This window comes from Balaenoptera acutorostrata, chromosome 16 (genome assembly GCF_949987535.1).
Source record: "Balaenoptera acutorostrata chromosome 16, mBalAcu1.1, whole genome shotgun sequence".
In the NCBI taxonomy this organism is placed as follows: domain Eukaryota; kingdom Metazoa; phylum Chordata; class Mammalia; order Artiodactyla; family Balaenopteridae; genus Balaenoptera; species Balaenoptera acutorostrata.
Genome location: NC_080079.1, coordinates 10,762,194 through 10,906,372, shown reverse-complemented (window position 1 = coordinate 10,906,372; position 144,179 = coordinate 10,762,194). Strand labels below are relative to the sequence as shown.

General features: G+C 42.3%; 1 protein-coding gene and 1 long non-coding RNA gene across 3 annotated transcripts; both read left to right on the top strand.

The window, feature by feature from the left end:
• The first annotated feature begins 32,917 nt into the window (after positions 1–32,917).
• Positions 32,918–87,363, top strand: WDR11 (WD repeat domain 11). 2 transcript variants are annotated; one of them, XM_057530974.1, is made up of 29 exons: positions 32,918–33,071; positions 34,059–34,170; positions 40,221–40,374; positions 41,337–41,510; positions 44,091–44,277; positions 46,738–46,903; positions 47,330–47,444; positions 48,307–48,502; positions 48,841–48,941; positions 51,979–52,155; positions 54,697–54,781; positions 60,542–60,648; positions 63,327–63,402; positions 67,904–68,012; positions 70,016–70,140; positions 70,838–70,985; positions 74,975–75,081; positions 75,511–75,625; positions 76,006–76,177; positions 78,510–78,618; positions 79,545–79,607; positions 80,737–80,802; positions 81,598–81,775; positions 82,397–82,492; positions 83,006–83,171; positions 83,688–83,785; positions 84,229–84,374; positions 85,147–85,227; positions 86,423–87,363. In XM_057530974.1, the coding sequence occupies exons 1-29, from the start codon at positions 32,986–32,988 to the stop codon at positions 86,577–86,579; spliced, it is 3,672 nt and encodes a 1,223-aa protein (XP_057386957.1). In that variant the 5' UTR covers positions 32,918–32,985; the 3' UTR covers positions 86,580–87,363. The 2 variants fall into 2 exon arrangements, with proteins under 2 accessions (XP_057386957.1, XP_057386956.1); XM_057530973.1 differs by having other exon boundaries at positions 48,838–48,941.
• Positions 87,364–89,997: 2,634 nt separating this feature from the next.
• Positions 89,998–96,660, top strand: LOC114236605 (uncharacterized). Its single transcript, XR_003622517.2, has 2 exons — positions 89,998–90,920; positions 91,552–96,660. It is a non-coding gene; the product is annotated as an uncharacterized LOC114236605 (long non-coding RNA).
• Positions 96,661–144,179: the final 47,519 nt, after the last annotated feature.

The window sequence follows — 144,179 nt, the reverse complement described above, 5'->3', positions numbered from 1 at the left end:
AATGAAAATAATGGAAGAATATCTGAGGTGAGACATTAAAGTGATTATATCAAATAAAACAGGCCAGCCCCCTGTTAAGTATAAAATGCTATCTGTGGAAAGTTTTACAAGGAGATCTATTATTATAAGTGAAAATAGACACTTCAAACAGCCCAAAGAAATTGACCAATAATGTTTAAATTCTTAATAACAAGCCCTGAAATAGTTATGCCCCAGTCAGTTCAATCCAAGATTTAGTCATTTTTTCCAAGTCAAACACAATTATGTGAATTAAGTGCTTTTAATAATATCCTGAAATTAGGTTACAGCATTGCACCTGGAGCTTTCTCTGTTACCAACAGAATAGCATTGCTTTGAGAAGCAGAAATGGCTGAATGAGTTCTGAAATGAGACTACAAAGAATGAAAATAGATATGAGGGAAAAAGAAAAATGTATGAAACAGTCTTTCAATTAAGTAAAACCAAACAGAAGAAACGAATCATATAGGTCAAAATCTAGGGTAGAGAGTACTCTTCATTTATGGTCTGACATTAGACAACTTTTTCATGTTTCAAAAGGACAGCAACATGCCTTTACTAGATTGACGCCTGTATCGAATAATTAGAGTAGACATAGAAGGACAATTAAAAAAAAAAGATAAGCACAATGTCCTAAAGAATACGTTTGATAAATAATTTGATTTATTTTTCTGATTTACATGGAAACAAGATCACCTAGAACTGCATCCCTCTGTAAAACTATGTTAAAAACATATATATATGTTTTAGGAGCAGAGGACCTCTTTGCATTTGTAAGGAGATGCACTTGAAGAATTGAATACAGTGCTGGTCCAAGACTGATTTTCTATATTGAGTAAAATGAAATTCAGGGGGAAATTACACCAAAGTAATCTCAAAAGCACAAATCTGATTTACTCACTTCCTGCATCACAACAAACGCAAAAGCACAGCTTCCCCCCAAAGCAAAAGTCCACCCCCTGCCCCATTCTGGCCTAACCCCGCTCCCCACCTGCTTTCTGCTGGTCTATAGGTGCTCTTATACAAAACTCTTTCACTGAACTGAGCTTGTTGTGGTTCTGTGCTTTCCTCTCTCTTGAAGGCTGCCCTTGCATCTTTCCTCTAGATGCCCAGCAAGGCCAGTTGCTTTAAGCATCCCTGAAACACCACTTGAAGCCACTGGCTGAACCCCAGGCTGGACAACAGCCACTGCTCCAGCCCCCAACCCACCTGAGTCCCCTCTCAGAAATGGACTTGCTCAAACTGAACACAGGTCTTGGGCCACCCATGTGCTGCCATGCGGTGTCTTCCACCAAAACTAAACAGATAACGTTTTGCCATGTATGTTTGGCCTCCAAACTCTCTCAGAAATAAAACATTGCAAACACAGCTAAATCCCAACTGCACCTCTCATTCCCCCCCCCCCACCACATTATTCCTTAAAGGTGTCCACCATTCTAAAGCTGATATGAATTATTGCCATTAATGTATTTTACCATCCATGCAATAGCATATACACTACTAGATTGCATATTTTTTAACATTTAGACAAATAGTATAACACTGTTCCTTTAGTTTGCTGTTTGCTTTTTTTCATTCAACATCATGTCTTAGAAATGTACTCACTTTGATTCCATGTAGATCTAGCTCAAACCTCCATTTAACTAACAGACCTCAGATTATTTATCAGTTCCTATGCTGTTGGGTGGTTTCCACTTATATCCTATGAAATAACAGAGCTGCAGTGACCAAAGTGTGCATATCAGTTGTGTGCAAATGTGAGTTTCTCTGGAGGAGAACGTACTAGAGGTGCCATGTTGCTCTCTGGGGCGGTCACTTCACCGATCGGCACACCCACCGCCTTTGGGACAGAGCACCCATTTCTATACATCTTTGACAACACTTGGTTTGAACGGGCTTATTAATTGTCCTAAACTGATGCACGTCATGGTATCTCATTGCTGTTTCATGTTTAAATTTGATGATTTATGTGAGAGGGTGAGAATATTTTCATATATTTATTGACCATGAAGGTTTTCTCCTCTGGGAAAACTTGCCTTTTCATTTTATTTTCCCCGTCTTTCTATTGGGTTTGCCTTTTAAATTTTTATTTATTTATTTTTTAATAAACGTATTTATTTATTTATTATTTATATATTTATTTATTTTTGGCCGCGTTGGGTCTTTGTTGCTGTGCGTGGGCTTTCTCTAGTTGCGGCGAGCGGGGGCTACTCTTCGTTGTAGTGCGCGGGCTTCTCGTTGTTGTGGTTTCTCTTGTTGCGGAGCACGGGCTCTAGGTACTTGGGCTCCAGTAGTTGTGGCTTGCGGGCTCAGTAGTTGTGGCTCACGGGCTCTAGAGCGCAGGCTCAGCAGTTGTGGTGCACGGGCTTAGTTGCTCCGCGGCATGTGGGATCTTCCTGGACCAGGGATTGAACCCAGGTCCCCTGCATTGGCAGGTGGATTCTTAACCACTGCACCACCAGGGAAATCCCTGGGTTTGTCTTTTTTTAATAAGAATTCCTTACATATTCTAATAACTGACATTTTGTCAATTACTTGGATTACAAAATCTGTTCTTATCTTTACATGCTTTTTCCTGCTTCTTATCATGAAAGTTTATTGTCTTAATTAAACGGCTTGATGAAACTTTTTATTTGTGACTCATGCAGTTTTTCTGTCATTAAAAAAATCTGTCCCTTCTCCACTGTCATAATGATATTTGCTTGTGTTTTCTCCCAAAAGTTTTATAGTTTTGTTTTTGACATGTGTGTCTTTTACACAATGGAAATTAATTTTTAATATGGTAGGAAATGACCTAATGTTATCTTTTTCCAAAATAAAGACATCTCATTATCCCAGGATCACTGTATATGGCTGTCAGCATAACCAGTGCCTTCTCGGGCCGTCGCACTTTCTCCTCTTTCTGCTGACCCTACCCAGGACTTTACGGTGCGTTAAACCACTTCTCTGTCGTCAAGGGCTTTGTAGTTAGTAGATACTGTTTAATAATCATTAGGACCAGGTGGCCTTTATGCTCTGTTGGTCCCCAAACAATGATGAAAACCTTTGCTGATGTATTCCTGGCACCCATGAGACTAGTTACCATTTATAAATCTTGACTTAGGAATGCACTTCATGTTTCCAAGCACCTACCCCCATACCCTAGGATAACAGTAAAATTGTCCCAGTAGCCGCTCGGCAGTGCAGAGTGCAGGTGTTAATGCTTCCGGACAGCTGACCGCCCTATCCCACCCTGTAATTTACCCTCTAATGAGGGTAATGAACTGATCCATTGATTATATGGTGCCACCTGTCTCATTTTTCAGTCTCAAGATGCCTTCTCAGTTCGGTGGGCGCTTTTGGTTCCCTCCAGTCTCCAACACACCAGTTGTTTGAACTACTCTTTCCCTACCGATTTTAAAGCCACCTGTCATATACCAGCTCAAACACATATATGTGGTTCTGTTTCCAGGCTGCCTGACACGGCTCTTTGGACTCCCTGTCCGATGCTGAACCCATTTATTTACAGTGCCTGCTTTACTAGCAGATAAGTTATATTCCCCCAACTTTCTCCGTTTCCACACACATGGCCACATTCTTCAAATTTGTCTTAGCATTTTGTCAAATTCTGTGAAGAACAATGTCAAGACTTGTATTAGATAGGCAATGAAATAATAAAGGTAATATGTCTTCTTTATAATATCAAATCTTCCCACCTACAAACTGGTATTTAGATCTTCTACATCTTCCAATAAAGTTTTTTTGTTTACCTTTTTTCTTTTCTCTGCAAAGGCCTGTTACAAATATGAAGTTTAGGTTTCTTTTAAAATTGCACGTTCTACGTCATAGTTTCTGGGATATAGGGATGATATTGATTTTTTATATTACACTTCTGTCCAGCAACTATATAGAACTGTCTTATTTGTTCTTGTAGCTTCTCTGTAGATCCACTTAAAATTTTTGTGTCAACAGAAATTTTGTCTGCAAATAATGGCAATTTTGTTTCTGCCTTTGTAATTCTCATACATTTTGTTTCTTTTTCTTATTTTATTATAGTGACTTAAAACTAATGCAAAGTTGAATAGAAGCAGCGGTTGAAGCAGTGCAGGTTTTATTGAATTCAAAAGGAATATGTATAGTGTTCTACTCTTTAGGTATGATATCTCCATATATTTTAGGCAAACTCTTTATCAAGTAATGATGTTCCCTCCTATTCCTAAATTTCTATTTTTTTCTTTACAAGTGGATGTTAAATTTTGATTTTTTTTTTTTTTTTTTAACATTTGAGAAGCAAGGCAGTCACATATGTAGAGAACGGACTCTGGAGTCAATATCTGGAATATAATAAACATTGCGTGACACGTTCTTTTCACGGGCACATGGTTCTCAATCTTGGCGCCAGCATCTCTTTGCACTCTCTTTTTTTTTAAACTTAGAGACATATTTTGGTTATTTTTTATTTTATTTTATATTTTGGCCGTGCTGCACAGCTTGTGGAATATTAGTTGCCCGACCAGGGATCAAACCCCGGGCCCACGGCAGTGAAAGCGCTGAGTCTTAACCACTGAACTGCCAGGGAATTCCCTCTTTGTACTCTTAAAAAGATTGAAGACCGAAAAGAGCTTTTGTTTTTGTGGGTTATGTATCAATACTTATCATGTTAGAAATTAAAACTGAGAGGTTTTTAAAATATTGATTGATTCATTTTAAAATGATAAGCCCAAACAACAAAAATAAGCCCAATCCATATTAAGTAACATAATTTTTTATTTAAAACAACATATTCTCCAAAACAGAACCAAGGGGAATAGATGTATATACTATACCTATTAAATTTACTCCAGTCTATTTTCAAGTATTATTACAGCTCTGCACGATTACATATAGCATCTCCCAGCCTTTGTGCTATTGTAGTCATACATTTTATTTCTACCTATGTTATAATCTACATAATATCTTGTGCTTATTTTTGCTGTAAACAGTTCATTTTATTTAAAGAAAAATTGAAAATAACACCCACAAAAAAGGCTTTTAAACTGACTCACATGCACACAACCCTGGGATCTGATGGCAAGCTTTGATTTCCAAAGCAGTGTTTTCAGCTGCATGTGTATTAGTTGTGACAGCTGCATCATGCAAGAACCTGCACAAAAACAACGTGCTAAATGGTGAAAGGCTTAGGAGGGCTTCTCTTGCTGGACCATATGCACTCTTCATGTCTTAGTTATTCTGATTTAGAGGAAGCAAAGAAGAAAGCCTTACTCTGCAGTGTTTTCTTAATTTTCTTCCAGTTGCTTCCTTGACCTACCCTTCGAAATGTAGGTAAACAGGGGAAAGAGTTGCCCTGCTCCAACAGTGGGTCACAGCCACCACTTCCACAATGGCCACGGGACCCCTAGCTCCTCGTGACTTATTGCTATTATCCAAATTCTCTCCCTGCCCCGTGTCCTGCACCCCAAGCCTGGCCTAACCTAAAAGGAGTTTGATGAGAGGAGAGAGGAGATGGTCAAAAGAATCACAGAGGCGCCCTGCCACCACCCTCCCCAACATGTCCCTCCCCGGGACCGGGGGCTCTTCCAAATAGCCTGCCTTTCCCGGAGCCCTCTCCTCAATCATCAGAAAAATCAGTGGATCAGAGAGTCTCGGAGGGAAACACTGTGCTTTGTCTGCATCTTTTCTTCTTTCTCCTCTCTTCCCTTCCTTCCTTCTTTCCTTTATCTCTCTCATGAACATACACTGAGTACCACGGAAGACGGAATAGTGGTCCCCCGACGTGTCCATGTCCTAATACCTGGAACTGTGACTTGGTTACCTTCCATGGCAAAAGTGATTAAGGGGGAGCACAGCAGGAGTCAGAGTCAGAGTCAGAGAAGGAAGCGATGTGACGACAAAGCAGAGAGAGATTTGAAGATGCTGCCCTGCAGGCTTTGAAGACAGAGAAAGGGGCCAGGAGCCACAGGATGTGAGGGACACAGCTCTAGAAACTGGACGAAGCAAGGAACCGATTCTCCGCTAGAGCCTCCGGAGGGGGTGCGGCCTTGTCAATACCTTTCAGTTCAATGACATGAGTCTGAACTTCTGACTTCCCAGAACTTCAAGAGAATAAATTCGTGTTGTTTTAGACCACTAAGTTTGTGGTCATTTGTTACAGCAGCAATAGGAAATTAATTCAAGCACCCAGCGGTGTATCTGGTAAAAATCAAAGCTCAGAAGGAGGGCCTGGGCTCGGATGGACCGGTGGTGCAGCCACTGCTACAAGGGATGGTCAAAGCCACAGGAGTGGACAGAGTGGACGACAAGGAGGTAGGGAGCTCCACACACTGCACCCCGATGCCCCGAACAGGGCTGAACCCTGGACAGCACCTTGGGGTGTAGGCAGTGGCTGCAAAAGAAAGACATGACTTGCAGCTAGAGAAGAGAGAGTGGGGTGCTGCTACTTTTCAGAAGTCAAGAAGAAGTGTCATGAAAATGGTTTTCCATCTTTTATCCTGGGCCTTAAGTTTTCCTTTTCTTGGCTGTTAATGGGTAGGTCTTTAACTGCAAAATATCCAAATCCATGGAGACAGAAAGTAAGTTAATGGCTGCCAGGGACTGGGGAGGGTAGCGCAGAGTGACTGCTAATGGGCACGGAGTTTCCTTTTTGGGTGATTAAAATGTACTGGAATTAGTGGGAGTAGTTGCACAGAACCCAAGAGGAACCTGATGCCTCCACGTTGTAGGTGTTCCTTCTCACACGGAGGCTCTTGGCCGTCCCTGCTCCTGGCTTTTCTCAGGGTTCCCTCTGTGACCCTCTCCCGCATGGAGGAGAGACAAGTGAAGGGTAGGCAGGGTGAGGTGTGTCACCTGGAGAACTCTTAGCACGGGGGAGGTGCTTCTTCCAGGCGAGGTGACAGATTGCCATGGGACACCAGCCAGATCCTTTGGGTTGACTTCCAACAGCAGGTGGTGGTTGCTAATCAGAAAGGAAAGCGTGCTGCAGTGATTCCAAAACTAAAGAACAGATGGCACATGGTGAACCCCTCTAAAACCCAGGACCCACGGAAATTGTCCAATCAGACACCCCTTCCAACATGTGGAGCGGCATGTGGAGTCCCCAGAACTCTGAGGATCGGTTCAGACATGACTCTGCTTCTGGCTGGTTCTCTAAGGCACAAGGTTCCTCAATGTTTCCATCTGTAAAATAGGTTCTGGGTTGCCATAGAGCAATTCTGAAGATGTTTTAATTAAAACCAGGGAGATGCTGACTTCTAGGACTGGGTTATTAACAATATGGACAGTGGCATAAATTTCATAAATTTCCGGTAATGGAGGGAAACCCTATTCTGGGCAAAATATTTGGAATCCCTAAAAATTTTGCTCTATACCTAATAGTTGCTCAATAATAGTATTATTGATAGACTATAAACAAGAAAATATGTTTCTCTAATTAACTGTGCCTCACTTGAGCTGTGACTTATTTCTGGTCTTATGAAAAGAGAATGATTATTTAACAAGAGCAGTTGCTGATTTGTCAAAATCACACCTTTTTCTGAAATTATTTGCCTGCCCAGGACACCTTTATAAATCCATAGTAGTGGCTTTCACAAAAGGGAGTTTATTTTGATTTCTCTATCAGCTGGATCAGTAATCAGAAAAATTATTTTGAGGGGATTATTTCAAGATCATGTCAAATAACACAGGGATCCTTCGGGAGGCATTTGCATAAGTTTCCTAAAACCTAACTTGTAAACAGCAGCAACAGCTGACCACAGTGGGGACAGCGGAACCCTTCTCTTACCACCCAGCTTCTGCCCTCCTAAAATGGGTTTCCTCCTCAACATTTAATTCTCCCTGTCCTCACTGTAATCAATCCTGGATGGAGACTTGCAAAACACACGTGTTCTAAGCATGATTAGAACCTTCTAAGAGGTGACCTTCATCATCTTCAATTTATGGGAGAATTAAAGGGTTGTTTGTTGCCTCTCTTCTGCAGTGGTAGCAACAAGAAAACATGGCAGAGATTAGAATCACTGGATGCTGGGCTTCCTCTGCATGATGGCTCACTCTCAACAGGTGAGGCAGGGGGCTCAGGTGTAATGCCCCACAGGCCCTCCTCTCTATACCCCAGCATCTCAGACAGACACCTCACCTACGCAGGCTCTTCCTTCCCAAGAGTAATCTCTCCACCATACTCCAGTGCCCAACCCCTCCTTCCTCCTCTCACATTTGGCCCTTAGCCCAACCCTCTCCGCATCTCTCCTTCACATTTCATCAACACTTAGTGACTCTCTGCTACGTGTCAACAGTTAAAGAAGTGACAGTCACCCAAGGAATCTGGGAATACCCAAATTTATCTGCCCCTAGCCAGTCTTTTTTTGAGGTTCCCAAGAAATAGATACGGTGGGAAATGACCAAGTATTGGACACTTTTTGTTACTTCTTCGGGATTGTCTTCAAATAAGGTGACCAGCTGTTCTGGTTTGCCTGGGACTGAGGAAGTTTCCAGGACGTGGAACTTTAAAACCAGGACAACCTCAGGAAAAACTGCGGCAAATTGCTCACTGTTATGGATTCAATGTGTCTCCCCCAAAATTCATATATCAAAGCTTTAACTCCTGGTACCTCAGAATGTGACCGTTTTTAGATATAGGGCCATTGCAGTTGTAATTAATTAGTAATTAGATGAGGTGATCTTTGAGTAGGTTGGGCCCCCTAGTCCAATATGGCTAGTGTCCTTATAAAAAGGGGATATTGGGAGACAGGAATGCACGCAGGGAGAGCGCCATGTGAAGTTGAAAGCCAAGACTGGGTGATTCAGCAGATGCCAAGAAAGCCAAAGCTAGCTAGCTACCCACTAGAATCTGGGAGAGAGTCCTGGAGCAGATTCTCCATCCCAGCCCTCAGAAGAAACCAACCCTGCCAACAGCTCGGTCTTTGACAAAAGTCTGGGCTCATTTTGCAAACATGGTGGATGGTTGCAGACAAAGGGAAGTGGTAAGGTAGACTTTGAGGAGTGAGGATGGTGAAGACACAGACAGGGAGCAAGGTCACTTAGAGCTTCTTTAGGGGCTGGGGCTTTTGAGGATTGACTGGGTGGTAGGAGCCCGAGGCCTGTTCCCATGTGGCACACTGGGACTGGGGCTGTGGGCGGGGCTTAGGCAGGACTTCCCATGGGAATGAGTCAGGAGCGAGCGTCCCGGTCCCAGCAAAGATCTCCTGACAAGGAAGCTCTGGAGTCACCTGCCCTCAAGGGCACCTCGATGCATTCCTTAAACAAGGAATGTGACCCAAAGGCCAGAGGAGCCTTCGATGAATGTTCTGGACTCTGCCATACCTTCCAAGCCTGGGTACAATCCACGGGAGGGGAAGGAGGACCCCTGTTCCATGAGCAAGGCTGAATTTCCTGCCAGTCAGGTTGGTGGGAGCGCAGAGCCAATTAAAGTTGATTTAGGAGAATAAGAGCACTGTGACATTTCTTATGTGCACAGGTGTAGGGTAACATTCAAATCCACTGCGTTCAGTGATTGAAACAAGATGTATCAATACTTTCAACTCTTGCACTCTTTTTTTTTTTTTTTTTAATTTTATAGCTACTTTATTTATTTATTTATTTATTTTTGGCTGTGTTGGGTCTTCGGTTCGTGCGAGGGCTTTCTCCAGTTGCGGCAAGTGGGGGCCACTCTTCATAGTGGTGCGGGGACCACTCTTCATCGCGGTGCGCGGGCCTCTCACCATCGCAGCCCCTCCCGCTGCGGGGCACAGGCTCCAGACGCGCAGGCTCAGCAGCCGTGGCCCACGGGCCCAGCCGCTCCGCGGCATGTGGGATCTTCCCAGACCAGGGCTCGAACCCGTGTCCCCTGCATTAGCAGGCAGATTCTCAACCACTGCGCCACCAGGGAAGCCCCAACTCTTGCACTCTTAAGGTCCAACAGGCCGATGTCCCCAGGCCCATTCTTCTCCCAGCTACCTTGCCTCAGCTGACCCCACAGGTCCTATGGAGAGAGACACTTCTTCCCATAAACCCCAAACAGAAGTGAGTTTAGGGGATTCCTGCAGTGCTACAGCTGTGCTCTGAATCACAGGGAGAGGGTAGCCTGGGGAGGCGGGGGAATGGGAGATGAAAAAAAGACGGAGAAGCCCCAAAGAATGGGAGACAAGAAGAAGAAAGCTGATTTGTAAAGCCGCCCTCCAGAGCTCTCCAGGGCCTCTCTAGTACTCCAGGAGGCCACCTCAACTCCATGGCTTGCCTTTCTGCCTACTATTTCTGGCTTCCACTCACAGGCCAGGGTGCCTGTCAGGCTGGATTATAGCCCATAGCTCACTGCACTGTCACATTTGCCATCTGCAAACAGAAGGGAGTGTATTTCAGCTGGGGACAGGGAGAACTCAGGATCCATGACAAGGAAAAATGGAATGCAGCAGAGGAGAAAACTCCAATGCAAGCTCTCTGGGGAGCTGGGGGCATCCATCTTCCTCTTCCGGTTGTCAGTGGCAACTCTCTGCCTACAGCTTCCACCATCTCTCTAAAGGAGAAAGAAACACGGCACACTTATTTCCCTCTTTTAATTGCAGAATTAAAAGGATGTGTGATAAAGCCCTACATGAACCTCACAACCTAATATTTTACCTTATCAGCATCACGTCCTCCAGATTGGGTCGGGGGAGCTCATTTCTTTTCACAAGACCTCACCCCTGATTGTAGCCTATTCACCTTTCACGACTATTTTCTAGCCACCAGCCCGTTTCTCCATGATTAGTCTTAACACAGCCAGACACTTTATGCCTCAAAATATCTACTGTTACCTTCCCAAAACCCACGAGCTTTAACCAGGGGATTTGATCTTGAGTTCAAAAGAGAAATCAAGAACAAAACAATTCTAAGATAAGAACTAAACTAATGACAGTGTTTTATTGCTTGCTACTTGTGTTCGTTTCCCCAGAGACGGAGCACGGTGGAGGAGAGCCCCACGCTGGAGCACGGTGCCCAAAGCACAGGTGAGTCATGGCCAACAGCAAGATGGGTCACAGGCAATTACTGCGACACATTAAAGCTTGTGACTAAATCTTTTTTCTAATAAAACAGAATGCAGCCAAGGTTATCCTTAGAATGAAATAACTTTCACTCACATTCTGATATGCCCTCCTGAGTGGAAGAAAAAAGGGTCAAGTGCAGACAGCACATCCCGAACCCTTCGACCACCTCGGCTCTTCCTTGGCTCAGGACACACCTTTACTGATGCCTGTTAACAATGATGGTAGTTAGATATGGTTGTAGTAAAAAAAGAATTTTCAGGTTTTTCTTGAAGTCTAGATATACCCCTGGGGGCGTATTTATGTGACGCCATCCGTCTCCTGTCTTATGACAGAGTCATTGGGCGTGGACTCGCTTTGCTCCCCAGAGGCGCCAGCCTCTCTGTGTCTCACTTTACACTTCTTAAAAGTGACCATATCACATGGGCTCCCTCACAGGGTGCTTGCCAAGATGAAATGAACTGTAGAAGATCCTCGATTGCCAAAGTTCAAGTGACGGGCTTTCAAAACCGGCTGCAGAGCAAAAGCTTTTCAGCTGTGTCTGAAAACCAACAGATGGTGCTAGATGTCACTTGTGTGGATGACGGAGGGACCCAGAACAGCCTCTGGGAATCTAAAGTGTCCGGGAGTTCTTGGGAAAAAATGCACCTTTAAGTTGGGAGGGTTTGAAGTCATTGCCAAGACACACGAGGCAGCATTTCATCTTTACTGCTGCACTGGCCTCTGCCACGAGCATGTTTTAACAGTGAACTCAATAGTAGGGGGCCATTTGTCCAGGTATATGCCCGGTGTCGTGAAGTAATTGTAAATAGCCTCTCCTTTCAGAGTCAGTGTCCTAATTTGCAGGATAACCTATCTGGTCACCCTACTGAGTAGGACCCTTGAGAAGCCATTCATTTCAGAGTCAGTATCTGATGGCTGCTTCCAAAGCTGTACTTTGCATCCTTGACAAATGACACACTGCATCAAGAGGGGCAAGATAGGATGATTTTTCTATTTTGACTTAGAATCCAAGTGCTAGTTTATGTAGTACAGGAGTTCTCAACCTCAGCACTGTTGACATTTGAGGCTGGCTAAAAATTCTTGGCTGTGGGCGCTGTCTCGCGAGCTGTGAAGCGTTTAGGGGCATCCCTGGCCTCTTGCTGCTAGATGCCAGTAGCACCCTCTGCCCCTGCCCTGTTTGTGACAGCCAAAAATATCTCCAGACATTGTCAAATGTCATTTGGGAGGTAAAAATCATCCCTGCTGGAAAACCATGGACGTGAAACTTCTGACAATAGGATTTAGTGTGCAAATCTGAGTAGCTTCAGCCTCAGACAGTCATGGTTCCTGAAATAGCACTTGACTTCAGAGGATGAGAAACACGTTTAAGGTTTGGAAGAATATACTGGTGGTCATGAGCTCCAGATTTAGAATCAGACAGATTTGGATTTGACGTGGCTCTACCACTTACTATGTAGCCTTGTACAAGTTACTCGACCTTTCTGAGCCTCAGTTTTCTCATCTGTAAAATAGATTTAGGGACTTCCCTGATGGTCCAGTGGCTAAGACTCCGTGCTCCCAAGGCAGGGGGCCCAGGTTCAATCCCTGGTCAGGGAACAAGATCCCACGTGCCGCAACGAAGATCCCGCGGGACACAACTAAGACCTGGTGCAGCCAAATAAATAAATAAATGATTTTTTTAAAATAGATTTAAAAAAATTTTCTATCTCCCAAGGTAGTTAGGAGGATTAAAAGAGACATGACATATAAAGTATTTTAAGTGTTTCAGGAACACAGTAAGCACCCAATAATATTGTAGCCACGATGATGGTCTATTAGCTGTTATTGTTATTAGACATTGGGCAGACTCACATGACGGCTGAACGGGCTGCTATGTTCTGAAAGGTACTATGGGCAAGGCAAGTTTCTTAGGAACAGGCCCTTTAAAAGAAAAATAATTATACATTAAATAATTGGACCTGTCATATCGTTCTACTGGAAACCTGCTTCCCAGGTGTCTGATTTGGTAAACAAGTGGGTACGTGTTTATTGTACTAAAGGATTCTTGAGACCCATGGTGTATGAGTCTCAATATCGCCTGGTCTCTATGGCATAACCCCACCTCTCCCAAAACCTAACCTAAGCTCCAACTGAGGAGGTAGTCACCGAGCCCCTGAGCCCAGGACTAAACTGTCAACGCTTTGTCACACACAGTGGCCCATGCTTCAGGTGACAGTCCTTTTGTGTCAAAGTCTACGCCAGACTGTGCTATGCCAAGAGGGCATGAGTCATTTGTGGTCCTAGGATAGTCCCTGAAGCTCAGCTTATAGTAATGACCAATCCTGCACTTTGCCTCTATCCCTGGCCGTGCTCATAAATCTTTACTTAACCCTCTCTGAACATCGACATCTCCACCTGTAAAATAAAGACAAATAATACCTACTTCTCAGGTGACTATGAATATTAAATAAGCTCATTAGAGTGTTCGGCATGGCACCTGGACATAGTAAAGGCCCCACGCGCACTTGTTGTCTGACCGCCTCTCCGATGTTCATGGATATGAAACGAAGCAATGCTGGCACAGTGCCCGCCGTGGCCCAGTAGCTCATGGGTCCCCTTCCGCCCCTTCCCTCACCCCTTGGTCCTTGGTCCTTTAACACCCTCGGTGAGGAATTTGCTGGGGAACCCAAGGTGCCTGGACTGAGCTTCCTCGTCCTCTCCCTGCTGAGTGCAGGGGAGCAAAGAGAAAAGGGGGCGCAGAGTGAGATTCACCACGGCCTCAGCCTGAGCACCCAGAAGGCCACTCTGTGAGGGAGACCTCAGAGGCAGAAGACTCTCTCTCCACCTACCGAAAAATCCCACCTCACTCCGATATAAAGCAGGACGGAGAATGTATTATCTTAACGGCAGGGCCAACTTAGCCAATAGGAATGGTAGACTGGTGTCCAGGGCCCACGGAACTTTTAAGGACCTATGAGCAAGTTTTAATTTCTCTTAAAATCAGAATTAAAAAAAAAATACAATCCAGCTAAAATTACATTTTTCTTATACCAACACAGTCATGAATATGATTTTATATATATATAAATATATAATATATAAATAAATATAGATAGATAGATAGATGATAGATAGATAGATGAAAGAAGTGGCCCATGAAGGCAAAAATTCTTTAGGCCCACTAAAGTTGTAATGTGTCCCTGCCTCACAGCTAAGTGTTCAATTGGTCTTAGGAAGACCTTGATGTTTGGCTTGAAGGCTGGATGTTAATTTGGGATTTGTGGGGCTCCAAAATCACCTTCCTTATCTCCCCCTCAACTTACCATAAAGTCAATTTTGTGCTAGTGGAGTTTAAGTGAAAAAGAAATCAAACAGGAGCCAAGTTCCAAATTGACACAAGTGATGCAGAGTCAGCAGCACAACCTAAAGCAGCACCAGGGAGGCAGCCTGGGGACCCTGCTCCAGCAGTGATCTGCAGTAATGGTGGGAAAGGCTTTGAATCTGGGGTTTCAATGACAATCTTATCCAGAACGCAAGGGGCGGCAGGTTCCTACCCACCATCAGAGTCACGTGCTACAACCACCCCATCACCTTACACCTCTTACTGTCACTTTCACAGTTGATTCTCTAATTCCTAATTTGTATATGTATGTTTAGGTACAACAGAGAAGGCACCCCTGATGTGAATTATCCTCAGTGTATGTCCTCAACAATCCTCATGAGGACCAACGCTCTCCCAGGGCAGGGATGGGAGCCAGGGAGAGGAAGACCTGGAGCTTGAGTGAGCAATGCTTCTACCCGAAACCTGTGGGGACTGGAGCACTGGTTTGTGGTTGCAAACGGCTACTAGGAGCGGGGGGTGGGGAGTGACTGCTAATGAGTTTCTTTTGGGAGTGATGAAACTTTCTGGAGTTAGATAATAGTGATGGTTGCACAATCTTGCAAATATTAAAGGAAAGAAAAGAAAAGAAAAGAAAAAGGAAAACAGCTGAATAAAAAAAGAAAAAGTAAAAGTGGGGCAAGACCAGTGCAGACTTTGGGAACAGCTGGATGTATGGCCTCCACAATATCCTCAGGCCCCGTCTCTTTCCATCTGCAGCTCTGCTCTGCTTTGGGTGGCTCCGCTCTCAGACTGACCGCTGTCTCCACTCGGGGGCTCCTGCAGCTCTAGGCTTACATCCTCCCGTCTCTGAGTGGAGCCCAGAGAGTTCTCTTTTCTTAACATTGCAGAAATTGTTGTTTTCAGCTTGATTGTGCCCATGGCCTTGTCCCTGAGTCAGACATCGTGGAGGTGGAATTTGCTGATTGGCTTAAGCCTGAGTCACATACCCACCCAGCTCAGTCGCTGGGGGTGGGTTGGGGATGGGACAGAGGGAGTTGACATCCTCAAGCAAACCACAGGCAGTGAGAGTGGGGGATGGGTGGGTGGCTCCCAAAGGGTAAATGGAGTGTTGTTACCAAAAGCAGGAATGGAGATTAACTAGGCAAAAACAACAGAGATGGAGTAAGTAGCTGGGTGACCTTGACTTAGTCTCTATGCCTTAGTTTCCCCACCTGTAAAACGAGAATAATAGTAATGCCTGCCTCCCCAGGTAGTGATAAGGATTACATGAGTTAAATGATATATACCACTTAGATAGAACATAGCAAGCACAGCGCAGTGTTAACTAACATTATTTTTATCTGTAATATCATCTGTTCTTAAATTTCTATAATGAGCTCCAGTTATTTACTTCCTCACCAGAGTGGCTCTTTCTTTAGTTGTCAGCAATTTTTGAATGCTCTTTAGCAAGAGTCTGTCAGCTCTTGATTTTTGCTATAAAATGACTAGAAAGCAGTTTGCCAATTTCTACGTTAAGACTGAAGTAATCATAACAGCCCCGGTAATTGCTATAAGATTACTAGGATGGTTCGATAATCCTGGCCAGCCTTTCTCCTAAGTCTAAATTCCAGGCATTCTTGGTTTTAAAGGGTTCCTACAACGAGAATCCAGAACCACACAGAAGGGAATGTTCTAGATCAGGAATCTACGTGCCTTGACAATGAGAATGCATAGTCTTGCAGTTCCTTGGAGATTCACAGTATCTCCCAAGAGAAAAGCAGCCTTTTGTGATTTTCATTGCTACCAGAGCCTTTCTTTCCCCCACTGGCTGCTCAAGCCAGAGAAAAATGGCAGGACTCTGGGTCTATACGTGTCACACTGCATTAGTGCTTATTTCTAGAGACAGATGGCTCCATTAAATCCTGGGAAAGCCTTCTTATACCTGGAAAACCAGCTGAAAATATTTAAATTGAATTTCACTCTCATAGCAGAAATCCATCTTTATAATACAGTCCCCAAAACTACTTCAAATGATTTTGTGTGAATAGTTTCTGAGATGTGATAAGAAATGAGTGCTTTGAGGGAGGGGGGCAATGGATGATTATTTCATTAGCTTTGTTAGCCTTGGCACACCATGACATTATGAAAGGAATTAGCAGCCCTGTGGACTACTCAGGGTACAAATAAATATTTTAATATAATTTGGAAGGTACTGCAATAAGGTCCAGCCTGGAAAATCCACTGCTTTCATTATGATGTGCTTATGGTTGAAAGTCAAATATCTGAAGATCAAAAATTAGTCCTACTCATTTTAGAGAGAAAATACAGTATATGACAACTTTCCAAACAAGGATTTATACAGGTGCTGCTGACCTCAAGGCCCAGGCAACATGGGGGGCTTGGTTAGAGCCCTCTCAGGCAGATTCTGGGAGCTGGGGCTGAAGGTGGCTTCCAGCTACCTGGGCAACAAAGGGGGAAGCACAAGTATTTATCCTGCGTCTAGACCCGCTGTATTACCTAGTGGGCCAGGGAGGATAGGGGGCAAGTAATTCCTAATCTGTAAATATCCCCCAGAGATTCATTAAGAATACTTCACAAGGGTGGCAGAAAGAAGTATATTTTCACCATATCAGGGCTGAGCAGATTCTCAGCCAGCTGCCGACATCCCCACCCCTCCTACACAGGGCGGGTCCATAGAGAGGGTCTTTAACCAGCTGCCTGCCAGCAAGCTCCAACCCTTATTTACTGGGAGAACTTAGGCAAGTTATCTTGTTACACTGAGCCTCAGTTTTCTCAACTGTAAAATGCATATGCTTACTCGGGATGTGCTGTGAGGATTAAATGAAATGAGGAATGTGAAACACTGAGCACAGCGTCTGCCCCGTGAGGGTTGTCCCTCACCCCTTTCCTCTTTTCTAACATAGAGGAAGGAAGGGATTCTCAATTCCTCTTTAAAAAGCAATAACAAACTATCATAGGCTACACATTCCTGTTTGTTATGAGTTTATAAGAAGCTGAGAAGTACAATTCTTTTGAAGAGAATGACACTCAGTTTTTCTGACCTCTAATTTTCTGTGTGACCTTTGATGAGCCCCCTGGTCAGTCTGATTCCTGGTTACCTGGACCAGTTGGTCCCCATAGTGACTCCCAGCCCTGTCGTTTGCTGCCTTGATTCTCCCACATAGCTGAGGCTCTGCAGAGTGAACCTCTCAGGGACTGTTTGCAAGAACCTCTTTTTTTTCCAGAAGCATCTCTGCCATGCACACAACTATATGGGGGTCCTTTACGTTATTACACAGCTTGGCTTCCTCTGGCCAGAGGGGGTTCTTCCAGGCACCCAGCCTGAACAGGTGAATCAAAATTCATCTCCATGAGTTGTTCCGGACTTGGGAAAGAGCTACGGGAAGCAGTGAAATCTAGCTCAAAGCTGCTGACAGCCACGTTGCCAGCAATTTGGTGGAAAACAGGCTACAATGAGAGAGAAAAAAGCCAACACAGAGAGAGAAGCAGAGAGCAAAGGTGTAGAGAGGGTCCAGACTCTAGTCAGTACTTGACTTTCTAATTTTAATTCCTCCAGATGCCTGCTGCACCCCTCTCCTTCCTGCAGTTTAGATGTTTCCTTCCTTAGTTTCCATGAGCCAAATTATTCTCTTTTTGCCAAAGCTAGTTTGAGTTGGATTTCTGTCCCTTGCAACCAAAATTCCTGACTTGGAGCACCATTTTTATTTGATGCAAATGTTCCTCATGTTTATTTGGGATGTCATGGTTGGTTGTTTGTTTGTGTGGGGTTTTTTTACATTTTATTTTATTATGGTGAGGACATTTAACATAATATCTAACTCTTAACAAATGTCTAAGTATACAATAGTGTTATTAACTACAGGTACATGTTTGTACAACAGATCTCTAGAACTCTTTCATCTTTCATAACTGAAACTTTATGCCCAATGATTGACAACTCTACAGTTTTCCCAACTCCTGGTCCCTGGCAATCACTATTTCATTCTTTGATGCTATGAATTTGACTATTTTTAGATACCTCATATAAGTGGAATGATGCAGTATTTGTCCTTCTGTGAATTCAGTAAAGTTGCAGGATACAAAATCAACATACAAAAATCAGTTGTGTTTTTATACACTAACAACAAACTATCTGAAAAGAAAATTAGGAAAACAATCCAATTTACAATAGCACCAAAAGAATAAAATATTCAGGAATAAATTTAACTAAGGAAGTGAAAGACATGTACACCACAAATGACAAAACATTGCTGAAAGAAATTAAAGAAGACACAAACAAATGGAAAGACATCTGTATTCATGGATTGGAAGAACTCATATTGTTTGAATGTCCATACTAGCCAAAGTGATCTACAGATACAATGCAAATCCTATCAAAATCCCGATGGTGCTTTTTACAGAAACAAAAAAAATTTCTAAAATTCATATGGAATCACAAAGGACCCTGAATAGTCCAATCAATCTGGAAAAAGAAAAACAAAGCTGGAGGCATCACACTTCCTTATTTCAAAATGTATTACAAAGCTAGTAATCAAAACAGTATAGTACTGACGTAAAGACAGACATATATACCAGGGGAACAGAATAGAGAGGCCAGAAATAAGTCCAAAAATATACGGTCAACTGATATTTGACAGGGGTGCCAAGAATACACAAGGGAGAAAGGATAGTCTCTTCAATAAATGATATTGGGAAAACTGGATATCTCTTTGCAAAAGAATGAAATTGAGCCCTTATCTTACGCCATACATAAAATGGAATTCAAAATGAATTAAAGAGTTAAACATAAGACCCAAAATTGTAAAACTCCTAGAAGAAAACATAGGGGAAAACTCCTTGAAACGGATCTGGACAATGATTTCTTGGATATAACACCAAAAACACAGATTAAAAAAAGCAAAAATAAAGTGAGACTACATCAAACTAAAAAGATTCTACACAGCAAAGGAAACAATCAATAGAGTGGAAAAGGCCACCTATGGAATGGGATAAAATAGTTGCAAACCAAATAAGGGCTTAATTTCTAAAATATATAAGGAACTCCTATAACTCAAGGAAAAAAAGCCCTAATAACTCTTTTTTAAAATGGACAAAAGACTTGAATAGATATTTCTCCAAAGAAGACACAAATGGCCAAGTATATGAAAAGATGCTCAAGATCACTATAATCATCATCAGGGAAGTGCAAATCGAAACCACAATGAGATATCATCTCACACCTATTAGGATGGCTATTAAAAAAAAAAAAAGTAAATGTTGGCAAGGGTGTGGAGAAAGTGGAACACTTGTACACCTTGGTGGGATGGCATGGCTTTTAATATTTTATTAAACCTGCTAGCATGCTACCCTTGAAATTCAGCTTCTGTTGCAACATGCTATTAATTCAAGGGAAAACTGGGAGTTCCTCAGGGGTGTACAATCCTCCATCTCCAGGCCCAAAAGATATCTTTTCCATGAGGGTCTGATAAAGAAGAACATGCTACCACCAGCCCAGCAGGTAGAAGATAGAACAGTCTGGAGTCCCTCAGAATTTGTTATCTTCAGTTATGCCTATAAGTGTGGAGTTTATTACAGAGTAGATTTAACTTTCTGAGTAGGAAATACAAAGTGTTTCTCTAGCAGTTTGGACACACTCAGGCAGAGTAAAAAAGTCAACCATGACCTCAGGCTCTGGAGTTCTGCATTCTAGAACAGTTGGGCAGGGTTACGTTGGTGGTTCAGTTCTTAGATGGAGTGTTTTGTGAAGCATCAAAGACCCAACATTTTTCAAAAAGTTCCAGGAAGAATCTTGTTTCCCAGGCAACAGCTTTTCTATTGCTGCCTCTCAGCTGACTCCCCACAAATTAATCATGAATATAAATGAAAGTGCTTCTCAAGGTAAGTGACAGCTGCCCTCCTTGGCCTGTTAGGATAACAGTGGAGAAATCGAGAGTTGAATAAGGTCTTAAGAAAATCAATGGCACAACTCAAGGCTAAGCGTCCAGACTATAGCTGAGTGGCTGAAATGCTGGTCAGAACAGGGTCTGCCAAAGTCAAATGCTACAGGAGCAGGAATTGCCTTCATGGGAGCCTGATGCTTCCTGACAGGAGGCAGTGTGTACCTTCTGCATTTAATGACATCCCTGATGGGGAGTGTGGACTGCTCATTGGTTCTTATCAAAGAATGTCTTCAGACACTGCTGGCACCAATATTTCATGCTATGATCTAACTTTTGGAGTGTGTATTATTTCCCGTGTCAAAAGATGTCAATCTGGGTAGCTTAGGCTGCAGTAACAGAAAACCAACTCAAACTGGATTAAACTGAACATCCACTTACATAAGAGGAAGTCCAAAGATAGGGTGGGCTTTGGGGTAGTTGATATCAGGCTCATGATGTAATTGAGACCCAGGCTCTTTGCATGACTCTGCTCTGATGTCCAGAGCCAACGGCATCCTAAATCCGGTTTTCCTCCTGGTCATAGGGTGGCTTTAGCAGCAACCAGGACTACATTCTCCCTTGTTCATATCCAACAGGAGAAAGAGAGAATCGTTTCTGAAAGCCTTTCAGAGGAGCAAGGAAGAAGGTTCACAGAAATTTCCAACAAAACACTTCTCATATTTCATTAGCCAGAATATTTCATGTCAATTCCTGAACAAACCCCTCGAATTCCTGAACGAATAAAGAAGAAGGGAACTCACTTGAACCAATCAGGCCCAAGCCTAGAGCCAAGGGTAGTGAAGTCAGCTTCTCCTGAGGTTTATGGATTATTTGGGAAGGGGTACATAGCTGAATCAAGTCTGAGTTCTATTAGATAAGACACAAGGGAAATACATGATATTTAGCCAATGTTAACTAGCTAAAAGTTTAGCTAATGGTATTTAGCCAATGTTAACTAGCTAAAAGTTTGTACAGCTCACTTTCCTTTCCAGGTTGCACTGTCAACACAAATACTCTTTTTAGTTTAATTCTTAAACTCCCACCTCTATATTTGTTATGGATGGAATGTTTGTGTCCACTCAAAATTCATATGTGAGAATCCTAATTCCCAATCTGTTGAGGCCTTTGGGAAGTAATTAGGTCATAAGGGTGGCGCCCTCATGAATGGGATTAGTGTCCTTAAAAGAAGAGACACAGGAGAGTTTGCAGTCTCTCCCTTTGCTCTCATCTTTGTGAGCATATGGTGAGAAGGTGGCTGTTCTACAAGCCAGAAAGCAGACGTCAGCAAACACTGGATCTATCAGTACCTTGATCTTGTACTTCCCAGCCTCAGAACTGTGAGAAATAAATGTTTGCTGTTTAAGCCACCCGATTTATGATATTTTTGGCATAGCAATGCAAACTGACTAAGATAACATCCTTCACTCCACAATAAGCAGTAGGAACTCTCATCAGGAGAGGCAGGATGGGCAAATTGCTCATAGTGTCCTGAGAGCTCTTGCTGGGTTTGCCTTGTGGACCCCTGGTGTGGGACGGCAAAGTCCCAACTGGACAAAGGCATTGGCAACATCCCAGCACAATATACTGACCAGAGCAATGCTGCTCACACTCCAGTGTGCAAAAGAATCGAGGTGGGGGATGACCTGCTTCAAAATGCAGATCTCTGAGCCTTGAACCATGCGGCATCACAATAGGAGCGAGTTACAAGGGGGCTTCTTATAGGATTTGGGCTTGTGCTGGATGGTTCTGAAGAGAGCGCAAGCAGAGGCTAGTTCTGGATTGGATGTTGCCAAGAAGCCGGGTCAGTTCACCCATCCAGTATGTCAGCGAGCTTTGTTCTGGAGGCAGGAGGAATGAAGGTAGGGGGCACAGCACTGACGAGAAAGCAGCCATCCCCTGGAAGGGATCCTTAGTCATTTCGGCTGCCGAGGTTCGGCCTCATATAGAAGCATTGTTTGCGTGGCCTTGTCCCTGTTGCGTTGGAAACAGTGTTTATGTTCTGTTAAAAACATGACTATCTGATGACCAGAAGGGCTATTTTCACTTTCTCAAGGGTCATTATGTGCCAAGCACTGTCAGAAAAACATCCAATCCCTATGACAACACTGTTAGTAGGTATTTTTCTCACCATAACAGATTAATAAATTCAGGTTCGAAAAGATGATGTGATTTCCTCAAGGCCACATAATTAGTGGTCGAGCAGAACATCAAACATAGGTCTACTTGGCTCCAAAACCCACATTCTCAATCACTCCACCTTAATCCTGCTTATAGCAAAGTGTAGAGCAGATTGTGGTATCAATTTCTATTTTTCAGAAAAATCAAGTATGATACTATAAAAATTTTTTTAATGTTCCCATTCCTATAACTCCTTCATGGTTCTAATATTATTTCTGGGTTTTTTTCTTGCTTTTTTTTTTAAGGATTAAAAGAGGGCTATCCATTTATTGTTCTTGTTTTCAAAAGAAGACTGCATTGATTTATTAATCCCACTCTCTTTTACTACTCTATTTCTCTTTTGCCTTCATTCTATACCTCTATTTGGCAGGAGGAATTTATGTCTCTTTTCTAACACCCTAAATAAAATGCTTAATTTGGTCATTTTTTTTGTATCAATAAAAGCATTTAAGTGAATTAATCTGGTTGAGTTCAACAAATATGTATTGAAGGTCTACTCTGTGACAGGCATAGAACTAGGTAGAGGAAGGCACAGGATGACTGAGACATGAATATATGTCCCCAAGAGGCCTAGAGAAGGGAACAGGCATATTAAAAGATACCTTTTAAAATATATAAATGTCATGGTTATCTTCAGAGGGGATTAATACTGACTTTTTCTCTTTTGTACATTTAAAAAAAATCTCATTTCTTGTAGCTTCTTTTATTTTGCCTTATTTTATTTATGTATTTATTTTTGGCCGCACTGCATGGCTTGTGGGATCTTAGTTCCCTGACCAGGGAGCAAATGTGCGCCCCCTGCATTGGAAGCGTGGAGTCTTAACCGGTGGACTGCCAGGGAAGTCCCCTCTTTTGTACATTTTTGTATTTACCAATATTTCAGTGATCATTTCTTTAGTTTAGCAATATTTCATTCATGAACATATGCTACTTATGTAATCAGAAGAATACAGGGAACTTATTTTTTTAAAGAAAAGCTATTTTGGCATAAAAGCAATGATATTTAGCCTTGAATCTGGAGATTCTAGAAAGACCTGGCAGAGAAGAGGACACCAGATCTGAGTTTTAAAAGAGGAGGAAGAAACAATCAAAGAAAGACAAAGGTTATTTCATGAAGAGGAATTGGCATAAACAAAGGCTCAGAAGCAGGAGAAAAGAGGCATTACCCCAGGTGATGGTGAGGTCCCCAAAGCCTGCCTTGGGGTCTGCCTGTTTCACTGCTGTGTCCCCAGCAATCGAGGATGGACAGATGGACTCCAGCTGGGCCTGCAGCACTAGCTCTAACAGGCGCTCTGTGAACATGTGTGATGTGGAATGAGGATGGGTGAGTAGCAGCAGGAGGGGTAGGGCAGTAGTCAGGGAAGAACATGGTTTTCCAGGAGGATAGATTTGATCCCGAGGGCTATTGGGAACCGCTGTGCAGTTTTCAGAGAATAAAGGAAATTTTTACTGCACTTGGCACACTCCATTTTAGGAATGGCTACTGTTCAGGGATGGACAATTTCGCCACAATTTAAAAATTGATGTGTTATTATCACTTCCTTGAATCACTAAAGTTCATATTAAGGAACCTCCTACCTCCTGCTGTAGATTAATTAGCTCTAATGCAAAGCCTGCAATACCAATATAGCCCTGACATGAATATATTACCATGTAAAGACTGTTCTTATGGGCTGAATAAAGCAGAGAGCCAATGGATTCCTCAACCATAGACACCATAAATGTCTTCGATAATGGCTGCTCTATTGGCCCTTTCTGTTCCGGCCTCAGCAGTAACTCACATCCTCTACCTCCTGAGCCCCCAGAGAGCACTCAGCTAGGAAAGGCAAGACTCAGAAGGAGAGCATTTTAATATCACTGCCGCTTTACCAGATGGCAAGTTACGGTAGGAAAGAAAACATTTCTCATATATGTGTGTGTGTGTGTGTATATATATATATATAGTATTCGTATTTGTAATTATGCACATATACATAATCAGAAATACAAATTTTCTTTTAGTGTACTGCTTCTCAATAAGTAGCACTGTTATTCAGTTCATCAGGATTTATAAAATGCCCCTTTATATAATTATGCAAGAATCCTAGTGGTTTTCCCTTTAAAATATATTAAGTGAAATTTAAGCCTGTATCCCACAGAGAATTAACTTTTACAACCACTACATTCTGCCACAAGGAAGATTAATGACTTTTCCTTGTCTAATTTCTATTGAAACCCTTCATGCAAATGAGACAGATGTGAGAGACTTGGCACATAGCCAAGTCAGATATGACTTTCCTAATGAATTTGGCTGGAAACCCCTAGGTATTAACTTCACCCTCAAAACAGCATCCTTCAGAGGTAGGAGCTGAATTCTCAGTAATCGACTTGTTTGGCGACCACCTACTAGGTCTGTCTTGAGGCAGACGAGTGGGTCTGGACCAGCCTCCCAGGTGTTGAGCTCAATGACACACAAAGGACCAGGAAAGGCAAGGTGAGACTGGGAATCCCAGGCTCCCCACAGGGGTCATGTAGACAGTGAGTACAGATTCTGGGAGACAGTTCCTGCTGTACCCAATGTCCCCTTGGGAACAACATCAGGCCAGTGAGAGGAGCAGGATAAGCAGGAAGGAGGGATGACACCTCCCAGTCCTGGCACCTGGCTCAGCTCCAGATTTGGAATCACCTGGGGACTTCAGACAGGGCTCCTTTTCTTTGGCTTCTGACATCAGGCCTAGAGTCAGGTGTGTTATGACAAATACAGAACATCGTGTTGTCAAATGGTAATCTGGCAGTCAAGCAATGAAAGACATGCTTTCATTGTATGAAAAGGGCATACGATGGGCAGTGCATTTTATTCCATTAGAAAATGTTAAATTTCTGTATTTCCAAAAAGTTCACAAAATAAAGGGCAGATTACATTAGGGAAATATTTGCAAATGATTACATCTGATTATTGAGTGGAAAAGAGGAGAGTAAAAATAGTTCTTATAGTATGACCTCAGTTTTATAAAAAATAAAACATACATGCACTTTTTAAAGGAAGAAATATTTAGTCACTTAAAAGAAGCCAATATTACCAGGGATCATATATTTTTTGTATTTATGCTCTTCTGAAGCTTCCATATTTTCTACAATAAGTACTTATTTATTTTGTAATTTAGAAAAAAATTAATAGTAAAAAAGAGACAGTTATACTCACTCCTGTGAATTATTTTAGGGAAATAACATAAAATTCAAACCAACTATAAGCATGAAGATATTTACTGTAGCTTTATCTTTGTTATTAAAAATGGAAATAACTTAAATATCAGGCAATAGTGGAACAGCTAAATAAGTTATTGTATATATATTCTGTGAAATATTGTGAAATCATTCAAATAATAATTATGATGAATATATAAGTATTACAATTATGATAGAAGTTTCAAAGAAAAAGATTAAGGGCTTCCCTGGTGGCACAGTGGTTAGGAGTCCGCCTACCAATGCAGGGGACACGGGTTTGAGCCCTGGTCCAGGAAGATCCCACATGCCGCAGAGCAGCTAAGCCCGTGCGCCACAACTACTGAGCCTGCACTCTAGAGCCTGCGTGTCATAACCATTGAGCCCACGTGCCACAACTACTGAATCCCACGCACCTAGGGCCCGTGCTCCGCAACCAAGAGAAGCCACCACAATGAGAAGCCACGCACCACAACGAAGAGTAGCCCCTACTCGCCGCAACTACAGAAAGCCTGCAAGCAGCAACGAGGACCCAACGCAGCCAAAAATAAATAAATAAGTAAATAAATTTAAAAAAAAATAAAAGAAAAAGATTAATAAAATGTATGTGTATTATGAAATTGTGTAAAATATGTCTTCATTTGGACAGGATTGGGAGAAAAACAGGTGAATATAAAAAATTACATTAGCAACTAAAGATTGTGGATACATTTTTCTCTTTTAAAAAAATTGTGATATTGTTCTTTATATTTCAAAGGAGTAAAACTAGATGCTCTTAGATAAACACTTTCAGTATATGTCAGGGGGCTACGAGTGCCCTTCTTTGTCTTATGCTGGCTTCTAGGCCTCTTGATTTAGTCTGTCCACACTCAAGGCTTATTACAGGGCAGAGTTTGAATTACAAGTCAGTCGTCTACCCTGAGTAGAAATACAAGTATGACACTTAGAGATTCGACGTATCAGTGGCAAGTTGGCATTTGTTTTTTTTTTTTTTTTGGCATTTGTTTTTAATTGCAACAATCAGAGGATTCTGTGAAAGACCAGACAACGTTGTGAAAGCCTGTTAGAGTATCTCACAATCTATTTCCACCAAGTTCCAAGCTCGTTAAGAATGTGAAAATCAATAGAATCATTTCTTCCCAAGAAATCATGATTGCCTACCACCTACAACCTCGTGGGCTTAATCTAATTTATGAAATGCTATTCCATGAGCACAATATTAAGACATTGTTTATTTGGACTAATAAAATTCTGATGAATAAACCAAATAAGGAAGTCCTCTAGTTTATTCTTCCCTTAAAAACAGCCAATAACTGGATAAACACACACTGACAGAAACTAAGTGGCCCCAGGAATGAGATTTGCTGGCAGGTTCGTTCATTATGTGGACCCTCCCTGGAAAGAGGGAAAGGGTGAGAATGGGTGCTGACCTGGCTTCTCATCCTTAATACCCGGGACAACTATCACACTGGAGAATCTTACACGCAATATTTTTAACCCCTAAATTTGTCCAAAGTCACAGAGCTAGGAGGTGGCGGGACCAGAGCAGGACTCCTGTCTGTCTGTCTGTCTGTCTGTCTAACCGCAAAGCCCTCGCTGTCTCCAGCAACTCCTAACTGCCTCTCCTTGTGTGCAGGATGAAAGAGAAACACATCCCTCACACAGCTTCCTCGGGAGAAATCCATTTCATCATGACTGCTTTTCTCAGAAACATCCTTTAGTCTAATAAACCTCAATTACCATGTCATAAGGTGCGGTGACTGATCCATTATACTGTAATAATTATCCATAATATGTAGAGACATAAAAAGAGATCAATAACGAGAGTAACCAGATAATAAATCAGACAGATGATTATCCATGAGGAAGTAAGGAGTGGGCGGAAGGTGTTTAAAGAAAAACTCAAGGAAAGATAGGCAGATGCCAAGTCTAGGCTGTCAATCTAATACCCCTCCCCTTCAGCCAATCCCCCGCTCAGCTGCCGACTGTGCCTCCCACGTTACTGGGTGCCTTTCCTTTAAAATGTACTGCCTGCACAAAGTGTGCACTCCTGGTCCCCATTTCATCCCCTTTGACAATGTCACAACCACTCCTAAACCTCACATGAAAGCAGCTCTGTATCCTGGACTGAGTCCTAACCAGGTAGAGGTTCGCCTCTGTCACTGGCCAGAAATGTGATCTTGGGTAAGTCCCTTCCCCTTTCTGAGGTTGAGTTTCTTTATCTAGAACATGGGGTTGGCGATAGCTACCACTGACGAAACAAGGTTGGTTTGGAATTCAAATGCTTTCGTTTAAATAAGACAGGATTGACCAATTTAAAATACCAATGTTATAAGGAAAATACTCTAACAGATGCAGTAAATGTCTTGGCACAAAGTGGTGCTAGAGTTAGCGGGAGGCTGAGTGACCAAGGGTCAAGAGCAGGGTCTCAGTAAAGACACAGCCTGAGAAGGGAGGCTCGGGGGACCCAAGCCTGGAAGAGAATGAGGCGTTGTCATCCCGAAGATACACAAGCTGCAGCCCCTCTCCTTTAAAAGCTAATCCCTGAGGCCACCGGCCCTGAGCTTCAAACAGCATTGTAAGCACGATGTGATTGCAGGGTGGTCAGCAGAGCACTGGTTGGGGCTTGCTCGGCAGCTCAAACAGCCTGTGTCTTTGGCTATGTGTGAGGACAGCCTGGTCTTTTAGAAAGAGCTGAGTTAGCCCCTTCAGGCCAAGGTCATCATGGTCCATCCAGAACTTCGATTCCTCAAACCCTGTCTGATGTGTTCCCTTAAAACCCTGGTCTTAAAGCTGGTCACTGTGGTTTTGGTATCCTGGTGACTGACACAGCAAATTCAACTCCACTTTTACCCAAATCCTCATTACTTCTTCTTTTTGCAGGATGCATCTTAGAGAGGGAAGATCTTTCTTCAAATTCAAGGTGATAAAGCTTAGAGGGGCCAGTGCTATCAAAAAAAAAAAAAAAAAAAAGAAAAAAAGGCCTAGATTTTTATCCCAGCTCTGTCAGTAAATTACAAGGTACTTAGGAACCCAAGTGCTGTGTTAGGCTCTTTTAATGTATTATCTAATGTAATGCTTTTAATCATCCAAGGATCATTACCAACCCCCTCTAAAAAATAGAAGAAAAGGAGGCTTAATCAACTCAAGTAATTTGCCCAAAGTCACAATAAATGCCCTTCTATTACTGATACTAACCATCCATGACTCCCTAGGACCAGAAGAAGGAAATCTAGTATAAGGATCAAAGAAAAGGCTTAGCTCACATGGAAAGTCCTTAGCTCACTGCCTGACACATGGTTAATTCCCAGCAAATGATACCTGGTATCAGTAATAGAAGTGAATTAAAAGAACCTTTAAAGGATCACATACAGTGCGTGGATTCCATGGACTTTTGCACATAGAAGCACTTGGTGTGAGAAGACATTTGGACAAGTGTGAAGGCCAGGAACCAGGCAGGACTACCAACAGTGTGACTGAAGTTGCTCATTACGTGCCATCCTAAGTGAGAGAAAACAAAAACACAATTAAAAGCTACGGAAATAGTAAAATATGCAAATAAAACAAAAAGACAAATTTTTAATTCCTAAATTTTCTCTTTGACTAATTTCATTATTCCTAGGCGTGTGACCTGTCCTTACACACCATGTTTCAGCATCAGAATTATGTTCCTGTCCCTTTCCACAATCAGGCCACAACCAGGCCACCGCTATATTTCTTAGTTTTGGAAATAAGACCATGACTTCAGTCCTTGACCTTATTGGGTATGTGTGCTCAGCCAAGCGGCTCCACATTCATGTTGCTACCTATAGAATGGGAGAATTTTTTGGTAAATCTGATAAGGGATTTGTGTCTAAAGTATGTAAGGAATTTTTATAACTCAATAGTGAACAGGCAAATAACCCAATTGAAAAATGAGCCAAAAATCTGAATAACATTTATCCAAAGAAGATATATAAATGGCCAATAAACACATGGAAAGATGCTCAACATCGTTAGCCATTAGAGAAATGCAAACCAAAACCACAATGAGAACCACTTCACACTCACTAGGATGGCTACAAAAAGACAGAGAATAAAAAGTGTTGGGGAGAATGTGGAGAAAGTGCCAGCCTCATGCACTGCTGATGGGACTGTAAAACGGTGCAGCAGCCTCTTTGGAAAACAATCTTGTAGTTCCTTAAAAAGTTAAGCATTAGAATTACCGTATGAGCTGGCAGTTCCAGCCCTAGGTATATACCCAAGAGAAATGAAAACATATGTTCACGTAAAAACCTGCACAGGAATGTTCACAGTAGCATTATTTGTAATAGCTGGAAGGTAAAAACAACACAAATGTGCATTAACAGATGAATGGATAAATAAAAGGTGCTATATCCATACAATTTCTGAAATATTATTCAGAAATAAAAATAATAAAGTACTGCTATATACTGCAAAATGGAAAAATTTGAAAACATTACACTAAGGGAAGAAGACAGGTACAAAGAGCCAAATGTTGTATGATTCCATTTCTATGAAATGTCTAGAATAGGCAAATCTATGGAGATAGTAGATTAGTGGTTGCCTAGGGATGAGGAGGGGGTCATGAGGTCAGGGGGAAATGATGACTGACTGTTAATGGGTATAGGATTTCTTTTCGAAGTGACGAAATAGTCTAAAATTGATTGTGGTGATGGTTGCAAAGCTCTGTGAATATACTAAAACCAACCAAATTGTGTGATTAAGTAGGTGAATTATATGAATTATATCTCAATAAAAGTATGATTTTTAAAAAATCCTATGCTTCCCAGGCAGCTGGCATTCATTGCAACTGGACCGTGGTGTGGATTGTGCCATGGAGGGCAATGTGGTGTTGTCAGTAGTTAAAAGTATCAGTTCTGGAATCAGATTCACCTGGGTTCCAACACTGGCTCTGCCTTTTATTGACTGTATAACTTCAGGCAACTCTGTGAGCCTTAATTTTGTCATCCATAGGATACTTGTTATAATACAGCCTTATGACTTTGAGTAGATTCAGTGGGATGATGCAGGTGAAGGGCTTGTCATAATACCTGGCATTTTATGAGTGCTCCATAGTAAGCAACTGACTTCATCACCTTCATCCTCAACATCTCCATCCATGGTCAAACCAATTTACCAGCGCTCTCTCTGATGTGACCTTGGAAATTTCACTCACAAAGTGATTTATTCAGTAATATATTATTTCTGTCTTCATCCCTTTCCTCTGCTTTGTCCCACCCATGCAGAGTAGTAATCAGAAATATCACCATTATATTCTTATCTCCACCAACTTTAAAAGAGGAAAAAAAGTTGTCCTAGTTTAGGGAAGCAAATGAGACAGCAGTGGAAGGATGCTCTGAGCCCACTTTACCTGGCTTTGGAGTTGACGTCATTGGACATGGAGTGAAATGGTAGTTTTTCAGGCATAGAAGAGGAGCTTAGGTTCTTTCCCATGGAAAGAGCAATTGTCCAATGTGTTTATTCTGTCTTCCACACTGGCCAAGACAGACGCTTCAGAGAAAGTCATAAAAACCCATTAACATACTTAATTCACACTCTCGTACCATGGGAGACATATTACTGTCCCAACCCCAGCTGTTCATCCATCCTTGCCCTGAATATTCAACATTCATGTCCTCAAGGTAGCTTACAGATTCAAACTAATTAATTCCTCTTCCTATAAGAGGGTTCCCTGCTCCCCTTCTCCACTTGTGAGCTTCTGCGCTGACTCCTTGCTGTCACCTCATGCCTGGTTGACCTTATGCTTAAGGCCATTTAAAACTCTTGCAGCATCAGTCATTTATTGAGGACCAGGAAGAGTGTTGGGCATTGGGAAGAAAGGAATATTGAGATTTGGTTCCTTTCTGAGAGGAGTTCTAAGTCTACTAGAGTGTATTTATTCTGCTATAACACAGTTGCCTAAAAATGTATTAGTCTCCCTTGCTAGACAAACATATCTGCAGATAACAATAATGTAGGGTATAAATATTGAAATAGCACAGAAGGACAGCACAGAAGAGTGGTTTCTCAGAGGTCACTACACACTTCCATTTACAACTCACTGGCCAGAATTTAGCCTTATGACTTGATCTAGTTGTAAGGGAAGCTGGGGTATGTATTAATTTAATGGAGTGATAATGTGCCTGGAAACAAATTGTGGTTACGTTCCTAAGAAGGAAGGGGGGAATAAATTCTGGTAGCCAATTAGCAATCTCTGTCACAGGAGGCACCAATGATTTTTAATGAGGGAGTGGTATATTTAGATCTGTGGTTATGGGTATCTCTGCTAGCCCCAAAGTATCATCAGTAGGGAAGGATGTGGGGCAGGGAAGGCAGGACAGCAAAGGAAGGGAAGGGAAGCAGCAACAACTGCCAGAGAACAACTAAAAGCCAAAATGTATTCATTAACTTTAACAACTAAGAGGACGTTGTCGGTAATCTTTAAGAAAGCTGTTTTATAAGAGTGATAAGGTGGACACAACGACCCATGATGACAAAATTACCATTACTTTTGTTCCTTTTGTTGATCAAGGAACTAGCAATGTGTTGGGGGAGAGACAGAAGACTGCAAAAATTGTAAAGAAATCATTGTGTCGAGTGTTAAAGGATAAAAAAAAGTGTGGAGTACAGAGGAGGGAGGCACTGAGTCTGACTTGAAGGAGAGCAGCAGAGGAGAAACTGGCAAACGAAAGCTACCCCAACAAACAGACAAACAGGCAAAGGGCACTTGGCCTCAGGAGAAACGCTATTTTGTGGTTGTTGTTTTTTAAGTATTTCCAAGGCCAGATATGGAGTATTCTCCATATTTGCAAATTTTTTATGTTCCGGCCATTCTTCTCATTCACTCTCTCCATTCATCCAATTAACTTCACACATGCATTTATTCTATAAACTCCATGAGGGCGGAGACTTTGTGTCTTCTTCATCACCACATCTTCGATGCCTACAACAGTGCCTGTCATTGGTAGTTGCCCTACGTGAACTAATCCAAGGCAGAAAGGCTAATCGGGGCTTTTAGCTCCTGCTTTTCACCATTTCCAGCAGGGCACATAGGTCTACGCAGTCCCAGTCTGAACAAACCGGACGCAACCAGAGTCAGCACCTCTTTCTTCCAGGAACCACCGGCTCCTACGCAGAGCTGCGGAACCGCTACAGCGGCGGCATCCTGAAGCAGCCGGAACATAGGTGTGGCGGAACCTGAAAGAAGCCGTATCTGGGGGCGGTGGAACCTCGGATTCGGCGGAACCAAACTGCGGCGCCCACGGAGCTACCCGGACTCTGTTTGGAGCGGAAGCGCAGTGGTCGCCGCTTCCTGGTTGCGGGTCGGCGTCGAGGGCCGGGCTTAGCCGCAGCGATGTTGCCCTACACGGTGAATTTTAAGGTGTCGGCGCGCACCCTCACCGGGGCCCTCAGTGCCTACAACAAGGCGGCGGTGGACTGGTGAGGGCGCGGGGCTCCGAGGCCGCCGGGCTCGGCCAGGAGTTTGTGAGGGGAAGGGGACAAAACAAGAGGTTTCATCCCCCCCCCCCCCCACCGCTTAGTTTGGCCTCGCAAAGACTGGGTGCCGCCTTCACACTTGGAGATTTTCATTTAAATGCTGGATTTTTGTTGTTGTAAAAGCCGTAAATGCCCCGTGTGGGAACTTTCCCGGTGTGGATATATTTGCCCTCGTTCTCGCATCTCTGTTTCTTTTTGCTCTTTTCCCCACACCTTCCTCACCCTCCCAGTCTCGTCTCTTAACCTCTCTCCAGTCTCCAGCCTTCTCTCCCCAGTGTCAATTCCCCTACCACGTTCTCGTCCCCATTCTGTCTTCTTTCTCTTTCATCCCTGTTTCTTACCTTTATTCGCTGAACAGTGTGCCGGACCCTGTGCCAGGCACCTGTGCTCTCGCCGGCACTTCGTCTCCCCTTTATCGGTTTACTGTAAAATGACACTGCAAATTAACAACTGGACAGATATAAAGCAAACTGCGGTCGCTGTGGCTACTGGGAATGTTGGCAAGAGTACCGAAACCTCCTGTTCACTGTTTGTCTTTTTATCTGGTGGGAAGGACCGGGGCTAATCACAGATACCGGGGAGCGTGGTCGCACGCACTTTGTGGATGCTCAGTATTCAAAGTTGAATAAGACGAGGTATATGCCCGCAAAGGCAAATAGACGACGGGAGTTGCTTTATACGTCTTCACGGCTCTATGTGCATATCTCTCAGAACCTTCTTTTTTTATCTGAAAGAAAAACTAAACAAGCTTTTTTAAAGCTAAACTAGACGTTTTATTTAAATGGTATAATGTAAAATACTAGCCTTTGGGCTTAAATAATTTTATTAATGGTGGTGCATGTTAGATTTCTCACTTATTTAGGCTGCCTCTTGGCAAGAGAGAAGTTGCTTTGCTTTGCTTTTTACTTAAATTTTAACACTTTTTGTTAGGGGCTGGCAAGGTTTAATTGCTTATGGATGTCATTCGCTGGTGGTAGTGATTGATTCCAATACTGCTCAAACGCTTCAAGTTTTAGAAAAACATAAAGCTGATGTTGTCAAGGTAAGTCAGATCCTACTTTGACCCTATAACATATTGTCTATTCTAAAGTTTTAAATATCGCTAGAATCTCAGTAAGTCATATGTACACATGTTGAATAGGTTTTAAGTATGATAATCTATTTGGGGTAGCCTAGTATTTCCATATATAATGTCACATCAGGATGAGCTAGTATGGCTCAGATGAGCTAGGATGAGCTAAAATGCTAGTTCTTAGGTCATTTCAAAGCTGGTGGAAAACACTAATTCTACCATGTACTGGACCACTCATTCACTCATTAATTTTGAGCACCTAACATGTGCTAAGGATATAGAGATGAAAGCCCTCAAGCAATTCATTGTCTAGTGAGGAAGAATGAAAAGAAAACACACAAATACAGTGTGGTAGGTGAGACCTGCCTAATATGCTGTGGAAAGACAAAGGAGCTACAGGTCACCTCGTTTTAGGGATCAGAGGAGGGTCTCAGAAGTCTTTTCATTTTAGGAACTGGTAAACAGTAGTTGGCCAAGTGAAAATTTGGAGAGATGCACTGCAGGAAAAAGGGAGAATATACACAAAGGGAAGTAACATGTGTGAGGATGGCCAGAAGATGGGATACACATGTAGGAGTGATGAAAGAAGACAGCTGGAGAAATTTACCTGCCCCGAAAGGTTTGTAAGATTATGAAGGAATCTGGATTTTTAAGTAGGAGATTGATATGATCGTATTTGCATTTTAGAAAAACTCATTCTGGAATCAGTGGAGGATCTGTTGGAAAAAGGCAAGACAAGGCAGTGGGATCATTTAGGAGAATTGCAGTAATTTGGGCAGGAAATTCTTAGGGCCTAAAATAAAGCGGAGGCGTGAAGGAGTTACATTTAGGAGCTAAGAGGTAAACTTGATAGCCTTGATAGTAAACAATCTTAAGGGAGAGTCAGAATAGAATGACTCCAAGGTTTCTGTTTGAGTAGTTGAATGGCAGTGTTGCTTTGATGAGGTGAGTGTGTGAGAAGTCGGTGAGTTTAAGTGTTTAACGTGCAAAGTCTGAGACACCTGGCGCAATTGAATTATACTCATCTGAAATTTTAGGAGACATGTTACAATTGGAGATAGAGATTTGGGGTCTTTTTCGTTGTTAACAGCTTTACTGAGATATTCATATCATTTAAATTCACCTGTTTAAAGCATACAATTCCCTGGCTTTCAGTATATCCACAGAGCTGTGTAGCTGTCACCACAGTCAGTTTCATAACCCCCAAAAGAAACCCTGTACCCGTTAGCAGTTGCCACCCATGCCTTTTCCCCGTCCCCTTCATCCCTAGGCAGCCACTAATCTACTTTCTGTCCTGTAGATTTGTCTGTTCTAGGCATTTCAAATAAATGAGACGATACGATATGTGCCTGGCTTCTTTCACCTAGCATAATGTTTCAAGGTTCATCCATGCCGTAGCATATGTCAATACTCTGTTCCTTTTTATTGCTGAATAATATTCCATTGTATGAAATACAATATTTATTTATTGATGGACATTTGGGTATTTCCCACTTTTTAGGTATTATGAATAATACTGCTGTGAACATTTGTGCACAGTCTGTTTGTGTGAACCTATGTTTTCATTTCTCTTGGATATATGCCTAGGATTAGAATTGCTGACTCGTGGTAACTCTATGTTTAACTTTTTGAGGAACTGCCAGACCATTTTCCAAAGAGGCTGCACTATTTTACATTCCTATAGCAGCGTATGAAGGCTCCAATTTCTCCTCATCCTGAACAACACTTGTTATTACATGTCCTTTTGATTATAGCCATCCTAGCAGATATGAAGTGGTTCTCATTGTGGTTTTGGTTTGCATTTCTCTGATGGCTAATGATGTTTAGCATCTTTTCATGTGTTTTTTGGCCATTTGTAGATCTTCTCTGAGAAGTGTCTGTTCATTCCTTTGCCCATTTTAAAATTGTATTTTTAAAAATTTTGGAGTTGTAAGAGTTCTTTATGTATTCTAGATACAAGTCCCTTATCAGATATATGGTTGGCAAATATTTTCCCTCATTCTGTGAGTTATCTTTCACTTTTTTGATAGTGCCCTATGAAGCACAAGTTTTAAATTTTGATGTAGGTATAATTTTTTTTCTTTTGTTGCTGTATCCAAGAACCATTGCTCTTCCCAATGTCAAGAAGATTTACACCTTTGTTTTCATCTAAGAATGTATGGTTTTAGCTCTTATATTTAAATTTCAGATCCATTTTGAGTTAATTTTTGTATGTAATGTGAAGTAGAGAAAAATACAGGTGATTTTTTTTTTTAATACTAACATGTATCTTGTGATCTTGCTAAACTTGTTAGATCTAGTAATTTGGGTGATTTTTTTTTTTTTAACATAGACAATCATGTTATCTGCAGATAACGACAAGTTTGGGTTTTTCACTGATAATCTGGTGTCTTTTATTTCTTTTCCTTTGTCCTATTGTGTTGACTAGGACCTCTACTACAATGAATAGAAGTGGAGGGAGGATACTCTTGTCTTATTCCTGAGCCTAGGAGGAAAGCATTCAGTCCTTCACCATCAATTCTGATGTTAGGTATAGGGGGTTTTTTTGTTTTTTTGTTTTTTTTTATTTTGAGAAAAAATATATTCTCTCCCCCCCCCCCCATTTCTATCTTTTTGGCATTTCTGGAGTTTTCATTTCTTAGTGTAGATCTGTGTTTCAGTCTGGCGTCATATTCCTTTTGCCTGAAGAATTTCCTTTAAGTCCTTGAGGTATCTGATCCTCTCAGCTGGTTGATCCTCTCAGCTTTTATTTGGCTGAGAAACTATTTCACCAGTTTTTTTGTTTTTTGTTTTTCTTTTTTTCTTGTAGTGCTTTAAAGATATCACTCCCAGCTTGGGTAATTTTTAATGAGAAATTTTTGTCTTTGTTTCTGTGTATGCATTGTATCTTTTCTCGTCTCATCTCCTTATCTTGATTTTCAGCAGTTTGATTATGCTGTGTTTAGTGATTTTTTTTTAACATTTTTATTGTAGTATAATTGCTTTACAATGGTGTGTTAGTTTCTGCTTTATGACAAAGTGAATCAGTTATACATATACATATATCCCCATATCTCTTCCCTCTTGCGTCTCCCTCCCTCCCACCCTCCCTATCCCACCCCTCTAGGTGGTCACAAAGCACCGAGCTGATCTCCCTGTGCTATGCGACTGCTTCCCACTAGCTATCTATTTTACGTTTGGTAGTGTATATATGTCCATGCCACTCTCTCACTTTGTCCCAGCTTACCCTTCCCCCTCCCCGTGTCCTCAAGTCCATTCTCTAGTAGGTCTGATTTTTTTTTTTAATATGTACACTGCTTGACATTTACAAAGATGGAATTCAAGTACTACACACACACACACACACACACACACACACACACACAACAATAATTCTTATCCGTGGTAGTTTTATTCTGTAAAGTTGTTGCAAACGCTGAGTTAGCATATACTGAAACATTGATGGCTCCTCGGGGAAGTACACGGTGTGGTTCCGAGTGAGCCTTTAGTCACAATATTTTCATCAACTGATTGATACATAACCTTGTTTTATATGTGTTTCTGTTAAAAGACATTTATTATATATTGTTGGTTTATTATCAGTGAGCTCATGACCGACAGCACTATAATTCATGCCTGGACAAAGGTTATTTCACGTGTTTTCTTTCTGTAAGGCACGTCACAACTTCTTGTGCTCAGGAGCACTAGACAGCACTTCAACGCTGCGCTTGAGGACCATTTTAAACAGTGAAATCGTCAACAAGAAGCACAAAAATGCAAAAAACATGGTACTTAATAGACCTCAGAAAAGACATTTGTTTACATTATGAGAACTGGAACAAGAGTGCCTCATTCAACCACAGCTGGGATGCAGTTGTATGTTGAGGGACTCAGATTTTTCACTACCCTGCACATGTCCATGAATGACTGCAAAAGCACTGCAAATACTGATTTCGCAAATAAAATCACAAATACGTTTTAGCGAGTAGGCAAATTCACAAATACAGAATCTGCAAATAATGAGGAGGGAGAGTATACATACATTCACACATGTGAATATACGTTTATATACATTCAAACATATATGCATATATATATATGCCTACACACACATTTTATTAAAAAAATTCTTGCCTGAGGAAAAGATGTGTTGGAGTAGAAACATAAGGCTTATTAACACTGGAGTTGAGAAAACTTTTTGTTTCCATCTTTTTCATGAAGGCTGTTGGAATTGGTTAGCATGCTTCCCTAACCTAGCATTTTCTATGAGTGCTTACTTATAAATACACACATATGTGTGTCTGTGTACATATGTCTACATAGGTATATACTTGAAGTGTCTGTGGTGTTAAGTTCGTTTACTGAACACATACTCGAACGTCAGCTGCAAGCACTGTGTTATAGGCTCGGGGATAGAAATGTGAGCGAGGCCTTGGTGATCCTGCCCTATGGAGCGGGATTGGTGATAGGGTTGGTGATAGGTCAAAAGAAAGTAAACAGAGTAATTACAAAGTGTTGTGTGGGAAATGTTCTGAAGTAAGCAAATAGGATGCTGAGCTAGAGGGGAGGGGAGGTTGTGTCCAGGGAAGGCCTTGGCTCAGAGTAAGGACTCTGTGTTTTATTCCTTACTCTGCCATTATTCGATGCTCAGTTAATTCCTTGATTTTGTGCCAGGATTCTCGTGTTTTTTATTTTTTAAAAAAACTATTCTTAATGATATTACTAAAACTATGATGCACAAATTTGTTTTTTAGAGAAAAAACTGTTAACGTTATTTTCCAATTTAATGAGAGGGATAGCCAGAGTTTTTGTTTGCTTTTGGTTTTTTCCTTTGCAAGGTTTTTGTAGCTGTAAGTTGTCTCCTTTTAATTAGAAGAATAGAATGCAGGAAAAGATTCTGCTTAGCAATTTAGGATTTTACATGTTATGTCAGAATTAGATTTTATGGTTATTACTATGATCAAACGATATACCAATGATCATACCATTTTAAGATATGGTGTTCTGGAGTTTTTTTTACCTGAATTCCCCAGATGAGTAAGGCTGTGCATCATTTTTCATATTTTAAAGGCAGGAACATTGTGATGTTTTCAAAAATATTTTAATTGCAACTTTTAAAAAATATCATAATAATAAAAATGTCTGACTTTCAAGATGGAAGCTAGTTTCCTCTTTTAAAAATTTTTATTGGAGTATAGTTGATTTACAATGTTGTGTTAGTTTCTGCTGTACAGCAAAGTGAATCAGTTATACATACACACATATCCACTTTTTTTTTTTAGATTCTTTTCCCATGTAGCCCATTACAGAGTATTAAGTAGAGTCCTCTGTGCTATACAGCAGGTTCTTATTAGTTATCTATTTTATATATAGTAGTGTGTAAATGTCAATCCCAATCTCCCAATTTATCCCTCCGCCTGCCCTTATCCCTTGGTAATCATAAGTTTGTTTACTATATTCGTGACTCTACGTCTGTTTCGTAAATAAGTTCATTTGTACCCTTTTTTTTAGATTCCACATATAAGCAATATCATATGATATTTGTCTTTCTGTACCTGACTTACTTCACTCAGTATGGCAATGTCTGTGTCCATTCATGTTGCTATAAATGGCATTATTTTGTTCTTTTTTATGGATGAGTAATATTCCATTGTATGTATGTACCACATTTTTATCCATTCCTCCATTGAGGGACATTTAGTTTGCTTCCATGTCCTGCCTATTGTAAATAGTGCTGCAGTGAACATTGGGGTGCATGTATCTTTTTGAATTATGGTTTTCTCCGGGTATATGCCCAGAAGTGAGATTGCTGGGTCATATGGTAGTTCTATTTTTAGTTTTTTAAGGAACCTCCATACTGTTCTCCATAGTGGCTGTACCAATTTACATTCCCACCAACAGTGTAGTAGGGTTCCCTAGTTCCCTATTTTTATAATATAAGTGTAGAATGTAGTTTGGGTTCCAGTTGGTGTTTTATGAAAATTATGTGTAGTTTCATCCAGTGCAAGTATTTACTTGATTTGATTTCTTCTTGATACTAGGTTAAATGGGCCAGGGAAAATTATCACCATAACATTGGCTCGCCATATTCCTTGCGCTTAGCTTCTGCTGATGTCAATGGAAAGATCATCGTTTGGGATGTAGCAGCAGGAGTAGCTCAGTGTGAGATCCAGGAGCATGCCAAGCCTATTCAGGGTGAGGAAAGTCTGTACTCCGCCAAGCGTCTGTATTAATACACTTACTCTTAGAGTGGTTGGTTTTTCCCATTCGTTTAATTTCGTCACTTCTCAGTTAACTCTTGATTGTGTTTAGCCTGTTCTGCTGATCCAAATCTAGCTTTCTTTTCCTTATCAATACGCTTCTGGGCTTATTTCCTCAAATCTCAGTTGATTTGTGCTTTGGTAAAATGCATTAATTTCAGTCTTGCCCTCAGTTGAGCATGATGATGAGAAAAATGAAGCTGCTGTGAACAGTCTTGTAAATGTAAGCTATAATATAAGTAAGCTTGCCCGAACTGCTCTTTTGAATTAGCCCTCAGTGCTTACTTTCTCTTAATAGAGATAAAATTTTTTTCTCATTTTCATATAGATCATTTGTTAGCTTGCTTATGTTACTGACCTATAATCAATACAGTATTCCTGGGCTCTTCAGGCTTTGACTGAGTGGCTCTGTTGACTGAGTGAATCTTTTAAATGACTATTTAAAAAATACTTGTCAAGTACTTACTGTACTACTGAACTAGATCCTTATCCTCTTTATTGTTATGAAAAAACATGAAATTCTGTAAAGTCCCATTAAGTGATTCCACAAAAACATTAGGAGAGTCTGACATTGATCATGGCTAGGACAGTCTTTGACATAAAGTTTTAAATAATGAATAGTGTAAATTGCTTTGTATTTTCTTTGAAGTAATATTTCAGATTACTTGGAAATTTTGACCTCTAGATTCTAATGTCCAGACAGCTCATTTTTATATAAAATTAACTTTTCCTATCAGTCCTGACACATATATGCAACGTTGAGGGGGGGGGGTAGTTAAGATTTTAAGGATTATGTAAACACACACACACACACAACTAGATATCAAGGACACATTAGACAAATAATTTGAAGTGGGTGATTTCTGAATTTTGCCTTTATTTTTCTGGTCTTTACAGATGTTCAGTGGTTATGGAATCAAGATGCTTCCCGAGATTTATTGCTTGCTATCCATCCGCCAAATTATATTGTGCTCTGGAATGCAGATACTGGCACCAAACTCTGGAAGAAGAGCTATGCAGATAACATTCTTTCTTTTTCTTTTGATCCTTTTGATCCCTCACATTTAACTTGTGAGTACTAGTTTCTTGTGGAAAATGAGTTGAGGTGTTTGTAACATATATGGTTAATGCTATGTACATAAGATACACACACACACACACACACACACACACACACACACACACACACACACACACACACACACCCTTCATACATTTATAATGTTAAAATGAGAAACACATTTAGTTCATATATTTTCAGCTCCTATTACAGATACTAAATCATAACCCATAGCTTTTGCAAGTATTCTGATGGTTAGAAATTTAAATCAGCAAGCTAGACCTTCGCTGTGTGGAATTTGTGAACAGAATTAGATTAGTCAGAGAAAGAGAGAGTTGCTGTGTTACTCTAATTCAGACTTAATTAAATTTTTTTCTAGGAACATCGAAAGAACCTGAGTCAAGGGTTTCATTTAGTCTGTGGCGAAATTCATTTCTTCCTTTTTAAAAAATTGTTTTAATTCATGCCGTGTATTTTGAGTGCCATAAACAGATGCATGTCAGGAACAGACCAAGCCCAAGGGATTTTTTTCTCGTGGAGGCTGTTTTTCCCAACGTGCTTTTGATATTTCACTGAGCTACTGATCTAAAAATTAGATTCTGGGGCTTCCCTGGTGGCGCAGTGGTTGAGAATCTGCCTGCTAATGCAGGGGACACGGGTTCGAGCCCTGGTCTGGGAAGATCCCACATGCCACGGAGCAGCTGGGCCCGTGAGCCACAATTGCTGAGCCTGCGCGTCTGGAGCCTGTGCCCCGCGACGGGAGGGGCCGCGATAGAGAAAGGCCCGCGCACCGCGATGAAGAGCGGTCCCCGCACCGCGATGAAGAGTGGCCCCCACTTGCCGCAACTGGAGAAAGCCCTCGCACGAACCGAAGACCCAACACAGCCAAAAATAAATAAATAAAATCAAGTAAAACTTTAAAAAAAAAAAAAAAAAAAATTAGATTCTAGACAGATATTTTTGTGACTAAATTATGTAGAAAATATTTTTTATTCAGTTATCCAACAGATATTTCTTGAGCTATTGTTGTATGCCAGGAGTGTTCTGGGAACCTGGAATATATCAGTGAACCAAGGCAAGAATTCCTTCCTTCATAAAGTTTGCATTCTAGTGAGGGAGAGTCAGATTGTAAACGATGAACATAATGAATTAATAAATTACAATATATTAAGAGGTTATAAGTGGTATAAAAAAGTAAAACAAGGTAAAGGGAGTGGGGGAATGGGAGTGGGCAAATTGTTGTATTAGATAAAGTGGTCAAAGTAGGCTTCATTTTGATATTTGATCAACGACTGGAAAGAGGTAAGGGGATTAACTATGGTAAAGAATGTTTTCCCTGGATTTGAATGACTCAAAATTCTAACATGTATCCACCAACATTTATTGAGGGGTGTGTGTATGTGTGAGTTGATGCAGGGAGAGTAGGACAGACAAGTAGAAATTAAAATGGGAAACACAGCTAATTGCAGTACAATGTGTTTAGGCTTCGTATATATAAATGTGTGTATATGAACGTATGTGTACACTCACTCACTCATTCACTCACTAGTTTGCTGTGAAATGCAGTGCTGTGGGAGCACAGAGGAGGGCTGGCCTAGCTGGCAGAGTCAGGGAGTGAGGGCATCACAAAAGAAGGAATGACTGGGACCTTGAAGGGTGACTTCTGTAATCTGAAAGGAGAGAGGCTTCAGGCTAATTTACTGCATCTCTGTAATTTGGTTGATGAAAGCACTATATATTTCAAAGCATCAGTTGACCTAACATCTTTAATTTGCTCATTGAATGTGCTGGGGTTGTCATGATTCTTGAATGCTGCTTTGTTCCCTGTGTTTAAAGCAGCCTTGCTGATTGCCAGGATAGATAAGACTTTTATAATCAGATATGTATTAGTATTAGCCAGCCTGTTTTGAGGGGGATTATTTTTTCAGTCATAAAAAGGTATAATTTGTATTGTTAATTGTGGTGCTGCCTCCTTGAATATTTCTGTTTCCTGTACACTTAGTAAACCGCTGTTGGCACTTCACTTTTACTCTAGATGTAAAGAGAAAAAGAACACTCTTTACACATCCCGAGGTTCAATTTGATACGCAAGAAGAAAAAGGAAATATATTTAGACTGAGTAGCTCATGATAATGATGAAAAATTAGTATCATCAAGTCAAATATTTGAACTTACCAAGTGTCATACGCAGAGCCATATGGGATTTTTTTTTTCTTCTGTGAATTTTATATTCTGAAAGTCTTTGGATTTTGAAGTTATGAGATATAATGAGGAAAGGTTTTTAATGAAAGTCCATGCACTGAATATATTTGGAAGAACAAACATTTGTTCTTTCTGCCAGTAACCTTCTGGTGTCTTTTTAATATAAAACATTAATTTGGAATGCTGAGCTTGGAGGCCTCTGATGAATTGTAATGGACCACCAGTTTCACTGTAACTTGGAGAGCATTCCCATTATGTTATGACTGCATAACACTGCCAGTTCTATATTATTAAAATTATCATTACTTTGCTCTCAAAATTGTATTGGAATAAAACTCTATGGTAAACTTGATTAAACTTTAATCAGAGTTTTGCTTCTCTCAATACAGTACTCACCAGTGAGGGCATTGTATTCATCTCAGACTTCTCTCCATCCAAGCCACCCTCAGGCCCTGGGAAAAAAGTGTACATATCCAGCCCACACTCCAGCCCAGCTCACAGCAAGCTGGCTGCAGCCACAGGGGCCAAGAAGGCTCTTAATAAAGTGAAAATCTTAATCACTCAAGAGAAACCTAGGTAGGTTACAAGTGTAAAACTAACAGCAACATTCATTTATTTATTCAACATTTATCTAGATATTATCTATTCATGAAAACATCATTTTTGGAGATGTACTAAGATTAATTTTCTTCATGTTACCCTTTCTTGTTTGTAATTTTGAATTTATAACAGGAAAAATGTTTTTTGTTTCTTCCCCTAAGAAGAGATTTAGCATTAACGTGGCTCCTTTGTTTCCAGTAATGTGGTAAACAACCCCCACTGATTTTTACACATGAAAAGTTTTGACTTCTGAAAATAAGAGGTAAAGATTCTAAGATTATGGCTACTGAACACATTAAAAATTGGGGGACAAAAGCTGGATTTTCATTTTAAATACATTTTCCTGACTTAAATGCTGTGTCATCTCATTAGCCAATAAAATATAGGTGTTTTTCTCATGCATATGAAGATGTTTCCCATACTGTTTAAGGGCCAAGATTCTAAGGGAAGCTGTAGCTCTGTGACTCAAAATATAATTTAATCTTGCTCAAATTTCACTCTCCCAATCTCTAAAATAGTGTTTTAAAGGATTTCTTAGGGTTGTAAGGATTAATAGGTGCAATAGCTTAAGTACTGAACATAGTGTCTGATACTCAATAAGCATTCTTTTGGTAAAGGCTAGCTATTATTGTTTATTTCAGAAATTTCAACTGAATACAATTTTATTTTAAAGAACTAATTTTATGCATTAAAAATAGATTTCTGTCTTTTTCCTAGTGCTATGGTAGTTCTTATATTTTTATTGCTTTGGTAGTTTTTTTGGCATTTATTTTTTAAAAGCTTTTATTTTTAATATGCTAAGATTATTCTATCTAGACTTTGTGGGTAATTACCTAAAAAATGTAAAATACAAATTGCTCTACAAATACATTCTGAATTTATATGTAAATATCATTTTTATATAGTAAACCATAGGCTGATTAAATTCACTAATTTATCCCCCACCCTGTGCTGAAATAATTTGATTGCTCCTTAAATATCTTGAGAACTTTTTACTTACTTTGCATTGATTCTGTATCATAAATAATTATTTTTTGCCTGCATAGTTTTATAAGTTATGATTTATATATGTTATATTTTCTGTCATGTGAATCATATGTTCATCTTGAGTACTGGGGAAATGCATTATTTATCCCTTCAAATAGAACTACTCTGGGTGCTTTCACATACATTATTACATATAATCTTGCTACAATCCTGGGCAGTAGTACTGTGCCCACATTATAAATGAGGAAGCTGAGTCTCACATTGTTTTAAATATGTTGCTTAAGCTCACCCAGCTAGGAAATGCAGAGCCAGGGTTTTAATGCAGTCCACATCCCTGTCTCTAGTTCTCTAATCTAACTTTATTTTAAGTTTCAAAACCTTTTAATAAAATTGTTATGTAAGAAAAAAGGTACATAATTGTATGCCCATTCCTACTGAAATATATTAAATATAAATTTATTATAAAATAAAGTTGTGATTAAATACATACCACAATCACAACTTACTAAAATGAGTTTTGAGACTCTTTAACAGTCTTTATAATCCTCATATCATTTCATCTCTTTTATTTACACAGAAGAAAATGCTGTGGTAAGTGAATAAAGTACCAAGCTTTGTTTCAAGAAAGCTTTAAGACAGCTGAAAAGTGAATGAAGGCCTTGCCCAAGCCGTCAGATAGTGCAGTGACTCCTGATCCAGTTGCCTAGCCCTAACTGCCCTACGTGCTTTATGTTTTAGTCCTGAGGCTTCATTTCAGCAGTCTGTCTAGTACTTCTAATTACAAAATCAAAATAAAACTACTATCTTGTGAATGCCATATAGTATTGTCGCTGACCATCTCATACCACAGACTTAGACTACTTTACATTTTCAAATATTCAGAAATATGTCTCTATCTGACCTATGCAGTATCATTGTCGTAATTTGCATTTTGGCACAAAGGAGAGATCTAATTTTTAGATGCTAGCCCATGTTGGTCATTTCAGGAAACAGTTGTACATTCTCATTGACAGTTATTATGTGGAAAGTACAAAATTCAATCCTTTTTTAGCTTTTTCTGATACGAATAAAGTCTGACTCTTTTTTTTTAATTGAATTATGGTTAATTTACAATGCTATGTTAGTTTCTGGTGTACAGCAAAGTGGTTCAGTTATACGTATTATATTACGTGTTCTTTTTCAGATTCTTTTCCATTATAGTTTATTACAGGATATTGAATCTAGTTCCCTGTGCTACACAGTAGGACCTTGTTGTTTATCTGTTTTATATATAGTAGTTTGTGTCTGCTGATTCCAAACACTTAATTTATCCCTCCCCTACCTCCTTCCCCCTTTGGTAACCATAAATTTGTTTTCTGTTTCTCTGAGTCTGTTTCTGTTTCATGAGTAAGTTCATTTGTGTGTCTGACTCATTTCTTGGTGCCTGAAGTAAATGTTTACTTTTTTCAGTGCTGAATTCATAACTCTCAATGATTGCCTTCAGTTGGCATACCTTCCTTCCAAAAGGAATCACATGTTGCTACTCTATCCTCGAGAGATTTTAATCCTTGACCTTGAGGTGAATCAGACAGTGGGTGTGATTGCAGTAGAACGAACAGGAGTTCCATTTCTGCAGGTATCTACAGCTTATAAATTATATTACCAAAAGTTGATTATGAATTATGTAGAGAAAAACCATAATCTTACAAAAGTCCTTAGTCTCACTTTCTCTTTTTCTATTTATTTAAATATTAACAATGTTATTTTACATTCCTTATTTTTCTGCACTTTAGATTGGTTTGATTTAACTCTAGAAATTCTTCTGACTGATCTGGAGATATGTACTGAACTATTTAAGTTACATGGATAAAGACAGATTTTTTAGGATTATTGATGGATTGTTTAAAATGTTCATTTAGTTTTAAAACTAGGGGATTATATGTGTATTTTTGTGTTTTGGGGTTTTTTTCGCCCATATTCTCTAAATATGAGTTTATGAATCTCACTGTATATACTTTTAAAATCTATTGTTTTAAAAAACAAATACATCATCTATTTAAAGGTAATACCCTGCTTTCAACGTGATGGTTTATTTTGCCTACATGAAAATGGTTGTATAACCTTACGTGTTCGAAGATCTTACAATAGTATTTTCACCACTTCAAGTGAGGAACCAGGTGAGTTTATATCTCACAATAATGTTAATTATATTTTTCTTCAGAATTATTTTATAAAGCTTCATGTGGCAAATACTTACCAAAGCATGGAGTTAATAATAATCCTTGCCTTAAGAAAGTAGAATATGGTTATAACATGAGGTGTAAAAAAGCCCAAGCCCAAGATAATCTCTGAGTGTTGTAACAGTGCACCTCTTGTATGCTGCAAAGATAGTAATATTTTGTAATCCCTTCTTGATTATATCCATGAGCTAAGTGGATGTTATATTTTGTGATTATTTCTTTAGCACAAGTCCAACCTTGTATATACCTTTATTATTACACCCCTTTGACTTCTCTGCTTTAGGATTTCCATGGTGAAGTTAACAGGTTAATAAGTCTCCAGGGCATTCAGTTGTCAGTATCAGTCTTATCCTGGAGAACAAAACTAATGTTTTTATGGAATGATGTACTATGTAAAGGTGAAAGTGACTTTCACATCTTTTATAAAGTATAATTATTTTCAGGCTTATTGTAGACCACAGTAAACTATGTTGGGCTACAAGTGCACTGTTCATTATTTAATCATACATTACTGTTGATCCTTTTTCAAAGAATTTTCTTTATTTTAAAAATATTAAATAGACTATTTTGATAATAATTATTTTGGAAATTAAACTTGGTGTAGACAGTCATTAAGTAAATTATCTTTATATCCTGAAGAAATTAGTAATTGTAAACAGGGAAGCCATTTTTGACAAACTTTGCATTAGTGAAGGGATGATATCCTTTTTGGTTGAGGTATTACTTAAATTAAAACAAGTAGCAGTGACATTGATATGGTTGCTTTCTAATATTTAAAAGAAAACTATACTCTGTTAAGATCCAGATCCTGTCCAGGAGCTTACCTATGATTTACGAAGCCAGTGTGATGCAATCAGGGTGACAAAAACTGTCCGTCCCTTCAGTATGGTGTGTTGTCCTGTCAATGAGAATGCAGCTGCCCTCATAGTGAGTGATGGCAGGGTTATGATATGGGAACTGAAGTCTGCCGTTTGTAATCGAAATTCACGGAACAGGTAAATGAACCAATAGGATCTCTTTTTTGTTTTGCTTTGTTTCCTGCTTTCTTTAGATTACCAGAATCATATAAAAATAGCAGGACCTTTTTTCTGAAAAAAATATTTTTAAATTGATAATTAAGACTTTAGATGATTAGGGGATTATGTAAACCTGCTAGAGATATTTCACCTATGGGTTAGATTAATGAATACTGTAAAAATTGATAGGATACTATGATCTAAAATTAGTATTTTGAGTTACTAACATGTGATGCAGGTTTTAAATATGTAAGAACCAGGTTTTAAATATGTTTTAAATATGTAAGAACCATCTAATTATTATGTCTTTGCAGTAGTTCTGGCGTGTCACCTTTATATTCACCCGTGTCTTTCTGTGGAATTCCTGTAGGAGTGCTACAGAATAAACTCCCAGACCTCTCCTTAGATAACATGATTGGTAAACTGCTTTTTTGTTTTTCTCTCACTTTCATGTTAGGTATACTTTTTGAAGGGCAAAATTAATAGTCAGTGGTTGCAGTTATTATAAAGTCAAAGTTAATACTTCAGGAAACTAAAATGTAGACTTAATTCTTTCCTAAATAAATCAGAGGGGTATAAAATATTTAAGCATAACAGTACCTGAAGTAGTATAGACTGTTATTGTAGTGCTGGAATTAGAAAATGTTCATTCGTGAGGGACTCTGATCTAAATGAAAGAGACGGCATGAGGCGTCTGGATGCTGCATGTATAGCCCTTGCTGGGCGATACCATAGCCCTCCTCCATGCTCGCTGCTCCCTCAGCTCAGAATTGAAGACACTCTTTCTCTCTCTCCCTTTCTGCTACTCCTTATTCAAAATTCAGCTCGGGTGTTGCTTTCTTTAATCTCCCAAGCCTGATGTATGTGGTCCCTAATAGTCATCAGCTGATTGTAGTTGTGATTTTACTTGTCTGTTTCCCTACAGTAAATTATAAGCTCCACAAGGGTGGGACAGTGCTTGATTCAGCTTTGCATCCCCAGCGCTCAGCCCAGGGCCTTGCCCATTCTAGATGTGTGATAAATATTTATTGAAGGAATAAAGTAACTGAGCAGTATTAGAAAAAATCGTCTTAACTTTTTGACTTAAATTTTCTTATTTTCACATTGGGAATTCTTACTTTCAACAAATCTTTATTTGCAGATAATATATTGCTTCAAAGTTATTTAATTATTATAGGACCACTATATATTCAAGGAAGAATGAGGATTGGTGGTTTCAAATATATACAACTAGAAATTGTAAATATGCCAAGCAGTGCTGACGTCTAATTCTTTTAAAATTGTGGCTAGTGGTTTATAAAGGATTTTCTTTATCATTATTTGTTCTCCCACAGTGTAATTGAAAATGGATATTATTTACTAGGTTCTTTTGTTGAAATGCTGTAAAGATCCATGATATACTAGAAAGAGCATTAACTTATTAATCTTCTTAATCAGAGATGACATTTATTGAGTGCTTAATACTATGTTAAATACTGTGCCAAATTCTCTTAAGTATTAGCTCAACAACCCTACAAAGTAGGTACTATTATTATTATTATTATCTCCATTTTATGTATGTGGGAACTGAGACCCAGGGGGATTAAAAAACTTGCCCCAGACAACACGGCCAATAAGTGGGAGTGTGAACCTAGTCATCCCAGTCTGGAGTCTGCTCCTCGGCCCGGCATCTAGTCCCGGCTGCTTCACCGTAATCTAAGCAAGACCTGACCTCTCCAGACCCTGGGAGCCTCACAGTTCCTGCCAGCTGTGGAATCCTTGCGCTCAGTGACACTAACTTTTATACTTAAAATTCTTTTCACCTTCTAGACATAAATCCATACGAGGAAGTTTAGACACATAATTGTTTTGCAAAATTTATTTTATTAGTTACACAATTTTCCAAGTTAATTGACCTTGTCTGCACTTAATATAAAATATTAAAGTGAAAAGAATTATAAACACACATGCACAGAACTAATCAGTAATACAAAGCCTGTAGGAGTTTGAAATTTTATGCTGTTTAGTTATCTAAGGGATATATAAATTACATTTTTTAGGAGACAAAATGATACAGATTGTATAGCAGTTCTTGACAGTGTTGTTGATTTAAAAGTATTAAATAAATCTTTGTTACTTGAAAACATTTTAATTAAAACTTTTAATTTGAAATTCACTATGTACTTAGTGGTAATTGAAAGCAATTCAGTTAAAGACAGAGGTCTGATTTATATTCATTGGGTAAAGGCTGCTGCTTAGTAAGGCCTAATCTGCCCTACTTTGTGAATCACCTCACATGGAAGATGCTTGAAGAGAAATATGGCAGTTTCCTGAAGTGAACTCCAAGCTGCCAAGAGTTGGTAAACATGGTACCTACCTGTTGAACTTGCCATTCCTTTAGACCCTATCTTTGTTACTAAAGATTGATACCAATTGTATGGCTTATCCTAAGGGATCATTTATTTGGATTCAATTGATGGCCTTTTTTTCTGTTTATCTTACCGATTTTACAATAACATTATTACTAAAACAACTTTACAGCTTTAAAAGGTTTAGTTAGAATCCCGTCACCCACTCCTAGTAATTATTTCATTCTTCCCTTTCACAATGTGTGTGTGTGTGTGTGTGTGTGTGTGTGTGCATACATATATATATATACTCACACATATTCCTGATACGTACTTTTGACAACTTTATCCCAGTATTCAGTAGTGCTTTAAAGGAAGAAAATTTTTATACCCTTATTAGTGAATGGTTTTGATTTTGTTGCACACTTTGTATTCACATTTTGTGAATGGTTTTTATTTGAATCATCTTTTTAGTTTGAAATTTGATAACCTAAGTACGAACACTGTATCTAAAAATAATGCCATTTAAGACTTAACTGTCACTAGTGACGGTTTATATATTATATATTAGTAATTATAAGTATGTATTTAAATTTTATTTTACTTATTTATATAAAAATATGTAATTATAAAGCTTAAATGTTGTAATTACATTGACACATTAAGATTTCTTATTAGAAATCTAAATGAGTTCTTTGAACCTGCTATTTGTGATTACCAATTTTATGTGCACTTTAAAGAGCATCAGATTGAAAAGTAACCCTTTAGAAAGGCAGTAAGACAGGAATGTAATATCTCATGCTACAGAAACTGTTCTCTGACCCTAGTCCTCTTCATTTGCCTTGGGTGCCCTAATACCAGGAACTTTGGCTAAAATGGTGTTTCTTAGGAGACAAAGGTCCCTGAATTCTGGATAGCAATACTCAGGAGTAATCTATCCTTTGAGATATTAGATGATGCAGTTTAAGTCCCATAGCCAAGTAAGACTCATTGTATAGCTACAGGCACTAGAGTGCTACATTACACCTTCTAGACCTGAAGAGTATACTTCCACTGTAAAGTTCCTTTAGATTTTTAAGAACAGCGTATGTTATAAATAACATATTTGTATTTTTTATTACAAATCAGGGCAAAGTGCAATTGCTGGGGAAGAACATCCCAAAGGCTCCATTCTGCAGGAAGTGCAACTCAAATTCCTGCTAACAGGTCTGCTTTCAGGACTGCCCTCACCACAGTTTGCTATCCGTATGTGCCCACCATTGACCACAAAAAATATCAAGATGTATCAGCCATTGCTTGCTGTTGGTGAGTACTGGACCTGTTCTTTTTTTAATTCTTAATGTCTATTTTACATTTTTAAGATATTTAAGTTTCCTGGTTACTAGAAAATCCTTTATTCTCCTTTAAAATGCTTTAAGAGGAGGAAGAGGCTAAATGAAATTGTATAAATACTCATCTTGAAATACTTCTTTTTTCTGTTCTATTAATCTTTTTTAATCACAATGATAACTCACTCACCTGACACCAGATGACAGAGACCCTGACACCATGGGTACATCTCTAAAATGTCAGGAGGAAAGTCCCTGTGTAATGCTGAAACCAGACTACTTGTCTTTTCTTGGACCATCTCAAGCTCTTCCTGTGCATGTCATTTTGTTGTGAGTTTTTGTTAACTAATAATATGGTCACACTTAATAGTTTAATAATAGCAAGGTTCTTCATGTGCTAAGAATTGTATGTTAAACCTGGTTTTATTGTGTTTAAAGTGGCTATTGTCTTTATAAACTAAAGATTTGCCTTTTGGGTTGAAATTGCATATTTTTATGTTGTAGATAAAGAAAAATTGGTCTGGGTTTCAACTTGCTGTCACAGTAATTTCATGGTAATGGGATTAACCTGATTTCTTTTACAGAGAGGACCAAATTTCTATTTGCTACTAGTATATAAGGTTAAAATTCATTTCTCTAAAATTTTGAACAATAATATATTTGTTTGAAATTGTCAACATTTTTCTTAAGATGCTATTGGTTTGACTTCTGGCTTTGTCCCAGAAGGTCTGTAAACATGTGATTTGTGATTCTTTTTTTTCCTAAAATGAAAACCTGACCTTATGGCCAGTGTGTCTCAACGTAATGGCTGACTTGTGAGCCCTAATGGCTCGTTTGAGTATTACTGTTTGGCACTACTCTTATTTTCCCATTTTTTCCATTATTATCTTTTGAAAGTGATTTGAATTTTAAGGTTCAGTGGTCTGTGTTTACAGGTGTCCAGATTTATATAAATGTAGATAGATGTTGAATTTTTGTTTTAGAAACTATTGATTCATATTAAACTTCTCATTGAGGTTTCAATTGGGATTTGTCAGTGTACATAGTGTGTACTTCTCTGTACAATGTCAGTATACCTTCTTTTTCAATTAGGATTTTATTAATTTCTTGGAGAAAATTACTTCTTGGGATAGCTAGATAACAAGAGCTGAGTCAGGCTCTGAGATTTCCATTGTAGAATAAGCTGTATTGTGCTGGTATATAGTGAATAGCAAGTCATTTATTGAATTTAGTATAATAACAAAGTAAAAGCAAAAAATATAAGTGCCTAAAGTCTTGCAGAGTCATTAGGAAAGAGAAGCAGAGTTCAACCAGAATTACTTCTTCTTCTTGGGCCCCTTAAATATTAAATCATAGTTTCAACATCATCAAAATGTGCAGACTGTAGAAATCATATGATTATTATGAACATCTGATAATTGAAAAGTTTTGGTAATTCTTTAGATATTTTCTCAGTACTAGAAGATACTGTAGAATAGGTGATAAATGTAACCAAGTGTAATACTGTATTTCTCTAGAATAGTTTTGCAAGAAATTTCTGAAGCTTTAATTCAGCAAGTTAGCTAAAATTGGAAATTGCCTAGCATTTTTACATTTATTATTATTATATTATTATTATTTCTACATTCTATTGCTTTGTATGAATCCATTAATTCTTTTAAGTCATGTGCAGTGAGAAAGTGATTGTGCAACCGCTTACATTGTTCACTTTTATTGCTTGACTTATAAAAACATGTTGAGGGCTGAAACATTACTTTCTCAAGAAAGTATTACTTTCTCAAGTGGCCATGTCCCTTCTAATTAAAATTTAGACATATTACCTGAGACCACGAAAAGCTTTAGGCATAATAATAACTACAAATCATAATTACAGTGATAACAGAAATAGTAATAATTATGTACTTACTTTGTGCCGAGTGTTATACTAAGTGTTTTACGTATGTTTCTCATTTAATCTCCAACAAATAGATTTTCCATTATTCCCATGTTAAAGGGATACTAACACAAATTTAGTGTGGGCAAGTACTTTGCAAGGGTATAGGGCAGAGCCAGGGCTTAAACTCAGGCTTCTTTAACTGTAAAATCCACAGTGAGCCACTGTACTTTGCTTTACTTTATGATGTATTTAATGTTAAAGACAGAACAAAACCAAAATCTTTGTAAAGAAAACTAGAAAAATCTGGTTAATTTGTTCTGCTAGGTTGCCTTTTTGAGGATCAGTTATAATAAACATTCAAAAAGCTTAAGAAGGTGCATCTTCAGATTTTGTGTGTATTGAATTAGGTTGTGAAGTCTTTGAAAATCTGTCCCTGGATTTAGGTAGGATTACAGAGCACATGAGATTTAGCCCATTTTTGATGAGAGGGAAGACAGAGAAATTTACTCTTTCTTCACACCTAGCTTGGGTTCCTTTTATAAAATATGGATATTGTAAAATAATTGAAATCTTGAGAAAAGACTTTTGTTAGATTTGGAACTTCCACTAGATTAATTCTCCTCTATTATGTCATTTTAATAGGTACAAGTAACGGTTCTGTCCTGGTGTACCATCTCACCAGTGGGCTGCTGCACAAGGAGTTAAGCATCCACTCGTGTGAAGTCAAGTGAGTCTGTCATTGGGATATTGAGATCATAAACATATGTAATACCAGAAAAAAGTTCTTGTGGACTTTTCTACACTGAATACTCTGCAGTGGTGATTATTTGGCTGAAAACTTTGAGTAATGCATATTCATGTCCAACTAATGGCTATGTTCATCAAGGATGAGTACTAATTGTTTACTTTGTAGAGAACATTATGCAGTGGAGAATTTTTTTCTCACTTTATTTCTGCATCTTATTTATTTCTCCTAAGGTCTAGGCTATTTTCTCACTGGATATCACTCTGTTCCCTTGTTCCGGTTTATATAGTTTGTTTCCCTTTTCTGTAAAGATCCCTCAGTAGGACTGCTCATGAAAAATTTGAATAAGGGCATTTTAATTGTTAATTAATCTCATTTATTCTTTCATTTTGAGATGTGATCTGTTTTATGAGTTCTCTGTATGCAGAGGTATCTGAGGGAAGGCTAACAGGACAGAAGGATGACTCTTGCTTTCTGTTTTAAAGTACATACATGCCATTCCAATAAAAACTTTTTAAAAATAAGTAAAGTACATACATACCTGCTCCATAGCATTATCTTGCTGATCACATGACTATATTCCTTTCTTTGCCCTGGCAATGACGGATTGTAAAGTTACACATATATAATATAAATTTATTAATCTTCCAGTATTTTTTGATGATGTTGGAACAGATGTATCCGAAAGGCCATTTCTCACTTCTGTACGTTATATTATAGTTATAGTTCTCATGTGTGCGTTAAAATTCTTAGTGAACCCTTAGTGTGCACATTATTCAGAATAAATGCATTTTCTAAATGGGGAAGGGTCAACCCTTGAAGTATCTCATCTTCTGATTGTGATGGAAGTTTCTGAAGAGTTTATGTTGCCTTATTCTTTCAAGTGCATGATTTTTTGGTACAGCCTGAGTGACTGTTTATCGCCACCTTATGCTATGCCCCTACAGTATCTCCCTAAATACATCTACATGGAGGAGTAATGTCTTCAAAAGTGTTAGGCTTTTGGGGTGCAGAGACACAGGTCTCTGCTTGGATCCTTCCAGGCTGTTGTTCATCTTTTCTCTCTCCTTCCAGTAGTCCCTGCTGCCACTGATACCTTCTCTCTCCCTTTCTTTCCTGTTTGCGTTTCTTCTCTTGACATTTCCTTTCACCCCTGGCTTTTGTGTGCGGTGTTCCCTTTTATGGCAAACACCAATCAATCAAAACTCACCATTTAATCAGTATTTGTTCTAAGGATTATGTTAAGTGTTGATACTTTACAGGCATTGTTTCATTGAATCCTCACTACAACTCTATGCAGTAGGCACTGTTATTATTCCCAATTTACAGAAGAAGAAACTGAGTATTGTGGAGGCATGAAAAGGTACATGGAATTCAGTCCAGGCGTTTCAGGCTTTAGAACTGAGCTCTTAGGATACATGTGCTAAATCTCCAGCTAAAAAATTCACATAGATTAGTTGGAAACATTTTGGCAATAAGATAAAAATGTTGACTAAACCAGGATTAATGCCAGGAATTTGGTACATGCTTCTGGAAAATCAAGCACATTGTCATTTTTTTCGGAACACTGAAATCTTATTTATTTATTTATTTGTTTGTTTATTTATTTATATTGAGGTACAGTTGAGATATAACATATTAGTTTCAGATGTACAATGTAATAATTCAATACTTGTATATATTGTGAAATGATCACCACAGTATGTAATCTTTAATAAAGACACAATAGCTAGTTAATCAGTGAGCTATTTGCTGTAAGTAAGATTGTTATCCTGGATTGTTCAGGTTGTAGATGTCACTAAGTACATGACTTACACATGTTATGATAATATTTGTTATTGACACCAAAATTATTTATAATGTGTTACTTGGGGTACCAAATAACTCTAAGGGGTATGCTACTCAGTCAGGCTAGTGTTGTGAACAATCACGCAAATATGCTCCATTTTTTTAAATATAAATTTTCCCTCTTAATTGCCATTTTGAAGATAATTCACATTTTATATCCAGAGGTGGTGCCCAAGAGGAAGCTAAAATACTGCTGTCTTTGTGTTTCAATTAATGCAATTATAGTATTACAATTAAAAGCCATTATGAAAATTTCACAGATGTGTTATAAAAATTGCTGAACTTATTAGCAATAAACCCAGTACGTTCTAGATACTCATATGCAAATTAAAGGCCAACTTCAGAAAGTTGTTTTTCTACTTAGTACTAAAAGTGTTTTTAAAAACCACTTCATCTTAAGTACTTCAGTCTTTAGCATACATATGGCCTGGTACTGCCTAACTACAGATAGTTGCATCTATGCGTTTTTTGAAAGCTATGATGTTTCAACCAGTTATGCTTTACAAAAATGAAGTATATATTGATCCGCTTCTGTATGCCCGTAAACAGACAAAACCTGGGAGGCTTATAATCCAGTGGAAGATACCTAGAAGTAAATAATGTAGAGTGGTACATATAGGTTTTCTTAGATTATTAGAGTTCTTATATTATGAGTTGGTGTCTTTGTCCAATAGGCTAAAATTACAATAATATAGCCCACTACTATTTTCAGTGTCAAAAACTGTTAAAACAGCAGTTTATATGGGTATCAAAACACTGATTGACTCAGTATTGCTTTGAGTACATTGAGTGATTTGTGGAAAGTAAAATGATCTCTATTTTGTCTGTCTGTAAATTTGCAGAAGTTAGTTTCATATAATGGTAGAACTTCAAGACCTTTCAGAAAGTGTTTGCTCCCCCCAGCCACCCAGTGTTGAGAAGTAGCTAACGTAGCATCCCCAGTGCAGGTGAACAGGCCCAACTTGGGAATCTGTAGGAGTCAGAACACTGAATACCTGTTGGTAGATTCTAAGGTTACAATTGTTCAGTAGTAAGGAATGCTACAAAACAAACTTAGACTGAGTCAGAAAATGAGCTGCTGTTCTTAAGAGTTTTTGTAGAGCTCAGTGTGTGGTTAAACCTAGACAGTGGTTTTCTAACCCTGGGAGCAGTGTTGTGCTCAGCTGTGTTTGACAAGAGTTTTCATTCTTTTCTTTTGAGAAATAATCCCCTCCTTATCTAATACACTTTGAAGTCCAACGTGATTTTTATTTTCTTTAGTTGATCAGTAGCAGTCAGATATACAAGCTGCTGCTGGAATCTGCTCAAAGGCAACACACTCGTGGTACTCGATTATAAATAAGCAGCCACCCATGTTCTGTTATATCCTGAACACTGGGACATCCTGTAAACAGTGGGGAAAGCACTTCTCTGAATATGTACGGCACTTAGAAACATAAGGAGGCATGGTAGGCTTTTTTGGGACATCGTTCTTTTAATCTAACAGAATTTGCTGAGTGCCTGTCATGTGCTTAGAGAGACAGGGCATGGTACCTCCCTTCTAAGAGAGTACAGTCTACTGCAGTGCTTCTCCATCAGTCGCACTGTTGTTTCCACTGAAAGCTGTTGAGGCTTCCAGGCAAAACCCTATTTGCCCTTTGAGTCTCAGCTTTAATGTTTCCCCAGGAAGCCCAGCCTGGCCCCTGAGACCAGATTCCATGTGACTCTTACAAGCTCCTGCTGAACTCAGCACTGTTCTCTTTTGAGATAGATAATACCGGATGCACTTGTATAACGTCTCTTTTCTGCTAGATTGTAGGCTCCTGAAGGACAACAGTTACCTCCATCTCATTCACAGCTGTATTCCCTAGCCTAGCAAAGTCACTAGCATGTACTGGGTACTTAATAGCACAGGCACCGGCATATATGGGGTACCTAACAGATGTATTTTTAAAAATAATAAATGAAAAGTAGGAGGACTGAAATTTTTACTGTCCAGAGGTAGTGGCATTACTATACTGGAGTATAAGTAGTTCAGATTGCCAGCAGCAAGACTTGGAAAGTATATCTTAAGGTTTCTGTGGGTAAACAGATCTGATTGAAGCTACCAGACTTATTTAGAGAACAGAAGTTCAAAATGATTCATGTCTCCTTTTGTTCACTCTCAGTAGAAAAATTAATGAGTACTATGTGTTGGGGGAAAGAAAGAGAAACAAGACAAAGGGACTTTTCCAGTGAATAATTAACCAACTTATATAGTAGTCGCTATAGGTGCAGTTTGAGTATAGTAAATGAGGAGGCCTAATGAAGAAAATAGGGCTTGAGTTAGATCTTGAAATAAGAGTAATCATTGATGGTGATTATGAATACATGCAGCGCTTACTCTGTGCCAGGCCTTCTTTATGCACTCAGTGTTATTACTCCTGCACAGCAGATGAGGAAACTGAGAGGTAGAGGAGCACAGAGCTGGTAAGTGCTGGAGCCGGGACTTGATACTAGATAGTATTTGAAGAGGGAAGGAGAGGGGTCATTCCAGGCATGGAAAGTCTCAAGAGTTCTCTGTTTTTAGCAGCCTAATCTGAGTGTTTCAACACAACTTTACATTTGAAGAGTTATAAATTGATAACTACAGTAATTCCCTGCTGTTGCAAATATTATTTTCAGTTCTCTTGGGATTATCTTTGCTCCTCTGAGAAAAGACAAGTAGGTGGGTACACAGGGGTCAGTGAGGAAAAGCTACTCTCGTTAAAATAGCAAGGTTTTTTAACATCTGAACCTTTTTAACACAAGGTTCAGATGATTGAGAGGTAAGTTTGATGCAGAATGACTTTGAAAGTCACAGAGAAGAGTTTGGATTTGATGCAGGAGCCATTGTATTGATACCTTTTCTTGGGCAAGTGAGAGACATGTTCAGAGCAGTATTAATGCTAAATTTAGCAATAGCATTCAAATTGGAGTAGAAGTGGAAAAACTAGATCAGAGGTCAGCAAACATTTTCCGTAAAGGACAGATGGCAAATATTTTAAGCTTTGTAGGCCATAAAATTTCTGTTACAATTACTCAGCCCTGCCATTGTGTCATGAAAGCAGCCATAGACATTATGTCATTGTTAAAAATGGTTGTCCTGTAAATGCTGAATGAGCAATTGCATATAGAACAGAGGTTTAGACTTGCCTCCCAGTCAGCTACCTTGTAAGCAATGCAGGGTAATAGTAGTGTTTCTCACTTCTTTTTGTGACTCTGATGAATTCACTTGTCCTGGGTCCCCCCATTTTCCATTGATGATGAAGCCAGTTATGTTAGTGGGAAAAAAACATGGACTCACCTACTATCAGTCCCAAATAAAGGGGACTCCCAGGACATTAGGTTGATAGGTTACTGTCTTGTCATACGTGTCTGATTTTTCTTTTATGCTTTTCTCTAATTGACATACTGTTTGGAACGTTCATCCACTTCCAAATCTAGTAGCTCAGTTTGTATTGTTTGCTTCAGGAATGTCTGCTTCCTGACCAACTAGGAATTTTGATAAAATTTGATAAAGTTCCTACGTGTACTCAACATTAAGCAGTCTGCTCAGAATATTTCTGTACCACTTGTTTTTAAACAGTGGAATTCTTGGCAAATACTGTGATGTGACTCTCTCCTTTGCCAGATTTTAATAGCTATTTTAGTGCTATGAATTCTGATAACTAACCTGTCTTTTTATTGGATTTGGAGATAAAGTTTTAATTAGAAATAATTTTATATATGTTGGAAATGTATGATAATATAGTCTTAAATAAATGTCATATTAATATAATTCCTTAATTAACTTGTATAATAAAATTTAGGTCATAGAAAAAACTTATTTTTCAAATAAATTTTTCAAACAAAAAAAGAATATTAGATTAATCTTTGTTTAATTTCTCATTATAGGGGTATTGAATGGACGAGTTTAACTGGTTTTCTTTCTTTTTCTACCTCAACACCAAACAACATGGGATTAGTGAGGAACGAACTTCAGCTGGTTGATCTTCCAACAGGTTTGTGTATTTAGACTATTAAGATATTTAAAATGGTACCATCATATTGATCAAAGATGTTGCTATTTATAATACATGTTCCAAAGTACTTTCTTTCACCTTGGAGTTTTTTCTCATTTATATATTCATTTTTATATATTCTGTGTTTATGTATTCATCTTTTGGTTGTTCTATAATAATTGCCTTAGAAAAGACTCATCATTGTTTGTATGCAAATTGTGTTAACACAAGTGCATGGTAAATGGAGTACCATTAGCCTGAATGGACAGATTCATAAATATGGTATCAGTTGTACTTTCAAGTACATTGTTGTAGATAACCAGAAGTACGGTTTTAAAATAAATCTTTGTAGTTACACTTTATTAGATTCTCTTTTAAAAATTTTGGCTTTTGCAGGAAACCCTTAAAAATCTTATAAATAAGGATTCTTTTTAAATGCTTAAATTTAAAACTTTTGATAATCTCTGGCTGGCTAAATAGGAAAACTTAATTTCGGAGTTTAAAGGCTTTACAATAGGAAATATTCCAGTAAAGTAACTTGTTCACGATTGTTAAAAACCTACAGCCCAGTGAGTTTCAAAATAAGAACTTGAAAATAGAGTAAGGTGAAGGTTTTATATTATTTTATATATAGCACATGGAATGATTTCAAATAGTTTTTTTTTTTTACAAAATTGTGGGGAGTTTTTTTTTAAATGGCTTAGCAATATGAATATATGTAGATAGTTTTAACCAATAAGTTACATGTATGTATAATAAATCATATACATGGTTGCTTCCTTGTATTCTCAATATATATTTCTAATTTATAGTTGTTCTTACTTATCAGAGTATGTTACTAAACCTCAAAGAATTAGCCCCACTTTAGTCCAGTGTTGCTCTAGTCTAATTGGAAATGACCTGCCCGGTGACCCCTATCCCTACATTCCTGATTTGCCAATAAACTGGCACTGGTCACTGTAGTTTCATGGTGGCCCAGGGAAGAAATGCTGTTCTGTAGTATCATTCACTAAAAAAATGCCTGTTCATTTTTTCCAGTCAGCTCAGGTCTAGGACTGTTAGATAACTTAAAATCTGTCTTTCACAGATTTATTTTTGAGGAACAAATTTCTGAGTAATAGTTACTGACTTTTTAGGTGGGACATTTAAATTCATTGATTATAGACTTTTATAGCCTTGTCTTCTAAGGAGGGCAGCCGTCTAGCAGAGCCAGGAAAGGATATAGGGTGTTTGGCGAATAATAATAGTGAGATTCTGTTTGATGGCATTGAAGAGCAGGGAGACATACAGGCATCCATTTGTCTTTGAATTGAGTATGTTCTCTCTTTTGTTTAATGTAATAGAAATCTAGGAAAAGGTATTAAAATATATTTGTTCAGGGACTTCCCTGGTGGCACAGTGGTTAAGAATCCACCTGCTAATGCAGGGGAAACAGGTTCGATCCCTGGTCTGGGAAGATCTCACACGCCGTGGAGCAACTAAGCCCTTGAGCCACAACTACTGAGCCTGTGCGCCACAACTACTGAGACCACGTGCCGCAACTACTGAAGCCTGCATGCTCTAGGGCCTGTGTGCCACAGCTACTGAGCCTGTGCGCCTAGAGCCCATGCTCTGCAACAAGAGAAGCCACCGCAATGAGAGCCCACACACCACAATGAAGAATAGACCCTGCTCGTTACAACTAGAGAAAGTCCACGCGCAGCAACGAAGACCCAAGGCAGCCAAAAAAAATGTATATTTGTTCAAACATAAAGTAGAACTTGCATTTTTTAAGTTATAGAAAACCATTTAGCTTCTTTGGCTATTAACTAATTCTTAATATTCCCCAGTTTCAGTTTATAGAGACCTTTTGATAGGAACATGTCAAAATATTGTAGTTGAGGGGCTTCCCTGGTGGCGCAGTGGTTGAGAATCTGCCTGCCAATGCAGGGGACACGGGTTCGAGCCCTGGTCTGGGAAGATCCCACATGCCGTGGAGCAACTAGGCCCGTGAGCCATGATTACGGAGCCTGTGCGTCTGGAGCCTGTGCTCCTCAACAAGAGAGGCCCGATAATGAGAAGCCCGCACACCGCGATGAAGAGTGGCCCCCACTTGCCGCAACTAGAGAAAGCCCTCACACAGAAATGAAGACCCAACACAGCCATAAATAAATAAACCCAAAAAAGTTAAAAAAAAAAAAAAAAAATATTGTAGTTGAGTATTTTGCACATGGGACAAGAAATCTTAAATACCTGTTCAAAGAGTGTTTTCTCCACTAGTTAGTATTTGTAAACATGAAAATATTTATATTACTTTGAATGTACCAGTAGTTTTTACAGTAAGTAGTTGCTTTACCATAGATGCATTAAAACTTTAGAAATTGGTATTTCTAAATTTCTAAGATTAAATTATTTGAAAGAAACCACAGAAGGACTTCAAGAAATTCTATAAAAAATGAAAATATATTTTTATAAAGTAGATATTTGAATGTAAGTAATATACTGTTGGTCTTTAACTTGTAATACTTTTGAGTACTTGAGAATACTTTTGAATTTAGATTATTAGAAACAGCTTAGAAGCAAATGGAAGAGTGAACAGGAATAGACGGTAGCACTGATCAAATTACACTGGTACAGCTTTTAGTTTCTTACATGTTTTATGTGCTTTTTTACCTTTTCTTCAATATTTGCAATTAAAGGTAGGAGCATTGCTTTTCGTGGTGAACGAGGTAATGATGAATCGCCCATCGAAATGATTAAAGTATCTCATTTGAAGTAAGTGTCATCCTAAAAAAAAATTCTCTGGTCTTATCACAAGGTAATCTCAAGGATTTTTTTATCTTTAAGAAAGGGAGGGTATGCATGCATGCGCATAGAATTTCTTAGTGACAGCAAACTGTGATGTGCAGCCATATCAAAGAAAATATTTTAATCACAAAATTAAGTTGCTATTGCTTTTAATTCTCCACTTCTAAAAAGACAAGGTAACTTATCTGAACCTTAACATTTCATTAGATTGGTAAAACCAGTAACCCCACTGTGTTCCACTATAGCTATGTTGATATGAATGCCTGTCACTCACTAAGAAATGTTATTTGTTGTCTGGTGAAATTCTTATTTCAACTTCCACCTCAGTTTGGGTTTACTGAGTAAAAGAATTCATTTTCCTTATTTGTAATTTAGATCTAATTCCAGTAAGTTTCTGAGTTTTTTGTTCCAAGGGAAAATAAATGTAAAGCAGGATTATTGACAACAGAGACTGAATGAAAACTAATCAAAAGAACAAAGAAAGAAGGAGTAAGCACTCTGAAATTGTTTTTAAAATTGCTTTAGCTTTTCGAGGATCTTTGCATTTCCATATAAACTTTAGACTCAACTTATCAGTTTTACCATAAAAGCTTCCTAGGATTTTGATTTTCATTGCATTGCATCCATGGGTCAACATGGGGAAGAATTGACGTCTACTGAGTTTTGTGATTCATGAGCGTGGTGTATCTCTCCATTTATTTAGTTCTTCTTTAATTTCTTTCAATAATACTGTGTAGTTTCCAGCATATAGATCTTACGCATCATTTGTGAATTATTTTTTGCTTTTTCTTTGATGCTATTATAAATGGTGTTTTTGCTTTTTTAATTTCAATTTTCAATTATTATTTATATACTGAAATAGTTAATTTTTTACTGAGGTAATATTTATTTATAACATTATGTAAGTTTCATGTGGACAGCACTGTATTAATACTTCTGTGTACCCTACAGCGTGCTCACCACCAAAAATTTATTTTCCATCTGTCACCACACGTTTGATCTCCTTTACCCATTTTGCCCTCTTTCCTACCTCTTTCCCTCTGGTAACCACTACTCTGTTCTCTGTATCTACATGTTTATTTTTATTTGGTTTGGTTTGTTTATTTTGTTTTTTTAATTTGTTTATGTTTTTTATATTCCACATATGAGTAAAATCACATGGTATTTGTCTTCCTCTGACTTATTTCACTGAGCATAATACCCTTACGGTCCATTCACATTGTTGCAAATGGCAGGATATTCTTTTTATGGCTGAATAATATTCCATTGTGAGTGTATATATATATATATATATATATATATATACACACACCACATCTTCTTTATCCATTCCTCTGTTGATGGGCACTTAAGTTGATTCTGTATCTTGGCTATTGTAATTAATGTGACGATGAACATGGGAGATGCAGGTGTCTTTTCAGATTAGTGTTTTTGTATTCTTTGGATAAATACCCAGAAGTGGGATAACTGGATCATATGGTAGTTCTATTCTTAATTTTTTTAGGAATCTTCATACTGTCTTCCATAGCGGCTGCACCAATTTACATTTACACCAACTGAGGGTTCCCTTTTCTTCACGTACTCACCAATACTTATTTCTTATCTTTTTGATAATAGCCATCCTGACAGATGTGAAGTGATCTCATTACGGTTTTGATTTGCATTTCCAAGTAATTAGTGATGTTGAACATCTTTTCACGTGCCATCTGTATGTCTTTGGAAAAAAGCCTATTCACCTCCTCTGCCCAGTTTTTAATCAGGTTGTTTGTCTTTTTGTTGGGGAGTTGTATGAGTTCTTTATATATTTTGGATATTAACCCCTTATTGGATATATCATTTGCAAATATCTTCTCCCATTCAGTAGGTTGTCTTTTTTGTTTTATTTATTGTTTCCTTTGCTGTGCAGAAGCTTTTTATTTTGATGTAATCCCATTTGTTTATTTTTGCTTTTGTTTCCCTTGCCTGAGGAGACATATCTAGAAAGATATTGCTGTAGATATATGTAGATGCCCTTTATCAGGTTGAGGAAGTTTTTTGTTCCTAGTTTGCTGAAACTTTGTATCATTGAGTAGGTGTTGAATTTTGTCATATGCTTTTTCTGCATTTATGGACATCATCATTTGGTGTGTTTTTGTTTTGTTCTTTAAGTTGGCTTAATATGGTGAATTATATTGCTTGATTTCTCAGATGTTAAACTTGACATTCCTGGGATAAACTCCACTTGGTCATGATGTATTAGTGGATTTGATTTGCTAATATTTTGATATATTGTTGGGTTTGATTTACTGATATTTTATTAGGGATTTTTGCATCTGAGTTCATGAAGGATATTGGTCTAGTTTTTGTGTAATATCCTTGACTGGTTTTGGAATCAGGGTAATGACCTTGTAAAATGCATTGTGAAATATTTCCTCCTCTTCTTTTTTCTAGGCGAGTTTGTGTAGAATTGATATTATTTCTTCCTTAAATAGGGCGAATTCACTGAGGAACCCATCTGGGCCTAGAATTTTTTTTGCAGTAAAGTTTTTAAGTATAAATTCATCTTCTTTCATAGATGCCTAACTATTCAGGTTATATATATATTTCTTTCAGTACGCTTTGGTAGTTGGTGTCTTTCAAGTAATCTGTCCATTCATTGAAGTTGTTGAATTTATTGATATAAGCTTGTCCATAATAATTCCCTTATTCTTTTAACGGCTGTGTGATCTGAGTAATGTCTCTTTCATTTCTGATAATCAGTAAATTATGTCAATTTTATTAATTTTTTCAAAGAAACTTCTATGGTTTCTTTGATTTTCTCTGTGGTTTTCTGTTTTCTGTTTCATTGACTGCCATGCTTATCATATCCTTTTGATTCATTGACTTCTTTATCATTGTGAAATATCCTGTTTGTCTTTGGTAATATTCTTTGTTCAAAAGTTTGTCTGATTTGTCTGATTAGTATAGCCACTCTAGCTTTCTTTTGATTAGTGTTTGTATGGTATATCTTTTTCCTTCCTCCTATTTGTAACTTATCTCTGTCTTTAAAGTTGATTTCTTATAGAGAGCATATAATAGGGACTTGTTTTACTATTTGATCTGATAATCTTTGCTTCTAATTGCATTGTTTAAATTATTCATAGTTAATGTAATTACCAATATGGTATATGTTTTCATCTACCATCTTGGTAGTTATTTTCTCTTTTTTTTCATTTTGAGTGAATTAATATAGTTTTTAATTATATTAGGTTTAATTTCTCATATGCAAAATATGAGTTAGTATAACCCACATAAGAACAAAAGTTCTTTGGAGGAGAGCCTCAATAATTTTTTTAAATGTAAGGGAGTCCTGGGACTAAGGAGTTTGAGAATTGCCAAACTGTTTGGACTCCAGTCTCTTCTATTTCCAGTCAGTCTTGACTCTACACAAGCTTACTAAATTAATACATCTTAAACAATTGATCACATTATCACCACTGCTTCAGAACTCAGTGATCTGCTATTCTCTTCAGGATGAATCTCTACACATGCTAGCATTGCATTTTAGGGGGTCTTAGGGATTTTATAATGTGAATCCAAAATTCACATTTTAGCCTTCTTTCTCTTGATGATTGCTGTCACATACTCTGCATTTCAAACATTATGTTCCCCCAAACACCCTGTGTCCTTTCCTGTCTTTTGCCATTCATCACACTTGCAACTCTGCCTAGAATGCCATTTTCCTATTGTCAAAATTAATCTCAACTTTCATAGTGAATCTTTATAGCATTTACCAGATTCTCTTTTATATTAGTTATTTACATACATGCCTTTACTTGTTTTTATATTAGATATAATAAAAAAATGTAACATATTGCATTTGTATAATCCATCACTGTTTATAAAATTCTTTCATGTGTGCTGGTCCTTTTTTTTTTTTTATCCTTACAGTATTTAGTGCGGTATGTAAGACAGGTGTTGCCATTTTAAAGATAAGCAGAATAAAACTCAAAAGGTCACATGGTTTGTCTGAGGTCACATAATTATCAAGTGGGAGTCCTTTGATAACACTGAGCTACAGGGATCTTCCTACTCTGTCACATTTCCTCACTGTCAGCATGATAGAAATTTTACTTACTTTTTCATTTAATTTTTACATAACCTGCATACCAATCAATCCATTGATGTAAGTAGTGGTATTTTCATGTGTTGATGAGAAAATTGAGCCGCAGGAGGGTTGTTGTAAGATGTGGCACCAGGATGTGAACTCCTGCCTTTTCTCATCACTCTGAGCTGGGCTCCTTGCCTAATTATGGCTATGTGGCTCTCACAGGTCATTTTAGAGCTTTACCTCCTTAGGACTATATTAATCATGAGGGCTAAAGGTTAGTTTAAATTCTCTTTGTTTAGAATGTGTCATCTGAGCTTTCTGATTTACTGAACTTTTTATTTGCACTGCTTGTGAAAATTTTGCAAAAAGAGGTTTATTTAGTAATTTTGTTTATTTTAGGCAGTATTTGGCAGTTGTATTCAAAGATAAACCCCTGGAGTTATGGGATGTTAGGACCTGTACCATTCTTAGAGAAATGTCCAAAAACTTCCCTGCAATAACTGCTTTGGTAAGTTACAATTTAAGAAGTAAACATTTTATTTAGATATGTATATATGTGGTGAATATTTTTCTTTAGCTTGAATTGAAATCATTACTCCTGTGTATTTTCTTGTCAAAAATGTATATTCAGAGAAGATGATCTAAACAAATGGAGATAACTCTTATTTTCTTGGATGGGTTAAGCTAATATTATATTAAATTCCAATTAAAATTTAATTTAGATATTTTGAGGAACATGATAAACATATTCTAAAATATTTATGGAAAAATAAAGGTCATAGTCAACCTTGAAAAAAGAGGAGTAATGTAGGCAGTATGGGTGGGGGTTGGACCCATCCTACCCCATACAGTACATATTATTAAACCGTAGACATAAAAGCAGTGTCATATTGGCCGAAGAAACAGAAATGGATCAGTATAATAAAGAGCTCGTTAACAGACCCATGAATGTTTGCGAACTGATTGTACAGTAAAGTAGCTTACAAACCCAAGAGGAGGGACAGACTGTTTAGTAGACAGTATTGGGGAAACTGTCTCACTTTATGGAGAAAAATACTGGATCTCTGCATAATACCATATTCAGAGGTGGGCTCCACAGGATTAATGACCTAAATGTAAAAAAAAGTAAAGCTATAAAATTAACACAAATACAGAAGAGTATTTTTCTATTCTGGGGGCAAAAGAGGATATCCAAAGCTCAAACCAAAAGGCAAAAAAATTGAATGAATTTGATTATATCAAGATTGGTGCTCTCTATTCAATGAATCAGACCATTGTCAAGGTTAAATATAGAAGACAAATTGAAAAAAGAAATTTTCCAGAGTCTAAGATGGACAAAGGGCTAACTAATCCCTCTAAGGGATTAGTATTGTGGGAACTCCTGCAGTGAAGCGACAGGAGCCCCAGTGGAAGGATGAACAAGCATGTGAGCAGTTAATGAATGGCAGAGAAACCTAAAAGGCCAACAAGCATGCGAAGAAATGTTCAAACTCATCGGTTTTGAGATGTGCAAAGTAAAATAACCATGATATACCTTTTAGACTAACAAAAATTGGAAAGCCAGGTAGCATCCCATGTGGGTGTAATATGGGCTGTAGGAATTCCTTGGCACTGCTGATAGGTATGTAGACCAGTGAAGCCATTCTGCAGAGCAAACTGGCAGCACTTAGGCAAACACAGACATCCTCTGTGTCCCAGCTGATCAGCTTCTGGTCATACAGGAACTTCTGTGAGGATGTTGACTGCAGTGTAATTTGCCGTGAGGAGAGTATAGAGACAATCTGGGTGTCTTTTGCTGGGAAACTAAACTAAACTAAAAACTAGGCTAAAAATTAGCAGATGTACCTATGGAGTGTTATATAACATGCAGAAACAACAGAGGTGGGACTTGAATACATTGCACTGAGTAAAAAGAGTTAGAAACAGGATGAGATATATAACACACTACTGTTAATGCAGATCACAAATATGTGCATGTAAAATAACTACATGTTAAGAACTTATACATATGAGAGGATATTAGATTAAATGCATTAGAATAATCAGGAATAAATAAAGAAAAGGAGAGGTTTGGGGTGGACCTACAGATGATAATGGGCCATGATTGGAGGAGTGTGATCATCTCACCTTGTGTACCTAAGGGGGAGGTGGGGAGGTAAGGAGTGGGAGATACCATAATTAAACGTATTATTTTCATTCTGTAAAAAATGAAAGCATCAAAAGTTTAAAACCTGTTGGAGTTGGCCATTAAGCTCTTTTCCCTTAAGCTGTAATTGAAGATTAGAGGTAGAAGGAAATAGAGGTAGATCTTTAAAATCTTTTACCATAAGCTGTAATGAAGATGCATTCATTCAACCTTTCTAAAAAAAGTAAAACCTAAGAACAGATTGTGAATTCATGTGTAGTAATAATAAGTGACGCTGGGCAATGGCGGGTATGCCCAGCTCTTCTGGAAGGGTTCTTTGACAGAGAAACTGATCACTTGTGGGCATGTCTGTCTTTGCTCCACAGGAGTGGTCACCTTCTCACAATTTGAAGAGCCTAAGAAAGAAACAGCTGGCTACCCGAGAGGCCATGGCCCGCCAGACCGTGGTCTCAGATACAGAGCTGAGTGTTGTTGAGTCATCTGTGATCAGGTACCCTGTTTCCGCCCCTGTCGTTTGTAATAGCCAAGTCATGGTTGGGAAATTGACAAGCGTCATCCCAAGGCACCGCTAGTCTGCTTTTGAACATACGTTGGTGTTTCAGTACATGCTCATATTACTATAGAGTTAGTTTTAGTATTGCACTGCTTGGTGCAGTTTGCAGCAGTAACCTGTGCAGTAACATCTACACATCAGCACCCGTTAATGAATATGATCATTCTCAGTGCCCTTCTGATCCATAAACTTCAGCTTCTGAAATTCAAATGAATGTAGCATGAATATTCAGATAGATCATATTGTCATTTATGTTCATCAAAGGAAAGGTATTAGGAGTTCTAACTTATGTACCACCCCGTCCCCATCCCCACTAAATTTACAAACAAAAAACTTCAGAGAGAATGATGAGTCGAGGTAAGGCCTCTGTTCTGCAGCAGAAACAGCAAAAAGGCTTCTTTTCTTGTGTGAGGTCTAGATCACCACATTTTTCTGTGCAGGGTAAACGTTCACTCGTGGCGTTAGGAGTAATTTGTGTTTTCCTATTATTGCTAGGCAAAGATTAGTTTCAGCCTTTCTTTTTTTAAAAATGGTTTTGACCTCCTGTTAATGCATCTGTATTTGGGGCGAGTTAATTAATTATGTCACTCTAGGGAAAATAAATATCTTTATCTTATTTTCCTCTATCCCAAAGCTTGTTGCAGGAGGCTGAGAGTAAATCTGAACTCAGTCAGAACATCTCTGCCCGGGAGCATTTTGTGTTTACCGATAGTGATGGCCAAGTTTATCATCTCACTGTTGAAGGAAACTCAGTGAAAGATAGCGCTCGGATTCCACCAGACGTGAGTCCAACCTGTGATTAAATCTTCATTAAGATTTCTTATCAAAGTCTTTATTGGTTCTATATCCAGTGAAGCCATAGTTGAGTTTGAAAACTATCTCAGAAAAGTGTAATGTAACTAAACTTTACTAAGGAGCTATTATCACTGATTAAACTTGTTCCATACTGCTAGAGAATAGCATTATAACTGTTTCGATTAAGTGCTTAACCATGTGCTACTCATTTTTATCACTATAATAATCCATGAGGAATTATTTACATTTTATCTATGACAAGACTGAGGGAGAGTGAGTAACTTTCCCCAGGTTGCCCAGTCTAGTGACATGGCAGAGCAGCATCTTAAACCCAGGTCTGTCTGTCTGACTCTAGTTTCTCTTCTTTCCATTTCAAGCATTACCCTGAAGGATTTGACTAAAATCTAGTATTATTTTTGGGTAATAGTAATCAGGTTGTAGGTATAAAAATATTCATTAATATTTACTAACATATATATCCTCCTGTGGGCTTGTGGAGTTCTCTAACCAAGGTTTTGTAGTTAATAATTTGTGTCAACGTGTATCTCACAGGTTGTTTTTAATGGATGGATGAAGAAAATGTTTTTGTTAACGTATAATACTATAACCGTTAAGTGGAGGATGAGATGGTTTTTAAAATATATATATATTTATTTAAAATTGCCATCTAAAAATGGAATGTGGTAGTGGAATGCCAGCCCCCATGTTTTACAGATGGTTCAGAGTCTCATGAGGTTGCAGTGAGGATGTTGGCTGGGGCAGGGGATCCCCTTCCCACATGGCTCACTCACATGGCTATTAATGCTGGCCGTGATGAGGGGCCTTGGTTCTTCCTTACGTGAACCTCTCCATAGGGCTGCCTGAGTGTCCTCAGACATGGCAGCTAGCTTCCTCCAGAGCGAGTGATCAAAGAGAGAGCAAAAGAAAGCTGCAGTGTCTTTTAGGACCTCGTTTTCAGAAGTCACATTTTCACAGTATGCTGTTGGGTCACTGTTCATTGTGGGAGGTGACTACCAAAGGACGTGAATACCAAAGGCAGAATCAGGTAGGGGGGTGGGCCTCTTAGGGGCTGGCTACCACATCTTCCTTATTAACAACTTTAGAAGAATTGAGGGCATCCAAAAAACCTTCATTAATAAAAATTGAAACTAGCCATGTGAAAGTGCTTTTCAAACTGTAATTACATTTTTACTGTTATATAGAACAAGTCATATCTGAGACTTAGTAATGTCTATTCGAAACTCTCTAATATTGCCAAAAGTTTTCACTAGTGTGAAAATAATGCAAATGTGAAAAATTGATATTTGGTAGTTATAAGTAGGAGCAGTAACTTTAAGTGTGTAGCAAGAAAAGCTACAGTTAAAGGGTGTGGACATAAGAGTTGCAGTGTAATGAGCTGTCCTCTGGAAAATCAGTTTGCTTTCTTAGTAATATTCAGAGCTCCTCCTCTAGACTCCAGAGAAGGACCCATCTGAACTCCGATAGTGGCACTTGCAAATAGCTCAGTCTCTCTGTTTTCTAATCATGTCGCATTTGAGATTAGAATAGAAATAATCCAATAATTTTTGAGATTCTAGTTCCCCCCACCCTAAAAAAAAGTTTAAAATTTTTGAACATTAGACACATGAATTTTCCTTTTTGTAACTGCTTCTTTCAGGATTATTGCACCACACAGCTTTTAAGATTCTACACTGTTTTGTGGAGATCTGAAGTCAGGATATAGCAAGTCTCTATTCTGCCTGCCAGATTATTTTATTCCGTAGCTAGAAGCAGCTTCCTCAAGGAATGACCAGCCTTATTAGTGAAATTAGTGCATATTTTAGAGCAGATTATTTTTAGGTAAAGAGAATTAAGCATCTAGTATATAAAACATGAGAAATTGGTTTTGGTTCATTATTTTTATTTGCAGTAATCAAAATATTTTTCAATGACTAATATGTAGAATTTAGGCAGAGGTTTTGTTTGTTTATTTTAATCCAATATTTATCTTACCCTCCTCCCAAATGTAAAGTATTAAACATTTGTTTTGAGTTGAAACTTCCCCTGAGTTTTGGCCCCAGAACTATACAGTATATAAAAATGGAAAAAAAAAAAAAAGGAAAAAAAAAAAATGGAAAAGAAGAAGAAAGCTTGACATATTTTAAATTATGTTCTCATGGAGAGTTTATAGTTGACTGACTGCCTTTATTCAGAAAATCAGAACAGCAGGAGAGAATGGACATCTTTGCTTTGCTGCCAGCCTTACTTCTCATCTTCTGAACATCATATTTTACATGTAGGCAACATACCAATGTCAACTAATAATACTGTATCAGAGAGTCTTAAATCTTACACCGGTTCTCTTGGGGTTATTTGGAGCCACAAAGCGAGCTTGTGCCACATCCTCTGAAAGCACCCTAGACTTTCCATATGGCTTATATCCCATCAACAAGCTCTTAGGTAGAAAGGTCTGGGCTGTTTAATTGTGCAGTTGTATTAATACATCACTTGTAATTCTAAGCTGGTAACACTGATTTCTGGGCAAATTTAAACTTTAATATTCTAATTTTTAGAAGTTAGAAAATAAGATTATAAAATGTAAAAAAAAATTTAAGACTGAAAAAGTAAATTTAAAGGCAAATTCTTAAACATTCTGTTAATATGGTCAGGAGAATAGAAATAAGATCTTTATACTATACAGAATTCTATTTAACATAGCTTTCTAAGTTTTTTATTAATTGAATTCATTAAAATACTCACTTTTAATCCAATTTTTTCTTTTGCTTCTTGACTAACACTATGATTTATGCAGTATTTGGTGTGTGTGCAAGTCTATTAATAGCCAATTTGGCAAACCCTTGGAACTTTCCTACTTACTATCGATGCCATGAGAACTAAACACGTGAATTTTTATATTGTTCTATAAATTAAGAAACAAGATTTCTTTTAATATAAGTAGAGAATAAGTAGAAAAGTAATTGAGCAATAATATTATTTAATAGCTAACATGTATTGACTGTTTACTCTGTGGCAGGCATTGTCATAAAATCTTTACCTGTAGAAATCTATTAACACTAATAGGAACTCCTCAAGTTCTGTGTGCTTACCTTACTTTGTTGATGATAAATTCTAGACACAGAAAGATTAAACATGCCCCAGATCACACAGCAAATTACATGATAAAGCTTGGATTCAAGCCCAGGCAGCTGACCCCAGAGCCCAGGCTCCTCGGCTCTCCATCACATTACCTCTGTGCATGTGTTAGATCTTGAAGCTCCTTTCTCCCCACTTTGATTTATTACAGTAGTGTTTCATTCTTTTATTTGTGTTTCCCTATGTAACTTCTCTGCAGAGCCTTCTGTGAATTCAAATTGTGCAGATGCCTTTAATACACAGTATCTCTTCACCTTCCTTATTCCAGAAGGTATCAGTGAAGCTCTGGACCCCCTTTTTCCTTTCTTTTTTTTTAATTGAAATATAGTTGGCATAAAATATTATGTTAGTTTCAGGTGTACTACATAGTGGTGGATCCTCTCTTTCAATAGAAAAATTGCTGAACAATTAGCTGTGAAACAGCTTTAAGTTTCCCCCAGAATAGATTTATTTATCCTTTTGCAGTGAGGGATAACTTGGAGACAAGAGCTCTCTTGAAAGGGTGTCCTTTCCTTCTCTTTTTTTCTTCTTTTAATTTTCTTTTCTCTGAAGTAGTTCTTCCTCAAAAGACATCCCTTTTCTATAAATCTAGTTCAGATAACAGTGTCTATCGAATTGAAATCTCCTGTTTCTTCTTAGTTGAAATCGAAATGCTAGGTAGCTCTTGTAGTGTCTGAACTCTGTTAGTGTTTGATGACGTTCTTACTAAAGCAAAACCATTTATAATTAGGTTTTATTAAAATATCTTTATTATTTTATCACAGTTATTAAATAAAAATATTTCTCTGTTATGACTGCTTATAAATGGTGAAATTGATGTGTATTTGTTGCTGTTGTTTTCTAGGGAAGTATGGGTAGTATTACCTGCATCGCTTGGAAAGGTGATACATTAGTTCTTGGAGATATGGATGGAAATTTAAATTTTTGGGATTTGAAAGGCAGAGTATCCAGGTATGAATCAAAAAATGCAATCGTGTTATTTGGTTTAAAAAAAAAAAATCTCTTGGTATGGTTCCATTGGAGGCCTGTGACTTGGTAATAAGCAGGGTCACCAAATATGGTCATGTGGAGCTTGGACCCTTGGGTCTCTTGTCACTGAACTTGGGAGGAAGGGCCTTGAGCCAAACTCTGGAACATTCATAGAAGACCCTTATCTGCAGGTGGCTCATGCATAAGTCCTGGGACACTATTCCAGCCATTGTTAAAGAGCAGACACTTTCTGTTATACGTGGCCCCTGTCCCAGAAAGCAGAGATTCTCCTGTCACGTCACTAGACCTTGTCAAAAACAGAAATAGAAAGAGACATTGGACATATCTCTTGATGATGAGATATTACTCTACTTCATATTGGTGTTTTGGTTTTTGTTTCTTTGTCCTCAGAGGAATACCTACACACCGAAGTTGGGTGAGGAAGATTCGTTTTGCCCCTGGTAAAGGAAACCAAAAATTAATAGCAATGTACAATGATGGAGCTGAAGTATGGGATACTAAAGAGGTAGGCCCAGCTCCACGTGGGTACACTGCAAATGAAGCTGCTGGCCACAGGAACTATGTATTCTTTTCTTCCTTCTGATTTAGAAATGAAAACTATGTAATGGGTTTGTCAAGCTGATTAAAAGTTTTCTTCCTTTAAAATTTTTCTTTCACAGTATTTCTGTTTTAAAGGTGATAGCCCAACAGATTTTTAATGTTATCACTATCTTTGGGACCTTTAAAATGCAGTCTGCATGTGGAAGGTAGACTGCCAGAGACTGTTCAGTTTTGAACGTAAACTGGACCTTTGCCACAGGCTCTGTCTTTCCTTGACTGTTTAATCCGGAATGATAAACATCTTCCTTTTCTTTGTGAAAGTGACAATCAGATTCACTCTTGAAGGTTCAGATGGTGAGCAGTTTAAGAAGTGGAAGAAATGTAACCTTTCGGATACTGGACGTGGACTGGTGTACATCAGATAAAGTGATCCTGGCTTCAGATGATGGGTGTATCAGGGTCCTGGAGATGTCCATGAAGTCCACGTGTTTTAGGATGGATGAACAGGAGTTAACCGGTATGGAGTTCTAGGGAAAGGATGCTTGGAAACCTGTCTTTATTTTGTACCAGCTGCTCTCTTCGGGGGAGAGAGATGCTTCTGTTTCATCTCAGTCTTGCTTTCTAGGAATCTGAGTTTAAGAAAATATTATATATTAACTTAAAGCTTGAGTGTTTTTATTGCTGAGATGCTAGACTCTTTGTAACTGCAGACGTCAATCATTCCCCGACTCTGGTTTACCAAGCGCCCCTTCCTTGACCCTTTTCTGAGTGCTCTGTCAAAAGATCAAAGATGTTTACATTTATAAAAATGGCTTCCGCAGACTTTAGGAGAACTCATCAGAGGACATAAATCTAGTGATAAGGTGCTGCTGGCTTTTTAATAATGAGCCTTATATCTTTCTCAACCATGCATCATGGAGAAATCACTTTGGAAAGTGTGCTGAGTATCATGAATTTTGATGCCCATCTTACGACTTGTTAAAGGGCCAGTCAAAACAAAATTAGATGATTGCACTACCTTACCCTTTTTTGTATGGTTTTGTATGGTTTATGCTTTGAGATTTTTTTTTCCAGAATGAAAAATATTTTAGCAAAAATAACTGTGACTGTAAAAAAAGGATGAGAAATTTGTGAATGCACCCATCAATCTACTAGAAAATCAGACTTCCTTCATTAAGTTTTCTCCAAGCATATATTTGGTGTACACTCTAAGCTATCTGATCTGTAAAAAATTTCATTAGAGAATTGTTTAGTCATTTACTGAGTTTCATCTTAGAAACTGTCAGCTCTGGGAATTGTCTGTACCTTTGTAGAGTCAATCTTTGGCACATTCAGAGGCAATAGTGTTTTGAAAACCTGCCCCTTCATGTTATGTTTGTGCTTCAGGCACTACCAAGTTGTTGTTTATGTCGGCTGGGCTACCTTATGTTAGGTGTGCTTTTGTTTTTGTCACTGCCCCACCCTGCCACTGTATTTGGGAACCACCACTTCTTTTTCTGTAACCGTGTTTGCCATCTGCTGAGGCAGATTTGATTGAGCATTGCATTCCCATATCTGTCCTTGAGACACTTGCCAGCTCTGCAGAAGTAACAGGACTTCCTCCTAGGGAAGGACAAGCATAGATAATATTTTAAACATAAAGTTATTAAGGAAATGGAGGGAATTTCAAGGATGATTTTTCTTTTAATTTAGTTACTAATTCTAGGTAAAGAAGTGTGCAAATATAATCTAAATGTTTAAGAAGCTTTTCTTTGACCTTTAACTTAAAATTTGTATCTAAAAATCTCCATAGCCAGGGTACTTATTTTTAAATTAAACTGACTACAGAATTAGAGCCCATCATTAGCACATGTTTAATACCATACCCGAACAGCTGACCTGCAGCCAGATTTTAGATTACATTTTTCTTTTAAAGTTTTCCTAATACTAAAAAAAAAAAAAAAATTATTCCTGTCCAATCTCTATTGGTGTGACCTCAGCCAGAAAGGGAAAAATTTTTAAATAATGGGAAAGGTCAATAAAATTGTGCATATTTCCACATATTGAACTTTAAACTCAGAACAACACTCAATAAATGTTAAAGAATAAAAACTGGTGAGAGTGTAAATATGGAGTTAGGAAAAAGATATCTGTGTTTGCTGCCAGGTATGTGCTGATTTGAGCTTGGAAAAATATCAATCTGTTTGATATAATATATTCCTATTCTGAGGAATTAGAAATGTATTTTGGGCTTACTCATGTCGGATAAAAATAAAATCATTTGAGGTCATAGGCAGTGATATAATATGTAATACATTTTCTTCAATTCTCCTTGATGACAAGTAGAAATATCATAATATATTGATTCAAATATGTTTTCTTAGAATAGCTTAGGTAGTCTTCTTCTTCCACCTGGCCTTTATTTACATTTGTCTGATACCTCCCCCCGCCCCTCATAAAGGGGGAGGTCAGACAAATGTAGAAAATTGGACTCCCTGTTTTTGAGTTGGAGAATCCTTCTTGCCCACTGCCAATTATCAGGGGCATAAAATGGCATAAAACCATCTTAATATTCTTTTTAGCAGCATCTAAAAGGAATTCAAGAGTATGAGACTTTAATAACATTTAGTATGATGCTGTTTCCAAGCACTTTAAATAGTATCACTATGGTGTCAGAGACTCTTCAATCTCACTTTCTCCCCAACTCTTAGCCCCTGTGTCGTAAGTGGTGATTACATTGAATATGCTCTCTGAGTTGCCACCAGACTTACACACCGTTCTCTGCTGACTTCTCTGTAAACTGTCTATAGCTGAAGCTTTATAGTAGTATAAAATTTTACTTATTAAAAGCAAAAACTTTTTTTGTCTAGAACCTGTGTGGTGCCCATATCTCCTTGTTCCAAGGGCCGCCCTCGCCTTGAAAGCTTTCTTATTACATCAGCCTTGGAATGGACGGTATTCTTTAGACATTTCTCATGTGTACGTTTTTTTGCATTTTTGTTTTCCTTTCCTAATTGATTTAAGATTGAAGGGCACCCATGAAAATCAGCAGTGGCCTGTCTCCAGGGCTTATAGGGATTGGAACCTTAAAACCGAGCTGAGGCAGTAATGGCAGACACAGTAAAAGAATCACTGATCTGCCTCTTGTCTTCACCCCTCTGGGGACTTGGGGGAAGCGTGAGCCTGTGGACAGCTGTGAGTACACATGCTGCTCTCAGGTGGCTCTGTGGTAGTCCTACTGTCTGAACATGGGGCATGGCATACTGAGTGTGAAGAGGGCCGGTTGAGGCCAAGAGGAATCTGGGGACAAGATTAATTCTTTTTAGAAGCAGCATGAAGGGGCCTACTTCATAGGTATTTTAATGTTTTATAGTCTGCCTCATTGCAAAAAAATATTCACATTATTAGTGGTTATTAGTTAACCTACCACAGGTGTTACAGGACTTATGCCATGTGGAATGCACAGATAGGCATGGGTTAGGGGAATTAAAAAGATAATAATATGATGAGGTGTCTTTTCTCCAAGAAGTATCTACTTAAAGAAAAGAATGCTCATTTTGCAGAGCAGAACAAGCAGATTCCTTTAGTCATTGCTAAGTTCCTTATTAACATGAATCTAAATCTGATAGTTTTTAGAGCTCACTGATAAATTTTCTGGTTTCTTGAAAGCCAAGGAGACTTTCTGTACTCATTTCTTGGTTTTGACTAAATAACATAAAAGCAGACATTAAAGATGATTGAGTAATTCCTGAGTAGACTGTTGCTATTTTGGTCTACAACCAGGTTTTTAACCAAGGACTACAAAGAAGTTATTTCTATATTAATACAACTTTTTTTCTGGTGAAGAAATAAATCGTTGTAAGTGAAGAGAAAATGAACTCATTTAAAATCTTTTCTTGGTACAGTGATTATCCAGAAAATGAAGAAATAAAGAATCTCCTTCAAGAGCAGTTGAACTCATTGTCTAAGTAAGCACTCCAACTATGTTTTATTAGAAGATAAGAATATGAAAAAGAAAAACATAATGATTTAGGCTTTTTAAAATTAAAATAAGCTTTGTTTTAGAAAATATTTAGTGGCCCACGGAGAGACCATTCTGTTCACAGAGGTGTGTTTCCCTTTAGAATCTTTGTCTTATGGAAGTAAGGATCAGATTGCTGTGCGGTGGATGTCTTGTAGCTCAGGCCTGCCTCCAGCACAAGTCCCCTGCGAAGCCTCGTGTTAGAGGGACACACAGGGTGATTCTTGTGTGTCCGTTTCCCTCTCCTAAAATGAGCTCTCTGTGTCAGGAGCTGTGTGTGCACTATTCTGGCTAAGAAATTAATATGCTCCCTAGAGCCAAGAGCATTTAAAAATATGTACTGGGAATAATATTGGAAAGGAAGTAGAAAAATATGAGTCCACAAGGAGTTCTTGGTAAAACATAGCATGTTTTTGCAATCTAGACTCTGCCACATGTATTTTAATATTTAATAAATTAACGATAATAGAATATTTTATTGATGTCAAATTCGAAATAATTACTTTATTGTTTTCTCTCTTCCAAGGTTAGCCTTTATGTTTAAATGGAAAAGAATAGATTTAAAGACTATCTTCTCTTCTTCCTGATTTATAAATATTCTATATTTGGCTATTTTAGAAATAGCAATTTATAAAAGCACTAGCCTTTCTTCCTTAAATATTTTAATTTTTGAATACGTTCAAGAATAAATTCTGAATGCATCGTCTCTAAAGTATATACTGTTCCTGATGATTATCAGCAAAATCATTTTATCAACAATGACATTCTTGTTCCTATAGTTAGACAGCTGTTCATATTTTTAAAAGCATGAGTTGAACTGCTTCAAGAAGCAAGAAGGTAAATCACAATTAGAGCCTTAAGCTGTGGTGGTTGATGGGTACTGCTTCTCCAAACCTAGATACACTCTAAGCCCTGTAAGCTTTTGCAATTTCTGGGTCACAGCAAAGTGACTTCTTTTGGAAGTTCTAAACATACCCTTTGGGTAGGATTTTTCATTTTAAGAGTATACTGATTTATCTCCTTTATTGTTGGATTCAAAAATGTTGTCTTGCCTTTGTCTGGATTCCTGTCTGCAGTGACATAAAGAAACTCTTGCTCGATCCGGAATTTACTCTCTTGCAGAGATGCCTGCTTGTTTCAAGGTAACTCTGTTTGAAGTGTTTTGTGTAAGACACAGGGAATTTCAGGTTAACTCATTTCTTTTATTAAGGTTGTTAGTTAAGACCAAACTCTTTTGGATTTTAGAAAATATATCAGTTCATCCTTTATAGTTGGCTTACAATTAATTTTGAAAGTAGTACTACAAATAGGAAAAAAAAAACCCCACATTTTAAACATGAGATCTAGGCCTTCTCTATTGAAAAGACTCCCTCCTACAGACAGCTTTTTAAAATATCAGCTACAAAGTGCATAAATATACCTATATATATTGGTATGCCAATATTGGTATTAAATATACCAATAAGCTATATTGAGAAGTAATAACCTGTACATTCTTACTGTACAGTAGAGTTGTCCCTTATAAAAAAAGACATTTCCCTCCACTCCCCGGAGAATAAATAGCATATTATTTCCACACCTTATCTAGTCAGTTATTCCAGAGGAACTTCTTCCTTAGTTGGTCCAGATTGAAAGGTATGCTAATGGAAAACCAGGTAAATAATGTCCCAGGCTTCAGAACCATGGTGTTCCTCTGAATACAGAACAAGGGGGGATTTGGGTCTGAAGGGGCCTCATGCAGTCAGGGCCCTGTGCTGTTCGAGACCCAGTAACAGGGCTGGAGGACTTGCAGCTTCACCTCTTCCACCCAGCCCGGCACGTGGTCTTTCACGTGCCAGCACCATGCTCCCAGCACTTGAAGCTACTGTGGGAAGCCCCCATCCAGGCCCCGCTCTGCTGTGTGAGTTCACTGGAAACTTTGGTTTCACCCTTGCCAGGCTTTACGGCGATGAATCGGAGCTGCACTTCTGGACTGTCGCTGCCCACTACCTGCACAGCTTGTCCCAGGAGAAGGCAGCAAGCACCCCAGCTGCTAAAGAAGCAGCTCCTCGGGACAAAGTGAACAACCCACTAGATATATGTTACGATGTGCTCTGTGAAAATGCCTATTTTCAGGTATTATGTTTCATATGTTAAAAACCTTTAAAGCTCTGTCTTTGTAAGTATCTTAACCTTGGGAAACTTTCGCACTAAGTAAAGGTCCACGTAATAGAAATGAGTCCCTTGGCACATTCACATAAAAAAGGATTGACTCAGTACTTGAAAAGCTCTTAAATGCTTACAGAGTTTTTTAATAGACATTAAAATTTTATTATTAACAGTCTTCTAATTTTTTTTGGTCTTAAAATTTTTAACTTGGTTCATTTAAATTTTCTATAAATAACAAATAATTTACTTGGTTTGAATTTGCTGTTCTATATATATAAAGGTAGTTTAATAATTTTTTTAACCTCCAGTAGAGTACTAAATTACACATAGGGATTTTTCTTCCAGCTCTACTGAAGTGCAAGTTTCTGTAAGCAGGCAAACTTGCATACAGATTATAATACATTTCAACATTTTTTCTTCTTAGATTCTTATTAAATTGTTAGATTTCTATGAAGCTGATTAATAACCTCAGAAGTCAAAGTAATGTTTACTAGAATGACTTTAAGTATAATTTAAATAATTAAAAAGTTTTAAAATCCAGCCTCAATTTTCTCTCTTTTTTTTTTTGAAAATTTCTGAAATTTCTAGAAATTTCAGCTGGAAAGGGTTAATCTCCAGGAGGTGAAACGGTCAACTTATGATCATACCAGGAAATGTACAGACCAGCTACTTCTCTTGGGTCAAGTATGTCAATTTTTATAACTCTTTTCATGTTTCAGGGAGTTCCTAGTTGATTAGTAATTTACAGCATTACTTATACCACACACACACACATACACTATAGTGTTTCCCTAAAAGTATAAAAGTATAAGTATAAATTTATGCTTTCTTTCAAAATAAGACCAACAAACATTCTGAGAAGGCAAAGGTATATGGTTAACCAGCTTGTAATTTTGGCTTCCATAATGTCACATGAGGCCTAACTAGTTTTGTTTTGTTTTGCTTTTGTGTCTTTGAATTGACTGGCGCAAAGCTTACATAAGCACCTGTATAAACCAGAATGTGGTTTTACATTTGTCCTAAAGAAGCAGTGTTGTACTTTTGTTCAACTTGTATATACGTAAACAAAGTGTTCACGAACATTTTTGAGAAAAGTTCTCTTTAAGCTGAAAACTTCAGTGTTCCAAATTATGAATTTTAAAAGGTTATGTTGGAGGAAAATGGCCTTGTAATTAGAAGAACTGTTTCTCTTATTAGACAGACAGAGCTGTGCAGTTGCTATTGGAAACAAGCGCAGATAACCAGCATTATTACTGTGATTCACTGAAAGCCTGCTTGGTCACAACTGTCACCTCGTCAGGCCCCTCCCAGAGCACCATTAAGCTTGTGGCAACTAATATGATTGCCAATGGGAAATTGGCAGGTAAGTCATGTTTTTGGGTACATTCGTCAATACTCTGGAAAATCAGACCCACTCCTGGAAAGTAATTGGTTATTAGGGATATTTCTTTCTTTTTTATATACACTGGAGAAAACTAGAAAGATTATTGCTAGCAGTTTATAAGATGACCATATAATTTAAACATCTAGACCAGAGTGCTTTTTAAAGAGTAAATGGGGCACTATTAATAATTGCCAAGACAATAGGCATAAATTGGATAAACCTGGGCACCCTAAATGCTGAAAACCAGTGAGTGAGGTAGGCTTTACTTGTTTGTTTTCTGGACTGTGTTTGTACTTCCAACCCTGGTCATTTGAGTGGTAACATTGTAAAGCCCTATTTTAATATTTTATTTTAAAATTTAAGCCAGTAATGTCTCCAATAGGTAGGTATAAAATGTCCAAGAGCAGATGAAGTCAAATGGTGATTTTACCCTTTAGTGACTCGTCAGAGAGACAGCTCCAGTGTCACTTGCGGAGCTGCTATTTTGTCTTCCAGAGGGTGTTCAGTTGCTCTGCCTGATAGACAAAGCTGCAGATGCCTGCCGCTACCTGCAGACCTATGGCGAGTGGAGCCGGGCAGCGTGGCTTGCCAAAGTAGGTGATTCTAGTAGGTGCCTTGAACATTTGGGATAGAAAGTTCAGTCTTGAACGTTTGACTCAAGATTTAGAAGCATTTTTGTGGCTGCAAAGCGGCTTTGCGAATATTTTCTTGCAACTTTCATCCTCTTGTTCTTTGAGTATAAATTACATTTCTTATTGCAAGTTGGAGGTTGCATTTGTAGCAATTAAGTGAAAGCAGCTGCCTCCTCTCCCTACTGGGGTGTGAGCCCAGACTACAGCCCAGAGGTGTTGCCAGGCCTGTCGGTCCCGAAGGTGTGGGTCCCCGTCACTGCTGGTCATGATGCTGCAGCATCAGGGGGTGTGTAATAAAGCAGAGCCGAGCTTTGTTTCATAGGTACAGATCCCATTTCAATTAAATTCTTTTTTCCTTCTATAGTGCAGGATGTCTTTGTTTTTAACGTGGGCATCTCTCCCAGGTCCGTTTAAATTCAGAAGAGTGCGCTGATGTTTTAAAGCGGTGGGTTGACCACCTTTGCTCCCCTCAAGTGAACCAGAAGTCAAAGGCCCTCCTGGTCCTCCTCTCCCTGGGCTGCTTTTCCAGCGTGGCTGAGACGCTTCACAGGTACACCCAGTGTCCACGCCTGGTCAGGACCACCCGGGATTAACCACCTTACGCTGTCGTGAGGCTCTGCCGGGTCAATGGTAGTCCTCGGTGTTGGGAGTGAAGGGAGAAGCATACATTTTAGGTTTATTTAAAAAAGAAACCTAAAGGGATGGAACAGTCTATGTTTATTAATTCTTCATTTGGTCTAGGAACTGTGTTATTTTCCTACCAATATGCTAGTCACACCTAACAGGTACCTGTTTAAAAAGAATATTAAAAAAGTCTTCAGAGAATTGGGGACAATTCATCTTTGAGTAGAACAACTGAGATGAAGGCTAGAAGGCAGTAGGAAGGGTGAAGAAAGGGTGGCGAGTTGGAGGTGTCCCCTCTGAGAACCTTGAAGGGTAATTAATACTCATCACTTGTTATAGGACATTTTATTTATTTAAAAACTAAGGGAGGTAGGTTGAGGCAGATACTGCAAAAGCTTACTTGTTAAATCTGGGCAATGGGTACGTGGATCCTTGTCCTACCTCTGTAGATTTCTGTGGAATTCAGTGATTTCACAAACTTTTTTTAAGTATTAATAAAAAAGAGCGGGGGGTTGGGGCGTGAGAATTCTCCCTTCCTTTCCTCTAAGCCGGGGCTGAGAACGGTGCTGGTGCGACTTACGCGGCACTCGGGCTTCCGGGGAGAGTGTGTACAAGTCTTTACATAGAAACACGCCCTGGGATCGTTCTCCTCTCAGATACCGTAAATTATAGCACCTAACTCGTGTTCTGTTGAGCAGCATGAGGTACTTCGACAGAGCAGCCTTGTTTGTGGAAGCTTGTCTCAAGTACGGTGCGATTGAAGTCAGCGAGGACACAGATATCCTTTGCCGGGACATGTGTGCTGAGGAGGAGCGGATGCCGTGAGCGGGTTTTAGAATCTTCTCAGTTGTGCTGCCGGGGAAGAACTAGTCTATCGAGAAAGATCTGTATTCTGACCCTCCAGAGCCAGGAAAGAGGGAGAAACGAGAGAGACAGAATCAGAAAGAAGGTTGTTGCACCACCGGCATCAGCTGTGAGATAGACGGAGCGTCAGGAAGGGCTGTAAAGGGGAGGGAGCCCGAATTTTGTAATGTTTTGTTTGAACTTAAAAAGAAGATAGAGGAAGACTAGTTTAGGAAAGGTATAGGAGGCTGCTACTGGAATAAATGCATACTGGAATAGAATAAAAAGAAAGACTTGCTGTTATCCATAGGGACAGTCTAACATGGAACAAGACACAGCAGCACTTCAGAGAGACGTGTCATGCAGGCAGGTCACTGTGGTCCACGTATGACCAGGAGCATTTCAGTTCTTCTACACGTCGCTTGAGTCACATGTGTTTCTTTGAAAAGAATGAGCTTGAGAATCCAAGTCTCAGGTCCTTGTGTTTGCAGAGGCCTTGTTGTTATATCATGGCACTTTTTCTTGAATTGTTACACTGTGGCCTCATTTCTGCATGTCATGGTTTTGATTTTCTGTATATTTTTTATAGAAAATTAAACAACTCAGTGTCATATATCTAGGCACTGGGGGAAGTTGGCTCTAGTTTGAAGGAGCCATTTTGGATATCAGAACACAGTGGAACAGGGCTGTCTAAAATCCCAACACCCAGCTATCTGGAGCTCTTGCCTTGGGGCAGGCTTTGTAAATAGAACCGCTCAGTGAAACTCATCTGCCCCTTAAACCACAGCCTCTCCGACTTTCAGACGGCATGAGGGTATGCATGTGAGTTTCACTTCTGTCATCCTCCTTTCTCCAGTCGTTAAGTGCATTTAGACCTTGGAGAATCCGGGAGGATGTTAGTTGGGTCTTGTAGAAGGACAAGCTCTGGGCTCAGTTGGTGCAAGTGCAGGGACATGACACATTGAAACATCGCCTCCCCCGCCGGGAGTTGCCCTCCCCCAGGGAAGAGGTGCCTGTGCTTCTCCCGTGCTGCCCTCCCGTGGACACTCCGGCAGAGCTGGTCATTGTTTCTGGCCTGTGGGAAGCTGGTGGAGCCCTTTTTGCCCTTCTTTTCCTTAACTGTGGTTTACAGAAACTCATCTCTGCTATATATGCGGATTATGCCCGAAGTTTGAAGAACCTCGGTTTTAAACAGGGAGCGTTTTTTTTTGCTTCAAAAGCTGGAGCAGCTGGCAAAGATTTATTGAATGAGCTGGAGTTCCCCAAGCAAGAAGTGACTGAAGAGTGACAGGTCAGCATGTACCGGGGCACCCGGCCTCGCGAGCAGTCGGCCGGGGCCTTGGTCTGGCTGTGGACGGCCACAGCCCAGGCTCATGCGGACGCCGTCCCTGCCGGGGTCCTCGTGGGCCGTTTCACTACCTGTGCACAGCAGCGTGTGAACATTCACACTGTCAGGAGCGGGTTCTAGGACCTGTGTTTCTCTCAGAGGAAGGTGGGAGCGCTTCAGATTTTGAAAGTATAACATTTTATACTTTGGAGACAGTTTTAAGAGTCCCTGGAAACACTTTTAATTTTTTTTAGAGTTAAGATCCAAGCAACTGAATTGCTTTTCTCATTGACTAGATTTAAATCTATAGTAAAAGGAGTTTGTGAGACCTGTTCTGAAATCTGTGCTTTGCCTGTGTTTATATACAGTCATTCCAGGTACAAACAGAGCAGAAACATTTAAGCAGTAAAGGTGACTTACCATAGCATTCCTGGTTTTCTTACCTTGAAAACAGAACTGTTGATTTCCTGACTTAGGCAGTTGCTAAGTTTTGTAATTGCAGGTTCATAGGCGCATAGAGAAATTGTCCGCTTTATAGTTTGTCCAGTGTGTGGAGTCTTGTGTATTTGGATTTTAACTCCTGGGATGCGTTACAGTACCCCACCCCCCGAAGGCGCTGTTCTTTAATAGTCTTTGTTTTCTTCCAGTGACTGAACTATATGAGATGTGACTGTCGTAAATTATTGCTAAAAATTTAAATGTGTATAATTTACAGAAATGATAAATAAAAGGGGACTTCATCCCAGCCCGGCCTTTGTGTTCTCTGAGCTGCTGTGCACCAGGCTGGGTGCTGGGCTGGCGCCTCAGGAGTCGGTCGAGCTGCCGGCCCTCCAGCATCCAAGCCGCTTTGCTGAATCCAGAGAACCTGGGCTGCGGGAACTCGGGCCCGCAATATAGAGCTGCCTCTGAGTTCCTGGGTGGACAGGGCTCGGCTTGTGGCTCTCAGAGGTGAGGAAATGGCCTTCCTGTCTTCTCCTCCTGGACGTCCACGGTGGCACGTATCGTAACACCCACCAGGAGGTGTTTTTAGATAAAATCGTAGTCTCTCCCCTTAGATATCAACCAGTCTGCCCCATCAGACAAGGAACTGAGATCCATGGAGAGGAAGAGCCTGTCCCGGGAATGCTTGTTCCCAGGCCAGTGTTTTGGCTAAATGTCCTAGAAGAAGCCCAGGACCCATTCATTGGTCCTGTGATTGGCTAACCTTCTTGCCCTTTCTTTGCCTAGGTAGGTTACATAGAATTTTTGAAGGCCATGGGCAAACCCAGCTCTCTTTATATTGTTTATTAGTTAAATGATTGTCAGGATAGACTTTATTAATTCAACCGTCAACTAGCTAAAGGAGAAAAGAATGCTGGCCTTAGTAAGCAGAGAGAAAAAAGAAGAAATTCCAGCATAGGGCATCTTGAAAATTAAATGTGCTTTGGGTTGGAGTCCGGCAAATAGGCAGTGAGCTGTTGCCTGATTGTGGGAATGGAGGAGAGGACCAGGCGCAGCTCAGCAGCAGCCGCTGAGCAGAGAGGCCCGAGAGCCTGGAACATGTCACAGACCGGCTGGTCAGGATGGCAGCCAGTCTGTGTCAAGATACAACTCAAAGTCCCGTTGTGAACAGAACCCGGACTTCCCTTTCCCCGTGACCTTGTGGGCTGAAAGCTGAAACTGTGCTCCACGCCCCTCTGGTGAGCATTCGAATTCAAGGGTAGGTGAATCACATTCACAGTCAGTCTTTCTGAACCTCAGCTTGCCTTTTCACGGAAGGTCTTTAAGCACATTGTGTTATCAATGCATTAGCAAAGGAGGCTTCCTAGGGTGACACAAGCAGCGGGAATTGGGAAGGAGAGTGACCGTGACTTCAGGTCAGCAGGTGTCTCCCTGTGCAAATCCCCACAGGTGTGCTTGTCAGGCCCTTGGCCCTTCCCTTGGCAATGAAGGAAGCCTGGGTGGAGGGGAGAAACCTGGTCTGGTGGGCAGGGGCTTCTGCGCAAGGGAAGCCCCGTGTGAGACCACTCCTCTGGCTGCTGTCGCGGAGCCATTTCCTGTCGCTCACCGTTACCTTTTTCCTGTTCGGTTACTAATTGTTCTGCGGGTGGTGGCATGCTCTCGGCCTGCCCGCACTCGTGCTTTAGTTATTTCCATAGCTTTGAAGGTGGGAGCAGAACCTTTTGTTCTTCTAAAATAGATATCAGAGCAGCATCAGTACAAGCTTCATGTCCCTCCCAGATGCAACTAATCAGAAATTCTCTACAGAATAGACCTCACCTCGATATGAAAACAGGTCCTCTCTCGACTATTTATTGCCTGGAGATTTCATCTTACATGAAGACAGTATTAGGTTTCAGTGAATCCTCAGCTCGGGGTCACCCACAGTATTTCATTCTCCTTGGCAGCACTTCATGATTGAAGTAAAGTGTTCAGGTACAAACTTGTAGTCATGCTAGAATAAAAGAATTCTGCAAGGCAGAAATGACAGACAAGTTAGAATATTCTCTGAGCCAGTAGGGCTCTATTTCTTTGGGATCTATTTTAGAAGAACAAAAGCTTCTGCTCCCATCTTGTAATTGATTTGACTGACTCAAAGCAACTTGTGAATGAAAGAAGTCTCTCAATTAAAATGTAAAGGGATTTTTAATTGGTTATACTTGAAGTTTGCTGGTGTTTTAAAAGAAGAAAAGCGAAGGAGCTGGGCTTTAGGAATGCAGTTCTCCTGAGAACTGCTGGAATCCAATTAGCTGGGCAGGCCCAAAGGGCACTCAGATGGGCAGATTGCCCCGCTTGCCTTTCTTGTCCTTAAAGGCTCCTTGCATGTGTTTGCTCCATCAGCCATGCCAGGCCCATGCAGAATAATGCCATGAAGGCCCCACTTCTCTCCCACTCAGATTTTCAGTGACTGCGGCTCTCAGATGAGTCCCTGCAGGCATTTTGCCTCAGCATTTGGCTCTCAAACCTAAAAAGGCCAACTAAACACCACCGACCCTCCTTATTTTTTTCAGTGACATTGAGAAATATGACTTAGTCAAGGTGAAAGTAACTGTCCTAAGTACAAGAGAAGGAAAGACATTCTAGGTTCCATAGGTGATTTGGGTTGATATTTAGCTTTTCCATCTTCCATATTTATTTTTAGCAAAGCCAAGTGCAGTTAGGCAAGAAGGCTGTTAAAAACCCTGTGATGTACTGCTTCAGAAAGATTGAACAAATTAGTTAAGACTTTAAGATCAGATAAAAAGATATTCCTCAGTCACTGCCTTAAAAACGTTGCTTGGGTCAGTTTTCTCTCGTGTTGACTGTCTTCTTGAAACTGAAGTCAGGTGGGCTGATGTGGGGCAGCAGTGCAGGCTGGCGGGGAGTGGGGGTGGGTGGGTAGGCTGCACGGGAAGGGTCCCCCGTTCCGTGACTTCCTCGAGATGAAGGGCTGCAGAGTGCGGCCTGCAGACCTGCCTGTTTTGTAAACAAAGTTTTACTGCAACAACCATGACCATTTGTTCAGTGTCCGTAGCATTCAACAGATTTGAGTATTTGCAACAGATACTCTATGTCCTAAAAAACCTAAAATATGTACTGTCTGGCCCTTTACAGGAAAAAGTTTACCCACTCCTACTCTAGGTCCATAATGCCAACTTGAGATGAAATTTCAGATGTCCAGTGTCTTTCTGGGTACAGATCAGTGATCCTTCTCTGACTAGGTACACTAGAACTTACCTCTTTTTAGAAAGATGTTGTTATAAGTGTTATCGCATCCGGCTCCTTTATGGGCCCCAATTCCCATGGCAGTGGGTCTAGGAAACTACGTACGACATGTATCACCCGGGCTGACCTTAGTCTTATTTCTGACAGTTCTGAGATAAATAGATGGTATATATACGTCATCAGTCGATGATAGATGACATCAGCAGATGATAGAAAATTTATATCTAAGAGCTGTTTCATTATCAGCAATTTTAAGCAAATCTCAGTCTTACTCCAGACACCTCCTAACGTGTTCTGCTATAGTAAGACCTCATTTTATTCCAATATTTTGACATTCTACCGTCTAGAGCTTTCATGCTTCAGGCAGGGTGGAAGATGAAAAATCGTTACACCCTAAGCCCGTGGTAGGTGTTAACTGTTGCTGACATGAGTTCACAGGGTACAGATGTCTCTGGACAGAAACCCTGGGTGGGGGAAGTCTCAGCAACTGATGACTCGGGCTTCGTGTAATCCCATATGGATGAGCCAGGAAGTGGAACGGTTATCAAAAGGGGAGGATGGATAAGCCTGCAGCATAATCAAATGGAAAAGCTCAACTGAGGAGGAAACCGGCAAACCGTAAGTTGGCACAGATACATTGTGGGAGGGAGGGAGGGAAGGAGGAAGGCCTGAGAAACGAGATTTCTTAAAGGCTGATTTGGGGGGAAATGATTCGGATCGTTTTCTTAAGAACCATCTGTCCAACAACAAAATTTAGTTCTGTGGATTAAGTTCACTTCCCAGTGGTCTCGAGTGCGCATCGGGAATGTAATTGAACGATAGGCCCTTGCATGTCTGAAGTTGCTAATATCTGTCAAGAGTAGGACAAGAAGAATAGACCGTGTCCCGTGAAGCAGCTGGAAAGCTGTCCTAGAGGATAGTGTTCTAGCAAGAGTCTAGCATTAGTTAATTCAAGGGATCTTAAGAATCTGATTTAAGTTTGTGCTCTTGGCAATGCCACTGCACGTTGCAGAGGGTCTGCGGGCGCCACACTGGCTAGCAGGGCAACTGTCAGCCGAGCCTTGGGTTTTGCTTTTTGCTTTTGCAAACCTGCTCAGCAGTGGTTCTGAACACCAGTGCCCAAGGTGTGGAACAAAGAGGAAAGCGTGGCCTCGGGATGGCATGTCCCTGCCATCTAGCTGCCTGACCTTGGGCAAGCTGTCACCTGAGCCTCCTTTGTAAGAGGGGGATAATATTGCCTGCCTTCCAGGGTGGTTGAGAGAAAGATGACGGATGACAGATGGGAGGGCTCATCAGTCTAGAGGATGCCCAAGTCCTTAGAAGTTATTCAGGAACTTGTGTGTTCTGTCTGCGTCGCTGCTCATGGGAAGATGGGTGAGATTGTCAGCTTTCATTGAGGACGAGGAGTCTTGCTTGTGAGACACAGACCAGCAGGAGCTGGGATTAGAACAAGGCTGGGAGGAAGGGAGAGAAAAGGAAGACAGAAAGTGACTCTCGGCATCCCTAACATCCGTCGCCCACTCTGGCATCGTGGAAAACTTGTTCTGAGTAGAAAGAACTTGATCTGGATCCAGGGTGGACCATCTTCTCTCCATGAGGCATCTCCAGACACCTGCTCCATCCACTTCCAGCAGTTCCTCCCTGACCGTCTCCCCCATACGCAGCAGGTCTCCTGCTGCCTGAGACTCACATCACCTTGCCCCACCCCCGCCCTCTGCTGCCTCCCCACCCCCTGCCCTGTCCTTACCCGTGGGAACCACCAAGCTCCGAGCGTGGACTGAGCTACCACCTTCTGTGGGAGGCACTTCCCTACAGCTGGGTGAGGCTGGGATGGAGTAGAGAAGTGAAGAGCAGCCCTGGGCACGAGGGGACGTTCACCCCCGACAGCGGAAGGACTGAACAGAATCTACCGGGAGTGGCCGTGAAAGGACACACGGCGAACAGTGGAAGACAGACCAGGAAAGGCGCACAGCAGGTGCCGTGGGGTTCAGAAAGGCCAGGGAGCAGGCGACTCCCTGGGGCCTCCTGGGGAGGCAGTGTCAGCGTGGCCCTGAAGGATGGGCAGGAATGAGCCCAGCCGGTCCAGGCAGATGAAAAGCGCAAAGAAAGGTGTGGCCGTGAAAACAGACCTAGAACCAACACCAGCAAATGGTTCCATTTTTCAGCAATGTTGGATATGTCCCCTGGGACTGGGTGGCAGGACAAGCCTCCTCACGCATCTTTTTCTCATCACATCTCATTTCCTTTAGCAAATGCACATGATGTCTTATTTAAATGCAATTCTCTGAAAACTTACTAACTGGAGTGTCAGTCTAACAACATCCTCTGCTGTAGTTGATGAATACAGAAAGAAGCACTTTTGAGAGAGGAAAATGATGTTCATTGTTTTTTCTTTTCTGAAATCTGCAGATACTAAGAGGCAACCTGTCCGGAAAAGCCAGTATCCACTCTCTACTGGAGGGGGTGGAGGAAGCTGGGGGGCAGGGAGTAAGGGTTCCCCCATAACACGCACTTGTCGGTGATGAGAGCCACGGTCCCAGCCTTCAGATCCGGTTCTGCCCTCAGCGCCTTCTCGCCTCCCCGCAGCCCTGTAGCCCCTCCCCCGCTTCACTGGGGCAGTTACTGCTGGGCCACGTCCACAGCCAGAGAGATGTCTCATCACTCGGTCAGGCTTGCAGCGCCCCTCAGCCCTGACCCCTGCAACAGCTTCCTACCAGGACGTATTGGAGCGGCCTTGGAGTCCGAGAAGCAGGCGAGGGAGGAGGGAGGGGGACTTCAAAGGGCCCTCCTTCGCTGGGTCTGGCCCGGAGCTGCACAATTGGCCCCTGGGGAAGGAGGGAAGGGGCGCTGTGCCCCATCCTTGAGCACCCATGAAAAGCCCAGCTCTGGGTTCTGAACTGAACTCGGTAAACCGAGGGAGAGATGAGTCCTTTGCTGAGATCTCCCCAGAGCCTCTACCTGGTGACCTTACTGTAAGGACTCCATAAATATTTGTGGAAAGAAAAGGTTCTAATACAGAGATGATGGTTTAAGGTTATTTCTTCCAAAAGAAAATGCCAAGGAAGCTTGCTAGTCCCACAGGTTATTCCTCAGGAAAAAAAGCAGCTGAGGTGGGGAGCTCCAAAAAAAAGTCTATTAAAAAGGGTGGGGGATCAAATAATTTGGGAAAACAAGACATTCTAAAGTCACCTTGTGGAGATTCACAATGCATATTGATACTTTAAAGGCTCTGAAAAGTCCTGTAATGAAGAATCCTGTTTAACTGTGTTTCAACCAGCAATAGCTAAACATGCTTGAAGAGGAGCACCCGTCTTCCCTCTTTCCTCTCCCTCTCCCCTCCCTCCCTCCCTTATCCCCCTGCTGTCTCTGAGCATCCCATGGAGGGCTAGAGTCAGCAGTCACCTGACATGCACAGGGACCTGCTGGGTATAGGATGTCACTCCAAGAGGACAAAGCAATGACTCCACACTCCCAACAGGATTTCTGGGACACTCGGCGCCAAGGGACCATGGGTGACCCAGGGGTCTGAGCCTTGCAGTAAGCTAGCCCCTGAACCACGGAGATGACTCCTTCCCAGAACAAGCCTCAGGGCTCTCCCTGAACAGATCTGCTCTGCTCTGATCTGACCTCAGTTGAAGCAAAAGGATTTAACGTCTTTTCCCAGAGAGAAACTAACTCTTTTATATACGTGAAGCTGGGATTTAGATCATCAAACAGTTTCCTCCAGGTCTAGAAGTTTCATGGGGAGGAAAAAAACAAAAACACTTAAACCAAAAAACAAACCGAAGAAAAATGACCCCAAGAACACAACACCTTTAATGCAATTTCTTAGCCCTTTCGAGTTTCTGAATAATTCATGCCACCACAGCTTTCTTTCCGTTTCGTTTCTCAGGTCCCCAGGGTGGGAAGCCAGCCTTGCCACAGTCCCTTCCAAGCCGCATCCTGCCTCTGCTTGCACACCTCCCGTGACAGGGCACTCACTACTTTCCAGGCTGTCCCTTGTATTTCTCGTAGGTCCCACCACCAGAATGGGCTTTAGGTGACGGCAAGATGACTCCAGAGGCCCCCTCACATGGCCGCAGCAGTGCAGTGTAGTGGGCGAGAACCTGGACCCTGAACCAAACCGCCTGGTCAGAATCCCAGCTCCATCGCTCACGAGCTGTATGCAACAGGCATCAAGCTATGCCTCTCTCAGCCTCAGTTTAGTCGCCTGCCAAATGGGGATCACACATTATACTTAACCACTCAGGGTTGTTGAGGGGATAAAATAAGTGATGTAAAGCTCATACAACATGGTTTGGCACCTGGGATGAATCTCTGACGTGATTTTTTTCTGAATTGTGATGACTTGGGGGCACCTACCTGCCCTGTCTCTTCCTGGGATTCTCTGTCCAGCACATACAGGTCTGTGAATCCAGCCTGGGCACCAGGCACCTGGACTCCTGACTCAGACTCACACCCAGGCGGCCAGCTCCCCAAGGCGTAGGCAGGGCACCAGGAGCACCAGGCCAGGAAAGAGCTGGACAACGGATGCTGCCCTGCCCACAATCAGTTCTTATGCCCAAAGCCCAGGTCCCCAATCCAAACAACCCCCTTCTGATTCATGGCCTCTCAGGCGCCCTGTTCTCATTTCCTGCCCACATTTAGGCTCTTCTAGCTCTGAACCCCAGTGAGAGGGCTGTGATCTCATTGCCTTCTCCTCTCCTGGGACCCTGTGTAAATTTGTAGCTGCCAATAGTGGGGAGCCTCTCCCCTTATCTGCTTCCAATCCTCAGGGCCTGGTGAAGGAACAGTATCCTTGCAATGCTCTCCAGGACCCCTGGACCCACTTTGTCCAGCAACAAAGAGAGTCCATCCCCAAGGTGAATTATGGAGTCTCCAGCCACTTCTAGAAACAGAACCAGCTCACAACGTCAAGGACACAGCGGCAGATTAAAAGAGCAAAAAGACAAAGGAAAACATTCAAGTTCCATTGCTACTGGACTCTGCCCACTCAAATTTTTGGGCCAAACTCGATTCCCCCAAGATTCCAGCCATTCATGCCTCAGCCTGCTGGGCTAGGAATATGCATGGGATTGCTTTCTGAGGGGTGAGGGGCTCTGGCTTTTCACAGAGTAACAGTGATGCCTGGTGAGTTTCAGGGCTGCAGCCCAGCCTCTGAGCTCCCAGACCTTCAGGCCATGATCAAACCCAAATCCACCCAGAAAGAGCCCCATGGACACACACGTCAGCCTCTGCCAAGGGTGAGGGTGCTGGAACACCTGCTGGAGGCTGCTGGGAGTTGCTGGCCTCCCTGTAGGGGCTTGAATGTTGTCCCGCCTGCAATTCATGTCCACCTGGAACCTCCGAATGTGACCTTATTTGAAAATAGGGTCTTTGCAGATATAATTAGTCAAGACCTTGAGATGATATCATCAAACAATGACGGTGTCTTTCTAGGAAGAGGAGAGGACACACAGAGGGAAGAGGGCCATGTGAAGACAGACGTGGGGATCGGAGTGACGTAGCTGCCAGCCATGGACGCTGAGGCTCTCTGGAAGCACAGAAGCTGGGAAGCAGAAGGGAGGATTCTTCCCTGGAACCTGAAGAAAAAGCATGGCCTTACCAACACTGATTTCAGACATCTGGCTTCCAGAACCTCAAGAGAACAAATTTCTGTTGTTTCAAGCCACCAAGTTTGTGGTCATTTGTTACGACAGTCCTGGCAAACTAAGACACCTGCACTGAGCAAAAAGGAGGACACGGAATTCCTCAGGGACTTCAAGTTGTAGGGCTGACGTCCCCCTGCTTCACCCAGAACCGTAAGAATTCTGACTCCATTCCCCCATTCTTTTCTGGCTGGGCTGGAGGAGGCCTTCAGCCTGCATTTGTTTTACTGAATCTGCTTTGTCAGGGAAGAACCCACTTTTCCAGAAAGAAAGGAATGGTTTGCAGTTGCACTTCTGGACCTAGAAATTTCATTGTCAACCAGACTGACATAACCAGGCTCCCTGCTTTCTGTTCCCGACTGCCTCTTTTCAGCAGCCCTCATGATGCTTTGCTGGCATTTCTTTCCACTGCCCTCTGCTGATCAGGCAGAACCATGGACAACAGCAATTCCAGAACCCACAGCCCAGGGAAGTCCCACTTGGTAGTCAAAGCCATCCAGACCCATGATTCTGGCTTGGGGAAGATTCCAGAGTTGGGGATTCTCTGTGGTTTTAACTTTCCAGGCTTCTGAAACCAAGAATACCTTTAGTCAATTTATCCCAATATGTGTTCCTCAGAACTGTAATGTCCTGCAAAATATTAGTAAAAATTTTTAAACATCATAGTCAAATAAGTTTGCGAACTGCCAAAATAAATATAGTTAAACAAATTTCTGTACTGCAGACCTTCTCAGGGCTTTTAATATGTCAGATACAAGTTGTGTCCCTCCAAGCAAAGGACATGGTATTCAAGGTTCCCAAACTTGTTTGATCACGGGTTCTGCTTGCTTTCAGCTGATTGTGGTTTGTTGAGCTACAACAATGAAGATGTCCCTCCCTTCCTTCTCTGCTACTGGAGCTTTCTCTTTCAAAAAGAGAAAGTGGTTTTAAAAAACCACTTTGCCCCTCCACTTTTCCCCATAAATCAGTGTAACTGTCACTGATCCCCCTAGGCTCAAGTTCACTTTTAAATGGCGTGAAAGGCCCTCCATCACCCAGGCCCAGGCCCCCCTTCTCGCTCAGCATCTGCTCTTTGCACCCCACAATGCAATCAACCCGAAACGCTTGTGGTTTCTGATCACGCGACATCGTTACAGCTTTGCCCTTGCTGTCCGGGACGCCTTTCCTGTCTCATCTGCCTGGAGAGCATCTACATGTCCTCAAGGCTGAGCATTCTCTCCCATCTGAGGCCTCCCTTCCCCACAACCCAGAGCAGGGGCCCCATCTCTGAGGCCCACACATCCTATCACTCTACATAGTAAAGTACCCTTCACTGGCCAGCCTCCCATGCTGGGCTGGCCCTGGGAAAGCAGGACCAGCCTCCCTCCCACCCCACCCCAGCCCTACCCTGCCAGCATCTCTGGCTTTTCTACAGTGCCAGGCACCTCCAAGTTTCCATGAACCTGCGTCTTCATGGTGAATCAGGGGCCAGGACCTTCACAGGCCATGTCTTTACTAGAAGCTGAGGTTACTGCAATGACAACGCCATCAGGTCCACATACCACTGGTTCGTGTGCTCTTTGCTTCTTGTCTCACTGTCTAGTGTTTGATATTAGCACAGTTGCATTGTTCTTCTTTTCCCTTGTGCTTGTATTGTGTTATGTTTAGCCTTCTGTGTCTTTATATAGAAAGGCTATCCCTCCTAAGTACCATATAGTTGGGTTTTGTTTTTTTTAGGAACTCCTTTATTTATTTATTTATTTATGGCTGTGTTGGGTCTTCGTTTCTGTGCGAGGGCTTTCTCTAGTTGCGGCAAGCAGGGGCCACTCTTCATCGCGGTGCGCGGGCCTCTCATTGTCGCGGCCTCTCTTGTTGCAGAGCACAGGCTCCAGACGCGCAGGCTCAGTAATCGTGGCTCACGGGCCCAGCTGCTCCGTGGCATGTGGAATCTTCCCAGACCAGGGCTCGAACCCGTGTCCCCTGCATTAGCAGGCAGACTCTCAACCACCGTGCCACCAGGGAAGCCCACGGGTTTTGTTTTTTATTCACTCTGCCTTTCATTTGGAGTCTTAGACCATTTACATATAATGGTGTTACTGAATGTGCTTCTGTTTAAGTCTGCTATCTTTATTATTTGCTTTCAAATTTTCCTATCTATTTTATGTCTTTCCCCCTCTTTCCTGGTCTTCTTTTAGATTAGGATTTTTAAATATTCCATTTCCCCACTGTTATCTTGTTGCTTATATATTCTTTTCTATTTATTTCATAATTATCTAGGGGATTACAACATTCATCTTTATTATGAAAGTCTAACATAAATGGGGACTTTTACCAGTTTCCACATAGTGAAAAGGACCTTAGAACGTTCTCATTTCGTTTATCCCTCTTCTGTCTTATGGGCTACTGTTATTATGTATTTTAATTCCGCGTGTAGCTCAACTGCCCTCCAGACATAATAATTGTTATTTTATGCAGTCAGTCTCCACTTAGACTTGCCCACATTATTATCCATTTCCAATGCTCCTCTGTCTTTCCTGCATCACCAAGCTGCCATCTGGGGTCATTTTCCCTCTGCCTGAAGAACACTGTTCAGTATTTTCCTTAGTACATGTCTACTAGTAATGACTTCTCTCAGCTTTTGCTCATCTTAACTCTATTTTGTTTTCATTTCTTTTATGAAATTTTAAACAGATAAAAGTAGAGAAAATAATGTAATTAACCCCTATGTACCCATTACCAGCTTAAACGGTCATCTCTGATCTCCATGTTTTAAGGTTATTTTCAGTGGATAGTCTAGGTTGGCAATTATTTAAGCACTTTGAAGATATTCCATTGTCTCCCAGCCTCTGCTGTTTCCATGGAGAAGCCAGTTTTCAGACTTATTGACACACCTTTGAATATGCCTGATACTTTTGATTGTCAGATATTCTATATTAAAAAATTTAGATAGAAATTGAAGCTCTGGATGGGGCTGCTTTCTCGAGAGAGGACTCAGTTAGGTTTTGCAGGCAGCTAAGCTCGGTGCACTAGCAATCTCAGGTTACCTTAATCCAGCTGGGAAATGACATGATTCAAACTGGGTTTTGACCCTTGTGAGGGCTGGTCTATCTCTGGTTTACTCTTATTTTTAGAGTATACCAAGCCTTTCAGGGTCCCTCAATCCTCCCTGTCTACTGAAAGCTTCACTTTGGTTCTCAGCCTCTCTGTCACCATGTATACACCCAGGAAAAAACATTTTGGCCACTTCTTGAAGAAAAAGGTAAGACTCAGCAGCCCTGGTTTCTCACCTGCATGGTCTAAGGGCTGCAGTGTGCACTGTAAATGCCACAGAAGGCACTCTCCCCCCAGTTCAGCCAGAGAAAGCAAGTCACTGTCAAATCTTCCATTGCTTTTGATAACGCTTGCCTTGCACCAGTGAGCAAAGGAACAAACACAGTGTACAACAGGGAACTTGGAAATGACCCATAACGTCCAGGTCAACAGCTTTTTTTCTCTAGATGTGTTTGTGGTTATGATATTTTAAAAATGGAAACACAGTGTTGCTGTATTTTTGACTAGTTGGTTAGTATTGTTTGGCTGCTTCCTGGGACAGAATGAAATGTACCCATATTTCTGGTGTTGCACAAAGGGCTGTGAGCAGCTCGATTTGTGTTGCTTGATTTTAGTACAGATTAGGTTCAGATGGACCAGAACTTTTTCTTTTACAGATGACTGGGATCCAGAGGATCCAGAACAAATCAGAAAGTCGGTCATAAGTGCCAGTAAGACTGTTGGGGTGCAGTGCTGAAGCCCACCCTGCGCAAGGGGGTCCCATGGCTACAGGCTCAGGAAAGAAGGCAGTAGCCACTACTCAGCACCAGCTGCCTGTTGGCACAGAAACAGTGCCATTGGGGCACCAAGTGTCAGATCTTTTGATCTTTCAAAAGGAGCTGCAAGTCGAAATAACTACATGAAATATCCAGATGTTTAAATGTTGGCTCAAATTTAAAAAAAGCCAGTTCATGCCCAAGAAAATACATCTCTGGGCCAAAATCAGCTCTTGTGCCAATAGTTTGTGACTTCCATGGTCATAAAAATAAGAAAGCATCAGCATCACACTTCATTTATTAGCCTCACTATGTTAATAGGCAAAGAAAGCTAAAAGATATCCAACTCTTTGGAGCACCATGGTCTCCCTGAACTATCGAGGGCCCCTCCTGGATGCCCTCGGGCTCTGAGAGTAGAGTCCCAGACAGTTCTGCCTCACTCCAGGTCACCTGATTAGTGTGTGTGAACTTTTTAAATAAATTCATATAACCACACAGCCTTGTTCAGTTGGAGTCTCAAGAGTTGGGGTCTGAGCATCGAGGTTTGCGTAGCACCCCGAGTGATTTTAATGTGCAGTCAGGACTGAGTTTACTTGCTTATCCCTCTGCTATTCTCTTATCAGAGTGATGCCAACGAAGAGCTGATGTGCCCTGATGGCTACTCCTTTCATCAAAGACCCCGACGGCTTAGAAGGAACCGTCTTCTCAGCATAGGGGTGCATCCACCTCTTCACAGACATCTTGGCCCACTCTCTGGAGCCTTCAGAGACAGGGGAAAGCCCCAGGGTGGGTCTTTCCTCTGTCACTTGCTGGAGCGCTTTGCTATGTGATCTGAATTTCCCTACTCTTAACACAGTCATCATGCTGATACTGATGCAAAATTCTGCGAGCAGCTAATAGTTTGTGAAGTGCAGTGCACAGGCATATGTTGCTTTTCTGAGCTTTCTCCTGTCCCCAGACGTCTCTTTGTGTCCTAGTTCTTTACCTGCCCTCTGCACCCCCAGCGGATAACCCCATGCTGCTTCAAGCAGACCCTCACACTGGGAGCTATTTTCCTCCCTCGCTCCTGCCTTGCTGTCACCAGAACCTCGGTGGAAGGCTCTGTCACCCTCAGAGGCTGAGTCCCAGGGCCATGTCTGGTCTAGGGCACAGAGTGGACACATGGCTCTGCTGCTGATTGGCAGCCTGTGGGAAGAAGCCTTTGGTCCTTGTTACTGACGTTGACCCCTCAAGTGTCTGTTCAGAGAGGTGAGTGGGCAGTGAGCGCTTCAGCCCCCAGCTCTCTGCTCCCCTTCCAATCAGGCTCTGCTTTTCCCAGTGCGGTTCCCCACACACTGCTGTCTCCCTGCCCCTACCCTCCCAGTCTCTGCCCGTGCAGAGCCCACACTATTCTCCCCCCTCTTGCCTGGAGCTCCCAGATCCATATTTTGTGCTCCCCTGCCCTTGGGGGATCATTATCTCTGTAATGATTTTCCCACAGTAAGCCGTACAACACTGCCACTGTTTCTTAAAGTTACCACATCTTTAATAAGAAAATCCCTCCCAGTGGTTTGACGTGTTCGGGGTACACTTGCGGGCGGGGAGACAACCTGATGGGTATCAGAATGAAAGAAGCATTGGATGCACCTGAAACAGCCAAGTACTAGCAGAGTGGTGTTCACACACAAACAGCAGGCAGTAAAAAAGAATGCCCCGGTAAATTGTTCATTTAAAAAGCAAATCACCAAACAATATAGTATGGTGGCTAGTATAGTATAGTATAGTATAATATATATATCGTGTAGATAGACGTAAAAATATTCAGAAGGCTCTAGAGCAAACTCTTGTCAGTGGTTACATCTACATGATGGGATTGTCGGTGGTTTAAGATGTTCACTGTATTATCTATATTTTAAAAAGGTTTAACAATAAAAAATCGTCCCATAATAAAAGTCATGTTTAAATTCTAATGGTAAAAAGAATCAGCCCACCAATGCTCAACCTCTGTGATGTCTTTTCTCTGGGTTTCCCTTGTACCCCACCTGGGAAGGTTTGTTTTGAGGCATCCTTCCCTCTCCCATAGCACTCGGGACCACCTCCTTCATAAGACGTGTCTTCACACTGCTTTATAATCCTCTCTTTCCCTGGGCTGTGACCTCCTGCCTATCAGAGCACCCAGAATGTCCTCTTCATAGAGCTTATTATCATTGTGACTAATTCATTTCAGCAAATTCATTCTCTGTGCAATTTGTGTTCTCCTATCTGTCTTTCCCACTGGACTGTATCAATAAGGGTAGGTAGGGACCAAAGGCCAAACAGCCAGCACAGTCTGTAGAGTACATAGTTGGTGCTCGAGAAAACAGTTGCTAAGTAAGTGAATGCGAGAAAGTATGGATGAATGAATTCGAATCAGGACTGTGTCAGAAAAGCCAAAGCCCGATGCTGCCGATCGTCAGATGGGTGTCACCAAAATGCAGAGCTCCTGCTCAACAGCGGAGGCTCTCTGTCACTCACTGGAGTGGCACACGTGTCACCCAGATCAGAGGAGACTTTCTATCTGTCCCCGAGGAGTCTTGTTCTCTGCAAAAGCTCGAACGAAGCCCACCTGTGCGCTGTGGGAATCCAACATTCTCACAGCACCAAACTTCCCAAATACGAAATAAAAACCAAGTAGTCGAACTTCTGCATTTCCATGTCTTATTTTAATTTTAAAGATGCACAATATGACTTTTTTTTTTAAAAAAAAAGGTCTATTCCTCCTCCAGACTTCTATGTCCAAAGAGATAGCAAAGGTTCTCACCTAGAGTGTGCATGAGAATCACCTGGAGGGTTTATTAAAATGCTGAGCGCTGATCCCCACCCACCATTTCTGAGTCAGAAGGTCTGGGGTGAGGCCTGGGAAGCTGCCTTTCTAGAGGCTGTTCCAGGCACCAGGAGGGTCCGTGGGTCAGAGGACCCTCTGCCTGGTTGACGGGGCGGCAGCAGCCCTGCTGTGTGGCCTAGAAGAAATTGCTGCCCATTCTGAGCCTCAGGTCCCCTGCCAGTAAAAACAAAGTGGTTCTGGGCTGCCACACCTGCGGGTTGCATTGGCCTGTCCCAGCCCATGTTGGGCAGCAGAGGGCAGCAGAGATCAGGAAACGGAGCAGAATCGGGAGCTCGATCACCCCACTGAACACCACGTGGACGGACTGAATTGTCTTACGTTTCAACAACAGCAGTCTGGCGACGGAGTGCTCCAAAAACCACTAGCCAAAGGAACAACAAACTTCCTAATCCATTTACTCTCTCTTTTGTGACTGGGAGAGGTGAACTGATGCCTTGCACAGAAGTTTTTTTCTGAATCACCTTTACAGCTCTGGGAAACTGAGGCCTGGAGAGGGAAGAAAAGGCACTCTCCCACCAGGTCAGCCAGAGAAAGCAAGTCACTGTCAAATCTTCCACTGCTTTGGATATCGCTTACCTTGCACTAGCGAGCAAAGGAACAAACACACGTACACCAGGGAACTTGGAAATGACCAGCAATGTCGAGGTCAACAGCTTTTTTTTCTCTAGATGTGTTTGTGGTTATGACGTTTTAAAAATGAAAACATACAGTGTTGCTGTATTTTTGACTAGTTGGTTAGTATTGTTTGGCTGGTTCCTGGGACAGAATGAAATGTACCCATATTTCTGGTGTTGCACGAAGAGCTGTAAGCAACTGGATTTGTGTTGCTTGATTTTAGTAGATTAGGTTCAGATGGACCCAAACTTTTTCTTTTATGAATGATTGGGATCCACAGGCTCCAGAACAAATCAGAAAGTCAGTCATAAGTGCCAGTAAGACTGGGGGTGCAGTGCTGAAGCCACTCTGCGCAAGGGGGTCCATGGTCACATGTTGGTGGCAGGTCAGGATAATGCACAGGCCTTTCACTCCATCCTGTTCTAACTTTTACATTCCCTCCTGGAAGGGAATCAGGCCAGGTGGGGCGCTGGGGGCCTCCGGACGGGGTGTGCGATGGACACGGGTAATTTCTGAGTTGGGTCCCATGAGTTTGGAGAACCCTCCATGTGCAGCTGGAAAAGGGAGTTCCCTACAAAGATTTGACCCCACGGCCCCCAAACATCTCTTCAGAGACAGCAGATAATTCCTAGTCTGCACCTCTTCAACCAGGCTTTAAACAGAGAACTCCCGTCCCCTTTTCCACGCATGGATCTTGTGCCACGAAGGGCTCACACTTCTGAGTGTGTTTGAGTCACCTGATTGGGGGCGGGCGAGGGCAAAAGACACAGCTTCCCGAGACCTTCACCCGGGATCCCGTTCATCAGGTCTGGGGGCGGCCCTAGGATCTCACGTTAAACCCAGGCTGGTCTTCTCCATCCACACTTGGAGGATCACGGAGTTGAGGTTCAGTCAGGGAGGATGCAAGAAAGGGGGCACGGACTCACCCACCCCCACGAGGACGCTTCCTACGTTCTGGTAAATTCCTCCAAGTGTCTCCTAGTTCCCTGACGTTTTGGAGGCCAGGACAAGAGCAAAAGTGGAGGCCCCATAGCATGTGCTGAGTACTATCATTAATCAAGATAATAAGCTGTTAGAGAAAATGTGTTATTTTTCTACCTTGATAAACATCTTCCTCATCATCTGGAAAGTGGGGTTTGAACTTAAGAATTGCAGGAGTGGCCCGTCAGAGCGCGGCGGCACAGAGAGCCGGGCTGGGACCCTCCCCGGAGGTCCGCCCCCAGCTCTCCCCGGGGCCACGAGGGGCCTTGCTGCACGTGTGTGTGTTCCCACCAGCCCCACGTGTCCAAGTCCTGTCCACGACCCCTCCTCCGCCGGGCTCATCCAGCCACGCTGTCGCCCACAGGGAAAGGGACGGAGGCGGAGAGGCCGGCAGCACACAGACCCGGAGCCGGTTCAGGGCTCTGCAGACTCAAGATGACCTCTGCAAGGACAGGACCCAGGGAAGTACCGCCTGGGCCCGGAGAATCCCGCCCACAGACAGGGCATGGCCCCAAGGGCAGAGCAGGTCCCCGTTCCTGCCTGGGTCTTAGACAGGACAGCCTCAGGGCAGCAAAGCCTGTTCCTCCTGCCCTGGAAGGCCCAGGGCTCTGCACTGACCACGGTGCTTCGCTCCTCAAAGGGCCGGGCTCCCAGGACCCCACTCGGTGCAGGCGCCCATCAGACCCTGGGCTCCCATCAGCCACCAAAGTAGAATGTGGACCTTCAGCTGATTCCTGCAGGCGGGAATAGAGGAAATAGGTGCGGGGTCCAGGAGGCTACTGGGGACCCGTGGGGCTCTAGGGAGTCTAGGAGGTTGACAAAGCCATTGAGTGCCACCACCCCTGCGCAGCCCTAGGAGGCTTTCAGAGGCCCCGGAAAGAGAAGGCCAGCTCCACCCACCACTGCCAAGGAGACGTCTGGGCCTAGGAGTCTCTGTGCACTCAGGTGCCTCCACCACGCCAAGCATGGGACCCGGGCCTCCCCCCAGGCCGGCCTGGGCTATGACAAGCTACGAGGGGACTGGCCTGCTGAGCTACACGGGCTTTGGGTGCCCACTGCCTGACCGCGAGGGCTTTCCAGGACCTCAGGGAGACCTGACAGGACTGAACAGGCTGCTTGGAGACAGGGCTACAATTCCCCCAGAAGATTCTAATTCACATTAAAGTGTGAAAAACACAACTTAGAAAATTTTTTATTCATTCAGTAAATGGATATTTACAGAGAGTCCCTTCCCTTGGCACCATTGGACTCCTGTCCCCTGTGGCTGAGAGAAAGCCAGCTCTCCCTCCCATTTTCCCTCCCTCCTCAGACCTCAACTGCAATTTCACCTCCTTGGGGTGCCCTTTCCAAAATGGCTGCCACTTCCAGGCCCTCTCCACCACATCCCCTCACTTAGCTCCTTCTTGACCTTTACCACAGACACGTTTGTGCATTTATTTTACTCATTGCTGTGTCTCTCCTTCTAGAATATAAGCCTCCGCTCCCGCCCTCAAAAGGCAAGGGCCTGGGGCTTCCCTGGTGGCGCAGTGGTTGAGAATCTGCCTGCCAATGCAGGGGACACGGGTTCGAGCCCCGGTCTGGGAAGATCCCACATGCCACGGAGCAACTGGGCCCGTGAGCCACAATTACTGAGCCTGCGCGTCTGGAGCCTGTGCTCCGCAACAAGAGAGGCCGCGACAGTGAGAGGCCCGCGCACCGCGATGAAGAGTGGTCCCCACTCGCCGCAACTGGAGATAAGCCCTCGCACAGAAACGAAGACTCAACACAGTCATAAATAAATAAATAAAAGAACGTGAATTTCTTAAAAAAAAAAAAAAAAGCAAACTGAGCTATTCATTTAAAAAAAAAAAAAAAAAAGGCAAGGGCCTGATGTATCAAGATCACCCCTGTATCCCCAGTATTGCTGGCATACGAGGCTCAATGAATAGTTATCAAATGATGAATGAGGCCACGACGACTTACTGATTCATTGTCTCTTCCAATAATGGGACAATGGGGCAGGAGCCTATAGGAGAAAGAGGGCATTTGAAAGGAGGGAAGGTGTAGGTGGCGGAAGGCCCCAAGCTCTGAGGACCCGGCATGGCCGGCTGCCAGCCCCTCTCCAGGGACGCTCTCCCATGAAAGGCAGAGGGGAAGCGAGATCAATAGAGCTCACGAACGGGGTGTCCTCCCTCGTGAAGAAGGATTCAGGGCTCAACATGCTTCCTGGGGCCGGGTCTGTACAGGTAGAAGGAAGAGGCCGGTCGCTCCCAGGAGGGGCCAGCCCGAGGCCTGGCGGTTTGCAGGAACCCTTCCTTCAGAACCTGCCTGTAGGTACTTGCTCACTGGCATGCCATGAATTGTTTTCTGGCTGCCTGGTTAGGAAATTAGGCTTTCTTTCAAAAAGATGAACAAAAAAGTCTCTAGCAAAAGGCTTGACTAGAGCTGACCCCAAGGAGGGGGTGGCGGTAACTGATGGGCACTACATTTGTCTAATTATCTTCTTGTCAACAAAGTTGTTCTTCGCCGGTGCCAGCGCTGACATCACCCCGCAAGCTTGCCACACTGGTTCACACCCGACCGCAAAGGCCACCTCTGACCCTGCCCTAAGTCACCAACCACCTTCCAAAACACTGCCCCGTGCTGCTGCTGGACTGGGAATCCACGGATGAGAACAGAGGTGCCCCACACCCACTCGCTTAGGAGGGACCCCGAGGCATCACAGCTAGAATGAAACATGGTAGAGACCTGGAAGCTTCGGGGGTCCTCCAAGACTTAAGGAGGCTGGTTCCCAAATAAGACTCAGAGATCCTGAGCTTTTTCTTTAGATTAAACTTTGAGGGGTTTAGTTCTGCTGGGCAGATCGCTCCTGTTTGGCTAGGTTGCCCCCAAGCAGCAAAGGTGCACAATCAAATGCCTTTAGGGTCTAGACAGGATGTAAATGAGTCAGGGCTTTAGAAACTGGGGGAGCAGGGTGGTCAGAGGGTAAAAACTGGTCCTGCACAGGAGAGTCAGATTTTTTCAGACTGTGCAGGTTTTAGGCTAAATTGGGCCCCCTGGTGGCCATTTCCTACCTCTGTATAAGACTTGGTAACACCAAATTTCACATCTTCCAGGCCTTCCCTGACAGCCCCACCTGATTCAGGCCCTCTCTTCTCATTGTGTTGTCAGAATCACCCTGTTGACTTCCTTCAAAGCATTCAGCACCGTCTATACTCACCCTGTTTACTTATTTATCGTCTGCTCACCTACCAGGCTTCCTAACCAAGGGTTCTGTGCATAAAATCCAGGAGGTCCCTGAACTTGCCTAGGGAAGCATTTACATCATTAGTCTCACTAACCTCGAAGTGAAATGTAACATTTTTTTCAATTATGAATATAGGCAACATGTCACAGTGTTTTAGCAGTGGCTGTGACTTTGTCACCAACAGAGATCACAGCTATTTTCATATTGCAGTTGATACCGTTTTTTTGGTTTTGTTTTTTAATTAATTAATTAATTAATTAATTAATTAATTTATGGCTGTGTTGGGTCTTCGTTTCTGTGCGAGGGCTTTCTCTAGTTACGGCAAGTGGGGGCCACTCTTCATCGCGGTGCGCGGGCCTCTCACTGTCGCGGCCTCTCTTGTTGCGGAGCACAGGCTCCAGACGCGCAGGCTCACTAGTTGTGGCTCACAGGCCCAGTCGCTCCGCGGCATGTGGGATCTTCCCAGACCAGGGCTCGAACCCGTGTCCCCTGCATTGGCAGGCGGATTCTCAACCACTGCGCCACCAGGGAAGCCCGATACCATTTTCTTGATATCATTTGTGCTCATCACTATTTTGAAAAAATGGTAGTTAACATACTGGTCTGTAGCTCTTGTTACATCATGTATTAACAAAGAACATGACTATTTCACGATTAAAAGGAGCCCAGGGGCTTCATCTGACTGGCAAAGGCACCTAGCGTGCCCTAAGCCTTCACTTTTATTCTTTTCTGAATCATCCGGAGCCGCCTCAGGTCCTGGCAATAGCAGGTGTTCATTACATTTTTGCGAACTGACTTACTGAATGAACCATAAAACGAATGAATACTAGCAGGAGGCTTAATATAACCTTGCCCGGGTTCAGGGACCCATGCATCCCCGAAGGAGCAGAAGGGTTCCGGGAGCCTTTATCACCGGCGCTCTTCTCTGTGACGAACCTGCGGCTCCACCAGGGCAGGCTGGGTGCCTTGCTCCCCACACTATTTCAGGGCGGACCAAAGAGTCCTCGTCAAGTAGGACCCCATCGGGCCATTCCCTTTGCTGCTGCAGCCACACAGGCCGCCCGCGCCCAGAGCTGGAGCCCAGGGGATGTCCCCAAAGGGTGTGGCCGTCCTTCCCCAACCACCGTGATCGCCCAACTCACTCTGGTCCTGGAGAAGGTGGGAGCCGACGGCCCCAGCCGCGCTGCCCACTCTGGCCACACGACGGCGCTGTGGGGCCGGCCGCGGAGCCTCCGCGCATCCAGCCCCCGCGCGCGCTCACGCCGGACCCCCCGGACGGGAAATCAGGATTCGGTTCCCAGCTCCGAGCGACCGCGGGGCTCCAGCCCTGGGAAGGGCGCTCGCGGGTCGCCTCCGGCGTCGCAGCAGCCCCGCAAAGGTTAATCAGTTACGCATCAGTTGCCCATCAGTTACCCATCAGTTCCATGGGGCTGGAAATCATCCCCAAGGCGGGAGGCGTGGGAACTCAGGGCGCCTGGGGCCGGGCAGGGCAAGAGGGGCCAGAGGGGCCAGAGGGGCAGGGTTCTCGCTGCCCTCGGGGTGAAACCCCAGGAACCAGGCTTTGAGAGCCTCTAATTCGCTGTATGCACCCTGTGTCCACAGAGGGACCAGAGCGTATAGGTCAATTGCCCTGTTATGAGAACCCAATGGACTTGAGTTCCAAATACCATCCCTGCCTTTCTGCCTCCCTTTTCTCTTTTGCAATATGGTGATAATAATAGACCCGACCACTTAGTAGGATTGAAGGAGAGGATGCTGGAAAAGGCTTACTCAGAGCAGCGCCCTGCGCTCAAGCACACGGGGAAGTCGACTGATCCTTGTCATCCTTTAACTCAGGCCAGGCGAGTCTCGGGTCGTCATCCTCAGAAGAGGTCCAGTGTCCTCTCTAGCTTGTTGTTTATTTGAATGAAAGGCGTGCAGAGCTCACACCTCGCCTGGCACACCCCGAATAGCCAAAGACTGTTAATCTTTCCATTGTTCTGGAAAGTGTACTGTGTGCGGGGATGCTGACCAAGACATCCTGCTGCCTCTCTAATTGTGGTCACCCCCAGGTCCTAGAGGAGTGTGCCGGGAAGCTGGGGCCTCACTGTGCCAGGGTCTCCCGTGATCGCGAGAGAACTTGGGCGGTAGGGGTTAGGACTCTCGGTAGGGGTTAGGACTCTCGGGAGGACGGTGATGAACGTTCTTCCCAAATCCTTTTTTTAAAAAATTTCTTTGGAGTATAGTTGCTTTACAACGTTGTGTTAGTTTCTCCTGTACAGCAAAGTGAATCAGCTATATGTGTACACATATCCCCTCTTTTTTGGATTTCCTTCCCATTTAGGTCACCACAGAGCACTGAGTAGAGTTCCCTGTGCTATACAGTAGGTTCTCATTAGTTATCTATTTTATACATAGTAGTGTATATATGTCAGTCCCAATCTCCTAATTCATCCCACCCGCTCTTGCCCCCCTTGGTGTCCATACGTTTGTTCTCTACATCTGTGTCTCTGTTTCTGCTTTGCAAATAAGTTCATCTGTACCATTTTTCTAGATTCCACATATAGATCCAAATCCTTTTTAATCAGGAAGATTCACTCTTGGAAAACCAGCTTCTGGTCAGAAGGAGGGTGTTTAGGAGAGCCAAGGGGCTCAGCTGAAACCCAGCCAAGGTGTTTCTGGAAAGCTGTGAGACAGCCTTGTTCCTGCCGCTGTCCGGGATCTGTCCCTGTGCCGCGTCCTGGCGACAACCCCTCGGACCTGTCCCTGTGTGCCCAGTAACTGGGGCATGCAGGCCTGGGCCTGGCCCTCTCTGACTCAGCCAGGGACCAGGGTATCCATAATTAAGAGACGCACGTCAAGAATGTAAATTCCTGTGGTTGGCAGCCTAGGAAGGGTTCATTCGTTGCCTCTGGACAATTGCAGGCTGAGGGAGTCTGAAAGAGGCAGTGTTTCTGTTTAAAGTGTTATCAGTTTAATGAACTGCTTATGAAGTGTTATATGTATGCAAGTGTGAACGCAGCATCTGGGCTTGTATTTTATTTGTAGACTTCAAATTGGGCGCTGGTTGTTTTGAAAATGCCAATTAATGGTGTAAAATCAGAATTTCTAATGGGGAGGAAGGTGATCATTTTGTGATATCTCCCTGAACTATCTCGAAAGGCATCTAAAACACCGCCCCCAAACTCCACCCTCCACCCAGACACATTCGCTACAAACAAAGCAACAACAAAGACTTAAAAGATTTTTTTTTTTTAAATTAAAGACGCAGGAATTTGCTCTGTCCTGCATTGTTGCACGATTTGGTGTGTTTTTGCTGGAGGAAAGAATGAAGAGTTTAAAATCAGAGGTGCCATCAACACAAATTTCCCAGAAGTGGTTCTAGGAAATTTGTCATCTCTACCCACCTCTTCCAGGCCAGAAAATAGACAGTCTACAGGAATATTTACTGTGCTTTCAGGAGAAAAATTTCCAAGCTACCCCCCTGAAGCAATGAAGTTGGATATGGAGCAAATGGAAACATTGTGAAATTGCTTATTTTCTTCCAAAATTTGTATTTTTCTTCCTTATTTCCTGTTAAATCAGTGCCACTCATTAGCAACCATATTTTTGCATTATATCCTCAGCAGAATTTTCTCTCTGTGACTGGATTCCAAATTAAACTTTGAAGTTTCCAGGAAAAATGTAACAAATGTTTAAATCGGTCAGAAATTAAACTAATGAGAGGAAGGGGGGAAAACCCACATGTTTGTTCTTCGCTTGTACTGCTGTTGCTTTTTATCTGCTTCACACTTTGGGCATGCTTTTATTCCTGGGATCTTGAAAGGACGGTTCACAAAGCAAGAAGGCTCAGGAAAAACAGGAAGATGTCTGAATTTAGAGCTATTGAAAAGTTCTGACAAATGCTCGTTTCAGGAAAATAAAGACAGTTGGAGGATTTCATTGCAAGATTTGGATAGGGCTGTCTAGAACCAGTGGTGCTGCGTTAGAGCTGGGAGGGTGTCCAGTCTGGAAGCCTCATTTTACAGATGGTGTGGCAGAATTCCCGAGAGACTGCAGCACACCCAAAAGAATTTAGTGATAAAGTTACAAGTAGAGCCCTTCCCCCTTGCCAGTGTTCTTTAATGAGGAGCTACTGGTTTCCTTTGTGGGTGTCTCTCTGCTAAGGTTCATTGAAGACATGGCTAAATCCAAGTTGTTGCTTTCTAGCAACAATAGGCAAATGACACTCTTAAAAAAAAACAACTTTTTATTTTATATTGGAGTATCTAGTTGGTTAACAATGTTGTGTTAGTTTCAAGTGTACAGCAAAGGGACTCAGTTATACATATACATGTATCTATTCTTTTCAAGTTCTTTTCCCATTTAGGTTGTTACATAATATTGAGAAGAGTTCCATGTGCTATACAGTAGGCTCTTAATAGGAAAAAGGTGACTACACACATTAGTTTCCTATCAAGGTGGCCCAGCAAGGCCCAAGCTCTGTCTTCGTTCTGCCCTTGTTTGCTTTTCCATTCTACAGCAAAAGATCTGGATGAGCAGGAAAAAATCAAAAGAGTAGTTTCCTGGGTGAAAGTTATATAGCTGACTATTATCGTAAGACAACGGTGGCTACTCAGGTCAATAGGAGTCATATTCAGACGAGGCCTGCAGTAGCCAGGAATGCTCCTTCTCAGGAAATTTTGGTAGCTTGATCCAGCCCAGAATATTTTGAGAAAGAAATACATTGAAAGTATTACACCGTTGAGGGAAAAGAAGAAAAACAAAGATATTATAAAACTTCAATAGCCAAATCAAACCATCAACATATGGATGGGTATAACAGAATGTCTCAAACACAGACCCTAATAGAGATAAAAAATTAGTACGTGGTAAAGATCCGTGAGGAAAGGGAGATTAGTCAATAAAGGATGTTAGGACCCAACCATGTGGAAAATATTAAAGATAATCCCTAGCTCTCCCCATATACCAAAATAAATTCCACATGCACTTAACAGTTATATGCAAAAATAACATAAAAATAGAAGACATGGGGAAATTTCAGATCTTGAGAGAGGAATTTTATAGCTATAAAAGCTTAGACATAGGTTAAAAAGTAAAAGATTATTGGGTTTGACCACAGAAACATTAAAACTTCTAGGCATCAGTAACACTGGAAAGGTGTTTGTGATAAGTATCACAAAGAATCTTATTTTTATGTGAAAGGCTATTGCAAAACAATGAGAAAAGTGCTAACATAACCATATTAAAATGGACCAAGAACACGAGTAAAGAACAGAAATACAAATGTTCAACAAACATGTAAAATACTCATATACATTAATCAAAAATGTAAATCAAACCAATAATGAAAATTCATTTTGCCCATTAATTTGCTGTAGGACAGACACTCTTTCACATTTCTGGTCAGAGTTCACACTGATGGAAACTTTCTTAAAACAATAATATTGGGCTTCCCTGGTGGCGCAGTGGTTGAGAATCTGCCTGCCAATGCAGGGGACGCAGGTTCGAGCCCTGATCTGGGAAGATTCCACATGCCGCGGAGCAACTGGGCCCGTGAGCCACAATTACTGAGCCTGCGCGTCTGGAGCCTGTGCTCCGCGACAAGAGAGGCCGCGATAGTGAGAGGCCCGTGCACTGCGATGAAGAGTGGCCCCCACTTGCCACAACTAGAGAAAGCCCTCGCACAGAAACGAAGACCCAACACAGCCATAAATAAATAAATAAAGACTTTCTCTCTATTTCACTGTCTTTAAAAAAAAAAAAAACAATAATATTAATCAAGAGTCTTAAAAATGGCCATATCGTTTCATTATGTTTTCCTACTTCTATTAATGCTCTACCGTCAGATAAGAACACAAAGACTTACTCACAAGGTTTTCCATTTTTGGAGTAGCTCAAAAGTTTTGGGAGACGGGCTCTACATCTGTTACAGCTGTTAGCATCCAAATGATGGAGTATTATGTAGCCATTCTTATCATTACTTTTTTAGGGAAATGCCCATGATGTAACGCTAAGGGAACAACTTTGGATGTAAAACCTGTACATACTGTATATTTTAAAAGACTGAAAACAAAAACCTAAAGTTTTCAGATGGGATAGTGGAGATCAGGTGTGGTTTATTTTCTCCTTTTATCTGTGTGGTTCCTTTCCCCACAGTAAAATATATTAATTTATGATAGAAAACAAGTTGTTGAAAATAGCATAACCTTCTTTGTCTGAACCCCTCATGCAGACTCGGATGGGCAGAGATGGATGTTTCTCCCAAGTGGTGGTGGCCAGGGTTGGGCGCAGTGTGATGGGGGGTGGGGGGTGGAGGCACATTCCATCCCTGCAAGGGTGGCCATCTCTCACAAAGCAGACCCAGCATTCCCAAAGCTTCTTGTATATAAGTTTCTTCTGCACTTGGCAAATCCCTCAGGACAGGCTTTCCCAGCCTAGTTGGGGAAGAAGAGTCCTCAGAACCCCAAAGAGCCATGGCCTCACTTGTCCACCTCCATCGGCATATCTATCCCTTAGAAGGGGAAGATACTGTCAAATTAGGGGTCCTTTAGGGTTGGTTAGAGGTTTCAGTTCTCTGTCTACCATGAAGCCAAAAGGGCTTTATTCTCTATCTTGGCCAAAGGCCGGCACAGATAAGCTCCACAAATCCCAATACCATCTGGCTCTGGGCTCCATCACATAAACTGGGGAAGGAACTTTAAAACACACCCAGCAGCTCCAGTTGGGGCTGCAGAGCTGCCCTCTTTTAGGGTCTGCTCTAGCACTGGATAGGGGCTGGCTGGAGCCAGCTCGTGCCGCTGGCTGAGCCCCTTGTTTGCATCTCTTCCCAACTCAGTAGTCACCACATTGGTAGCTTAAGGTTGGCCATTGTAGGAGTATTTATACCATGGAAATAGACAGACAGTACAAATTAGGATTTTTTTCTTTTTTCTGGAGAGCCCAGAATTACCACTGGCTGTGCTTAATTCAACAATGATTTTATTATCTCTCACAGTTTGTGTGTGACAGGAAATGAGGAAGGGCTTGATTGGATGGTTTTGGGTCTCTCGTGCACAGAGAACAGCTGGGGGCTGGCTGGCGATCTCCCGCTGCTCACGGGCATGTGTTTTCTCCATGTCGGGGGTTTGGACTTCCTCACAGCATGGAAGCTGCAGAGCCATCAGAATGCTTACATGGTGGGTCAGGGTTCCGGGGAGACTGTTCAACTCACTGCCTTTTATGACCTCACCCTGAAATCAGACAGCATCACTTCCATGCATTCTATCGCTTACTAGTGAGTCAGAAGCTCACCTGGTTTCAAGGGGAGGGGAATTAGACTCTACCTCTTGGTGGGTGGGTGTTAAGTTTCTCAAAAAGCATATAGGCTGAGAAATATCATTAGAAATATTGTTTTTGGAAAATATAATCTGTCATAACGTTTTAAAATACACGTTGGGGTTTGCCTTCAGAGGCTACAGAGCGTTTTTCTGGATATTCACTGGGCATTGCTATTCTTCCTCTGTTGAGTGTATATTTAATTTCTGAGGATACACAAAAGGTATTGAAAGCCAACTCTAGTAAACAAGGCAGACAACTCTGCTGGATAATAATAATAACAGAAAAGGAGAAGTCACAGTAGAAATGGACTCAGCTTTCATATGAGTCCTTACCTGGGGCCTGAAGACATTTGCAAAAGAGGATGCCTCAGCCCTTCTCATCTCCATCTCAGAAATGAGTATACAACCTTCTAAAGGGACTACTTTGAAGGGCAAATTCTTCCAGGCTAAATATTACCAAAAGTGACATTTTTTACTACAAAACCTGTCTCGTTGCTGTATAGCACACCGTACTTTTCTTTTCATCAAAGTATTTAACATTGCACCAGGCACATGATAGGGACAAAGTAAATACCTGGGTGATCGATTTATGTTCCAGAGCAAAAATAAGCCAGCCCCTGGTTCCACAAGGTCCTTAGGTGCTAGTTATAATTGGCCAACTGTAAAAAAGAGAAGCTGACTCTTTCTCTTCAAAACCTCTTAAATAAAATCTAATGTGTTTAGACTGGAGGACTTGGGTATAAATAAAAACGTACATTTCTCTAGATATATACTCTTGAGTTATCTCTTTAGAAAGTCCACAGATCTGTGTATCTATTTCCTCTCATCCTTGTCGGGGGTGATCAGAGGGGCTGGAGGAGTAGATGGCGCCCCAGGTACTGGGCCAGGTGTCTTCATGCCTGGAAGGCAGACTCAGCTGGGACAGTTGGCTTATTTCTCCTCAGGCCACTAAGTTTCCTCTTTTAGTTCTCAGACCCCACTTGACTAATTGCTCCTTAGCCATCAAATACTTATTAAGGTCCTCACCTGTTCTGTCACCAGGACAGGATACCCATGAAAGTCCTTATGCATCTGTGCTTTCCATTAATAGGAGCTTAGAATTTCCCATGCATCCCCACCAAAGACCAAGGAAAGGACTCAGAATGTTTTTCAGTAGGACCTGATTGTAGACATGTGGGTGCTTACATGCGATGGCAGAGACATTTCTTCTCACCACATATCACGTGCCCTGCCATGTTTCCCAGTCCCCTTGCAGGTAGGTGGGTCCATGTGACTAGTTCTAGCCCATGGTTACTGGGGTTCCAACCATGAGACCCTCACTGAAGACATTTTCTCTATACTGGGAAGCCATGTGCCTAGCTTAAAATCATGAATTCAAGAAAAGGGGAACAGCAGATATCAGGGTATACAATTTGCAGTCTGTGTCTCAAGTACTTGAAAAAGTGCCCGGTACTTAGTGAGCAGACAATAAAAGTAGAGTAATATTCTTATCAGAAGTCTGCCGTGCGGGATGGAGCTACTCATGCTTCAAGCACATCAAAGACCTCACCTTCATGCTCAGAATAGTTTACTTTTGTTCTCAGGTTGTGTTCAGTATACAGACTGTCCTTCTGTTTCTACAGATTAGCAACAACAATTTCAAAATAAAAAGAGCAAAAGCAGGTGTGGGAATAGATTGAATCTTATGCTCCCTGGGAGAGAAAATAGCTGCACCCAAATGATAACAAAAGCATCCGTGCAGCAAGGTGGCCTGGGGAGCCCTCAGGGGAAATGGCTCCTCCTGGGAGAGGGAGGGTTTGGGATAGCCATACCCACGTGAAATGAAAACGAGAATTCTCTGGTCCTTCCCTATGACATACTGGGCACAGGGAGGCATGTCACCTGGTTTCTTTTCCCCCAACTTATGGGTGAGGGCGGAGGGAAGGAGAAGAAATAGGAAAGCAGACAGACAAGGCTGGTGGAAAGCCTGGGACCCAGGGGAGGAGGAACTGCTACTCCTGAGCTGCTCCAGCTACTCCCAAGGCTTTGGTTGCCATGGTTGCAAGTGAGCAGCTGCCCTTCCCCCACCCCAGGTGTTGTCTTAACCTTTTCCATCTCTGACACTCTGGTTACCTTGCTGGAAGGGGAGGCAATAGAGGGGCTCTTTGCTGCAGCTCAGTCAGCTTCTCATAGAGGCTTCACCCTGCAAAGGTTGCCATATGTGTGTCTCTTGTGTTCTAAACTTGCAGTTCTCAAAGTGTGGCCCCGGGACCCCTGGGGTTCCCCAAGAAACCTTCAGAAGATCCACTAGGTTAAAACTACTTTCATAATAATTCTAAGATGTTATTTGTGTTTTTCGCCCTTGTTCCCTCATAGGTATATAGTGGAGTTTTCCAGAGGTTGTATGATGTGTAATGTTGCACTGGAGTGAATACAGAAGCAATGGTGAGAAATCTACCTGTCTTCTGTTAACCCAGTTCTTAAAGAGATTTGCAAAACTGTAAAACAATGCCACTCTCCTAGGCTGAAATTTTTGTTTTGGAAAATATCATTTTCCTAAAAATGTGTTATGTGTGACTACGTAGTGGGATTATTACATTATTTTAAATGAATTAATAAATAAATATTTAAAATGTTTCATAGTTTTAATTTCAAATATGGCACATGTCAATAGATACAACTCAAAGTCAACAAAAGCTCTTTGGGGTCTTCAGTGATTTTCAAGGTTAAAGAGGTTTCCGAGGCCAAGGAGTTTGAGAATCATAGCTTTCAACAGTAGGACGTTCACACTCCTAGCGTGTGCGTACACACACATGGGCACTTAAAAGTCTATTGTGTCCATTACGCTCCAATATAAAATAAAAATTTATTTAAAAAAAACAAACTTAAAATAAATAAATAAATAAAACAACTATGAAATTAAAAAAAAAAAAAATGTCCGTTGTGACTAAATATCCTTTCCTACCTCCAGGTCAGAAGTTGGCAAACTTTTCTGTAAAGCATCAGAGAGAGTAAATATTTTAGGCTTTGTGGGCTGTACAGTCTCGGTAGCAACTACTCCACTCGGCCGCAGGGTCACAAAATCAGCCAACAATGGTCAGGAATGAATGGGAGTGGCTATGTTCCAGTGACATTATTTATGGACACTGAAATTTGAGCTCTGTATAAAATATTATTCTTCTGCAAATATTTTTCTTCTTCCCCGTAAATAGATTTATAAATCGGATTACATCCTCGTTTCTGACTCTTTCATTCGGGAAACGGGATGATGTGGACAGCATCTCCACTGCGCTCAGTGCCATCGATGGCCTTCAAATTCAGTGTGTGATGAAGGGTCAAGGGTGTGACCTGGAGCTTGCTTCTGAGAGGGTATGTGTAAGCTGGGTGCTTGTGCCTCAGATAAACTCCTGTAAAGAGCCAGCCAGGGGCTTCCCTGGTGGCGCAGTGGTTAGGAATCCGCCTGCCAATGCAGGGGACACGGGTTCGTGCCCCGGTCCGGGAAGATCCCACATGCCGCGGAGCGGCTAGGTCCGTGAGCCACAACTACTGAGCCTGTGCGTCTGGAGCCTGTGCTCCACAACGGGAGAGGCCGCGACAGTGAGAGGCCTGCGCACCGCGATGAAGAGTGGCCCCCGCTTGCCGCAACTAGAGAAAGCCCTCGCACAGAAACGAAGACCCAACACAGCCAAAAATAAATAAATAAAATAAAATTAAAAAAAAAAAAAAAAGAGCCAGCCAAAAGCGGTGGTGGGGGAACGTAGAGGTTAAAGAAAGAGGAAGCAGAAAAGTTCATTATGCTGAACTGGGGTCCAAATTGTATAACCACCTCTGTCTTTTTTCCCCACTCATTCAACACACACTGTATTTAATGAGTGCTTACTATGCACCAGGGACAGTAAGAGTTAAAAGATCCAAAATTTGAATCCTATTTTTCCATAGAGATTTCTGGAACACTTTGGGGAATGTTTTTTGTGAATTTGCAAACAGGGAATCCATGAATAAGGAGGATAGACTCATGTCAATGTATTGTTAGTACCTGAAAAGATCTCAGGATAAAACTGGTCCGCTCATTCTGGAGGGGAGCTGGGCCATGTGTCTCTAAAAGCTTTAACTCTGAGAGTTCGACTTCTGAGAATTATCCAGAGAAAATCATCAGGCAAGTGATGAATCTTTATGTGCAAGGATGTTCACTGAAGAGTTGTTTATAATATAAGGGAATACTATGTGGTCATGAAAATAATGAATTAGATGAATATTTGTTAATATGAAAAGAAGTTCATGAAATGCTGTCAAGTGAAAATGTAGTCAAACAATACGTATAACCATGTACAAATGAAAATTTTGTGTGAATAAATATATTCCATTTCTGACGTGTGATATAGACATATCCAGTTTATTATATAGATATATTGAGTTTATGGGTAGAAAAAACTCTGGAAGGATATATATAAGGACCTTATATATAAGGTCCCACGTCTGAGAGTTTGAACTGTAGATGAATTTAATTTTGTTCCTTGTACTTCTGTTTTCCAAATTTGTTTACAATGAGACAGCTACCTTTATCACTAGAAATGTATTATTTCTATAATGATCATTTTGGGGGTGCTTACCCTCTGCCTGGCAATGGGCTAAGTTCCTTAACTCTTGACTCTTTATTAAAATTCTATGAAACAAGAGTTGTTTACATTTTATAATTTGTAATAAAAATAGAGAAAGTCTCAAGATCCCTTAGCTTCATTCCACAGATTTGGAAGGCTCTGGAAGGCCGGCTCCCTCTGACACGCCTTTGCTGCTACTCTGGGAACTAAAATCAGAGTCTCTGGCCCAAGTCCCCCCTGCTCAGAAAAGTGCTGAGGCCTGAGTCTTCCCAGCCAGGACAGAATTCCTGGGGCTTGGCCACAGGGACAGGGCAAACAGATTCAGGCAGGAATTTTGTCTGTCTCCTTCTTTGTTTTTAAAAGAAATAGCCACTGCCTAAGCTAGGTTGAGCCCGGTATTATTTGGTTTTCTTCAAAGGCGCGTAAAGATGTGCGGCTGCCTTTTGGTTCTGTGGGGCTGTCTAGGTAGCAGCAAGGTCTGGGAGAGCCTGTGCTCAGGGCCCAGACCTGAGTCAGTTGTCAGCAGGGCCCATTACTACATGGGATGAGGTTAACAGATGCAAGCGCATCGGCCTGAGAGCTTCTGCCGGCAACTTATCCTTTGGAGCATGGCTGTATTCTCAACCTGGATTTTTCTAACAGTTAACAAATCAAAAATGTCCAAAGATGATAATGGGGACCAAGTTCAGGCTGCGACCCTTTCCGCAGGCATCCTTTCCTACCCAGTACCAGCCTCCATAGTGTTGCTTGACCAATCCTTAGCTTTCTAGCTTTTTCTTTATACTCTACTTCTTATGAACTGCAGAGTCTTCTGGATTGGAGGCCAGAGGACTTGGATGCAAGTCCCGCTCTGCCACATGCTGCCTGCATGACACTGAATTAAGTCACTAACACTTTCTAGTCCTCAGTTTACCCGTTTGAAAAATTAGGTCATGTCTTGATTTGCTGACAGTTTAAAAAAAATACAGGTTGGAGGATACAGCAATTCGGTCACGTCATCGTAGAGACTGGATCCGCCTCCTGCCCACTGAGGTGTGGCGTCTGTGAAAGCAAACAGAGCGTTTGGATTTCTGCGATGCCAAAGCAGTAGAACGAAAGCACAGCTTGCTTGCCAGCATCAATGAGCTTAGCTGGGGTATTTCTGTGGGCAGGAGCAAGGGGGGGGGCCTTCCAAAATTACACCACACAGGGGTCCCCTGACCTACATGAAACAAGTCAGCACCCCCTGGGGCCGGCCGATTGGAGCTCCTCAGATCACATGGCAGAATTAGGCACGGTTTATGGTTCTTTTCAGGGAGCTGGGTTCTCTAAGAATGGTGTAAATGTCAGTTTCACGAAAATCCATTCTAAAAGGCCTGATCAACTTCTCAATCATCTGTTCCCCCTTTTCCTCCTTGCTCTCCCAGAGCACTGGGGGTGCTTCTGACATCAGACGGCATAATTACAAATGAACTGGGGCTCTGGGGATGGCTTACAGCTTAATTAGCTCCTGTGCCTGCACTGTCTCTGTTTCTGGGCCTCACGCTTGGGGCAGGAATCCTGACTGGTGAAGAAGAATTCAGAGCGGGAGCGTCCTGGCTTGTTCACCTGCTCTCCTCCGTCCCGCCTGACACTCACATCCAGGCTTCACTGCAATTAGACCCAGCCGAGGAGAGGGAAAGGCCTCTGTTTGTGCATCCCGAGCTGGGGAGGGGTGCTTGTCTGAGCCAGCCCGGAGGTGAGGCGCACCAAGGAATGTGGAGTGCGCACCTGCCTGGCCCAGCCCAGGTCAGGAGGCTTCGGGCTGCAGGTGTGTTTCCGGGGGCGTCTGGAGGGGAGGGCAATGAAGACACCTGGGGTTAAAGGGACTCATACTTACCTAAAGGGGCGGGGAGGGAAGGGGTGGCCGGAGATAAGAGCTGCAATGGCCCCTGGGCAGCAGAGGTGCTTCGTCAGCAGGAGTCAGGGGCCCTAGAAATGGCTCTGGGCTGTGCAACATCAAAAAGAAGCAACTCTACAATCACACCTGGGTGGCCCCTCTCAAAGAAGAACACAAACCCGTAAGCTGATTTCTTGGTCCTGGAGGCTTTCTGGTGGCCTAAGGGTTGGGCTGTCACTGAGTTCCTAGCTCGAGGTAAATTACTCTACCCTACAGGGAGCTCACTCCCCTCGCTCCTACAAAGGAGGGAACCTGGAGGAAGAATCCTGCTTGGAGGCAGAAAAGAGAAGCTGTTAGCGGGGCACTGATGCTTGTCCAAGAAGATAATGGGAGAAGAGAAAAGTGATGCCTGCCTCTGACCACCCCCCAACACCCGCGCTCCCCGGCCAGGCGGGTCTGCAAGGGCCCTAGAGGCACTGGGCTTGCCAAGACCCAGACTCTACAGAAGAATTTAAGCCACGTCCCCTCCCTCAAAGAGAGGGAGTGAAAAAACAAACCCAAAATGAATGCATGTTGAATTTAATGTCTACAAGACATAACATTACATCTAAAAGTCAACCACCACTCTGCTTTAATACAATACTCATATAAAAATGTGTTCGAATATTAGCCAGGGATGTATTTTATTCTGTTTGATATAATAGGGAATAGCTTCCCCAAAAGCGAGTTCCCTGGGAGCCCGCAAAGCTCTTAACAAAGACCTACTCCACCCCTGAAAGAAGCAAGAGATGGAAAAACAGGGAGCCTACCTCATCACAAAAAGGCTGAGGCCTCAAAGACCACAGCCCCTTGGCCTTGGCGGGATGCCCTGGACCAGAGCCTGGCCGTCACCTCTGGGGATGAACTTCTTTGTCAAAGGGATCCTCAGCGTTCCCACCGTGAGGTTTCCATACACCCGCTGGTTCCGAGGAGGCCTGCTGCAGACCTGGGGCTTTTTATTTAGGAAAGAAGATTAAGGGGGGCTGTCAGAGTGAGCAAGAGATAACTTTCCACCTCTCTCCTCTTATCTCAGAGCAGTCATCCTCTGCACCCCTGCACCACCGCCCTGAGAATGCCCTTTGTGCCTCCTTGGGCTCTGAACCAGGCTGCATTTTTGTTATATTGTTAGGGAAAGATTGCTTCTGTGCACGGGGGAAGCCGGCTCGCCCTGTTTGTATTTTAAACAGCCATTGACTGCCTGCCGACCACAGGCCTGGCAGGTGCTATTTTTAAGGTGCTCAGAGGCCTGCCGGGGAGACAGTTATAGCACAACTGAGAAAGCTCCAGAGCAGGGGAATGAACAAGGTGTTGCAAGGCCTGGGGAACGCGGGGATCATTCTAGCTGAAGGTGGGGAGACCACACACAGGAGGCGACTACTGGGCTCTGCCTCTGACCGCGATGGGGTGTCCCTGGGTCCTGGCCTGAGAGCGGGTGGGGGTCAGGGGTCAGGGACAGGGATGTGGGGCAGGGGACTCTGGCTGGAGAGGTGGGTTGAGACCCAAAGGAAGGACCCCACACGCTGCCCCAGCAATTAGAAGGGTGTCGCCTAGTCTAGGGAGCTACAGAAGGAATCCAGCAAGGGAACATTGTTTTGGTTTCCCTGCTGGGAGGTACAGGCTGGAAGGGAGAGGAAAGGGAGGCCTCTTCCACTGGCCGCTTTTTAGCAACATTGCTGCTTGTCAGCCATAGCCATAAATGGGTCACAGTGCTGTGCTGTCCTTCCACTGTCCCCCGTGGCTCCCTTTGGAGCTTTTCTGCCTATTAGCAAGTGATGTTTCCTTTAAAGCTCCAGCTGGGTTTGGACCTAGATGCAGAGCGCATCAGAACCCCCCAGGCCTTTCTACTCTATGTGTGGTCCAGGTACCAGCATCACTGGCCTTCCCTGGGAGCTTATGAGAAATGCAGAACCTCAGGCCCTGCCCCAGACCCACTGGATCTGATTTCTCCAGCTCACCAGAACAACGTGACTTCCCGAGAGTTCCTAGACCAGGAGTGGCCGCTGCCTGGGGCCACGTGACCTCGAGGATGGACCCTTCCACTCCCAGGCTCAGGCCATGGAGGCCAGGGCAGGAGCAGGACCAGGATTTCCCTCCAGGTACTAAGCAAGCCTTCAGCTTCAGGTTTTCGGGTTTTCAATAATCCAGGCAGGAGGCCAGCCAGAAGGGGCTCAGTCGCTCCCAGGCACATGGCGTCAGGAGCACTGTCAAGAAACAAAACAACCCGGGGATGCAGGTGAGCTCATGCCAACGTGGAGCCCCAGGAACTCACGCTCGGGCACGTTGCATGTGTTTCAGTGAGTAGGCAGGCTGTACAGGTAGGGCCATGCGCCTGGACCTGTCAGCACTTACATTACCCGCGATTATCTGGATTTTCTTTCCATCTGGCCCCAGAGAAGGAGCCGCCACACAAAGGGTTTAGCAGAGCGAAGGCACTGGCCTCACACTTGGATAGAACACTATCCACAGATGCAAAGAATAACCAGTTTAACGTGTGAGAGTGTGTGCGTGTATATACAGGGGCGTGGGGCTGCTGAAAGGCTCCGCACCTTGTCGAAGGAGAACTTCCAGAAGAGCTCTCTGCTTTTCTGCAGGTCCCAGCGTGAGAAAAATTTCTCATCTCCTTTAGGGCCTGGAGCATTTGAAAATAATAAAAAGGAAAAGTTTTGAATTAAAATTTATGGTTGAGCCTGCCTGTCTGGGAGGAGCTGGCTTAGTGGGCAAAGCTGACGCCAGCCAGGCTGCAGGGGCTGGGAGAAATTGGACACCAGCATCCTTGTCAGTGAGGGGGGACGACTCTCCCATAGACCAGCATGGTGGCCCCTCTTGGCCAGCCGTTCCCAGCTCCGGCTGCACACCGCATGCTCCTGCAGGAGTGTTTAAAAAATGCTGAGGCCTGGGCCACACTGTACAACGAGCCCATCTGATTCTCTGAAGGTGGGGACCACTCACAGGAATATTTTAAAATCTGTCCAGTTGGTTTTAATGTGACACCACGGTTGAGAACCACCAAAGATTCCAAAACTGGTAGAAAGGGAAGGGGGGCTCCTAGTTTCTGCTCGGGGTCAGTAGTACATACCTCAGTGGGTACGGGAAGGATGATGTTAGCTTTCAGCTCTTTGGGAGTTTTATTCCCCTAGAGAGGGTCCAAAATCGATAGGGAAGGTAAGGCTGACAAATTCACCTGCAGGGATGCGGTCAATCCAGTGGCCATCCCCACCCCTCCTTGCCTCTGGGCAACAAGGACGCTTCTGATTTCCATGTGGAAGGCTTTTTCAAAGAACTTGAACATCCATGATCTTATTTCAACCTGTTACTAGTTTTCTATTGATGGTGTATTTTAACAAATCGGCACAAATGTAGTAAAAGTGCCTGAAACAACCCAGACCTCTGACCTTACAGTTCTGGAGGTCAGACGTCCAGTACAGGCTCACTGGGCTAAAACCAAGGTGTCACAGGGCTGTGTTCCTTCTGGAGGCCCTGTGGGGAAATCCATTCCTTCCTTTTTCCCGCTTCTAGAGGCTCCCACATTTCTTGGCTTGTGTTCTGTTCCTCAAATCACTCTGATCTCTGCTCGTGTCACATCTCCTTCTCTGACTCTTCCTCACCTGTCTTCCTCATCTAAGAATGCTTGTGATTACGTTGGGCCCTCCAGGAGAATCTTCCCATCTGAAGATCCTTAACTTAATCATATCTGCAAAGTCTCTCTTGCCATGTAAGGTCATGTTCATGGGTTCTGGGGATTAGGATGTGAACATCTTCGGAGGGCCATTGTTCTATCTCCCACACCTGACAGCAGCCACGTGAATCAGAAGTGCATTATTATACCCATAGACGAGAAAACTGACACCCACACAGAGACAGGCAGCTCCTAGATTGTAAACGTGAAACTACATTCTTGTAACTCCCTGCCTGGTCACCACTGCATCTGGCACCTGCCTCTTAGGATAATCACCCATCTCGATCCTCCAGCCGTGGGCTTCCTTCTTCTTTCCATAAAGTCCAAGGTCCCGCCTGTCCTCCTGTGGTGTTGGTTATTCTCACACCCTGTGTCAGCTTCATGGGTACCCAGCAACCGATACAAAACGGTGTCACAGGGAAATCCATTGCTACAACTGGGTCAGCGTGTATCACAATAGGGCCCAGGAAGTCGGGATCTCTCTCTGAATTGGTGCACATGGCTCTGGGTTCTTGGATCCCCCTGCCCAGGTCTGTATACACACACATGATAGCACATGCCTCTCCTCTATGACATTTGTCAGAATTCCACCATCATTTATGTACTTCTATAATTAATCTTGGTCTTTCTCTCTCAACTATAAACTCCATGAGGACAGAAAACATACTTGCTTTTGCTCACCATGGCATTTATGGGATGTTTAATAAAAATCTGTTAAATGAAGGAATATTTGCCAGCAGTCTAAGGCTTACAGAACCACTTCTTTGCCTTTTGAAAGCTATGGTTGATGATATTAATGTTCCCATCTACTGCCTTCCCTGTAGGAGAGCCAAACATCCCCATTCATTGACATGTGACCAGAGGGGATACTTCCCTGCCCGGCTTCCAGGCTTGGCTATGTGACTTGCTTTGGCCAATAGAATATGAATGGATATGATAGAAGCCATGTCTGAGCAGCTTTAAGGGCAGTTACATGGCTTGGCTCTGCCTCTTGTTCTTTTCCCTTTGCCAAGAGAATACAATATCCCAACTCTGGGCTGCTCCCTCTCAGGACATGTCCCAGAATGAGAAGGCACATGGAGAAGAACCAGAGTGGCCAGCATGCAGCTCTCAACATGAGCGAGATTGAAGCTCTCGTTTCTGTAAGATTTGGGGATCTTTGTTACTGCAGCATAACTTAACAAACTCTGACAACCATAGACGTCTTTATTGGAAGTCCCAGGACACATCCAGCTTTCCTTTCTCCCAAATGGAGACCACGGTTCTGCCACCTACAAGTTGCGTGATCTTGAGAAAGTCACATAACATCTTTTGGCCTTAAATTTCTACACCAACATATAAAGCTTCTTCCCAACTTTACAATCAGCAATTTTAAAGAATTAGCCTATCATTTGACACGACCTCTGTCCTTTGTAAATTGTCTTTGCACATTTTAGTATGGTACCAGAGAGGTCACTCCAGATTTTGAGTCCAGTAGTTATGTGTTCTTGGGCAAATTGTTTTATCTCTCTTTTACTTGTAGGTCTTCTTATCTATAAAAGGAAAATGTATCACACAGCATTGGGGTAGGTCATCCAGCTCATAATGTAGAGTCAATAAATGTAAGTATCCTACCCTTTGTCTTATTTTTCTTGATCAAATTGATCTCTTTGAGGTTCACTTCTTTGCAGCTCATATGCCCTGAACCTGGGTGCTTCCATAGGAGGGGGGTAACAAAATCCCTGGATAAAAACCCACAAAGCTGTATTCTGATGTTCATGTTCATAGCAGCATTATTCATAACAGTCCCAAGGTGGAAACATCCAAGTATCCATCAAGTGATGAATAGATAAACAAAATGTGGCATGTCCATACAATGAAATACTGGTTGGTGTTACAACATGGATGAACCTTGAAAACATTATGCTAAATGAAAGAAGAATGTCACAAATGTCCACATATTGTATGCTTCTATTTATATTAAATGCCCTTAATATGCAAGTCCAAAGAGACCGAAAGTAGATTAGAGGTTATCTAATCTGGAGGCTGGAGAGGGTGGAGGGGTTACGTGGGGAGGAGGGGGTGGTAATAGCTAATGGGTTGGGTTTTTAGGGGGTGTGTGAAAATGTTTTGAAGTTAGATATAGGTGATGGTTGTACAACTTTGTATATATACTAAAGAACATTGAATTGTATACTTAAAAAGTTATATAGCGTGAATTACATCTTCATATTTTTTTAAAGAAGAACCCCCAGAGGGATGAAGAGGGATGAGTAACCAGTGGTTGATGGCTCAGGTTGAAGGGCATTGCCACATCCATCCTTCTTCTCAGCCCTCTAAGTGTTACCGTGCTTTGGTCTCCTATTATCTCTCTTCTTTTCTGCTGATGTCATGAGCCCAAGCAAGGGGAAAATTCTCTTGTTGCTTAGCTCAAAGGAAACGATTGAGATTTTTCAAAGATTACTTTATTAAAAATTTTAAAAGGAGCAGAGTGGGGAATAAAAATGTAAAAGACTTCCCTGGTGGTGCAGTGGTTAAGAATCCGCCTGCCAATGCAGGGGACACGGGTTTGATCCCTGGGTTGGGAAGATCCCACATGCCACAGAGCAACTAAGCCCGTGCGCCACAACTACTGAGCCTGCACTCTTCAGCCTGCGAGCCACAACTTCTGAGCCTGCGTGCCACAACTACTGAAGCCCACAAGCCTAGAGCCGGCAACAAGAGAAGCCACCACAATGAGAAGCCTGCACACTGCAATGAAGAGTAGTCCCTGCTCGCCGCAACTAGAAAAAGCCCACGCGCAGCAACGAAGACCCAACGCAGCCAAAAATAAATAAACAAATAAATACATTTATTAAAAAAATAAATAAAATAAAAGCTTAAAAAATGTAAATATTTAAAGTATGAAGGAGTTAAAAGGTGGAAGTGTTCTGGAGTAGAGATTCCTTGCTGTATTATAGCCACAAGTACAAGCCAACTCATGGATCTTGAGTCTTTCCCACCCACTCAGCCCCTTCTAAAAAAACCAATCCTGAAGTCCCCTTTATTATTTTTTTTTAAATACCATTTATTTTTTATTTTTGGCTGTGTTGGGTCTTCATTGCAGCACACGGGCTTCTCATTGCAGTGGCATCTCTTGTTGCGGAGCATGGGCTCTAGGTGTGCAGCCTTCAGTAGTTGTGGCGTGTAGGCTCAGTAGTTGTGGTTTGCAGGCTCAGTAGTTGTGGCTCACGGGCTCTAGAGCTCAGGCTCAGTAGTTGTGGTGCACGGGTTTAGTTGCTCTGTGACATGTGGGATCTTCCCGGACCAGGGCTCGAACCTGTGTCCCCTGCATTGCCAGGCGGATTCTTAACCACTGCGCCACCAGGGAAGTCCCCTAAGTCTCCTTTAGAAGCTCTGGACAGTTTCCTCCATCCCTCCTTCCCTTTCATGTTGGGCCTGAACACCGGCTGGTCACAGTGTGATGGGAATTTGGCAATTAGGTTGTTGGTTCTCTCAGTATAGATTGCCAACTTCTTCCCCTCCAAATCCAGGGACCAAGGCATGGGTGGGTGGGACAGAGCATGCATAGAGACCCCCAGCTCTCCCTCCAACACCACCCCCCCAGAAGGAGAGGGCTGTTTCCTCACCCTGCCCCACAAACACTTACGCTGGACTTATCACCCAGAGCCCAGAAAATTATAACTTTTCTTCCCAGGGCAATGCAGGTCCCTCACCCCATCTTCAATCCACAGGTTCAAAGATGACCAAGTCAATTGTTAGATTATCCTAGCAAAATGAAGACAAATAAACAATTACTCTTCCCTGCTTTTGTTTGTGTATTTTCAGATTGTCAGATCAAATCATAGTGTGCCAAGCCTGATTGCTGGGTGTGTTTTAGATCTGTCTGAGCCCCGCTGGCCACTTCTACAGGCCACCTGGAACCGATTGACAGGAAGCAGCGCACACATGGAAGAGAGTGGGGTCTCCAGGGGCAATCACCCCATCACGGGTGCGGAGGGTGAGGTTCCCCTTTCCTTGCCAGTCTCCCTTACCTCTGAGGGGGTGCTGGCGTTATCTAGAGAGAGTTTGGAATATGGGAACATGACTTGTCTCTTTCCTCATAGCTTTAGAAGCTTATTTACCAAGCCCTCCAGTTCCTGGGTCGAAAGGGCTCACCACAAGACCTAAGATATCCCACAGACGAGTCAATATTTATCACCCGGGGCATCAGCTCAGGTGGCTTCCTGAGACTATTTGAGTTCCACTTAACTACTGTACATTGATCATCTGCGGGAGACCTTTCACCTGCTGGCCCCTCTCTCTTTATTCTACTGCACAATTGGGAATACACTTGACTTTCAAAGGCTCAACGTGTGCCATTCAAAGGAAACATGTTCACCTCATTTTTAAGCCCTATCTTGCTCCCCTGCAGTCTGAATAAACATTACTCAATAGCCAACGTTACTTAGGCATCAATCATTTCCACTTCAAGGAGGAGGTAAAGGGAACAAAGACGTAAGAGCACAAAAAGATTGAAATTAACCCCCACCGCTGGGTGCTTTCCAAACTTGTTCAGAATAGTTCTTCAAAAAGAAGCCCCAGAGAGCTGACATTACCTGAAGTTCACTGAAATTCTCTTTCTCTCAAGGATTACACTTGAACATGAAGCAAGTATCTCGAAAGCCCTAGGCAGGCGGTCAACTCGGCTAGTGTGTGAGTATTTGCTCTCTCGCTCTCTCCTCTTTGGAGTAATTTCCACACACTTTTGACATTCCTTTCTTCTCTGGTGCACCCCCCCTCGGAGAGTTCTCCGCTCAGTGTCTCCTTACAATACCTCTCCTGGTCCGTGAGCTTCTATTTCCCTGTCTTTCTCCTTCCTTCCTTTCCCTCTACCCAGCCCCTGGAAAAAAAAAACCACCCTCTAGAAAAATTGGCCTCTGAAGCCTCCCCTTTCTCTAATCTTATTGACCAATGGGAGCCATGTTTGGCTCTGAGATGCCAAAGTCCCACTGTTGAGCAGGGGACCTTGGTTTCTCAGACCACGTGCTCTCGACTCACCTGGATCTTGTTAAGCACAAAGATTCCCCCAACCTCACTGCCTTTACTGAGTTGGACTCCGGGAAGGGGACCAGGGACTCTGTATGTTTAACAAGCTCATTAAGTGATCCTTCCACCTAGTGAAGTTGGGAATCCACTAATACTAAGGAAGGAGATGGCTTTGGAGTCAGGAAAACACTAGCTGGATTCTGTGCTTTGCTCTTTACTAGTGGCATGATTTTTTAACAGCTCTATTGAAATATTACATATCATGCAATTCGCCCATATAATTTGTACCTACAATTCAGTGGTTTCTAGTACATTCACAGAGTTGTGTATTCATCACTACAATCAATTTTAGAACATTGTTAGTACATCAAAAGAGAAACCCTGTATCTATCAGCAGTCACTCTCCCTTTATTCTTAACCCTTCAGCCCTAAGCAATCTCTAATCTGCTTTCTGTCTCTATGGACTTGCTTATTCTATTACAGAATTTCATATCAATGGAATCATACAACAGGGGGCTGTTTGTGTCTGGGTTCTTTCATTTAGAATGTTTTCAAGGTTCATCCATGTTGTAGTATGTCAGTACTCCATTCTTCTTATGGCTGAGTAATATTCCATTGTGTGGATATACCATTTTATTTATTCATTCATGTGTTGGTGGGTATTTGGGTTGTGTCCATTTTGGAGGTTACTATGAATAAGGCCGCTAAGAACATTTGCATATAAGCTTTTGCATGGATGCATGCTTACATTTCTCTTGGATATATAACTGGGAGTGGAATTGTGAGGTCATATGATAACTCCATGCATACCATTTTGAGAAACTGCCAGATTGTTTTCCAAAATGGCAGCACCATTTTACATTCCCACCTGTAGTGTATGTAGGTTGCAATTTCTCCCCATCCATGCCAACACTTGTTTTGTCCATCTTTTTTTAAAAAATTATTATTATAACCATCCTGGTCTTGTGAAGAGGCCTCTAATTGTGGGTTTGATTTGCATTTCTGTAATGGGTAATGATGTTGAGCATCTCCTCATGCCCTTACTGGCCATTAGTGTGTCTTCTTTGGAGTAGCTGCATGATTTGGGAAGTTATGTAATCCTTAGCTTTGGTTTCCTTGCCTGTAAAATGGAGGTAATCAGAAGGTGAGTAAATGAGGTAATGAAGCTGGAGTCCCTGATAAATAGTAAGCCCTCAGCAAAGGTTTACCCTTCCACACCATTGATGATAGGAAACACAGTAGCCTAGCTAGGCTGGAACCATGATTCCCAGAATTCCCTGTGCAGTTCCTGTACAGTTCTGGGTTGAGATTGCTTTAGACTGAGCACAGAGACATCTCCGGGGAATTTGGAAAGCGCAAGTGGTGCAGTAGCCACTTCAGGCTCTGAAGGTCGGTATAAGGCATTGCGGCAGCTCACGTCTGTGGCCGCCACTCCGCCGGCTCACTTTGCCGGGTGCCTGTGACTTCTGTGGCACAGGGCACGGTTTCTCTGCGGGTCGCACACGTCGCCCAGGTTGCATGGGAGACAGGTTTGGCTTCCAGTTCCCCAGCGGATCCCAGCTGATCCTTGCTCTCCTCTGCTTCACATCGGCCTTCTTTCCTCACTGCTGCTCTGCTGACCTAATCAACTTCAGACTCAACACCAGAGGCAACAGCCTTGCAGAGAATTTTCCACCAGCTTCCAGTATTGTGTTAACACCCAGTTCTTATAATACATCCCCGATTCTCTGGCTCTCAGGGTGATTCTGCTCCTCTGAGTTAATCCTGGGCAGTACAATCACCGAGGGCAATCATGACGCCTCCCCCTCTAGAGAAAGCATGGACCAGGGTTTCTGAAATGTGGTCTTCCCGGAGAAATCATACGCGGTTCTTCTCAGACCAGTAACCTCAGGGCTCCCCAGGCAGGGGTAGAGGGGCCTTCCACCTGCTCCTCCTGTGTTAATTTTCTAGTAGTGCTGTAATAAATTACTACAAACTTTGTGGCTTAAATCAACAATTTGAAAAATCAAAATTTGTTAAAAATCAGGTTTACTATCTTACAGTTCTTGAGGTCTTAAGTCCAAAGTGTGTCTCATTGGGTTAAAATTATGGAGTCCTCTGGGCTGGGTTCCTTCCAGAGGCTCTAGGGGACAGTCTGTTTCCTTGCCTCCTCCGGCTTCTAGAGGCTTCCTTCATTCTTTGGCTCATGGTCTCTTCCTCCATCTTCAAGGCAGTAGCCTCTTCGAATCTCTCTCTCTCTCAGACACACACACACAAAACGATCCTCTTATGAGAACTCTTGTAATTAGTAATATACTATGCCATCACAGAAAACCCAGGATAATCTCCCCAACCTAAGATCCTTAACCACGTCTGCAAAGTCCCTTTTGCCACATGAGGTAACATAGTCACAGGTTCTGAGGACCAGGACTTGCTTATCTTTGGGGGCTATCATTCTGCCAACCACACCTCCAAATCCACTCCCTTCACCTCCTCCAGGCTGCTTGGTGCCCCCAGAGTCTGACCCAAGTAGGAACTGCACCTCCTGGCTCCCTTGCCCTCTTGCTTCTGATAGGATGCAACCAATGGGAAACACCAACAAAGATCAGAAAACAGAGTAGAGTCCCTGGTTCCCTCCCCTGGGGGATGTGGAGGACGCATCCTTCTACCAAAGGTTTCGGGATGGTAACATCACCCTTGCCTGCCCGCCTGCACCAAGGTCTTGCTCCATTCCTTGTTTTCCTTGTAACTCTGCATATACCTCTTGAAAAAGTTCCTGGTCTGGCATAAATATAACTGTTAAAATTATAAAACTCTTAGGACATAACATAAGGGTAAGTCTTCATGACCTTGGATTTATCAGTGGATTCTCAGAAAGACAAAAAAAGCACAATCAACAAAAGATAGGTAAATTGGATTTCATCAAAATTAAACACTTTTGTCCGTCAAAGGACACTAGCAAGAAGGTGAAAAGACAACCTACAGAGTGGGAGAACATGTTTGCAAATAATATAGCCGCTAAGAGTCTAATATATAAAGGATGCTTAACTCAATAGTAAAGGCAAACACCCCAATTAATAAATAATTAATAAATGAGTGAAGGACTTTGAATTTCTTCAAAGAAGATATACAAATGACCAACAAGCACATGAAAAGATGCTCAACCTTCTTAGTCAATAGGGAGATGAATATCAAAACACAATGAGACACACTAGGATGGCAATAATCAAAAAAAAAAAAAAAAAAGAAAGGAAATAACAAGTATTGGTGAGGATGTAGAGAAAGTGGCACCCTCATACACTGCTGGTGGGAATGTAAAATTGTGTAGCCATTGTGTAAAACAGTTCGGCGGTTCCTCAGTACGTTAAACATAAAATTACCATACAGTCTAGCAATTCTACTCCCAGGTATAGACCAAAAAGAAAACAGGTGTACAAATAAAAACTCGTATGTGAATGTTCGTAAGTAGCATCATTCACAATAGCCAAAAGGTGGAAAGAACTCAAATGTACATCAATGGACAAATGGATAAACAAAATGTGATACAGGCATACAGTGGATATTATTTGGCAATAAAAAGGAATGAAGGCCTGATATGTGCTACAACATGGATGAACCTTGAAAAATTATACTAAGTGAAAGAAGTCGGACAGAAATGGCCATATATTGTAAGATTTGACTTATATAAAATATCCAGAATAGGCAAATCCACAGACAGAAAGCAGATTAGCGGTTGGCAGGGGCTCGGGGGAGGTGAGAAAGAGGAGTGATGCTTAATAGCTACAGCATTTCCTTTTGAGGTGATGAAAATATTCTAGAATTAGATAGTGGTGATGGTTGCACAGCTGTGTGGATGCACTAAATGCCAGTGAATCGTACACTTCAAACTGATTTAAATGGTAAGTTTTATATTATGTGTACAAAAATTCCTTTTTAGGGGCTTCCCTGGTGGCGCAGTGGTAGAGAATCTGCCTGCTAATGCAGGGGACACGGGTTCCAGCCCTGGTCTGGGAAGATCCCACATGCCGCGGAGCAACTAGGCCCGTGAGCCACAACTAATGAGCCTGCGCGTCTGGAGCCTGTGCTCCACAACAAGAGAGGCCACTATAGTGAGAGGCCCATGCACCGCGATGAAGAGTGTCCCCCGCTTGCCGCAACTAGAGAAAGCCCTCGCACAGAAACGAAGACCCAACACAGCCAAAAATAATAAATAAATAAATAAATAAATAAATAAAATTAAAAAAAAATCATTTAAAAATTATTTTAAATGTGCCATATGACTCCTGCCAGGACTAAACCCCCAGACTCTGGCAATTCCACCAAGGTGTCATCACTTCCATGATGGGAACCTAAATCTCAGCTGATCCTACACATTGTGGGAGCAACTGCTGTTTACTTGTGGAAGGACCCTTCCTGTAAAAGTATGTCTGCTTCTGGAAATGCAAATAAATTCTCTGCAGAGGAGGGTCAGTTCGTCTCAGCAGCTTCTGCTAACCAGAGCATGGCATGGAGACCAGAGCAGGTAGTTTGAGGCACAGATTCCAGAAACTTCTTGAGCAATATTAGAGACATACCTGAGGCCACCCCAGGCACTTCTGACAGCTCCACTGGGGAGCTGAGGAGAGTCTGTTTTCTTACCCCAGACAGTCTGCCCAGAGGAACGACTGTTTCGCTGGAGATGTGGCCTGGGCAGAGGTTAGGAGGCATCCACTAGCCCAGAGTCCAGCTTAAGGGCAACCTCTGTATTATCTTCTAAGTCATGTGGGACCCCTGAGCCAAGCCAGCTCCCCTCACTCTCTCTCTACCCGCCGAAGACACCATGCCCTTCCTGGCTGGTTGTCCAGGTGGAGGTCCTGGCTGCAGCCTGACATGGTTCCCCAGGCACTGCCCCCTGGGTCACCCCTCCTTCCTGATCCTCACACTTGGAATCTCCAGACATACTCTCTCCTTTCACGAACGCTCAAGTTTAGGCCAATCTCTCCCTGTTTATAACGTTCACCTCCTGCCCGTCACTCCATCACGACCCCCATTCTCCTCCCTCACTGTCATTTCTGACCTTGGTCAGTTACATTTCTGTTTCCTTGCTCCCTGGCTATGAGGCCAACTCCTTCTTCCATTACCTAGTGATCCCCCCAACCAGCTCCAATGTATGAGCTGAAAACACCTGCTTTTAGATGCTCTCCCAGCAGATAATTTGTGTCCACCGATGGCAGAAGAGCCAAGGCGAGAAGCCTGGGGAGGGGAGGGCTGTCCATTGTCCAGGACCGTTCATCACAATATGACACACAGTTCAAGGGTGCTGCCAGCCGGGCTATTTCCCAAGGTGCTGGAGTGGGGTACATGCCTAGGGAGGCCTGCAGTTTATGAGGCTTTAAGATCAAAACAAGGTCAGGGGGAAAATTGGCAGACTCACTGTGAGTCTAAAGTGATTTCAACTAAAATAGGTAGAGAAGATGGAGATCGTAGAAAAAGGAATTTCAGATTTAGTGTCTGATGTTCCAGCTCCTAAAAATAGGCAACCTCCCGGGCTGTGATCTTGGCTTTCTCTCTGCGTTGTCTCTTTTGGAACTCGCAGTGCAGATGTTTCTGTGCTAAATTTCTACCTGAAGGCTGCAAAGCCTCTATTTGGAGTCATAGCACACTTCAAACGCAGTATATCTCTATCTGAACTCATTCATTGACTCATTCATTGATGCATTGATTCATTCCTTCGCTGTGCTTCTCTCATCATGATCATCTCTAAACTTCTCAGCTTCCTGGCTTCCCCATCCCTTCCATTTCCCACCCCTGCAACCCCCAGCTGCCTGTCAATGCCCACGGATCCCTGCTTATTGGTTCTCTGGGCTCCAGTCTACCCTAGATCCCAAATCCAAATTCTCTGAAGCCTGCCTCCAAGCTATCCGTCCCTGTTACAAGCCTCCAATTTATTATTGCGAAAACTCCATCTCATTCATTCTGCATCCAATATTTCCTGAATATTTATTACGTGTTGGGCATTGTGTTAGGGGCTGGGATTGTAACAGTGAACAAGATCCTCAGGGCTCATGATCCAACGGAGCAGACAAACATGAAGTTGAAATACAAGGGTGAAAAGTGCTGTAATAGGGAGGGAGGTGAGTGTGCCTTGAGGCCACAAAGAAGGACACAGACCTCAGACTTGATGGGTCAGGAAAGGCCTCCAGTACTTGAAGGATCGATCTAGATTCCTTAGTAAGGGTCCAAGGTTGTTCATACCTGGCCCAGATTCCCTCTCCTGCCCTCTAGCCTCCTCACATGTCCCATGAAGCACCCACAAAAGGATCCTGCCTCTTTCCAAACAGACCAACACCCTCCTACTGCTAAACATTTTTTTCATTTTTCTTTCTCCCTTGATTATCCTTGCTCCTTACCTCTATATGTCAAATTACAACTGAGTCTCCAAGAGCCATAGAAACACCACCCCCGCCCTGAAGCCTTCCTTGGTTTCTTTACTGCCCTTGTCTCTTTGTATGTGGTACATTGCAGTGGTCTGTATACTTCTTCTTTGTGCCATTGAACTCCAGGGGCAGGGACCACATTTTGTTCATTTTTGAAAGCCCTAGAGGACCTTCTTACCATAATGCCCTGCACTGAGGTGAGGGTGATGATGAATTAAGGAAGATGCCCAAGAGGATATTTTGTCCCAGCTACACTGAAACACGAACGGGCCACACATGGTAGATTTGGACTGTTCTGTGTGCACTGCTTCCTTGTACTGAAACCCTCTGTTAACTCATCTGCCCAAGTACTAGTCTGGGAAAAAGTCAAGGGCAAATCACATTTATCTGTGTGTCCCCGGGGCCTCAGCTTGCACCTTCTAGGTCCCCGGTAAACCTTTCCTGACTCTGACCGAGAGCACATACTCCTGACTCTTTCGCTTTCCCGCGCACAATCTCAGCCCGTGTTGAGACTGAATTAAAGCTCTTGCAAGCATAACCACATCATCTTTTTCTCTCATACATTTGGTGAAGGAGAACTTGCTTTCATTCTGGGCTCATTGATCCCTGCCATCCTTCTCAATTCATCCTTCTCTGCTTCTCAACTGGCTGGCAAACCTTCCTGTCTTAACCCAGTTCTATTTGAACTGGCCGCCAGCCCAATCCATACGACCTTCCTTCCCTCCCCTTCTCTTGCACTTGGGCCCCTCACCTTGGCTTTGCTTTGGAGAAAGTTTAAAAGGCTGGTTTCCTCCATCCCCTTTAATCATATTCGGTTATCTTGATCAGCACTTTTATTTTGCATTGTTAAGACATTCTGCCTTGAATTCTGACTTCATTGGGGGAGGGGAGAGAGTTGGAAGGAGGATTGTTGATGATGGCTATATTTTATTACGTGTGATGGTCATGGGTTAGACATGCAGCTCGTCAAGCTGGGGGCTGGGTGTCGGGAGGGGAAGAAGGACACAAAATACCATGTCACAGTGCAAAATATTTTTCAAGGAGACATCAAAGGCTTTTTCCATGGTGTCTTGCCTTGACCCCATTTCACACTGGCAGAACACAAACTCAAATTAAAATAAAAATACCAGGCTGGCTCCATTTAGCCAGTTGGGCTGCTAGGCTAAGTGACCGATTTTATTAAAGTCACCAAACGCAAACATTCCAAGATTTATTTTCGTTGCTTATAATTTTTTCTGCCTTCCCACTGGTGGGCTGTTTATTTCTAATAACCTGGTAGGAAAAAACATTCGCTCATACCAGTGGAGGTCTTATATGCCAAGCTGCAAACCAGAGCACATTTTATTGCGGAATAAAACCCCTGGAAAACAGGCTCTAGGGGGGCCCGCTGATGCAAGTTTACAAGCATAGTACAATTGACGCCATTATAATTAGTTCCCCCCAAAAGTCTTATTTTTCAGGGCAGAGATCTGAATCTTTCTCTTTGCACATGAATATCTCCGGACTAGAGCAAAAACATTACGGAGGGTGAGTCATAGACCCTTTGGGCTTTAAAGACTAACGCAGATCCTATAAATCTAACCCACATTCTTTTACTGGGAATGACTGACTTTTATGAAAACCGAGGATTGTAAATCAGAAACCTAAATAGCTTACTTTGCAGCAGATAAACACAGATTTATGTAGTGGCTGAGCCCTAACTTAACCCTTTCATGGTACCACAGAGGACCTGGGGATATGTGCGCAGTAGGGGTTGCTTGCATCCAGCTCTGGTATTTCTTCCTAAAAGCTGGAGGGTGGAGGCGAGATGTGTCACGTTATCTCCAGCAGGTGGAGGTGGGCGACAAGAGGAGCCTGTCAAGCGTGCTTGCTACTTATGCATCTCAGCTGGCTGCACATCCAGACACCAGCAGCTGGCCCCCGGTTATTCCAAAGGACAGTCCCCAGCCTGCTGCAGCACACGCACGAAAGAAAGCTAACCGGGAGGGGCTCCCGTGTGGGTGCTTTGTATGTGAGGCTGATCCAGCCTGCGTTTCTAATCCCTACACGTTTGACCTCTGGCAAGGCACCGTATCTCCCTGGACCTCAACCTTTTCATCTGCAAAATGGTGCATCTGGCACGTTGTAAGAGTTAAACAAGACAATCACATCAGGTGCTTAAAACAATGCTGGCTCATGAGAAGCACTCAATACACCGTAGCCAGGATTGTTACTATTATTACCAGAGCCACTGGTTACGTAGAGCAGACTTCTCAAACTGTAATGGGGACATGAGTCACCCAGGAATCTAATTAAAGTGCAGCTTCTGACCCGATGCGCCGGGAATGCCGCACTTTTAACAAGCTCCCAGGTGAGCCGGATGCTTCTTCCCGGAACCCCGCTCTGAGAAGTGTAGGCGGCAGAATTCGGAATTCACGAACCGGGCCCTCATCCTTTCCCATTCATCTCATTCCCAAGCTTTGCCCTGTGGACAGGTCGAAGCATTCTTCTTGCGGTTGATGCTGTTATCGCCATCCACGTGATCGTCGCCAAAGAGGTCCTAGCGGGTCTCCGAACCCTCCCCCACCTTCGGGGCGCGGCGCCGGCGGGCGGGTGGCGGTGGCCGCCCCGCGCCCCGCGCCCCGCGCCCCGCAGCAGAGCGCTTGTCTCGCCGGCGAGCCGCCCGCTGCTACGCAGCCCAGGCCGGCCTCGCGCTCCCGCGTCGGAGCAGGGCGCACCCCGTGCGGCCGAAGCAGACTTTAAAGGGAAACAGGACCCGTCGATCCCGGAGGGAGGAAAAGGGCATTTTTCATTTTTATGTGGCATTTCAAAGGAGGAGGCTCCTGGGCGGCCCGGAGACAAAGGCCGGCGGCGGGGTTAATGGAGAACCCGGGATTTAATCATTAACGCTTAATACTAAAGCAGCCCGAGGAGGCCCGCCCAGGTGGGGGCGGGAGGCCCCCGGAAAGCTCTGGCTCAGCCTTTGGGGGTTGGGGGGCCCTCCTGGGGTCGGACTGTGTTTGGGCTCCCATGGGTGGGGTTGGGGTCCTGGGCTCATCCTTGCAGACCGGGCTTTCTGCTCAAGAGTGGGCAGATGCGCCCTGTCCGTTCCAAGGGCCCCCTGAGAATCTAGGGAGGAAGGGGGGATGCCTAGGTGGTCCTGACCTAAGGAACTGAATCTTTTCCACCGGCTCGCCTTGCCCTGGGAAGGTAAAGACATTAGCTTACATTCTAGCCTAGACCCGAGATCTGGGTTGGGTAAATAGCCCAGAGCCACACACGGGCCAGCGAGGGCCCTGCGAGTCCAGGGCCCTCCACGTGACTCCTCGTTGGGCCAGTGGTTGGGGCTTGGGCATCCCCAGGCTCTTCCCAGCCCCGACCCAGTTCATCCCCAGCCCTGAGGCCTTCAGCTCTGACCTCTGCTGGTCCCCCATCCCCATCCTCCCATCCAGCCACATAAACTCTACTGCAAATCAAGATGTGGTAAAACAAAAGGATCAAGACAAATGAGATCTAATACTACTGTCAGTTTAATGTCCACTGTGTGTTTTTTTTTTTTTTTTTAATGAGGATCTTGAATCAGATGCGTATGTTTGATTGATTGATTGATTTTGGCTGTGTTAGGTCTTCGTTTCTGTGCGAGGGCTTTCTCCAGTTGTGGCAAGCGGGGGCCACTCCTCATCGCGATGCGCGGGCCTCTCACCGTCGCGGCCTCTCTCGTTGCGGAGCACAGGCTCCAGACGCGCAGGCTCAGCAGTTGTGGCTCACGGGCCCAGCCGCTCCGCGGCATGTGGGATCTTCCCAGGCCAGGGCTCGAACCCGTGTCCCCTGCATTAGCAGGCAGATTCTCAACCACTGCGCCACCTGGGAAGCCCCCACTGTGTTTTATAGAGTATCTTTTTGTTCACCTTGGAAATTTTTACTAAAAATTGCAAAAAATAAAGTATTGTGCAAAGAATACCTTGCCACCTGCTGCCCACTGCACACACCGTCCCCCCCAGCTCTCCACGCTTATCTCATTTTAATCATTTACCTGGAGCTGGGACTAAGTCGCCTCCTTCAGTGTTTTCCCAAGTGCTTGGACAGAACCTTGAAATCACACAATGAGAAAGTCATTTCCTTTCCAATTCTCCCCCAAACCTTGCGATGAGGAAGAGCAGGCCTTCGACCCCTCTTGAGCGCACGTGACACTCTTAACTATGGGAGCAGGAGCCCTTAGCAGACCCTGGCTTCTCCCCAGAATGTAATAAACATTGTCTTGTGTTCATGGTGTTTCTACTTATTTTAACTTTTTTTTTTTTATATTGAAGTTTAGTACCACAAGAGGTGTTAAGCTGGATGTTAAACTGGGTGAATTAGATCAAACTGAACCGTCTGTGAAACCAGCAGTCAGATCAAAAACCAGAATCTGATGATTCTGAATTCAGAAAACAGAATTTCCTGGGCTCCCAGAAGCCCCCTCTTCCCATCCCTTTCCATCACTACCCCCCTCCCCAAGGAGTGGCCAGTCTCCTTACTCCTGACCACATGGGTTAGTTGTTTTTTTCTTTTCCTTCACCACATGGCATGCAGGATCCCGACCAGGAATTGAAACCGTGCCCCCTGCAGTGGAAGCACGGAGTCTTAACCACTGGACCGCCAGGGAAGTCTCTGCATGGGTGAGATTTGCCCATTTTTCACATCCATCAAATGAATGGAATCCCCCGGGGCCCACCTTCTTTTGCTCAGCCTTCTCTTTGTAAGATTCGTCTGCATGACTGTGTGTCACTGTAGATTGTCCATTCTCATTGCTGAAGAGTATTCATTGTATTTCTTTTTATGGTGACTCTCTATCTATAATCCATGGATCCTGGTTTTCCATTACCTCTCCACTGGTACTTCTGAGAATTATTAAAGAATAATAAAAGGAGACTTAATTTAAAAATTGAATAAGCACCGGTGAAACACAGATGTGGCAAAAATAGTGAAAATGGTGCATGAATCATAAAGATGTGGCATTTCAGACTTATTAATTTAGGATGATGGAGTTTCTGACTCTGTACCCATGCCCAGTTTTAAACCTCGTCACTTGGGAACTTATTATAACCTGCCAATGCACTTGCCTCTCCACTGTCTTGCAGGCCAGGCACCATGGTGGCATCCCCCACTCAGAGCCCCCTACTGTGTCTTAGAAGGACACTGGGACCCATGGAGCACATGTGTATAGGCTCTGGGACCTCTGACATAGCCCCTCTACAGCAGAAGGGACTGAGCCTGCCCCAAAGGCTCCCAGGCCACACTGCTGACCTTTCCCACCTCCCTGTGGGAAAATTCCCCAGGAGGAGATAAGATCAGTGTTGTTAGGGCCTTGCAGGGGGCCTCATGCCTGGGGAGCAGCATTGAGGCAAACAGTTCAGATCTGGCTTAAGCCAAGCGCCCCCCCAGGGCTCTCCATCTGGAGTTTCTGTGAATCCTGCTCTAGTTTCTCTGCTGAGGGGGAAACCCTCCTGGAAACAGCACCAGGCCAGGATCTCCAGGGGGCTGGCAGCAAAGGCTGCCAGGGAGAAACCTGAGCCCCTGCCCTGGGCTCGATTAGGTGTAGATTTCCACCTTTGTCTCCCCAGAGGGGAAAAGTCATTCACAAACCCTAAGTGGGAGGTGATACTGACTTGTTTACCTTCAGATAGTGCTTTGAGAGCCTGTTGACTCATTAATCTTGGAGATCTGATCATCCAGCAGTTGACGGCTCACCCTTAGGAGGCTGAGAAGAAAGGCCTCTGGGCTTTCCTGACAAACCTAAGCTGGAATCCCAGCTACCCTGTCCCTTCGTAGCTGCACGACCTCCCTTAACCCCTCTCAACCTTAATTTCCGGGTTTGCGATGTGGAGGTGGTAATACACCCCTCTAAGGGCAGTGGTGGGAAAGCATGGGAGGCGCCAGCTGAGCATTTAGCATCAAAGCTCATTAAGTGGTGTGGTTGGTGGAGGGGGGGGGAAGGGGGGAGTCCTAACTTTGAATCCAGTTGCTTGGTTTTTAACCCCAATTCTGAGCATGTCTCCATTCAGGTTCAGTTGTTTTCTTTGAACAAAAGAGAGAAATGAGAGCAAGAGGTGGAGCTTTGCCTGTCACACCCAAGGTACCTCTGGTTGGTGTAGGATCTCAGGTCCCCGGGCAGCGTGAGCCTCCGCGGGCTGCTTTCTTCCCAGGGTGGGGGTCTCCGAGAGGAGCCGGGCTGCTTCTAAAGGGCTATCTCAGCATCCTCAGCAGAGGCTGCAAAGCAGAATGCTGGCAAAGGCGCACTGAAGGATAGTGCCTTTGCCACTCTGGAAGCCTTACTCCCTCCTCACTAAGGGCCCCCCGTTCCGCTCTGCAACTTGTAAACATTGCTCAACACTTCAGATGCTTAAAAAAAGAGGACGCCCGTGTCCATGCATGTTGACGGCAGCATTAATCATAACAGCCAAGAGGTGGAGCCCCGCAAGTGTTCATCAAGGAATGAAGGGATAAACAACATGTGGTACATCCATACAATGTAATATTACTCAACCTTAAAAAGGAATGAAGTTCTGACACATGCAGATGGCATGTGGATGAAACTTGAGGACATTATGCTAAGACTCCAAAACAAAAAACTATGTAATTCCACTTACATGAAGAACCACGAATAGTGAAATTCATAGAAACAGAATGTAGAATGGTGATTGCCAGGGGCTGGGGGGAGGGTGGGAGGGGAAGTTGTCTGGGTATTAAAACTGAAAGTTCCACATCCTGGAAACTCCCTCAATCTTTGGCAAACGGGAACAATTGCTCACCTTATTAAACTTGCGTTGTCGTCTGCTGCTCTGGTTATTTCCCACCTCATCTAAATTAACAATGGTTTATTGAGCAGACACTGTGCTAAGCACATTTTCTACATAATTTCCCGAACAATCCTATGAGGTAAGTATTGCTACTTTATTGTTCCTGTGCTAAACAATATGGAGACAAAGCACGCTAAAAGAAAACTGTGACTATGCAAAATAATGTAGCTCCTGGTTCTAGGAAATACTTGCTGCTGGCGGTAGGCTGCAGACCTATTTTCTTATCCAGGCTAAACGCTTGCTCACTGATTCTCCCTTCAAGACCCCTGTTTCACTGCTTATGAACCAAAAAGTGTTCTGTCATAAATTCTGCACCGTCCAGACCAGTCTTTCCAGAGCTGCCTTAAAATCAACCAGCTCAGGACTTCCCATCATTATCCTCCCCCGACGTCCCCATCCAAGACACTACTAAGATTATCACATTGGTATCCTCCCTTATTGCAGTAAGTCTAATAAACTTCCCTGATGTTCATTTTGAGAAGCTGACAGCTGGTGTTATTTCCTCAATTTTAGAGGTGAGGCACCTGAAGCTCAGAGACACTGTCTCTTTTCTGATGAGCAATGAGCACTTACTAGTATTTTGAGGACCTACTACGTGCTAGACATGATGCTGGACACCTTACACGGTTGTTTCATTTGATTTGGAAAATAATTCTGGGCATATTAATTCCAGGTGTTAATCCTTACTTTGTAAATGAGGCTACTGAGGACCAGAGAGGCTGAGCAACTTGCTGAAGGTAAAACAGCTCGTAAGTGATAGAGCAGGGGAGTAAAATTTCAGTCCAGTCGACTTGAAAGCCTGTTCCGATATCCCCAGTGGCTGCCTAATAGCCCAGATTATAGCTCTCATTCCTTGTCGGGTGCCCAAAGCCTGCTTCGGCTGTCCTCTTTGCGACAGTATCTCCCTCCCGCCCCCTTTACCTTCATCCTTCTGTCTGCTTGCACCAGGCCGTGTCCTAGCCCTTCTCCTGGGTCCCAGCATCCTCTCACCTGCAGCATCCAGCAACCTGTCTCAGTCCACCTGACTGCAGGCCACCTGACCCCTTCAGCCATCGGAGCCTCCGCATTTTCCATCTTCCACTCATTCCTTC

Bases quoted from the DNA above. Each gene is read 5' to 3' on its own strand.
- WDR11 (XM_057530973.1), top strand. From the start codon at position 32,986: ATGTTGCCCTACACGGTGAATTTTAAGGTGTCGGCGCGCACCCTCACC. The intron at 75,082-75,510 runs GTATGAATCAAA...CTTTGTCCTCAG, and splicing joins TTGAAAGGCAGAGTATCCAG to AGGAATACCTACACACCGAA. The intron at 79,608-80,736 runs GTAAGCACTCCA...TCCTGTCTGCAG, and splicing joins CAGTTGAACTCATTGTCTAA to TGACATAAAGAAACTCTTGC.